Here is a 103,665-nt window from a genome sequence, read left to right as displayed (position 1 = left end):
GGCCGGCCCCACGGAACGGGGAGGGTCCGGGGGGGGGCTGGGCGCACGGGGGTGCGGTGCCGCTGCTGCAGCAGCGCGGGGATGTGGGGACAGGGGGACATGGGGACACCGAGGGGACACCAAGGGGCACAGGGACGTGGGGGCACCAAAGGACATGGGGACACCCCAGGGACATGGGGACACCAAGGGACATGGGGACATGGGGACACCTCAGGGACACGGGGACATGGGGACATGGGGACAACAAGGGACTCAAGGACACAGGGACACCAAGGGGACACCAAGGGATACAGGGACATAGGGACACCCCAGGGACACCCCAGGGATATGGGGACACAGGGACACCAAGGGACATGGGAACATGGGGACACCACAGAGATATGAGGACACCAAGGGGACACCAAGGGACTCAGGGACATGGGGACACCAAAGGACATGGGGACACCACAGGGACATGGGGACACCACAGCGACATGGGAACACCATGGGGACACCAAGGGACATGGAAACACCATGAGGACATAGGGACATGGGGACAGCAAAGGACATGGTGACACCACAGGGACACCACAAGGACACAGCCACCAAGCTCCTGCCCAAGGCCACCACTCACTCAGTGCGTGCAGCCCCCGAGGCTCACCCCAGCATGGGCGGAGGAACCAAACGTGTGGATGGAGCCTGGGCTATGGTGGGCACGCCGCAGCACGCAGCGAGGGGGAGCCTGATTTATCCCAGAAAACGCAGCCAACTTCCCAAATCCGCCTTGCACAGCGGCGAGGGGATCGGCCCGAAGCTGGGGAGGGTCCGGGTGCCTGGCAGCGGGCTGGGGGAGGACGGCTTCATCAGCCCGAGGGAGCAGAGTCAGGCCCTCCGCGAGGCTCCCGGTGCTGCATGCATTAGCATGGGTAATGCGACTGAAATGCCTAACCTTGAGCTGCTCCTGACAGATCCCCTCTGCAAACGCCTGCCTGGGGGAGGGGACGCTCCCGGCATCCCGGAGCCAGGAGAAAGGAGCCCGGTGGGGCTGCTCAGCACCAGGGCTCCTCCAAAAGGAGGGCTCCGCTGGCCAGAGCCTGCTGCAAGTCGCTGTGATGAGGGGGATCGGAGCGCTGCTGGGCACCCCCGGCCACGAGGGGTCTGTCCTGGCTGGGTGATGGGACACCGGTGATGGTGGGCACAGCCCCACGGCAAGGGGATGGGGAAAACCAGGGGGAAAAGGAGCTGCCTTCCTCCACAGATCCCGAAACGCCCCCTCCAAGAGTGGAGCTGAATGCCCAAAGTCTGAAAACACGGTGGCTGTGGTTTGATGTCTGATTTATCTTAACAACAGACCCTGGCAGTCACAGGGAAAAATGAGAAAGAAAAAAAAAAAAAAAACACTATAAACATCCCCGAAGCCTTCCCATGCAGCTGTCAGCAGGCAGGCAGGGAGGGTTTCTAGCTGCATAAATAAAAGTGCTGCAAGGAAAAAAAAAAAAAAAAAAAAAAGGAACACGCTGAAACCCAAACCTTCTCTTTGCACAGCAAAACACGGAGTGATGCAAACCAGCCCGTGGCAGCGGGCGGGTGGCCGCTCGCTCTGGCTGCACGGTTTCCCAGGAGGGCACATAAACATGCAATCAATCCAAATGGGCCTCCGGTCTCCGGGCTGAGTCCAGCTTCCAAGCAAGCGGCTTGCCCGTGGCGCCGGATCCAGGAGGAGGAAGGCCGTGATGATTTGTGGCTGGCTCAGAGCCTGGCTCAGGAGAGGCCCGCAGAGCACGGCTCCTGCAGCCGCTGCTGCCCTGGGGGTCGTTCTCCAGGTGCCCAGGGCTTTGCTGTGCCTCCTGCCGCAGCAGGCTCGGCCGCAGATCCTCTCACGCCTGTGCTGAGCTGTGCCCCCTGCATCTGAGCAGCCCTGGTGAAACCCTGCCTGCATTTCGGTGTGTGCTGGCAACCAGCACAGCCTGCCCCAGGGATGGTCACCAAGCGTCCCCCACTGCTGCCAGGACATGGTAGAGCATCCCCATCCCGTCCCAATATCATCCCCATCCCCATCCCATCCCAATATCACCCCATCCCCATCTCCATCTCCATCTCCATCTCCATCTCCATCTCCATCTCCATCTCCATCTCCATCTCCATCTCCATCTCCATCTCCATCTCCATCTCCATCTCCATCTCCATCCCATCCCCATCCCCATCGGGCTTCTGCTGCTCATGGAGCTTTTTGTCACTGCTCTGAGAAGTGCGTGTCCCCGGGAGGTAAATCCATCTCCAGCTCTAGTCATGCTCCCAGCACACATGAAAATCGGGCAGGCTGCCTTCTGATCCCATCAAAGCACTGAGGATCAAATGCTGCCTTCTTGCCAGGCAGAAAGCTGGAGCCGGTTGCTCTGCAGTGTGAGGCTGCAGGGACAGGGCAGGTCCTTGCCCCATGCCCCACGCGTGCCGTGCCTCTCAGCGCCCACACGGCTCAGGGACTCTGCAGGAGCAAACGCTGAGGCTGCGGATGGGGAGCAGCTGCCTCCCAACCCAGCCCTGAAATCTCCAGCCGGCAGCCCCCACCAAAGGGAGTGTTTTTCAGCTTTGGCATTTAGCCCCAATCCTGCTGGTTCTTTTGGTTGATGTCAGGAAAAAATCCAAAGCAAGCCTGAATCACTCCCATCCCGGCCAGGATGCTGTGCATAAGTGCTCATTTCCATCACTTCACTGGGAGCCTTCTTATTTTAGCACAGGCTGCCGCAGACTGAGATCTCTCCAGTTAACTGTAACAAATGACCTTATGCGATTAGGGCCAGTAATCTTCCAATCTGGTTAATCTTCCTCCGGGGATTATTTGCGCACAAAGTGTGGTGACCACCAGCCAGCCACCACCTTGCGCCCCTGTCCCCGTGCCCTGTGGCCACCCCACTGGTGCCCTGCGGTGCTGGGTGCCACCGCACCCGCCTCGGGTTATCCCTCAGAGCACGTTTCCACCTCGCAGCGCACCAGGGCTGTGATCTTGGCGCTCCACTCAGCTGTTATCAGCATTTCCACGTGCCCAGCACCGCAGCAATCCAGGCTCCGCAGTGGCACCTCCCAGCACAAAGGACAGCCCTGGCTGTGGATCTGCTGGGCTGGGCTCCGTGCAGGACCACCGGGTCACAGAACCATCGAATACCCCGGGTTGGAAGGGACCCAGCAGGAGTCCTGGCTCTGCACAGGACCACCCAAACCCAGACCCTGCCCAAACGCTCCTTGAACTCCAGCAGCTCGGTGCTGTGAGCTGGGGAGCCCGTTCAGTGCCCGACCACCTCTGGGTGCAGAACCTTCCCCTGACACCCAGCCGGACCCTTCCACGCCATTCCCTTGGGTCCTGTCCCTTTCTAACAGCTTGATGTCCTCGCCCCGTGGTGCATGCAGTGCTCGAGGTGTGACTGAGCAGGGCAGGGCCCCTTCCCTCTGCCGGGTTCAGCTCGCAGCAGCAGCAGGGGCCTCAGAAAGGTGGGAAGGAGGCGATGGAAGCCCTTGGCCCGGAGCTGCTTGGCCTGGAGATCCCTGGCCCGGAGGGCTGAGGGAGCTGGGGGTGTTCAGCCTGGAGAAGAGAAGGCTCGGGGGTGACCTTATGGCACTCCACAGCTACCTTAAAGGAGGCTGCAGCGAGGTGGCACTGCTCTGTTCTCCCAGTGCATGGGGAACGATGCTATTCCCCATGGGCGAGGGGAATGGGCTAAAGTTGCGCCAGGGGAGGTTTAGGTTGGATATTAGGAAAAACTTCCTTATGGAAAGGGTTGTGAGGCACTGGGATGGGCTGCCCAGGGAAGCGGTTGAGGTTAAATACACCCAGGGAGGTATTTAAACACCTGGAGATATTTAAATACCGCCTCCAGGTATTTAAATACTACCTCCAGGTATTTCAATACCTCCAGGGAGGCATTTAAGAGACATTTAGATGCAGAGCTCAGTGATAGGGTCCGTGGGGGACTGGTCAGTGCTGGGTCAGAGGCTGGGCCGGGTGATCCCGGAGCCAACCGAGGTGATTCTGAGACTGTCCCCGGCCTGGGGGTGCCGGGCCTGGGCACCCCGGGCCTGGGCACCCCGGGCCTGGTGACCCTGGGCCCCCTGGGCCTGCAGGCCCCGGCCCTGAGGCCCCCGGGCTCCGTTCCCGGCCCGGTGCCGCTGCGGCCGCGCGGGGGCGCGCTGCGGGCCCGGCCCCTGCGGGCGCGGAACTCGGGAACGCGGCCGCGGCCTCCACCGGGCGGGGAGCGGGGACGGAGCGGGGCCGGGACCGGGAGCAGGGCCGGGAGCAGGGCCGGGAGCGGGGCCGCCGGGCATGGCGAGGGACCCGGGCTTCGTCCTGCGCTACCTGACCGAGGTGGAGGAGCTGGCTGAGGATGTGCTGGCGGCACGGCAGCAGGTACGGCCCGGTACGGCCCGGTGAGGCCCGGTAAGGCCCGGCTGAGGCCTCCTCTGTCCCTCCCGCAGATCGTGGACCTGGACGTGAAACGCAACCGAAACCGCGAGGCCCTGCGGGCGCTGCACAAGGACCCGGAGCCCGAGGGTGAGGCCGGGCCCCGAGCCCTGCCCGGTGTCGGTGGCGAGCCCGGTGCTGTGTGTGTGTGTGTTGGGGGGCAGTGGGTCTGTGCTGAGCCCCTTCTCGTGTCTCTGTGCCCCGCAGGAAAAGCCATGGTGTGCTTCGGGAACATGTTCGTCGAGCTGCCGAAGGCCCGCACCAAGGAGATGATGCAGAAGGGTACGGAGACCCCGATAAGGATGGAGATGAGCAGGGCGACGCTTCCCTGCGGTGCTGGGTTCTGGCGGTGTCCCAAAACGCTCACCAAGACTGGCCACTGCCATCACCCCGCTGCCCTGGACATGGTCCCAGAGCACATTTTGGCTCGAGGCTGCCAGGGGCTTGGTGCTTTTGGGCATTAGGGGCTGAGGTAGGACCTGGAGGTTCAGGAATGTGGCCCACGAAGGGCCCCTCCTGCCCCCAGGTCTGCGCTTCAGCACCGAGCATCCCGCAGGTTGTGTGTTGTTCCTATGCAAACCCCAAAGCCCCCACTCCTTCTTATCCCTGTCCCTCTTTTCTCAGATCAGGAGCATCTGGATGAGGAGATAAACAAGCTGCGGAAGGAGCTGCGCGTCAAGGTCAACCGCCTCTACGAGGCTCAAGGTAAACGCTCCTGTTCTTGAGCCCTACAGTGAGCGTCTGAGAGCAGATGTCAGGAGGAGGTTCCAGAACCTCGAGGTCTGGAGGCTCCTGGGGCCCCTTTTCCTCTCACTTAATTTATTTTATAGCAACCCCCTGATTTTCTGCACCTTCTCACAGGTAAAGCTGAGCTGAAGGGATTTAACCTGAACCCCATGACCGCTGAGGAAATGAAACTGATCAATCGCATACTGGAAGGTTGAGGTTGTGGTGCCATCGCTGGGGCTGTTTGCAGACACCACTGGACGTGCTGTGCTCAGGCTGTCACTCATACTCTGTCAGCCATAGCCTCAAAGATTTCCAGAACGCCTGTGTTGCTGGAGCCTCTCTCAGGTGATGGACTGAGTGGTCATAGGGAAACATTTGAATCCTCAGCTGCAGCTCCTCTGGCTCTAAACCCTTCCTGCTCCTTGCTGGGGACTGCTCCTTGCTGGCGGAGCAGTGCAGAGGCAATGCTGGAACACAGGCGCATTCATGGCCTCTGACAAACACCCTCTTGCAAGTGGGATTATTAAAATCAGAGCTGCGGGACATTCCTAACTGTGCGTGTGTGTTTTCAAATTTTTGTGTGAGAGCTTCTGTAGCTTGGCTTCGGAGCTAGGAACAGGAGTAGGAGGAATTGTAAATCCACAGCGTGCCCAAAGCATAGAAGAGCTGTGTGTGCCCGTGGTATTAAAACAAAGTGAAACTGTGCATCTGAAACATGTCAGGAATCTCCTTAAAGAGGTATAGGGACGGACAGAAGGCAGCATCCTTTTAGTCTCCAAGGGAAAACACATTCTGCTGTCAAGTTGAGAGGCAAGAGAACACAGAAAGTGAGGCTTTCAAGAACAAGATGAAGGGACAAAATGTATGTACATTAACAAAACCCCACAGCTTAAGGAGGGCTGACCAGGGAGATTCACTGCACCTGGCCAGTTGACATGACCAGTGATTTCTTCAAAGGTTTTAAAATTTGTCTTCCGCACTACACCCTGTTTAGTCTGGACTTGCTACCCCACTACAAGTTCTTTAAGACCTTAAGTTTTTCAAAAGCTTAATTTAAAAAAAAATAATAATCATAATTAGTAATGGTCTATAGTGATTTTTTTTTTGGTATAGGAAACCATCTGCCCTTTGTTTTCCAAACTTCTGTAAAGACTGTCTTTGATGTAAATTAAGGACTTTAAATGTTGCACTTGTCCATGTTTCACCGTCTCTCCAGCTAGCTCACCTGTCCTGTCAAACCTAACACAAAGTTGGATCTGACTCTGCCCTTGCTCTGTGCCTTCCTGCAGCTTTTGCACAGCCATGTCAAACTTCATGCAGCACCACCCTTTTCCTGGCTCCGTGACGCACCTTCCAACAGGTCAGAGGTGTGTCCTCCAGGCAGCCCTGCATTGCCTTGTTTAGTTCCACATGCACTTCAAATTAGGCAGAGTTAAAAAAAAAAATAAATCCTGTCAGACTCACTAAAACTGAGAGATTGCTCGTTTTTAAAATTTATAAAGCTGACTACCATTTATTTGATCTAAGTTTTAAAATTCTGCAGCTAACACAACATAGCCTAAGTGTTCAACTGCAAGAAGCAAGGCTGTCCACTTCAGGCTTACGCTTCAGACACATAAATTAAGAGTAACATCAGCTTATTATCTGATCTGTCTTACCAGGAGCTTTTCAGAAAGCTGCATCTCTTCTGGAAGTGAATGGCAGCACCCTGCCAAGTGCCTGTGTTGTAACTACGCTCTTACATAACCTGTGTAGTACAGCCAGGAAATGTCTCCTTAACATGTGATGGCAAGGTTATTTTTACAGTATCATGGCAACAGGTTTTATGGTCTGACATGTTTCCATAGTAGTAGCAGCAGAAGGATCAGGTGCCCGCCTTCCTTAAAAGCTTTGTTTTGCTATGCAGAATGTGTTTAGCTGCTTTATTTTCTCCCAGTCTGTACAGGTTGCAGGTGGTCAGCTGAGAAGCCAGCATCACTTGTGAGTGTCTTGTGTTGGCCATTATGAAATATTTTTTTATTCAAGCCTGTTGCAGCCTCCCAGCTGGGGAACCCTTAGGAAACAAGGTCAGCAGCCTTGTGCTGAGGCAGCCATGTCCAGAGAGGGATGGGAACTGCTGCTGCATGATATGAGGAAGAGAGGGAGAGACACCACAGACTTCACCTACGGTGCTCTCCCAAGGCAAGCTTGGTATCGGCCTCATGCTGTCTGCTGTGCAGAAAGAGTCCTGAAAAGCTGCTTCAGTTGTTGCTTCCTGTCATTATAGCAGCCTGCAATGAAAATACCAACAGGGGAGTTGCACATGACCTTACTCTTCATGCCTGTGAAGGGTAAGGTAATTGCTGTACTCGTGTTTTTTTAGTTAGGAACTACAGGCAGTGATGATCGTATGCACACTGAGCACTACAAAATAAACTTAAGATCCATTAGCCTCTTGGAAGTATGACTTCAGAATCCATGTACTACTTCACAACAGTTAGATACACAGCTAGCTTTAGGGGAGTGCTTGGTAAATGGTTACCACAATCATTGTAGAGCAGTTTTTCTGCGATACTGACACATGAAAAAACTCTGCAGTGACTTCAAACTTGAAAAGCAGGGCTATAAACAAAGTTGTTTCCCCTACATTTATGTGCTTGTTTTCAACAGTGCTTCTGCAGTCTGGTTGCTTACATCCACTTTTGGAAAACGTTTGTTCCTTTTAGACCCTTAATCCCAGAGTCCACACTCCCTGTTCTCTTGTTCTCAAGTGAAAGGCGCGTGCTCTCCTCTTAGTGAGGAAAGGATGTGAGCAGGGCACCTGCCAGCGCTGGGTGAGTACGTACCTAGATGTGTGTTTGCCATGAAGTTCCCATTCACCAGGGTACCCAGGTTTCCCTCTCTGCTGACAGGCCCGTCGTTCCATATCAGATCAAAGCCTCCAACACGCTTCTCCTTCCCTGTCAGCCTACAACATCAAATACATGAACTGAAGTACCTGAGTAATGATTATCTGTCTGTGCACGGGAATAAACTCCCTGTCAGAGACAGAGCTGAACAGCTGAAAGCAGTGGACATCTTTCTACTATTAATATCCGAGGTTAGCACAGTTGTAAAGTCAATCACAAAGTGATGCAAGACAAGCTTCTTGGAACAGATTGCTCCAGAAGCGATAGGTGTGGGAGGCACAATGCAGAAGAAACTGAAAGAGTTCTTGTGCAAGTCCCAGCTCTAACACTGACTTAATTCCCTTTGCAACCCTGGGCTGTTTTGTTTTCCCCACTGAAGTGGCAGCAGGCTTGCTTGCTTTGCTCCATTTCTGGAAATTCGTTATTTAACAGTTACAAAGCTTAGAGCATTACAATCACTTGCCAAGAACAGACAGGACAGAACCAGACCACCCGTTCCACACATTAATAAAAACCCTTAGAAGGTAATAAGCTTCTTTGCCCACCTGCCTTCCATGTCCACAATATGAAGTGTGTCTTTGAGAAGATGACACTTGAGTTCATAGTCCTCCTGGCTACTGGCAATAAGGGAAGGTGAAGCGTTTACCTCCAGGAGCCAGCTGAGGAGATAAGACAAGAGTAACTTAGGGGGAAACAGGCAGTTTTGTCAGCGGTTCATCTAACAGAAGCGTCCATCCGCAATAACCCTCCTGCCTGCTAGCAGGATAATAAGTGTGAAGCAATAGGAAATCTAACCCCAAATCTCTTTACCGCACACCGAGCCAAAGAACATTCTGAGCTTATTGCAAAGTTTCTATTCCTGTTCTCAATAGTAATAAAGAAAAAATCCCTCTAGCATCCAGAAAGTCATGCAAGTTAAAACCAAACTCTAGATGAAGCAGTAAACACCGAGGGTAATTCACAGAATAAGCACTAACCTGTTTTTGGTGGAAGAATGCAAATGTGTCCTGGGAGCAGTTTGCTAGCACAACAGCATTCAAACAGCTCTCCTACAAGAGCCAAGTAAACGCAGCAAACAGCAGCAGTGGCCTCTAAGCACTGTAACATCAATGGCTTTTATTCCGATTCACCACTTGGATTTGTCTCCCAATGAACTGAAGTCACTCCAGCTGTTTATGTGCATGCTGCCTAAGCAGTAATTCGGTTTTAGGCTATGGACAGAGTAGACCGTACAAATTAGAGCTACCAGGACCACAGCTGAGCTGCATTTACTTGCTCATTCGAGATAAAGCTGTCTCCAGTGGTGCTATGTGAAATATTAGACTGATGCTGACAGGACACGGGGCTGTTACAGGTATGCCAGCTACTGTGTGCTGGCAGAGGAAACAGTTTAAAAAAAATAAAATAAAATTAAAGACACTTCATAAGAGAACACCACCAACATAAGTCATATCTGAGGGACATTTCCTTACCTATGGTACTATTTGCATTTTATATGATTAAGGCTGAAAGAATTATCCAATTTCATTGTCATCTCTGAAGTACTACTTGCTGTTTCTATTTTTCTCAGCTCATGTAATGACAAATCAGTTGCACTTTCAGGTTCCTGCTGTTGCAATACTTGGGTTGCGTATGCAGCAGATAAAAACCTGAGAATTTCAGCTGAACGTTTAGTCATATTTTTCACTTAGTGAATAAAAGCTGAATTTAAAAGATATCTCAATAGAGTCAAATTATGTTTTCAGTTTTTTGGGAAGAGGGCTTGTTCAGTTGTTTTAAACATCCTCAGCTCCTGTGAAGCCTCTTCTTCTCCACAGTTAACAAAAGGCATCTCTTCCAGTTGGGGTCTACCTTTTAGCCAGCGTACCACAAACACAAGGGGCACGTTTTAGTGCTAGCAGCCTAATGGTGCTGGCTGGGCGTTTATCATTGCCAACAGGACACTGCTCCTCATGTATATCGCAGCAGAAGAGATGATCGTAACCCTCCCACCTCCAGCAATTGCTGTGATACATTGATACTCTGGGGGAAAACATCACAGAAATAACCAAGTTAGCAGGTTTCCACAATGCCGTGCTAGAGATCCTACAGACAAACTCACACGGTGCTGATCCCTTTTAATGCACCCTGACACTCTGAGCAAAACCAGCTGTATTCCTTCTGTATTTCAGCTTCCTGTGCTTAAAACGATTCAAACCCCTCCATGCTTCACTTGCAGCTCCTGGACTGGCTCGCTTGTAGCCAGCCTGCAAGCAGCTATCTACGCTGAAGACAGAAGCATCTCGAGGTGACCCCACCACCACAGGGAAAGCAGCTGGCCTGCTACTATAATCCCTTTTATGTTCATTAACACCCTTACGGTTTCAGATTCCAATCGATCAAGATGTCATAGCCGTAGAGCTCAAAGCAGTGCTTGTCACTGATAATCACTTTCTGAACACTCTGGAGGCTCTTGATGAAAATGTTGTCCATATCCGCGAAGAGAACTTCCACCGATCCTGCTCCATGCTTGGCAGTCAAGTACTGCCTGAGCTGCTGAATCATCCACTTGCAGCCCTGAGACATCCAAACACAATTATACTAAGCTGTTCCCAATGGGTGAACACACATTTTATCTGCATGATTTTCAGTCATCACTCCATAGTCTCTACAGCCAAGCAAGAATTCTTAGTAAAAACCCAGAGACCAGAAGGCAAGGGCCACTAACCCCACGCTGCAGTTAAGCAATTCAAGCTTGATTATTGTACAGCTATAAGGGAAGGGGGAAAAAAGTCTCCAGGTCCCCATCAGAAGTTCCCAAACAGCAAATCACCATCTTATCTTCTGTCAGGGTATTGCAGAGACCCTCCTTTCCATACAGATGAGAGATTTATAAGAGGGAATACACTATAAAAACGGGAAGTTCAACACAATCCTCTATTACTCCCAAATGTCAACCCTCATCTCAGATTCAGTAGGAACCTGACATCTCATTTAAGATTATTTTCTCTTTCAGCTGCCAACTCTTGAGACACGAGGCTTAAGACTGACAGTTGTGTGCAGCAGTGCTAACCTTGTTGTATCACTGAGGTCTTAGAAATGAAGGGCCAAGCGATAAGGTATCTACAGCTCGGAAGAGCTCTGAGCAGAAAGCTATTAAAGTCAAAACCATCAGCCTTGTAGATGAGCAGACGGCTGCAATGCAATAGTTAAAGCAGAACGCTCGCCCAGCCTCTCCCCTATCAATGAAATCACATTTATGGGTGTCTGGAGACAAGGCAGCACATTTAAGTGGCTGCCGCACATGTCCACAGCATGGCAGCTGGCATGATGAGGTCAGCTTGCTCGCATCTGCCAGAAGAGCCCAAATGGCAGGCATCAGGGGAATAGTCTGCAGACAACACACACGTGCTCACCTTCTCGGGATCATAATCACGAGCAGTCTTTTGCACTGCCACATTGGTGAGATGAACATCTGGCATAAAGCAGAGATAAGGATCAAAGACACACAGATACTGAACCAGTAAATGCTGAATTTTTACTCTACGCCATCCTCCTTTGCCTCAGTACTAATTAATTATCCTCCCTGTCTGCAATCAGAGGCTGCAGCCACCTGAGCTTATATACAGCACTGCGTGATATCTTACTAACAATTGCAGGAAAAAATAAAAAAGAGCAGTCACTTTCCAAATAGCACTCTTGAAAGAGTGACTGCCTTGAACAAACCACGTACCTCCTGGCTGGGATGAAGCTCTTCATGTAAGTGTGCCTCCAGACCCCAGTGCACCCCCACCCAAGACTGCTGTACCCCCATCCTGGTACGGCTTTGGGTCGTTCAGAGCACGCTTGAACTCTGCTGACTTTCACTGAGAGATGTGATGGATTTTCCTGTCTCCTAAGCCATCAAATTAAGGTCAGATACCTTTTGGGAAGATGCGTTAATCAAGTAAAAGCTATCAAACTCAATACAGTAACAAGCGTGACACATAGGAAATCAAATAGTGCTATCCCATGAATCACTCTGTCCTTCCATTCTCTGAAGCTAAGGAAGGGGAAAGGCAGCCAAAATTCAACCACTAACAATAAAATCAGGACTGACATTTCAGCATGGGTTCCTAGCTGATTTGTCAAACTGACATTTCCCATGATCTGGTGACACCACCCTTCCAGTGAAGAAGAGACAGGAGAAACAGAATAACAGCGGCAGCAGCAGGACAGGAGAATCCTACAGGTGTCAGAAGTGACAAGGTTCATCTGCTGTATCTAATGCCAAGCAGTAAAACTGTACATTTCTTTTCTTACCCCTCCTTACCACACACACGGACAGGTAGGATACAGTGATCATCTATGCTGTTCAGAGTAAATCGTGTATTGGAAAAGCGAGCAAATCCATCTCTGTATAACCAGGCCTTCAGCGGGATGTACTGGGAGAAAAGGAAAGGAACAACTGAGCACTGAGGGAAAAATCCAGTTTTGATGTAAGAATTTAGTAACGGTGGCTTGCACTTACGGATGTCACTAGAACATAAACTCTCAAGTCAAACTTTCGGCCTATGAAAAACAGAAAAATAATGCAATGCAGTTGTCAATATTGCTACCTACAAGTACCCAATATCAGTTTATATCTAAATAAGCACACAAAGGTAGAGGACTGAAATTCATACTTTTTTTTTTTAGAATCAGAAACATTTATCTAATATTAAGAACACCAGTAGGACCACTATTCCAGGTCAATGACTATTCACAAGTTTCTGGACAAATAATGCAAAGCTTAAGTAAGCATCCCTTTGCATTCTTTTAATGAATATTTGGGCACATGATGATGTAATGATCTGTCTGAGAGCGACAGCACACTTATTCTTAACACTTTGTGTATTGAATTAGTCCCGGTGGCTGTTCACAGAGTCATTTCTACATTCTCACAAGCATTTCCTCAGCAAGCTAATTAGTTACCACGCCACAGATATCGGTGCTGCAGATTATTTAGTCACATACAGGCCCAGGAACAGGTCACTCCAGGAAGTTAGCCACATATGGTTCAGCACAGAGAACAACCTATGGTGCCCTCTCTGTCCAGGGGGAATCCCGTAGGTTAGGGTAATTTTTCCCCAAACCAGAAAAGCAGAGGCTTGGATGGGCATCTTACCTCCTATTAAGTATGGATTTTCAATATATTGCTGGGCTACGTAAGTTTCTATTTGTGTTTCATCTTTCTGCTCCTCTGTGCGGCCACCATCCTGTGAGAGAAACAACATGCAGTTTCCCCTTTCAAGAAACTGTTTTTCCACCATCTTTCCCCACATACACTCAGTTTTTTTGGATGCTCTGTCTCCATTTAAGAAGTCAGATCCCAGATAAAATATCCAATTATTTGGGAAAACACACTCTGAGAAGCTTTGCTGTCACTCAAGGGAACAGCGAAGGAATATTGCAGAGGACAGAACAAGTCATTGGCAAAAACAGGAGATGAAAGAATAGCAAAAGAACAAGATTGCCTAAGGAGAAGACAGTTGTTCTCACCTTCTTCCAGTCAACGATATCCTTCAGTTTTCGGAACAGGAAGATTCCTTTACCTTGAGACCTGCCGACCTACAGCATGGAGAGGCAGTTACTTGCTTTCACGTTAGGATTTCCTGCTGTTCCCCAGAGTTTCAACATAGCAGCCCTGCATAACCTGATTCATCATCTGTTTGTATGCAAGCGTATTTATTTAATGTTATGGGGACAGGGAGAAAACGAAGGGATCCAACAACAGCTCTCGAGTGCTAAACGCTCAGATTACAAGTGCTAGGAGAATTCCTGGTGGAAAGGGCAAAGCAGGCAGACAGCCTATGGGGAAGTTCCATAGTAACGAATAAACAACTCTGTCACATGCTTGCAGAAATATAAGTAACACAACATATGTTGTTGGGAATCTTTAAGTCACACTTGAAATTTGTGTATGCTACAGAACTTAATTAAACGGGGAAGTCATGGAAGATGTCAGAGAACTACGGCAAGCAAGAGCAGAACAAACCTGAAGCCAGCCTAGTTTGTGCTACGTATTAAAAGCAAGTGAGAAGTGGTCTGAATAAGCCACCTGAGAAGCAAGACTCCCCAGAACACCTCCAAAGGAAGTCCAGATTCCTGCAGTCCCAGGATCTGGCACCGTGCACGTCCTGACCTACGGTACCCAAGCGTGGGAGGAGGCAGGCCAAGACATCACTACGTGGGGCTGCTCAAGAACACAGACCGACAGAACGAGCACCAGAGTTATTTTTACTTGTTTGTGAGCTTCTGAGGTCAGTCACAAACTATTTCATTTAAGAAGTTGGTAAAATCCCTGTAATCACAGGCTTTTCATATATCCTTGTTTACTGTATGCTGGTTTTTTCACCATTTTAATTGAGGTTGTGGGCATAAAAATCAGCTTAATATAAGGTTCTCCATTGACAATTAACACATCCCCATTTGCAGAGTTGGATAATCACTAGCTGCTATCCTCCTGGCTGTAATTCACATGTTAGTTTGCATAATTACCTCCCATTTTCTTCTCAGAAGCATGCCCTTACTGATGGGTCTGACTCGCAGCTACGGCAAGTTGTCCTGTCCCAACCTTCTTGCCAGACCTATGGCACAAAGCAACGTGCCTGTCCTCTCATAGTCCCACAGATCAGTGCATTTTTAATTACGCACCATGGCATGATAGTCATGATATTATATGGCCTGAATCAACTGGCAGAAGCAAGACGTTTCTCAGCTTTACATTGAGATTTGTAAAGGAAACGGTACAGTTTTTTCTTGGTTCCCAAGGACGCTGGCTGAATTGGAAGTTACTTCAATCAGCACAGTTCCACAGAGCCGTAAGTTTTGTGGGACAAATTGGATTCAGAGCACGAGGCTACACTTCAGGTCTCTAACTGCGGAGCATAAAAAAAGCTAATGCCAACCAAATCCACCCCAATTTACACTCCAGGCTGCTCGTGGAGTTTCCTGTCATCCTAAGAACGTTAAGAGATTAAAGTCCACTCAGTAAGTTGGCTGGATTTACAAGGGCTGACATCTAATGTAGTGGGATTTCCTTGAAACCAAACAGATGTTTTCATAGCTCCATCTTTAGGAGCTGCCTTAAAATACTGCTTAACCAGAAGCCCGATTAGACAGCTGCCCTACATACACACACACCTTCTTGTACACCTGCAGCTGAACTGAAATATTTCAGAGCATGAACTTGGCCGTAGCCCCATAGCAACAATCCCTAAGAGCACAATCTGTTCCTACGCACAAAAATCCTGGGCTTTATACCCTCACCATTGAGTTAACTTTGGCTCTACAAATAAAATGAGCTGTTTTTCAGCTGCTGAAATAAATCGTGACACAAAAAGCAGTGTTTTGGTAGTACGTGTTGGCCAGGAAACTGGACAGAAGTATTGCTGCTCCTAACCACCTTGCTACATGCCATTATTCCTGTGGATTTCCTGCATATTTTCCTCTCCTTCCACAGGATGAAGGCATCCATTCATCACTGTCTCACTTTCCTCAGAGGAACATACACTTACCGGTTTCATTATCCAAGTGGTGCCAGGCTTCTTGCGAAATTCTTCCACAAACAAATGGTACTCTGAAGGCATTTCAAATGTCTTTGGAAAAAAATCACATTTTGCTGCCTCAAGCTTTCCTGCGTCTCTTTCTAACTGCTTCCGAAACCTCTTCAGGTTCTTCACTAAGTAATTCTTCCGACTCAGCTGGGTAGAAAGAGAAATATAAGGTTAGGTTCAACAGATGCTCATGCAGCCTGACTCACTTTCATTGCCCTTGAGATCTTTCTGGTGACATCTGGGGAATCAACTGCACCACATATGCCTCAGGAAAAAAATAAACAAACGTGGAAATCATTGAGAACTGCTTTTGCTTTGTCGCAGAGAAGGCTTGATTTCAATTTTTATTTAATCCCTGCGCAAACAGAGAGAAGCTAAACAGAGCAGGTTTTACAACCCATGTTTTACCATTTCTAACGTAACCTTTCAGTGCAGTCAGCACACTCATTTCCAGCAGACAGCCCTGTTCAGAACTGCCCACACCGACAGCTGTAACCATGTCTGCAGGCAGGCTTAACCCAAACCACTGCAGCCCCACCGCTCCCCAGATTGCTGCCCCTGTGGCAAGATCAGCTGAGCTGGAAGTGTATCGGCTCCTGAACTGCTGCAGGTTACAGACGAGTGTTACAAACCCTGCTCAGCAGCCCTTACTGCTGAAATGAAGTCAGCATCCATGAGAGGATGGGGGGCAGACCTCTGAGATGGTAAGTTTTAGCTGCTGCAACTAAATCTGCTCATAAATAGAAATAAGGTTCCCCAAAATACTGCCCTTTTGGAGGACCTGTTGCAATGCACCAGCCTTAGATGTATGTAGGGTAAAAGCTCTCTTTCACTGGGCAAACGAGAACACGTATGTCCAATCCTAATGCACTGGAGATCCTGCCTGCAAACGTGTCAGGAAACTCACCTACACAGAGGAAGGCATTTTCTATTTTAACTAGATCCCCTACACAACTGGTTTTGTAATTTTCAAGATTCGTGACCTTGCTGGTGCTTACTAAATTGGGAACAGGGTAAAGTGAAGTGTCAGGATCCTGAGCAAAGCCCTACCTGAGGCAGAGGGATGTTGATACATTCTGAAGGTTTATCAGAGCTGTAAGAGAAGCCAGTTTTCACGGTGGAAAACATTACCAGGTATTTCCAGTCATAACCACTTCTTGTGGAAACTTACAGACAAGTTAAAAATACCTCCTCAAACCCTCCTAGTTTCACTCCACCTCTGAGGGGTTCTTACCTCATAGTGATTGCGAAAGTGGCAGATGCGAACATGCTCCTCCATGTACGTGTGGTCAAAATTCTCCCGAAGCCAACTGACATCACACCAGAGAAAATCCCACTCCTCCTCGCTGGGGAGGAAGGCCCCATGCAGAAAGCACCGCGCTTACCCGGGGTCACCACCACCCACGGCCACCTCCCCTCCCCGCACCCCCTCCACCAGAGGGGAGCTGCTCGGGCTGGGGGCGTTCTCCTCATCTTTAAAATCAGAAGGGGAGAAAATTTCAGGATTCCCCCCTCCCAGGCCTGCTTTAACCTACACAAACCCAGGAGCTGCGGGCACAACCTGGGGAGCGCTATGGGGCTGCTTTGGGCCTGGCACCCAGCATGGCCCAGGCCCCAACTGCCCCGGGGGACCCCCAAATACCCCGGGGGACCCCCAATTGCCCCGGGGGACCCCCAACTGCCCCCGGGGGACCCCCAACTGCCCCCGGGGAGCCGCTGCCGAACGGGAGGCGGCGAGAGGGACCCCCAGGGCCGGGGGCAGCGGGGCCAGGCCTCGCTTACTCCTTCGCCTGCTGCCAGCCGGGCCGGCGGCTCAGCACGTCCAGGACGGGCCCGGTGAAGCCGCACTTGAAGCGGACACAGGGCCGGGGGCGGCCGGAGGGCGGTGGGGGCGGGAGGGGGGCGGCCCCGGGGGCAGAGCCGCCCGTGCTGCCCGGCCCGGCCCCGCCGCGCTCCGCCGGGCGCTGCTTCGGCTTCTTCGGGGCACGGGGAGCGGCGGCCTGCGGGGAGAGGAGCGGAGAGGAGAGGCGGTGAGAGGGCGAGGAGGAGGAGGAGGAGGAGGAGGAGGAGGAGGAGGAGGAGGAGGAAGGCCGGGGGGGCAGCGGCCTCACCCTCCGCCCCGCCATGGTGCAGGCCCCGCAGGCCGCAGCCGTCGCCATGGCAACCGCAGCGCAGCAGGGGGCGCCCGCGGCCTAGGGCCTGGGGGGGGGGGGCCCTTGGGCCTGGGGGTCCCCCCCGGTCACCCCCAGAGCCCCCCAGTTCCAACCCGTGGGTCCCTAACGCAGCCCCGGGGTCCCCAGGGTGCGGGGTTGGCCTGGCTCCTTGCCCAGCCCAGGGGGAGCGCTGTGGGGTTGTCCCCTTGTTATGGGGTTGTTCCCTGCTGTGGGGTTGTCCCCTGCTATGGGGTTGTCCCCTGCTATGGGGTTGTTCTTTGCTGTGGGGTTGACCCCCGCTGTGAGGTTGTCCCCTGCTGTGAGGTTGTCCCTTGCCATAGGGTTGTCCCCTGTTGTGAGGTTGTCCCCTGCCATGGGGTTGTCCCCCGCCCCAGTGACACCAAGGGGACAGCTGCCACCCCACAGGGCACAGGGGGCAGAGGCTGCAGTGTTCCCATAGGGGCTGGGAGTCCTGCCCGGCTGAGGACGGGGGGCGCAGGCCAGGCTCCAACCTGCTCCTGGTTGTCCTGCAGCCCTGTCAGCGCCCTGCAGGGACGGTGCCAACGCTTCCCAGTGCTCAGGTCACCAAAAGGACCCGGACTTTGCCCTGGTGCGGGTGACGCAGGAGGGAGGGAGCAGCCCCGGGGTGCTGGCTGGGCACCTGCCAGCTGAACCTGGCCTCTCAGGTGCTGGCACCCGCTGGTGCTGCCTGATCTGTGGGGACAAAAGGGACATTTCCCCCGGGAAGAGAGACATTTCACCTGTGTGCAGGTGGGTACGGAGCTGCCACCGCTGCCAGCCTGCGGTTCTGCAGCGCAGGAGCTGGGGACCTGAACCCCCCACGGCAGGCACAGGGAGGGCCGGGCATGCCACCGGGCGCTTGGCTGCGTGGCCAAACAGACTGTCCTTGATGGGGCAGGACAAAGGTTTTGTTCTTCTCTTCACACTGCAGCCTTGTCCGGCCGTGCTGGCAGCGGCGGCCGTCAGCAGACAGCGCGCCCGGCGCTCCCACACCACCGCTCAGAGGTGGAGTTTCTCCTCCTTTGTCTCCTCCCGGTAAGAAGGAGCAGTCGGTGCGAGGGAGGCGGGTGCTGGGGAAGGGCTTCGGCTTTGGCAGGAGCCTCAGGGGAAGCGGCCAAGGTCTCTCCTGTCCGGGAGAGCCCGCTGCTGCCGGGGGATTGGCCTCCGTGTGCTGGAATCGAGCCCCCCGTGACAAGCGGCTGTCCCGCAGGAACAAGCTCTTCATGACGAAAACCCTCCCAGGGAGCATCCGGAGCAGCTTCGCCTGGGGACAGGGCGGACGGTAGCATCGGGGACAAGGACACCTGCTCCCCGCCTCTCCCGGGGCGCGTACTGCAGACGATGGGAAATGGCATGAGCAAGGTAAAGGGAGCGCCGGGGTGCAGCTCTGCAGGGCCGGGCGCTGCAGGACGGGCTTGCAGTGCTGGAGGTGGGAGATGTCGGTCTGCTTCTGGTTGCTCTGCGATGCCGAGCAGCGTTTCGCGTGCCAGGGAGCCTCCCCGCTGATGCTGAAAGCGGTACCGGGCACGGCTGCCGGAGGAGCTTGTTTTCCTGCAGGCTGAGCAAAATCCGATGAGAAGCAGGCAGAGAGGCCGTGCGGAGCTGCAGCTCGGGCTTACCCCTGGCCACTTCTGCCAGGGCAGGCCGGGTTTGAACAGCACTGCCGGGTTCACGGCAGAGTGTGGAGGACAGGAGGTCACAGCAACCCCTCCGAGGGAGGGAGGAAACTTCCAACACCATTAAAGCAAAGGCACGAGATCCCAAGCACACGCCAGCAGCCCTGTTAGACCCTGAGGGTAGTGTGGTGCCACGTCCTGTGCTTGCCAGCTCTGCACAGTGCTCAAAGCTCGACAGAGGGCACGGGCACTATTTCCTGCTTGTCTGAGCTTTTCCCAGGTCACAGGTGAACGGAGACATCTTCTTTATGCTTTAAACATCCCCTCCAACCCAAAACCACTCATTACCTGGGAAAGTTTTCGGTGTTTTAGACAGAGCTGCAATGGCCCATTTTATTCAGCAAGGAGTGGATCAGAAAGTTACAGGGACAGGAATGTGCCATTATTCATGGCTCAGCGTCCTGCCCCTGGGAGCTGGCCTTGCTAAATGGCTCTTGTGCCATCTCATTTGCCGTGCAGCTGCTGAAAGTTAAAGGCGCCCCGTCGATATAAAATTGATCTAAGATTTAAGGAATCATAAAAAAGATCTTTAAGCTGTTAGAGCAATAGAAATGTTTCCAAACATGAGCAGTGAGATAAGACATTGTGCAAGCACAACTGTATTTGTAGAAATCCTCTCTGCTTGCCCAGGTCCCAGCCCACCAAACACACAGCAGGGAGAAGCTGGAAGTGAACCTGAGCGCACAGAAGTGTGCCCAGGCTGTTAGCCCTCATTTTCCAAGATGGGAAACAGGAAAATACAAAATAGCTAAGGGTAGGAACGGATGCAGGGTGTCTCACTTCTGTAATCTGCAGTGCTGTTAACAGAGGCATTGTCAAGTAATTATCTTTTCATCACAAGAAGTGAAGTTTTGCAAGGCAATTACATTCAAGGCACAGTGTTCAGAGCAATCTGTCCCAGGCCTGTTAGAAACGGGCTCCCCGTGGAGCACAGGGAGCAGAGCAGAGCTGGGGGCTGTGCGGAGCGTGTCAGCACTCCCCACCCTGCCAGCGTTGGCCAAGGCTGTCCTGGGTCACGTTCTCCAGGTTCCCTGGGTCTGCTGCTTCCTCGTGCCTCGAGCAGCAGGAGGAGCACAGGTCAGGGGCAGGCTGAGGCTGCCTTAAGGCGTACGCAGCGTGCTGAGCCCAGATAAAAATAGATAATGAGCAAAAGGAGCAATAAATCGCTAAAGAAATTGAGAGTGGAATTGATAAGGGAGCAATAAGAGAGACCGGGCAGCCTTCCCGTGCCTGCAAGGGCCTGGAGCATGAGGCAGGAAGGCAGAATGGGGCTGCCACTGGTGTGGCCAAAGATCAGCTGGGCTGGATGTCAGGCACTGAGCTGCGCTGCTGTTGCTGCAGGCCTGGAGGCAGCGAGGTGACAGCAGACAGGTCATTTAGCCATTCGTCTTGGTGGCAGTGCTTTTGCCTTTCCTGCTGAGGCTGGGCTGACCAGTGTGAGCCCTTCCACAGGCTCTGCTGGTTTGCCACAGCCCACAGTGGTGTGGGCTGGAGTGGCCGGAGTCCAGGGGAGGAGAGGCGAGTGGTGAATGCTGCTGGTTCCCTTTGTGTGCTTCGTCCTGGCCTCTGCTGTGCTCGGGCACGGGTGGTGGCAGGGACAGGTTGGTGCAAGGAGCCCCAGTGCAGTGGGTACCAGGGACTGCGTTAGCTGCTGACAGACTGACACCTCTTCTCTGTGTCCTGCAGATCCTCCCCGGCCTTTACCTGGGAAACTTCATCGGTAAGCAGAGCCCCACGCCGCGGAGGAGTCCTTGAGCTGGGCAGCTCTGTCTGCCCCAACCCCACAGGCTCGTGCTGCACGGGTGGGCTGAGCTCGGAGGGTCAGCAGCAGCCACATCAGGAAGGTTTAGGGGCTCCCGGGTGCGTGAGTGCATGGCACTTCCTCTTCCAGCTGAGGGATAAAAGCTGCTCTCCTGTTGCATTCCCATCATTCGGGTTTGTTTGAGCCCTGCTCAGGATGTCCCTTTACCTAGCAGATGGGCCAACAGTGCCTTCCTCTGCCTCCTCTTCCCATCTCCAGCCTTGCTGTGCTTTCCTGGAGAGGGGAAGAATCAGGAGCTCAGGCCTGGGCAGATGCAGGTGCTGAGCCTGTAAACTAAATAGCGTGGAGAGAAGCAGCGGAGAGCTGGAGCTAACTGGATAGGATGATGCCTCACCATCCTGGAATGAGGTTTCCTCTGCTACACGGGCGTGCAGTTTGTGTTAGGAACAGCAAGAGGGGAGGCAGTGGTGGGAATGCAGGGCAGAAACTCTGCCCTTGCTTCGCTTGCCTTATTTCTCTTTAATATCTTTCCTGAGATCTCAGGAGACTGGAGGAAGAAGCTGAGCAGGGCCATGACCTTGTCAGGAAAGACCCAGCAGCACCTGGGCAGATGCTGTGACACCAACCAGAGCAGGGACAGACAGGTTGGAACTGAAAGCCCTCCTGAAAGCCTTGGCCTCCCCCACGTTTTAGCAGCGAGTAGGAGGGGGCTGCACACGCTGGGGTGTTTCTCCCAGAGGCTGAGTCGCCCTTCTCGCACCGAATCACTGTTTTAATAGGTTTTCACTGTCAGTCATTCATGACTAAGGACTGGCATCTGCCATGAAAAACCAGCATTTATCAGAGCTCCTGCCTCCCTAACGGCTCTTTTGACAGTTTGATTCCTGCTCTAAGTGCCGAGAACATTTGAAAACACTGGCATGAATTGCTAAGAAAATGTCATTAGAACCAGCGTGACAGTCCTGGCTGGCAGCAGCCTGGCCAGAGCCCGCTCCTCAGCATTGGAAGGGAAACTTCCAGGGGTCAGGGCTGGAGGAGCTGCTGCTGGCTGGGTGCTGTTTGGGAGCCCTGTGGGGAGCGCACCCAGGGGTACCCAGCTCCCGAGCCCTTCCCAGAGGTTACTGCAAGCAACCACTGATGTTTTATCTTGGCCTGATGCCACCGAAGCGTTGCTCTACCAAGAAATTCAGGGTGATGACAGAGATTTAAGGCCCGCTAAATTAAGCTCTGACAGCTCATAGAGACATTGTCTCCGACTGAAAGCATTTTCCAGCCGTAGCGAGGCTTTACAATCGTGTCACTAATTGCTGTCATTCTGCCTGCCAGAGCCGGGTGGGGAGGTGACAGCTGATGTACGAGCCCATGGACAGAGGGTGCGCGCCTCCCTCCCCGCTGCACGCACACACAAGGCACGGACTCTAATGTGAAGCGTGCCTCTTGAGACTCACTTCTATTAAATATTCACATCATGCCATTAGCACATCATGTTTCAGATTCCCGAGCCAAGGTTTCACACCACTCGGAAGTTTAGAAACCCAAAGCTATGAGATGAGAAAATATTAGTACTCATCTCCTGCAGCTTGTGCACGATCAGCTGGTCATGGCATGAAAGGGAAACAGCTACAAAGCTGCTTAGCCAGCAAGATGAGCAGGCTATCCTCACAGCATAATAACTTTGATGCTAGACCAGTGACCAGAATCACAACCAGAGGCTGCTGAAGCATTAGTGAAAAGTAGGTCATTTCCCCAGAAAGTTGAGGGTCCTTGATCTCTGCGCATGCAGCTGCAGAGGGATGCATGCAGAGCGCTCCAAATGGCTGCTCAGTTGTTTTCTGCAGACCCCTCAGATACTAAAAACGAACTCAGACTCAGCCAAGCTCAATGCTGGTATGAAAAGCTGCAGCTCTGATTCTGCAGCCTGTGAGATAAATCGTTGAGGCTGCAGGAGGTCCCATCTCCACGTCGTGGTTGCACGGGAGAGGTGCGGTCTCAGAGCGCGTTCTTTCCTCCCTGAGCTGTTGGACAAGTAGAGGCAAGTGGGAAGCTGCCTGCTTGCACAAGAGAGTGCTTTCCCATGCAGACGTGAATCCAAGCAGAAGCAGCGAGGTCAAGTGCCTTTGGAGGGAGTAGGTCTCTGTTTTGGTGCCCCTGGGTTTGTGTTCCCAGATTTCCAAGAGGCGTTTGCATATTTGCCTGTGGCTGCTCTTCCAAGCGCGTCGATGCGCACGGGAGGGGGGTGTAATGCAGCTGCTCCTCCCGAGCACGGCTTCGTGTGCTGGTTTGTCTGCAGGAGGGTGGTGGATGTGCTTGTGGGAGGAGCAGGGTAAGAAACAACTACGTGCCAATGTCTACTTTTATCCTGTAGATGCCAAAGACCTGGAGCAGCTCAGCCGGAACAAGATTACCCACATTGTTTCCATCCATGAATCCCCCCAGCCCTTGCTGCAGGTAAGGTCCCGTGCCTGACACCAGCATGCAGGCTGCTGCAGCTCTTCCCACGTTGCAGCACCTCCCTTCAGCTCCGAGCATCCCGTGGCACATCCACCTCACCCCAGCAGCAGTCCCAGAGGAGCGAGGCAGCCCCTCTGCTCTGGGAAGTTTGCTGGCTCACGATCGTAACCTGGCCTTGAACGCTGATGAGAAACAATTTCCAGCTCTCCAGCTTCATCTTATTTTCCCACCCTCTGCCACAAGCTTCCTCTCTCCCTGCTGCCCTCCCCGATGCACGTACCGAGGGGGAGAGCAGCCCTGCGCGGAGGGAAGCTGTGCTGTGGGAATGAAGCCCGAGGGGAGTGCAGGCGAGCCGATTGCAGGACCCTGGGCGCTGAGTTTCTCCTGTTCTCATGTCTTGCAGGACATCACCTACCTCCGTATTCCCCTGCCAGACACGCCAGAGGCCAACATGTGAGTACTTGGTGAGGCCAGCGCCCAGATGGGGACACGCAGGAGCTCGGTCCTTGCGGGGCAGCCAGTAGGACCCTGAGCCCTTGTGGTGCTGCATCCAACCCCTCAAATGCAGCAACTGCAGCAGGTCCCAGCCCTGGGCTGAGGTGACAGGCAGCCTGGCTGCAGTGGGATGCAGAGGAGGAGGGAGCATTCCACCTGGGAGCCTGGGCAGAGCTGCCTGGAGATGGGGGAGAGATGGCCAGGAGTGCTGGCACGGTCAGAGATGTGAGCAGCCGTAGGCTTTTTCTTGGGAAAATAGCCCTGAGCTGCTTGGGTCTCAGCAGCTGGTGATGGTGTCTGTAAAGCAATAGGCATTTGATTTTTGTTTGTCTTCAGACACTCAGGGCTGCACCACCTGCAGCCTAAAAATCTGGTTCCACACCTCTGGTCCTTACTCTGTGCTATTTTTCCTGCTAGCAAGAAGCACTTCAAGGAATGCATCAGTTTTATCCACCAGTGTCGCCTGCATGGAGGGAACTGCCTCGTCCACTGGTAAAACTCCTTTTCTCATGCCCAGTGCCACGATCTTCCCAGCACAGCAGGAGGTCTAGCTGCCAGAACCCCCTGCTTCAGCCACAAGTGTCTGCCAAGGGTCCCCGTGTCCATGAATCCACCACCAGGCTCAGCTGCAGCCTCCAAACACGTAGGATTTGGGGAGTCCTGGGGCTGGAGAACTGCTAGAGAGGGGCAGCTTTTTGCTGTCGTTGAGCAAGTGGGAAGAGAGCTGTTTGGGGCAGGCTTCCAGGCAGCAGCTGATACTTTCACTTCCCCGGGGGAGCGGGGTGTATTTATAGGCACTGAGCGAGAGGACCTTGGAAGGGCTTTGGCTTCCCAGAGAGCAAGTTCGCTGAGAAGGGGAACCAAAATAGCTGAGGCACAAGGGGTGGAGGAAGGGGCAGGCACGGGGTCAGGGCAGCAGGCGGGAGGGCACGCCACGGGCAGCCTCCCATGTGCTCGTTCCCGTGCCAGCCTGGCCGGGATCTCCCGCAGCACCACCGTCGTCGTCGCCTACGTCATGGCCGTGACGGAGCTGAGCTCTCAGGAGGTGCTCGAGGCCATCAGAAGCGTGCGACCCGTCGCCAACCCCAACCCTGGCTTCAGGCAGCAGCTGGAGGAATTTGGCAGCAGCGCAGCCCGCAAGGTGGGGGCACGAGGGGGACGCAGCCTCTGTCACCTGCACAACCCTGTGGCGGTGCTGGCTCGTGGGTCTCGGGGCAGGAACGGAGCCCACGGGCACCAGACTCCTTCCCTGTGCCCCTTGCTTTCAGGCTTGGTCTCGCACTTCGAAATAAGCACGCTGGGATCTTGTTCTTTCCCCAGATCCGCAGGCACCTGAGGCAGAGGTACGGGTCATCCCCTTTCAATGACGAGGAAGAAATCAAGGCCCTGCTGCCGGCGGGGAGAGGAGCACCCAGAGCAGAGGGAGCTCGGCAAGGACTGGTACCGAGAGCCAGGGACATCAAGAGCACCGCTCCCTTTCTGCTGCGGGTGAAGAGGACGTTCTCCTGCATCCCGGCTTGTCTGAAGTGATGGCAGCCAGGGAGGGAGAGCAGCAGAAATCACCTAACAGCCTGGTAAAAACTAAGCTGCAGCACCGCCGGCCTGGAGGGGAAGCGCTGTGCCGCCGAGCCACCCGCAAGCACAGCTCCTTCTCCTCTCCGGGTTCAAGCGTGCCATCTTCTGTCCTGGCTTTCAGCTATCGGGGGAGGGATTCATTTGCACTGCTGCGCTCTGCAGAGCACTGCGGGGGTCAGCCCCTTCGTGCCTGGTGTGGGAGGACATCTGGTGAAAGCAGACGACGGCCCCCCGCTCACCGTGGGCTCTGGCTCCGGGCAGAGCCACAGACGGGGCTTCCCAGCCACCAGGTGATGCTGGCAGCAGCTTTAGCACTTCAGTACCAGCTGCATGGGCCTCAGGGGCGCACACGGGGTGCAAGGAGAGCTTGCTGACCCCTTGGGGCAGATTTCCCACCAGCAGCAGCAGCAGCAGCAAGCTTCCAGAGCCGAGGTGGCTGCGGGGCAGGGGCACGCGGGTGCCCCGGCGCTCCGGGCCAACCAAGCACAAGCCCCGAGCAAGCAGCGCAGCTTTAGGAGTTCATCGCAGCCCATTCCCACCAGTACCAGGGCACAATCTTCGAGTGGTGGGAAATAAATGTTTAACCTAGCCAGACCTCACTAAAGCGGAGCCTTAAGCCATTTTGCTTAAAGACTTTCTATGTCCTCGTAGTAATAAAGGTCTCTTCTCTGCAGCCTGCCTGGGACGTGGATTGATTCGTGGGTGGTGGCTGGGTCACACCGGGGGGGCTGGGGCAGGAAAATCCTGGCACGGGGAGAGTCCAAAACCCATGGGCAGCACAGGGAAGGGGCGCAGCAGGTGGTGACACCAGCACAGAGGCCAGCCTGCTGCCTCGCAGGGAGGCTACAAGGAGGCAAGGGCTCCCTGACCTCCTCCCACCCAGCCTCACTTCACAGCCCACATTTGCCGGGGGCTTGAGGCCCCACAGCTACAACCCCCCAGCGATGTTTTAGGAACTCCACGTGCAAACAGCACTGGCCATGCCCCAGCAGCACTGCCCTTGGTGGGAAGCCACCGCTGCCACCCCACAGGAGAGCCACTGGGAGCAAACTGCAGGGCACGGGCTGCTCAGATGCCTGCTCCTGAGCAGCTCAGGGCCAGAAACCCCGGTGTCACTGCAGGGCTGTGCTGCTGGGGAGCTCAGGCAGGAGCAGAGGGGCACTCACGTGGATCCTGTTCTGCTGCAGCCTCTTCAGTGCCTTGATCTGGAGCCTGCTGGGAGCTGCGGGGAGGCTGGGTGGTGCAAACCCCGTTCCTCCCCAGCCCCATCCTGCTGACACCTTGTAGTGCAGCACTCACAGCTGGGGCTGATGCTGCCCAGCTGGGCCATCAGCATCACCCTGGGGGCTCCCTCATCCCTGCTGTCCCCTTTTCCTTCCCCTTTTCCTAACGGGGACAGCGTTCCTCCCCCCAGCCAGAAAGGGAGATTTGAGCCGTGCTCTGAGTACCAGACGCAGGCTCCCAGGGGGAAGGAGCTGCCGGGGAGCGGGGATGGCCTCTGCCCTGGGTGCTTTCAGGAGACAGCGCAGTCGGACAGGACATGGCCATCAATAATTAATGATTGCTCATTTACTGCTGCCTGATGGCTGTGGCTGAAGGCAGGCAGCTGCCGGGTGTCCCCAGGGCCCCTCTGCACCTGCGGGCACCGCGCGGGGCGCACGGGGCTGTGCGGGGAGCAGCGAGGGGCAGCAGGCAGAGGGGCTTTGCCCCTGCTTTTTGGGGGGTGTGCCAAGCAGCGCTGCAGCTTTTGGCACCCCAAACTTCCCATCTTCTTTTCATTAGGATAACTCAGCATCATCCCCCACTGCTTCTGCGCCCTCCAGTCCCCCTCTCCTCTCAGCCCTGCCAGCCCTGGCTGCTTCCCTGCTCCTGGCACCAAGCGAGGTGCTGCAGGGGGGCTCCAGCCCTGGCCCCCAGCGTGCTCCCCCTGCACAGCCGAGCCCTCCTGCCAGCCCCCTGCTGGGACACGCCGCACAGAGGTGTTTACACGCAGCATTTCCTGGTTCACGCTATAAACCCACACCAGGGCTGTGTGCAGAGCAATGGCATCTCCAGGTCCAGCTCTGCCGCACGGCAAAAACATATTTATTTTGGCAGATCCGGTGTGCACAATTGGAAAAAAAAAAAAAAAAAAAAAAAAAACAGGTAAGGGCAGGGTTAGCTGCGAGTTAATGTTTGACTGCCTTTGAAGCGCATTTCAGCCTGCAAAGTGTGAGGGTTAAGCAGCTTCACCTTCCCTGTGCAGGGAGCAGAACAGCCGGGAAAATGTTTCTGAGCATCTCCCCTGATGGCAGGGTAATTACCTCCCTCTGGTCCTGCACGTCACCACCTCTTAGGAGAGAGTTTCCCAACTGATCAAGGCTTATCCAGCCGGGCTTTGTGTGGCTGAGGAGTCGGTGGGCTTGGACTAGCTCCTGGGCTTGGGGCTAATCCGTCCAAGCCACTGAAATGACGCTGTGCAACAGCCCCTTGGCATCGCCTCATCTCCCAAGGCACAAAGGGGAGATGCAAATCCCCCTTCCCTCAGTCCCAGGCCCTTTTCCTGGTAGAAAGCACCTGAATTACCCCAGCCAGGGGGCTGGAGAGGGCCAGGGCACTGCCCCTGCTCCGCTGCTCCTGGCAGGGGCCAGCACCGGGGGTGCAGCGTGGGGTCGGGGGCCAGGACAGGGCTGGCGCTCAGCCCGTGCGTCAGAGCCGCCCGTGGAAATCCCCTGCTCGCTGGCGCAGAGACCAGCACGGCTTCCTGCGCCGCTCAGCGTCCCCTCCCCGTGTCCCCAAAACGCTGGCCTGGCCGGAGCAGCACCGAGCCGGGGTCGGTGGGTCCTACCTGCTGCCCCAGCCCCCTCCCCAAAACCACAACCCGCAGCGCTCGGCACCGCTGCCTCCTCCGGGGTGCAGGCAGGGCTCGGGTTAGCCACAGCCCTGAGCGCACAGGGGCAGGGCAGGCAGGGCAGGCAGGCCTTGCTCTGCAGTGGAGAGGCCAAAGGCAGGCTCAGTGAGCAGAAAAACCCTGCCAGCGTGGCCGGCTCGCACGCCCTGCACAGCCCCACGTGCTCTGTGCCACGGGGCCGTGTCCCCGTCCCCACATCCTGCGGGGAAGCCCGGGGCTGGGCGCAGGCAGCAGGGGGAGGCCGGAGCCTGGCACAGTGTCACCGCTTATTCATTTCGAGGATTTCAAGCTCAGAGCAGCCTGCTGGCTCTCGGGAGCCTTGTCTGCTTCCTAGCCAAGAGGCAACTTTCTCTGACTCAGAACTGGAAAGGAAACCCACCCGGGCAGCGGGGATGGAGGAGCTGCAGAGGTGGCCGCAGCACCGGGCACGCTGCCCCCCAGCCTGCCCACACGGCTGCCACGCTGGGGTGGGCCAGGGGAGGCTGGGGTGAGATCCCCCTGAAAGAATTTTAGTGGATAAGAGGCTCATGAACACGCGAGAGGAAGCCGAAGGAATTTCAGTAAATAAGCCAGGCTGAGGGACAGGTACTGTGTCTTCCCCTATTCACCTATTGTGCAAAGAAACTGAAACAGGAAATTCTGAGATTTCTCATGAAAAACAGTTCCTGATAGAAACAGGAAACGCATTTCCAGAACCAACTGAAACCGAATCTGCAGTTTAAGCAGAAGCTGAGGAGCTTATGAGTCTGCACCGAGACAAGAGGTCAACCAGTGGTGAGGAGGAGGACTCGCTCATCTTCATCCCCACGACCCCCGGTGACCACTGCCAGGAAGCGCTGCGCAGGCGTGGATAGGAGGAATTGATGAAAACGAGTCCCTGGAACTAATTTTAATACAAAGCAGGGATAAGTCATGCGTATGTACGGGTGTCTCGAGAAGCTTCATGCCTGTCACTCTTCTCCACAACCAAGGCAAGTGCCGCGTTGGGGCGCACACGACTTTGGTGGGACTCCCCCAGTGCTGAATAAACGTTACCTATTTTACAACCTTACTGACCGTGGAGTTTGCTGTCCACACGCCACCCCTTCCCCTTCCCATGGGGTGGCTGAGCAGGGATCCTGGCCGCAGGGAGGGCCAGGCCCTACTATGGGCAGCAGGGAGCAATGCTCGGGGCCATGTGCCCCCACTCATCCCACCCACACGAGCAAAAAGCCCCCGCGAGGCTGCACGAGCTCAGCAAGAGGCACGGTGGCCACGAGCAATGCGCCCACCCGCGGGGCCACCGGTGCCAGGAGCCCCCGGGGAAGCGGGCAGGCAGCGTGGGCACGGGATGGGCCAGGCCCCTCCATCCCCGTTCCCATCCTGCTTCCCCCCGGTGCCCCCCGGTTCTGCCCGGTCCCCCCCGGCTCAGCCATGTGCCGAGGGTTCAGAGGTGGATGCAAAAGCCGGGAGAGGGGCGACCCCGGGGGCAGCGTGGGGAGCCCCGAGGGGTCTCGGAGAGGTGCCCCGGTGCCCAGTGCAGCAGCGGGGGACGGCGGGCAGGGCTCCCCGCAGCACGGAGCCCCCAGGCACAGTCCCCGCAGGGGGGGGTCCCCGGTGCCCACCGGTGCCCACGGGTGCCCTCGGTGCCCCCCCCACCCCCCCGGGGCTGGGATCCCGGTGGCGCAGCGGAGGAACCGAAAGCGGCGTCCGGGAAAACGAAAGCGAAAGTCTCCCCGACGCGCCTTCGCTTTCGCCTCCCCGGCGCGCTCCCGAGGGCACCGCGGGGCCGGGCGCGGGGCGCGGGGTTGCGATGGCGGAGCCGGGGTCTCCCATGCGGCTGAAGGAGTGGCTGATCGCCCAAATCGACAGCGGCCGCTACCCGGGGCTGCGCTGGGAGGACGGCCGCAGGACGCTGTTCCGCATCCCCTGGAAGCACGCGGCCAAGCAGGACTACCGGCAGCAGCAGGACGCGGCGCTCTTCAGGGTATGGACCCCCCCCACGGGCACCCCCCGGGCACCCCCGGTTCCGCACCCCAAGGGGCTCCCCCGGCTCCCCGCCGCCCCCTGCCCCACGGTTTTGACCCCCCCTGGCCGCCCAGCTCAGCCTCAAGGGCTCCCACGCGTGGGCTCCCCCCTCCCCAATCCCCTCCCTCGATCCCTCCTCGGCCCCGGGGGTCCGGGCAGCCCCCGCAGCACCGAGCCCACCCCCCCAACCCCCCCTGCCCGCAGGCTTGGGCCGTGTACAAGGGGAAGTACCACGAGGGCACGGACAAGGCCGACCCGTCCACCTGGAAGACGCGGCTCCGCTGCGCCCTCAACAAGAGCACCGACTTCCAGGAGGTGCCCGAGCGCAGCCAGCTCGACATCTCCGAGCCCTACAAGGTGTACCAGATCGTCTCCGACGCCGCCCGCGACGCAGGTACTGCCCCGACACCCTGCTGCCTGCTCAGCCTCGGGGCTCACACCCGGTGCCAGCCCCGTATCCCGCGGGCATCGCCGCCCGGGACCCTTCCTCCCCGCTCCTCTTCCTCCCCGCTCCTCTTCCTCCCCGCTCCTCTTCCTCCCTGCTCCTCCTCCTCCGCGATGCCCTGGGCTGTTCTCGGACAAAGCCCTTCCCGAGGCTGTGCCCTGGCCGCCCGCTGTGGGTCAGGGCTGGGTTTGCTTTCCCTGGGGAGCCAGCACCTCCCCGGGGGCCGTTCCCGCTGTCTGTGGGGCTCAGTGATTTTTTTTTCCTCGCTCCCCACAGAGAACGATGCTGGCCCGCAGCCCCCAGCCGGCGAGGACCCGCAGGTGAGCCAGCCCCCACCTAAAAGTGTGCTGACGGGGGGGGGTCCAGAGCTGGCTCAGGTGCCCCCGCTGCCAGCCTGGCCCTCACCACCACCTCTCTCATCCCCAGGGCCGTGCCGCGGGGAGCCCGGCCGAGGAGGGCGTGCGGGGCGCCGGGGGGTCCTGCCACGCAGCTGCGCTCCCCCTGCTCTCTGCCCACCCGGCTGAGCGAGGTGAGAAAAGAGCCCTGAGGGTGGTGGATGGGGATGCACGCAGGATGGGGCTGGGGCGGGAGGGGATCGCTGCCCCCCCCGGAGGCACCCCGCTTCCCAGAGCCTTGGGACCGTGGGAATGGAGACCGAGGCTGGGGCTCCCCCCCCCCATGAGTCCCAAAATGAAGCTGCCTGGTTGCGCACTGAGGGGATTTAACAAGGTGCAGCAGCTGTGGGAAGCCCCCGCCAACTCTGGGGGCTGGGGCTGGGACAGGACCCCCCAGGGGACAGCTGCCCACATCCCTCTGCTGTCTCCATCCCAACCCAGGGTACCACATACGGGGAGCCTTCTACGGCTGGAACCCGACCCACGGCCACTTCCTCCCCAGACCCCCATCCTACCTCCCCGTCGAGGACGTCAACCACTCAGGTAGGAGCTGCCCCGGCCGGGCTGCAGCCCCCGGTGCCCCCCCAACCCTGTGCTAACCCCCCCTTGTACCGTAGACTGCTGGCTCCACGTTCGCCTCTACTACTGCGACGTGCTGGTGAAGGAGCTCACCACCCGCACGGCCGAGGGCTGCCGCATCGCCTCCCGCGCCGAGCCGGCCGCCAGCGAGCGCCTCTACGGCCCCTCGTGCATGGAGCAGATCGAGTTCCCCCCGCCGCGGGCGCTGGGCGGCAGCAGCCGGGTGGCCGGCGTGACCGAGGTGCTGGAGAGGCTCCTGCCCCACCTGGAACGCGGGGTCCTGCTGTGGGTGGCCCCCGAGGGGGTCTTCATGAAGCGCCAGTGCCAGGGCAGGGTGTACTGGAACGGGCCGCTGGCCCCGCACCGGGACTGGCCCAACAAACTGGAGAGGGAGAAGACCTACAAGCTGCTGGACACGCAGCAGTTCCTGCAGCGTAAGTGCCCGCAGCCCCCTGCCACCCTCGGGGACCTCCAGCCCCCCAGGGCGTTGGGGACAGGTCCCGTCCCCGGCACGGCGTCGGGGGGGGGGACCCGTGCGAGCCCCGGTGTCTTGCAGAGCTGCGGAGGTACCTGAGCCAGGGGCAGCCGGCGCCGCAGTACCAGATCCACCTGTGCTTCGGCGAGGAGTACCCCACCAGCGCCAGCCACCACTTCCAGAAGCTCATCATGGCCCACGTGAGTACCCGCGGGGGTGGCGCTCGCCACAACCACGAGCTGGGAGGTTTTTTGGGGGGGGCAGACCCCATCCTCCCGGCGGCTCTGTGCCTCCGCAGGTGGAGCCGGTGTTCGCGCGGGAGCTCTTCCATCACGCCCAGCGCATCGGCCCCACGCTGCTGCGCGACTGCCCCCAGCCCTGTGCCCCCGGCGCTCCCGGCCACATCGTCCACGTCCTCCAGCAGCTCTGCCAGCCCTGAGCGGGGCAGCCGAGGCGCGACGAAGCCTCCACCGTGCTCACGGCTGCGGGGCGAGGTGCTCAGCGTCCCCACGGCTGCGCTCTGGCCCTGGGGACGAGCGGCCTCCAAGCAGCGATGCCACAAGGGGCCGTGCGCGGGGCACTTGGCACGGCGGGGACGGAGGTGGGTGGATGCTGGATGGAGCAGGAGCCGTGTTTTTTCCCGAGAACTGCTGGGAACCATCTGGGGGGTGGTGGCTGGGTGCTTGTTGGGCGCGCAGGGCAGCGGTCCGGGCTGGCGGGGGGACAGCCAGCTCCGTCCTTGTGCTTGGCACCGCGGGGACGCGCTGTTTGTGGTGTGCAGGAATAAAGGTTGTGTTTCCTACTGCAGCCTGGGGCTGGGGCTGTGCCAGCAGCACCGCGGGGTGCCGGGACGAGGCGGGTGCGGGCAGCAGGGGGAGCTGAGCCGGGCACAGCCTCACGGCACAGGGCAGCAGGAGCTGAGCACCCTGCGGGGAGCCACGCTCCCTCGACACCCGTCCTGCCCTCTGGTTCTGGCCCCTTGGTGTGGCTGCAGCAGAGGCAAGGCGCCCGTTAGCTGCCCTTGCAGCGTGGCCCCGTGTCCCAAAAGCACGTGCCTCAGTTTCCCCCGGTGCTGGGTGAGGAGCGGGGGTTGTGGCGCACCCTGGAGGCGCTGTCCCCAACCAGCTGGGCACGGTGCAGGGACACGGCGTGGCACGGGGACCTGGCACCCTGCAGGGATCCCACACACTGCAGGGATCCCACACATTTCAGGGATCCAGCACCACCCCAGGGCAGGAGGCAGCCGGGGAGCCGAGGTGCAGCTCACCCCGATCCTACACACTGCAGCCCCCGCACCCCACCAGCATCAGCTCCCCGGGGGAGCAGCGCCCGGGCAGGATGAGCCCCAGACCCTGGGAACCTCCTGTGGGAAGAGGTGCTGGGGCAGCGGGGCCGTGCCCTGGGGAGGCCGTGGCGGTGCCAACGCGTGGCCGCTGGCTCCTGGCCGCAGGGCTGGCCCTGGCGGCGCGTCCGGCCGCAGAGACCGGCGCTGGACCATGGGGCCCCCGCTCCGCCCTGGGCGGCCCCGCGGTCCCGGAGAGGAGGGGCCCGCCGCCCCCTCGCCGGCGGGGCGCGGGAGGCTGGGCTGCTGCGGGGTTTTAACGGGCTCGGCCGGAGCCGGACGGCAGAAGCAGGAGCAGCAGCAGCAGCAGCAGCGGGACGGCTGCAGCCGGGTGGGAGGATGCAGCCGGACATCCCCGTGGGCAGCGCGGCTCTGCGCGGCCGGCCGGCCCCCGACGGCCCTTTCCCCGGTCCCTCTCCGCCGGCCGTCCCCGAGGCCACCAAGCCGCCCTACAGCTACATCGCCCTCATCACCATGGCCATCCAGAGCACGCCGGAGAAGCGCATCACGCTGAGCGGCATCTACCGCTACATCATGGGCCGCTTCACCTTCTACCGCGAGAACAAGCAGGGCTGGCAGAACAGCATCCGCCACAACCTCTCGCTCAACGAGTGCTTCGTCAAGGTGCCCCGCGACGACAAGAAGCCGGGCAAGGGCAACTACTGGACGCTGGACCCCGACTGCTACAACATGTTCGAGAACGGCAGCTTCTTGCGCCGCCGCCGCCGCTTCACCAGGAAGAGGGGGCTCCGCGACGCGCCGGGCGCCGAGGGGGACGAGGGGCGCAGGAAGCCCCCCAAGCACCGCTCGCGGGGGCCGCCCGCTGCCCTGCCGAGTGAGGAGGGGAAAGTGGAGGGCGGCTTCGCCTCGCCGGTGGCCGCCGGGCGCCTGCTGGGCCCCCCCGAGCTGGCCGAGGGTGCTGGCGGAGGGGTGCAGGGGTGCCCCGAGCCCTGCGCCCGGCGGCCCCCCCCTGGGGCCAGGCAGCCCTGCCTGTACGTGCCGGACGCGCCGCAGCCCAAGGGGTCGTTCTTCGCCAAGGAGCCGTGCTGCCCACCAAACCATGGGGCCCCCCCGGAGAGCCGTCCAGCGGCCCCCCCCCAACCCAAGGAGACTGCCTTTGGGGGGCTCCCGGCGGCTCTGCAGCTGCCCCGGCCAGGTCAGTACCCGGTGCCCGGCGAGCGCCCGGCGCAGCACCGTGCCCTGCTGCCCGCCGAGCCCAGGGACCCCGCGCAGGACTCCCCGGCCCCCACCGCGTCCCCCCGGGGCGAGCTGGAGTGCAAGGAGTCGGCGACCCCCACCTTGGGGCTGGGCCAACCCTTCGGGCAGGTGCCCCCCATGTTCCCCAGCGCCCTCCTGGGTGCGGGCAAGCCCCCCGCGCCCTGCTTCCTTGACGGCGATGGCTACAAGCAGCCCCCCGTGCCCGTTTTCGGCTCCTTCGGCCGCTCGGGGCCCGAGGCTCTGGGTGGCAGCTACCAGTGCCGGGTGCAGGCGCTGAGCTTCTGCATGAACGAGCGGCCCTGCGGCACGGCGCTGGAGCATCTCCTGGCCACAGCCCCCACCGCAGCCCCCCCTGCCCCCCGCCAGGCGCCCTTCGGGGCTGCGGGGCCACGGGCGGGCGAGCAGAAGGAGTCGTGGGGCGCGGGGGGCGCGATCCCGCTGCAGGGGGGCAGCGGCTACCCCTTGGGGCTGCCCCACTGCCTCTACAGGACACCCGGCATGTTCTTCTTCGAGTGATGGACTGCTCCCCCTTCCCCCCCCCAGCCTCCCCCGGCACCGTGCGGGGCTCCAGCGGCGGAATAAAGCACGTTCGCCCACGCTGCCTCTGTCATCTCTGCGCCCTGCTCGGGTTGGGGAGCGGGCAGGGGCGCAGCGGGGGCTGCTCTGTTCCCATCCAGGGACACGTGTCCCCGAGGCCACCCACCACGGCTCCCAACCTCATCGGCAAGGGGCAGGGGGACGTGCTGCCCCCCAGGAGTGAGCCCCGTGGCCCCACAAACCCCACACTGCTCGCTTGTGCTGCGTGTGTGGCACCAGTGGTGCCGGCCTCGGTGGGGGACCCACCTGGAGAGCTGCTGGGGGGGTTGTAGGGGCTCTGTGGGATGGGGCACAGGCTCTTGGCATGGTGTAGGGGGTATGGGGGACCCCACAGCTCCCTGAGCAGGGGGCTCTGAAGTGCCAGGCTGTGCCAGGGCTGCCCGCGGGCACGGCTGTGGCTGCAGTGGGAACGGCCGAGGAGAACGGCTGCGTGCCGGCAGGATTCCTCCACCCTGAATCATCCCGGGCGGCTGCCGGTGAGGAGGCACCGGCTGAGTCACTGCTCCCACCGACAGGCTGGGCACGGGCTGGGCTCTGCTGGGGTGGGATGGGACGGGGCGGGATGGGGTGGGGTCCCCACGCAGCCCCGGGGCCAGGACGTGGCCACCAGCCCCTCTCCGTGTGCTGGGGTCGGCATCGCCACCTCGCCAGAACGGAGCCGTCCCGCTGCCTTCGCAGCCCCGAGCTGGGTCAGGGCGATGCTGGCCAAGTGGGGACCTGTGCCCATGTCCCAATTCTCCCTGCCCCTGGGAAAGGACCCCCTGGGGGGGGCAATGCCCCCAGGCTGGGGGATGCAGGTGCATGGGGCTGCCCCGGCTGATCCCGCTCCACCTTGGTGGGGCCGTGGTGGGCACAGGAGGAGGATGCTGGGGGGGGCTCTCCGTGATGTGTGTGGCCAAGACCCCGGCTCCACAAGGCGAGCAGGACACAGCTCGGCCAGGCCCCGGGGGTCTCGGTGAGGGCCGGTGCTGGCGTCACTCAGGGACCAGGAGCACCGGCACCGCGTCAGCCCCGTTATCAGCCCAGACGGCCGCTGCCGGGCCATGGCCACATCCCAGCCCCGGGCAGGGCAGGAGGGGCTGCTGTTCGTCATCGCTGCAGCAGCGACGGTCACTCGTCCCTGGGCTTTGCTTTTTCTCCCTTTTTTTTTTTTTTTTTAATCTTTTTTCTTTTTTTTTCCTTCCCTCCCCTGTGGAAAACAATATTTGAGCGCCTAGATCATGCTGGCGTCTCCGGAGCCGTCTGCAGCGAGCGCGGCTGACCTCAGCCCCCTCCTTCGCTCGGTCCCCCGGGGGCGAGGGAGGAAGCGAGCGCCGCGGAGCCGTGCCCAGGGGCCGTCTGGTTCCCACACAGCGCGGCCGGGACGCTCGCCCGCCCGGGCTCCCAGCCTCTGCCTGGGAACGCGCGGCCACGGCCCCCGGGCAGAGCCGGGCGCGGAGCCCGGTGCTGGGAGCACGGCGGGACCCAGCCCATCGCTGCCCCCGGGATGGGGACCCGTCCCCAAGACACACACACGGGGTGCCGAGGTGCCCGGTTCGGTGCTGGGGCTGCAGCAGGATGGGTGCCCCCGTAAAGGATGCAGCAGGGTTGGAGCTGGGGTTTGCGGGGACCTGGGAGCGTGGCCCCGAGGGGAGCGGAGCCCCAGCTCTGCTGCCTGCAGCCCCCGGCATCGCTGATCCCTGAGCTCACCGGGGTGGGACGGGGCAGAGCCCGGCCACCTCCTGTGCCACCACCCGCTTCCAGGGCTCCCTTTGCCCGTCCCGGCCCCGCTCCCCAGCACCAGCCCTGGTCCTGGCCGTGGGCCCGCTCCTCTCCCTGCCCTTCCTCCTCCCCGGCTCGCTGCCGGCTCGCAGTGGGTGGCCTGGCCCCCAGCCCGCGCACCCGCTCCCAGCGTGGGCCATGCCGTGGCCGGGGACCGTGCCACAAGGGGTCCTGGTGCAGGATCCCGAGCCCCCAGCTCTAGGAGAGGTCCCAGTGCTGGTGGTGGTGGGTGCTGGTGTGCGGCATCGCCCGCTCGCCCTCTCTCCCCTGGGGCTCAGCCCTGCGCTGCCGGTGGGGCCACGGGGACGAGGAACCCCACGTGAGGAACGGCACCGTGGGCGCATGCAGGACCGGGAGCAGCCCCATCACCGTGCCCACTGCCGTGATGGAGGCACAAAGGGGACCCATGTGGGGTCTTTGGTTGGAGATGGGGCCGAGGAAGCCAAAGCAGGCTGCAGGGAGGGGTCCCCATCACTTCAGCCTAGGGGTGTTGGTGACCGCGTGCCCCCGCACAGTACCGTGCCCCCCGGAGAGGCCACCCCGCACGGTCCCACCCCGGGGCAGCCGTGGCTCAGCCGTGCTCCCGGCCAGGCTGGGAACTGGCACCGGCACCGGGGCCGCCCTGCAGCGGGCTCTGCAGCCCCCGCGGCCCAGGGCAACGCTCGGCTCCTGGGGCCCAGACAGGAAGGAGACGTCACCGCCGCGGAGCGTAACTGGAACCAGATGGGGCCGCGCTGTTTTCCAGGACCGCAGGGTGGTCACCGGCAGGAACTGGTCAAAGGCTGCCGGCAGGAAGCGGGCTGGGAGGGGACGCCCTGGGCCCAGTGGTGACCCTGCCTGCGCTGCCTTAACCGCTTCGGGGCCAGCCGCGGACAGAGGGGCACGGGGTGGACCCCGGGGATGGACCCCGGGTGTGTGTGGGGCTGGGGGCTCCGCGTGCAGGCTCAGCGGGACCCCCCCCAGCCTTTGCCTGGGCGGTGCTGCAGCCGTGAGGACACCTCTGTCCTTCTGTCCATCCATCCATCCTCTCCTCCATCCATCCATCCGCCCACCCAATCCCCCTTTCAGCCTCCCAGCCCCGTGTTGAGCCGTATCCCTCAGCTCCTGGCTGCCAGATGCACACCCCCAGGGGTTTAATGCCCCCCCCTCCCAGCCGGTGCCCAGGGCGCGGGGCTGCTCTCAGACCTGTACATTTATTTACAAGAAGCCGAGCGCACGGGCAGGGCCCTGCAAGCCATGCTGCGAGCCCGGGCAGGGGTTGGGGCGCCGAGCCCAAAGCCACATCCACCTGCTGCCACCAGCGGGGCTGGGGGGGCTGCTTTCCGCCCCCATCCCTGCCCCGGGCCAAGCACCAAGGGCTTCTGCAGCAGCCACGGAGGGCACAGACAGCCCCGCAGCGTGCACAGCCCTCACTCCACGGCACAAAACCAAAGCTGGGGTCGGAGCCCGGTGCCAGCCAGCACAGGGCAAGGCTGGAGGCTGCAAAGCTGGGGGCCGCCGTCCCCTGGCCGTGCTGCGAGGAGGGGGGCTCGGGGGAACGCAGGGCCACGGGGAGAGGGGGCGAGGGCTGGGCGAGGAGCGGGCGCAGCACCCGCTGCCCCGGCACACGGCGGCCCCGGCACGGCCCCGCTGGCGGCCGGCAGTTCCTGTGTGTTGGTGGTCAGCGCTGAAGCAATCCTGCCAGGAGCAGGGGAGGGGGGGGAGCGCAGCCCAGCTGGTCTGCATTAGGGCTGCTCGCCTTTATCTGGCTGAGAAAACGGGGATGGTGGGGGGGGGAAATGCGTGAAGGAGAGGCTGCGCCGCTCCCCCGCTGGCAGAGCGGAGGGCAGGGGTGAGGAGGAGCACACAAAGCCTCCTTCTTCGCTCGCTGGCTCCCAGCTGGGGACGCTCCTGGAAACGTGCTCGGCGCTTCCTCCCTTCCTGTGCGCGCCGCCCTCCCGGCTCCAGCTTCCGCGCGGCGGGGAGGCGATGCCACGGCCCCGGCCCCAGCCCCTGCGCCAAGTCCCCCAGGGGGGGTGTCCGGGTCTGCACCTGCCTTCCGCCCCCCTCCCTGTGCCACAAACCTGCTCCCACCGCGGGAGAAGAGCCCGGCACCGCGCGGGGCAGGTGGGCACCTCGGGGGCCGAGAGCTGCGGTGTCTCCAAGCAGAGCGTGCCAACCTCGTGCCCGTGTGGCTGTGAGCGTGCAGGGCCGGCAGCAGCGCTGGTATCGGGCTGCTCTGAAGTCCCAGAGGAGCAGCGTGAGCGGGGAGTGCTGCTGCGGGCCGGGGAGCGCTGCTACGTGGTGCTGCCGTGCCGGGAACGAGCGTGGAAACCACCTCGCAGTCCGTGGAAATGCAGGGGGGAGCATCGGCTCGCTGGGGACGGGGGTGGCTCAAGCCCTGAGAGCCCACAAAAGGTGGCTGTGGGTGAGGAGCCCGCGGGGGTCTGGGTCTCCAGCAGCCCCCCCCCGGTGCCCGGTGCCGGGGCAGAGCAGCGGCCGCAGGGGCAGGAGCGAGGCGGTGGCTTCGTGGCGAGGCGCAGCGGGGGCTGGAGCTGCCGGCTGATGAGCAGAGCTGGGGCTGCGCGGTGCCTGCGGGGCTGCCCCTGCCCAGATCCTGCTCCTGTTCTGGGGTGAGGCCCCGGCACGGCCCCGGGATGGGGCTCGGCAGCCCCCGAGCCCCCTCTCCGAGCGGTTCCTCTGGGCTCACGGTGCTCAGCCCCCGGCCCACGCTCAGACGCCCAGCGCCGTCAGCGACCCCGAGCTGGTGATCTTCTTGAAGCGGTTGGCAGCACACACCCCGATGAAGTTTTTCTGTAAAAGACAAGAGGAGAGGCACGAGTCCGGCTGCAGACCTCGAGGCTGAACCCGGCGGCACTCCCAGAGCTGCTTCGGGAGCTGGGCCGGGGAGCTGGCAGCCGCCCAGGGCTCCCCCTGCACCAGCTTTCAGGGGAGATTCCTGGGGCAGGACTAACACCAGCCCCAGGAGCTTCCCTCCCCTCCATCCTGACACCACTTCTGCCACTAAAATGCGCTCCTGGGATGGGCTCAGGAGAGTCAAAAAGGCACCAGTGTTTGGTAAGATCCCACCCGGGGGGCACCCAAACTCCCCCAGACAGCAGAGCGGGGCGGTGTTGACCCCTGTCCCGTTCCATCCCATCCCATCCCATCCCATCCCATCCCATCCCATCCCATCCCACCCCACCCCACCCCACCCCACACACCTTCCAGCGCCGCCGCATGACGTATTTCTTGAGCAGCACCTGGGACTTGAGGCGGCGGTTGCAGCGCTTCGCCTTCTCCGCCAGGTTGTTGAGCCAGGGATGCTGCAGGCACTGCCCCGCGCTCATCCGGCCGCTGGGGGCGAGAGGCCAGCGGGTCACCACGGGTCCCCCCGCAGCCCCTTTCCCCCCTCTGACCCCTTCTTGTGCCATCCAAGAGCCCCCCAACCCCAGAAACCTGTGCCCTGGCCGTCAGCCCTAAGGATGTGCCCAGGGACCGGTGGGACAAGGAGGGACCGTGAGCGGTCCAGCAAATCTCACTCGTGGCCAGTGGCCCTGCAGGGACAAGGGGCTGTGCTTGGGGACAGCCAGAGGCCAGGGCAGGGTTTTGGGGACACGGCCAGCCCTGGCACAGGGGGCTGCACGTGGAATGCCCGGGCTGGGCAGAGCCAAGAGCGCACGGATGGAAGGTGCCCGCCCCGGGGCCACCACGGCCTCCCCCAGCGTCGCACCTTTTCTCTTTGATGATGAGGTTTGAGACAAAGTCCTTGGCCTCGTCGGAGACGCTCTCGAAGGTCTCCTCGTCGAAGTACCAGTTGGCAGCCAGGACGTTGTTCAGCGTCTCGGTGTCGTTGTCGCCCAAGAAAGGGGAGAGGCCGCTGAGGCTGGGGGAGCGGAGGGGGACGGGTGAGCAGGGGGTGCCCTGGGTTGGGGCACCCCAAATTCCCCCTGCACGGGGCTAACCCGGCTCGGGGACTGTCCCCAGAAGGGACCCCGACGTACAGCATGTAGGTGATGACGCCCATGCTCCACATGTCCGTGGAGTAGGAGACCTGCTCGTAGTTGACCACCTCGGGGGAGAGGAACTCGGGGGTGCCAAAGTTCACTTTCAGCTTCTCCTGGGGGTTGTACCTGTGGCCGGGAGGGGGGGTTCAGAGGCAGGGTGACAGGCTGGCTGCCACCACAAGCAGCCGGCCCCGTGCTCCCCGCACACAGAGGTGAAGGTGGGAGCAGAACAGCAGGAGGACGAAGATATGGGGAGAGGGGGAGCACGGCACCTTCGAGCCAGCCCGAAGTCGATGATCTTCACCATGTGCCCAGTGGCAGCGACGCAGAGGATGTTCTCGGGCTGCGGGGACAGGGACCCCCCCAGTCAGAGCCCAGCTCCCGGGGCGAGGGCCCAGAGGGGACGTCCCCCCGTGAAGACCTGCAGCAGATCGGGAGCCCCCAGCGCCCCGGCCCCGCACCTTGAGGTCGAGGTGGAGGACGCGCATGTGGTGCATGAAGCGGATGCCCTCGCAGATCTGCCGGACGAACACCATGCAGTCCACCTCCGTCAGGTGGTAGTCGTCGTCGACGATCCGCTCGAAGAGCTCGCCGCCCTCGATGCTGCACGGGCACGGACGGGGGTCCCCGGGTCACCCGGGGGGTTCCTTCCCCACCCCATCCTCCTGCAGCCCCCCTGGCCTGGGCGCTGAGCCCCGCACCGCGCAGCCCCGGCACTCACAACTCCATGAAGAGGATGATCTCCCGGGGCGTCTCGATGGCATCGTAGAGCTGGATGAGGTTCCTGTGGTTCAGCTGGTTCATCACGTCGATCTCCAGCAGCACCATCTCCTGCAGCAGCAGCCCCCACCGGGGGGTTGGTGTCAGCCCCGGCCGAGCCACCGGCACGGGGCCAGGCTGGGTGACAGCCCCTGGGGAAGGGGGGGACAGCAGCGAGGAGCCCCCCGGTTTGGCACCCTCGAGATTCCCCCTCTCCCGCGCCCATCGGTCAGACCTTGTCCTTGGCACCCTGCTTCTTGATGACTTTGGCAGCCAGCTTGAGCCCCGTCTGCTTCTCGGTGCACGTGTGGACTTCACCAAACTTGCCCCTGCGGAACAGGGGAGGCGTCGATGGCACCGCGGCCACCTGGGGACCCCGGCACCCACGGCAGCAGCTCCCCGCAGGCAGGGGCTGGGTGCTGGAGGCTCCCCGGGGACCCCTTCGCTGCTCAGAGCTGGGGTAGAGCCAGGCGTCCTCGGTCCCTCCCGCAGCCCGGACCCCTCCTTACCCCCCCAGGATCTCCTTGGAGCTGAGGTTGAACTGGGAGCTGACGCTGGCCGAGCGCAGGGTGACGATGCGGTGCGCGAAGGGCGCGGGCGGCGGGGGGACATCGTCTGCCGAGAGAGAGGAGGGGGTGAAAAGGGAGCTGCCCACCGGGGGACCCCGCTGCCGGCACCCCAGGGTGCCCCATGCTGGGAGCTCGTCCCGGTGCCTCCTGCAGGTCAGGGGTCCCCAGCAGCTGCCCGGCACCCCCAGCACTGCCCGCAGCATCGCCCTGCTGCGTGTCACCCTGCCGTGTGCCTGGTGGCCACCTGTGGGCCACCAACACGCGTGTCACGCTCGCCCTCTCCAGGCCACGCTGCTGCGTGCCTCCCTCAGCGGCCACCATCCCATTTGGCACCCCTCCGTGCCACCCTGCTGCACATTTCGCTCACCCCCTCCGTGCCCTGCTCACCTCCCCAGGACAGACCCCGCTCCGGGGCACCCCCCTGCACCCGCGCTCCCCACTTTGTCAGGAGCTGGCCCCTCAGGGGACCCCCCCAGCACCCTCCACCTTGACCCCCTTGGCACCCCCAAGGACGGCGGTGCAGGACAGGGGACACGCTGTCCCTCGGCAGCGGCCAGGCGGCGGCTGTCAGTCCTGGGGCAGGACAGGCTCCGCGTCCCGCCGGGCAGCCCCGGGCAGCGCCACGCGTGCCAGGCTGGGCTGGGAGAAGCCTGGGGAGGGGACACGCCGCATTTAGCCCTGTTTACAGTGAAACCGGAGCTCGAAGGCTGCCGGTGGGCCACGAGCCAGGAGCAGGAGCTGGCGGCCCGGGAGGGCAGCGGCGGAGACGTGGCAGACCCCGGGGTTGCTGCCCCGTGAAGGTGGTCCCGGGGTGCCACCGCCACCGGGCTGAGGACAGAGCCCAGAGCAGGGGGCTGGGGGGCGGTGCAGCCTTACCCAGTATCTCAAAAGGGTCTTCCTTCCCAAAATCGGGGGTGAGGTAGGGGCTGGGGGGCGGCTCTGCCTCCGTCGAGGATGGCTGCCCCGCGGCACCGGGGCCGGGCTGCTCGGCGTCCCCGGGAGGCTCCGAACCGGGCTGGGGCTGCCCCACGGCACCGGGCAATGTCCTCTCCTGCGGGGTGCCAGCGCTGCCCGCGGGGTCAGGCTGCTCGGGGGGCCGCAGGTCCCCCTGGGCCGGGGTGGGCTCCCCCAAACCTTCTGTTGCCGGTGCCACCGCGGTCTCCTCCGGTATCGTCTCCATCCCGGCCACCTCCAACCCGGGCTGCTCCTCCCTGGAAGCAGGAGCAGGAGGTGAGCAGCGCCCCGAGCCCCGCGCCCGGCCCCCACCTCTGCCCCGTGGGACCCCCTCCGAGGAGGGCTCCAGCTCGCTGGGCAGCCCCCAGGGACCCTTCCCCGGGTACCTTTGGCAGGCGGCCGGGCAGCTCAGGCTCTGCAGCAGAGCCGGGCGCGAGGGCTCGGGGCCCTTGGGTGCCTGCTGTTTGCTGCTCTCCTCCGCACCACCCGCTTTGTCCCCTTCTGCCTGAGCCTCTGCAGGGGCCGGGGTCTCCTCTTTCGTGGGCTCCTTGCTCCCATCCTGGGCTGTTTCTGCCGCTGGGGCTTTTTCCTCCTTCGTGTCTTCCTTCTCCCCATCCTGAGCCTTTGCTGGATGTGGTTCCTCCTTCGCAGCAGCCGCGGCGTCTTCCTTGGGAGGCTCTTCTTTGCCTCCATCCTGAGCCTTTGTCACCGCCGTGGGTTTTTCCACCTGTGCAGCCTCCTCCCCTCCATCCTGAGCCTTCGCAGGAGCTGCTGTGGCTTCCTCCTTCGCAGGAGCTTCTTTGCCTCCATCCTGAGCCGCTTTTGCAGCTGGGCTCTTCTCCACCTCTTCTGCTGCCTTCTCCCCATCCCGTGCCTTTGCCGCAGCCGGGGCCTCCTCCTGTGTGGGCTCTGCTTTTCCTCCACCCTCAGCCTCTGGATCGCCGGCGGCTTTCTCCTTCGTGGGCTCTTCCTTGCCTCCATCCTGAGCCCCTTCCCCTGCCGGGCCCTTCTCCTGTGCAGCCTGTGCCGCGTCCCCTGCCTGCGGCTCTGCTGCAGCCTCAGCCCTCTCCTCGGGGGGCTCCCCCTTCCCTGCACCCTCAGCCTGGGCAGCAGCCGGCTCCTTCCCCTCGGGGGGCTCTGCCGTTCCCCCTTGGGGCTCTCCCCCAGGCTGGCCTTTCTCCTTCACGGGCTCTTCCTTTCCTCCATCCCGAGCCCCAGCAGCAGCCGGACCCTTTTCCTCCGAGGGCTTTGCCTCCCCTCCTGGGGGCTCCTCCTTGGCAGGCTCCTTTCCCCCCTCACCCTGAGCCCCGGCAGCCTCAGCCTTCTCCTTCCCGGGCTCTTCCTGCCCTGCGCCCTGAGCCTGGGCTGGGGGCTCTGTGTCCGGGGGTGCGGCAGGGACAGGAGGGGTCGTGCTGGGCTCAGCTCCGGGGGTGGCCGTGCTCCCAGCCCCCCCGGTGTCAGCCGTGCCACCCGCCACGCCGTCCTGCTCCATGGGCACTCTGCGGCCGGAGGCGGCTGCCCCGGGTCAGCGAGGCTCCTGCGGGAGAAAAGGGGCGAGCTGGAGGCTCCGGCACAGCGGGGGTCCCGGGGGGGCTCCTATCCCTCCGTCCCGGGGGTTTTCTCGCTGGTGGCACAGGGACGGGCCCCGTGTGGCCCCCCAGGTCCATGCACCGCCCCGTTGTGCCCCGATATTTGCTGTGCAGTGACTGATCGATGGCCTGACCCCGGCACCTGTCGCTGCCACGGCACCGCGCAGGCAGCCGGCACGGCCGGGGTGCCAAACGCAGGCTGCGTCCCCCCCGGGGAGGGACAGGGGACACCGGGTGGCCACACGGGGAGGGGGCGAGGGGAGCATCCCCGGGAGCTGCCGGCAGAGCACGGCCCCGTCTGCCGGGGGGTCCCTGCAGCTCCCACACCGAGGGGCTGCAGGGGTTCGGGCAGCACCCATGGGTGCCCGTGTGGCAGCACAGCTCCAGGCCGGCAGCAGCAGCCCCCAGCCCAGCACCGCGGCTCTGCCCTGGCTCCTGTAATCCTGACCCTTGTGGGAACAATCCCACCGGTAACCATTCTGGCAGCGGGGCAGCCACTTACTGGTTTTACTGGGCTCGGAGCTGCAGGCAGGGAGCGGAGTGAGGCTGAGCCGTCCCCGCTCCCCGCAGCCTCAGCTCCCCGGCTTCAGGGTTTGGCTGTCCCCAGGGCCACCCCACTGCCCCCAGCATGGGACCGGTGGCTACAGGGACCCTGAAGGCTGCAGGGACCCCACTGCCCACCCGCATAGCCCCCCCCCACAGCCCCTTTACCTGGGGTTCCCAGGGCAGAGGGCAGTCAGGAGAGCAGCATCGGCGCTGTGGCAGCGCCTGGCCGGAGCAGCCCCTTCTATACTGGGTGTAACGGAGCTGGATTAGTGCAGGGAGAGAGGAGTATCCTTTACACCAGCAGGAGCCGTCCCGCGTCGCCTTTCCCAGCACCTGTCGCTGCTGGAGCCCGTTCAAAGGACACGCCACTCCTCGTGCTCCCGCCGGCCGGCACAGGCGGCGAGCGGAGCCGGAGCTGCCCCGGCACGGGCACCGCTCACCGGCACGGCTGGGGGGCACCGGGCTGCCCCGCACTGGTCCCAGTTCCCAGGGCCTGGGCTGTCCCCAGCAGCGTGGCACAGCCCCAGGGGGCAGCGGATCCAGGGGGAATTTTGGCTCCCCCAGTGCCACGTGGGCACGGCCAGCGCTGCCGGGGACCCAAAGCAGAAGGGATGTCAGCAGGGAGCCGCGGCACCAACCCCTGTCGCTGCTGCAGCTGCGCTTGGGAACCAGCTGAGAGGCAGAAATGGGAATCAGAATGAATATTTTGGGTATCAGGCAGAGGAAAAAAGGACCCAGGGGTGCTGCTGGATGGGTCAGGCTGCGTGCAGGAGTACAGGCACCGAGAAACCCTGCCAGAGGTGCACAGAGGGGTTTTGGGGCCTGGAGATGATTCAGCCCCAAAGGCTGCACCATTTTTTTTTGCCTCACGCCCCCAGCCAGCAGAGCCTTGTTTACTTTAAATCGGTGAAACTTAAGGTGAGGAAAGCATTGCTCAAGGGCACGCAGGCTCCGCGCGTCTCTCTCGGGTTTCTGCCTGCCGGGGGTGGAGGTGGTCATTTGAGGTTTAGCAGGAGGAACCCCAGGGTAACAGGACCCAGCCCTCCCCTGCCAGCCCCGCTGGGTGAAAGCACTCCGGTAATACCGACTATTAAAAACCCAGCACAGCGATTTATCACGCAGCGGCCGCAGGGACGCCAGCGCAGCCCGCAGGAGGAAGGGCTCGGCCCCTCTCCGCCTGCCTCTGTTGCTCCTTTGAGGGAGGGGGGACACAGCAGAGCTCTCGGCTCGGTGACGGGCAATAAAACAGCGAGAGCAGCCCGCAGCAGGACCAGAGATGCCCCAAGGTGCCCAGGGTCAGGCATCTGCTCCCGGAGCTGCCCCCGGCTCCTGGCTGCCCTCCAGCTCCTCGCCTGCCCCTGGGGGGCACTGCCCAGGGCCAAAAGCACCGCGGGGATCCCCTGCCACGGCCAAACGCCTCCCCCTGAGCCCCACAGCGGGGGCACCACCACGGTTTGGGGCTCAGCACGGAGCAGGGCACGGGGACGGAGCGGGGCTGGGACCCCCACGGGGTGGCCAGGAGCCACGGCCACCTCGTCCCCAGGGTACCCCGGGGAGGGTGCAGGGAGCCCCCACAGAGCAGGGGGAAGGGGCTTCGAGTGATGATGGGGAGCAACGAGGGGGGACGGAGCTCCTGCTGAGCTCTGCCTCCTGCGGGAAGGGGTCTCGGCTGCACAGGGATTTCTTCTTGTTAAAGCCTTAAATACAAACCTGGATGGGGAAAGCTCCAGGATCAACCTTTGGAAGGACCCGTTCCATTCCTCTTTCCTAACCAGCTGCGGTGGAAAACCAGAGGTGAAGCCCGAGCTGCCCACCCACCCCGTGCTGCTTAACGGAGGAACCGGGGGCCAGGCTGGAGCCCTGGGGCTGTTCCTTTTCCCATCGCACCCAGCCCTGGAAGGGGATGCGGAGCCCTGGGTAGGGCAGGGAGGTGCCCGAGGTGCTTCACCACAGTGTCCCCAGCCCGTGTGGTCCTGGGTTGGGGTGAGACGCAGCGGTGGGGACGGGGTGAAGCCACAGCCCTGCTCCAGCAGCTGCACGACCCCAGCAAGGTGCTCGGCTGGGAGGCAGAGCGCTGGCAGCAGCCTAAGGAAGTGATTATCTGCGAGAACAAACCTGGAGGGCCGGGGCTTGTTGCTATTTCTGCCTCCAAACCGGCCCCGCTGTCAGGGCTGGGCCCTGGGAATGCTCCTGGCAGGGCCCCATCCCTGCCGTAACCTTTTCCTTTGTGCTCCGGCTGTGAGCAGAACCAGCTGCTTTGTACAACGGAGGCTCTTTTTTTAAAAAAAAAATAAAAAATAAAAAATTATTACCTACCTCCATCATCTGAGCAGCACAGGGACTCAGGAAGGGAAGAGCAGCCCCGCTGGGAAGCCTCCAAAGCCCCAGGCTGGGCACGCATCCTGCACGGGAGAGACGTGGCACTTGCTGGGGGCTGCAGGAAGGCTCGGGAAGGAGCTGGTGCTGCCGTGCCCTGCCCCAGCTGTGCTGCTGGATGAGCCCCTCTCCACCTGCTCCCAAGGGATTTTCCTCCCTGCTCCCCCCAGGAGCGGCCACAGCCCCTGCAGGGGCTCTGTCCCACCACGCAAGGAGCCCAGGGTGAGGTTTAAGCCAAGGAGAAAATGAAATGTGGGTGAAATGTGGGGCTGGAGCTGCTTCCCCATGGAGTCTGGCTGGTTCTGAAGGCAAACACAGCAGCTCTGGCATCTCCCTCCATGCTCACACCGCCAGCAGCAGGGGTTGCTCTGTAGGATGCAGCCTGGGGCTCCCGAACAGCCCCTGGGCACCCCCAGCAGCTCGGATCCGTGCCACGCAGGGCTCTCAGGGAAGGAAGGGCTCCTTCACACCAGGCACCTGGGGGCCACCTCTCCATCATTTCACCACCTCTTTGCCAGCCTTCTCCTCCCTGCCCTCGTGGTAAGAAAGAGCATCCAGTCCTCGGTGAGGGAGCAGCGGGTGCTGTGAGCCCTGGGAGTGCCAAAAGCCACCGAGAGCACCCCCTGGAGACCAGCAGGCTTTCCTCTGCTGCTTTCGGTCTTAAACTCTTGCTAAGAAGCTGCCTGAGGACCAGGTGAGGATGCAGAGCTCTAAGAGCAGGCACGGCAAAGCTGGGAAGCCAAAAAGGGCTCTTCTAAACCCTAAAAGCGTTCTTTTAAAGGAGGGTGAAGGAAGAGGTGGTTTGGTGCTCTTAAGGGAAAAACATTTGCAGGCAAAGGGAAAGGAGTTGGACAAAGATAATCCTTTCACAAGAAAGAGCCTGCACACCGGGATTTTGCACACCAGGATTTGGGACACGTTGCCTCAAAAAGCCCCCGGATGACCAGCCCAGAGCTCCAGGGCCCCGCGGAGCACGGAAGCAAACCAGGCACCACGCAGGTTTCCCTGGCTGGGGGGTGTTTTCCCTCCCCATTCAGCAGCTCGAGCCAGAGCCTGCGTTGCCTGCAGCTGGAAAACAGGCTGTCCTGGGGCGAGCTGGCTCGGCATCAAGCACGCCCGTTCCCTAGCTACGTGGTTGTCACAACTGCAGCAGCACACTTTAACCTTTACGCTTTTTCATGGGTAAGGAAGGCTCCGCGCCGGGCCAAGGCCCGTCCGTGCTCCAGGAAACTCAACACCTCGGCTAAATCGAGAGGCGACGGCCCCACCTGAGCCCCAGCCACACGCTGTAACACAATCCGGGTGCCCCGGCCCCGCGGGGCCAACCCAGACACGCGGTCGAGGGCTTAACTGCTTCCATCAGCACTCTGGACTTCCCTGGGCGAGCGGTGATCCTGGGTGCCAGGCACAAGCAAGGTGATGGGGAAAGTCCCGGCAGGCAAAAGAAAACCTTCCCGGAGCAACGCAGCAGCCCCAGGATGCACCAAGCACAGACCCACGGGGATGGAAAGAGCAGGAGTGAGTCCTGCAACCACTCTGCAGAGGGTCAGGGCACCTCTGGTGCCAGGCACGGCTTGTTTGCACCCAGCAGGCCAGTGCCAACAGTCCCCAAGATACCCCCGTGGAGAAGTGAATGAGAACCGAGGCTCTGAGAGTGTAATCAAGGCTTTTAATAACAATCTCCTTCACCAGCTAACAGCTTCCAGTTCACAGCCACTCTTCAAGATGAAGTCCAGGAAATATCGCGGCTTAACTCCTGTTCTGGTCCGAGTTCAGCAAATTACTTCACAGAAACAGAACTTAGAAGAAGAGCAGGGTTTATAGTAGAAGTGAAGCTGGGCGAAGTTCTACTTGATTATATCTGGTCCCGCTCATCAGCTTTATGAGCAGGCCTTGGTGGCGAGTTTTGAATACATTTAAAAAAAAAAAAAAAACACAAACAAATATTTAAAAAACAAAAGTTACAAAATCCAAAGTTACAAAACACACACGGAAAGAACACAGATTTTACACCACTTTGTCATCCTACCCCAACGCTAAAGGCACGTGCTAGAGCTTGGTTAAATCCTGATCTACTGCTCCGTTCCTGTAACTCGATTCCCCCACTTCCACTCTCGTGGGACAAGCTGTCATCTGCCCATTTCTTTCTTGAAGCCTTAACCAAACCCCTTTGTGACTGACACTCAGCTCCAAGACACCCTTTATTTACACGTTTCCTACATTAAAGCAGTTTTAAGAAGCAAGACAATGCTTCCCCCCAAGCCCAGAGGGCAGCTTACACTAAGCACACACCACCCAGCTTGCAAGAAGCTGCGGGGTGACTGCCACCAGCCCTGCCAGAAGCCCCACACCACACGGGATGGCCCCTTGAGGCCCTCTATCACCAAGTTTGCAGTGTATGGGGAATATAAGAGGCCGTGGCTGCAGGAAGAGGTAATATCTTTTATTAGACCCAATGCTATAGCTGGAAAAAAAAAAACTGACAAGCTATCAGGCATATGAACCCTTCCTCAAGGCTGAGGCAGGAGCCATGTAAGGCCATCACAGAAATCCAGTTGCTCCATCATTCACAGGTCGATATCTGCTCCAGCTCAGCAGCCTCGTTATCTTGCTTGCCTGTACATTCTTCCACAGCTCAGCAGCATTCAGGCTTTCCTCTGCCTTGCCATGAATATTTACAGCTCCTGCTGCCCACACACGGCCTGCTTCGCAGGAACTGGCATTTAAGGCTGCAGAAGTTTCCTTGACTGCACATTCAAGGTCCCAATTTCTCTGTCTAGCAGATCAGATGGAATAGCTCCACTGAGACAGCAACAAGTTTAAGGCAGACTGAGAAAAAAATCCACACACCTTTGGTCAGATCCACACAAATCTGAGCAGTTTCCATCAGGAGAAGGATACTTACAAGTTCTTCTTGCTCCTGTCATTCTGGTAAGCTGTATGCCAGCAGGGCTGTCAGTAGCTACTTGTGACAGCCTCTTTGGCCAGGCTGTTGACAGCATCACTCTGACAAAGCTACCCTCAGTTCAGCAACATGGGGCTATTGGCAAAGTCAGTAAAAAAAATAAATGACTTAAGCCATTCTGTACAACTAAGTCAATCTTTCAGGCTCAATTCTGTCACATACATAAGAAGGTCCTCAGGAGAGAAGGAAAAGCTAAAGCTTAGGCTAGAAGGAACCTTGCTTTTTAGCTCACCGCTTTGAAGCAGCTCTGCTGCTCCACCATCACTCACTTTTTAGTACTGACATGCTTATACAAAATCCCTTGGTCTTGAGTTCCTTAGTCACTCGCTCCCTACCTGCACAGCACTTAAAACTACACAACCAAGCAAGAATCCTCACATCCTTAAGCTTTAAATTTTCTTTTCCTCCTTTTTGAGGCTGGTGTTCTTTCATAGAATATCATAGAACGGTTTGAGTTGGAAGGGACCTTATAGATCACCTAGTTCCAATCCCCCTGCCATGGGCAGGGAAACCTTCCGTTAGAAGAGCTAGAGTTTAATATGCTCCTACGAAACACTTTCTCACTGCTGGCAGTAGATTGCAGCTGCTGTAGCCCCCCAGCATTTCACTTTTCAGGGGAATTCCTGCCAAAAAGAAGTCTTCAGGTACAGTAAATGTTCATCTTTCAATTTAGCTCGCAAAGGGCTTTCTGCCTTTTGCATCTCTGAAGATGAGGGAAAAGCCTGCACAGTCTTACAAGTCTCGAAAGCCTATTACAATGCTAAGGGAAGAAATCATTCTTAGTGAAGTTTAATCTAGATTTGATCACCTCTTTAACAATACTGGAAGTTTTGCCCTCTAGCACATTAGAGCATTTGACCTATATTTAGCTCTGCTAGCCACACCAGACTGGCTGGGAGACAATGTGTCTTTAGCCAGGGTAATTGTGCTAACACAAGCCAGGGAGGCAGCAAACAGTCATTTGCCAGTTAACTGATTCCCCAAATAGAATGACTTCAGCTGTAAAACAGCTGAAGGTTTAATGCTCTAATATACACAGGGAACTACTTTAAAGTGTGGGCAAGATTAATCTTAGCATTCATCTGAACACCAACAAGACAGACCTGCAACATGCTGGCTTGGGGAAGCCTCAAGGTACTCAACACAACTCAAACTTGATATATACACTAAATGCCTAAGACACAAATGTGAAGTCAAAGCTTCAATGTACAGAGAAGGCAGCTCTTCCAGATGTGCACATCCCTATAGCATCAGAGTGCCCTTTACAAAAGCCTCTTTTGCAGTAAAGGGATTCAATGTGCTATCAATAGACAGCAATCAGATTATGAATTTTTATTTAGTTCAAGTACACTATGTTTGTACACAATATCAAAAACCTAGTTTACCTAGTTTAGAGACCAAGGTGTCTAGATGTGAAAAGAGGCCTTGGAGACTGTATGGCACTCCCTGGATGCTGTGCCTCAGCCACCTGTCTCAGCTGGAGTTAAACCACCCAATATAACAATAACGGAGCCAAACGTAAGAGTTGAGACTGAGAAGTCACTAAAAACAACTGTTCCCTCTCTGCCTGTCAAGAGTGTGGAGCAGGATGTGCTCTCCCTCCTGCTATCACAGGGAAGCACATCAGCAGCGGAACCTATCTGAAAAGTTTGGAGACTTCGGCATCGTTAGCGGCTGGTCACTGGCCTTCACTTCTACGTTGCGGTATCTGCGAATGGGGTTTGCCTTGTGGACCTGGGAAAACCAAGGACAAAATGAAACAAACGGCTGCAGTTGAGACAAAGCTGAAACATGCAGGTAGGATGCAGGCAGACATCCATCTGCAAGACCACCGCTCTGCCCCAGGCACTGGAGGGAGCCACAAGGAGCTCACAGGACACTTTGGGGTTGTGTGTTTTACGAGGATTATTCTGCTCCAACAGCTAGGTGTTTACAGCTGAGGCAGCTGATGATTTTCAGAGCTTTTTTTTTTTAAAAAAAAAAAAACTGCTATGACATTAGCAAGGAGTCAGCTTGTGACAGGGAAACTTGAGAATACCGTCTTAAAAGCAGCTCAACATTGACATTAGCTCACTTAGTACATTCACACATCCCTTTGGGTCCCTGTTTAGAAATAGCTCACTTACCAGCTCTTGTCTTAGCTTAGCAACTTCTTCCTTTTCACGCTCTTCTTCTCGCTGTCTGGCCTCTTCTTGAAGTCTCTCCCTTCTGGCTTCTATGTTTGCCAATCGTTTTTCAAATTCCTGTCGCTCCTTAGCTCTTTTTTCTGTTGCCAGCTCAAAACTTTCAGGAACTACAGAACCAGAAAGGCTCTCTAAGGTTAGAAATAGAGGGGATAACATTGGTGCAAAGGCGGTCAGGTAAAGCAGAGCACTACTAGTGTCAAATGGAAGCCTCACTCTGGAGCGCTTCACCTCGTAAGAGTGGTTAGTAGACACAGTTGGGGTGCTGGGGGGAAAAGAAAAGCTTACGGCCAAATGCGAGCAGTGTTAATGCAGATGTTACCCTTGCCACGGGTGTCCTCATAGGAGGGAGTAAGCACACAATTGTTAGTACAAACAAGTTTTCAGCTAGCTCCACACAAACTAAGCTGGAGATGCCTTCATCTTATTACAAATGGGAGAAAAAGACTGACAGCTGCTGCAGAAATACCATCTGTCTCTACAGGGAGCTCCTTGCATATTATATACCCTTATCCCAAGCTACTGCACATCAATCATCTGCCAGTTGTAGCATAGCTGTTAAATACAGCTGCTGTGGTAGTGCAGGACAGGGGGGCAGTGGAGAGGAAACCCTTCCACTCCCTGGGGATACAAGCTGGTAGGGAATTAGTTGATTAAGTGCACAGCAATGCTGGCTGTGCTGGTAAAGGTGTCAGCAACTCTAAGCATCATTTTGTGACATCAGTTCCGAGTTATCAACCAAGCCCGTGTAGCAAGTACTGTAACTCTACCTGATACTGGTTTATTTTCCTTTTTAGGCACAAAAGGCTCCTGGTGCACCACCACGTTGGGGCGAGCTTTAAAACATGCTGCCTCCTTCTGCCTTTTCAAGTCTTCTTTAAGCTGCACGAGAAGGAAAGCCATCAAGTGCCAGGCATAACAGGAAAAAAAACATCTTTCCCCACCCAGAATTCAGCTCTCCTTACACTGGAAAAGCCAGTTTTATTTCTGACCAAGTCAGTCACATAGAAAATATTAGCATAGTAAATACTAAAGACAAAACAATGCATTAATTCTTGCCTGACAGATCCTAATTAAACTCGAGCAGGACTCTTGCTGCAGTTGAGCTCAACTAGCTACGTTAAGTCTGTTCATACCTGTTATCTTTGTTACCCTACCTGCTGTTTCCAGCTCTGTAGCTTAGCAGCTCCCCTTTCATCGATCTGTAGATGGAATGGCTCAGGCTGAGTTGGGGTTTTGACCTTCTTTTCTGGCAGCTTAACATGGTCAAAGTAAGGCAGAGGCAGCGCCTTGAACTTTGGCACCTGAAAAAAAGAGCTTGAAGAGTTCCTTGCCATTTCCTCAAAGGCAAGGAGCTTTGGGTGCTTAACAGCCAACAGCAGAAGGCAAGTCCTGCAACACCCTTTCCACTTAAGGAGTGGAATACAAGATAATTTTTTAGCTCTTACCTCTTCCTTCTGCAATTCTTCTATTTTTTTCTCTTTTTGTATTAGCCGCTCTCTGTCACGGGAATCAAAAGAGAAAGGGCAAACTTCCACGTGCCTCTGTTCTGGCATTTTAGGTTTGAAGGGCACTCCGTAATGTGGCATAGGGTTAGCTTTGATCACAGGCATTGCTTCCTTTTCCTAAGGAGATATTGGTGTTAGGATCTGGCACACAGCACTACACTTCAGATTTTTGCAGAAAAAGACTACAATTCCTATCACAAAGACTAGTATTCCTGTAAAATAGTCATAACAGCATCAGTAAAACACCATCTTCTTGCAGTATCCTACCAAGTACCAATAAATTACAGGCAACCCGAACCAGAGACAAGATGTTTCTCTTTCTAAAGAGCTACTACTTCTAGTACTCAACCAAAATTAGACTAATTCTTTAGCCTCCTCTTCACAAGAGGGAAGGGAAGAAAAGCATGAAGTGTTCTGAATCCTGCACCCTACCTTTAGGGTGCTAGAGGTAAGGAAGGTCATGTGCAACATCTGCCCTTCTCAGCAACAAACAGAGAAGGCCAGTGTCCTTTTTATCATCTAGAGGCCTAAGCAGGGTTTACTTCCCTCATTTGTAGCAGCAACGCCTCTGCCTGGTCAGCAGCCTCATGTTTTAAAGAGTTACTTTATTAGAGGATTCATTTTTGCAAAGCAAGAAGCAGCAGCTAAGTCTTTTGCAGGGAATGGCACAGAGGAAGGTGACCAGTGGGGAAGTGCCCAACAGGAGGGCAGGGGTTAGCCAAGGCAGAGCACCAAACCCAGCTAGCGAATGCAGGACTGGCTGAGGCAGTCACCTTGGTGGGAGAGGAAGGCTTGACTACAGCATGCTCACAACAATTACCTTCTCTTCATCTCTGTTAGACGTTCGGGTTCTGCTTTTCGATGCAAAGACAGGAGACTTGGGGACTGTAACTGGAAGCACCTTCTTCTCCGGAACACCCTGTTCAGAAAAATCAGTAAGTGGTTGCCCAAGTCAACAAGAAATGCAGAGAAACCATCTGATATAGCAGTAGGTACAAACTGCAGTTCTTATCTGATGACAGACAACATTTACTGGAAGTTAAATACATAATGCAACATAGCTAAGGACATTTTGAAGCTAATTGCCACCTTAGTCTGAATTCCTGGGCATTACTAAACTTCTTACCACAACGTCCTCCAGGATTTTAGTTGGACACGGCCTGGAATGGAATTCAAAGTGCTCTTCTTCCTGCTGCTTCTTACTCTCACGCTCCTGAATCCTTTTCTCTATTTCCAAATCAAAGCCAACAGGCTGCGTGAGCTCCTTCACAGGGGGTTTCTTGGGCAGGACTGGTCCACTCTCTAAGATTTTGTGATCAAGCTCACGTGCTTTGAATTTGTACCTACGCAGAAATAAGAGAGAGTCACCTAAGCATTTTATGTGGCAAGATACAGCTTCTAGCTACTGGCTTCTCACAATATAGGACAGCAAGAGTCAGGTACAGAAGCAGTTGTGTTGCATTGCGTGCAGCTCGTTAGTGTTCCTGAGAAGCGGCATTTCAGATGTTATTTGCAGTGCAATTCTTAGGAGACTAGAGTCAACCTTTACTTACTGTTGAATTTTCTCTATTTCCTCTGCTTCCAGCTCCGCTGCACTCTTGCAGGTGACAGGTCTGAAGCGATGCTTTGTTTGAAGCAATGGCGTTTTAGGGTTTGTAAGCCGAGCCTTCACTGGCTTTCTTGAGACCGGGCCTAGAAATTCAAGGTACAAAGACGAGCAGTTAATGGCAAGGTCTGCAACAGACAGATTATTTGCTCAGCACAGCAACCAAAGCATCTTTTTCTACTACCACCTCTGTAGGTAGCTTGCTGGCTGGACATAGCTGAGACTGCTCACCTTCCTCAGATTTTCTGCTCCTCAAATGGTAACGAGAGGGTGTGCGTCTCTGGAATGCTTCGACCTGCTCAGCAAGCGACACATACTCCGACGTGGTTTCTTCAAGTTTTCTTTTGTTTCCTTGGGACAGATTGAAGGGTTTGGGGACAGTGGGTCCCTTTGGCAGTCGCGCCTGGAAACAAAAAAAAGTCATTATAGCCATTTAACAGAAGGATGCTTCGATAACACTTCCTTTCCTCACTAATACACAATATCCGTCCCTTCACCATAAAAAGAAGGCAATGCTTCACATTAGATAGATGTGACTCAGCTGTCTGAACTTGCACGTGACTAGTCCTATCAAGAAACTGTATGAGGTAGGAGACTGAATGAAGCATGTGTGGTGACCAGTAGATCTGACATTAAAGAGACTGTTTTTTTCCCCCCAGAAGTGTCCTTTAGTATCTTGTGGCAGAGCAGACACGCAGTAATCTAAGTTACATATGCACAACACTCACCTCTCCCATGTACCTACCAGCTAAGAGGGCTGCCAGCAGCACATGCTAAAGGAGAAAGGTGGTGGTGTGAAGAATCAGTCAGCTGACTGCTGGCAATACTGGTTCTTACCGGAGAAGGAGGGTGCTTCCTCAGCACTGCTGCAAAATCCACTTCCTTGTACTCGTTCTCAGGCTGGCTTTCCCCATGTTGTTTAATTCTATTATCCGTGCAGAAGTGAAAGTCAATTGGCTTTGTTACTTGACCAACAGTTCTCTTCACAGGTTGTCCTAGGGAAGAAAGAGCAGGTAAGTTCTGGAAGTGTTTTAGAGTAGGATCAGGGGAGGACTTTGGGGAAAAGAGGCATTTATTTCTAATAACTCCAGCAGTTTCTGGAGAACTCATCTATAATATTTTAAGACATGACAAAATAAAACTACTTCCAGGCAGTTTATTGGCAGGTCTACGTTAGAAGAGCTCACCTGCTCCAGCAATAGCTGCTTTCAGGGACTCCTCGTTCTTCTTCCGCAGCTCCATAACCTCCCGCTGCAACTGCTGCATCTTTTCCAACTCCTGCTCTTCTGTACTCTTCAGCTTGCCAGCAAGATTGGTCCTCCTGCAGAAGCACATTAAGGACTGGGATGTGCCTTCCTGCTTCACTGCTTATTGGCGTATAAAAACATGCTTGTTTCTGACTTCACTGCAGAAGCATCACTTTATAAAAATATATTCCTCAGAACAGATCTGTTGGGATTTTGTTTCCTCAGGGAAGCTGGCAGTAACGGCCGTCCTACATATCCAGTTGTTGTATGCATGGTCAGAGAGGAGAACTTTTTCCTCAAATCAAGAGGAAAAGATCTTTGCACAAGTTGAAGTGCATTTCATCCTAATATTGTTGCCTTGATTTAGTGTTTACTAAACACAACACCATCACATGCTAAATTGACATGGAAAACATTCTAGCCAGGGCTGTCAGCTAAAGCACCCACCACCAGCAGAGACAAGCTTCAGTCACCAAAAAGGTACTTACTTTAACATCGTTGGTGTGGAGGGCATGGTCAGTTTGCTTTTCCCTCTTCCTGGGGAACGGTCAGGAGGATGCAACGGCTCTTTCTTTGGGGATGCTTCTGTCAGCTTCTCTTTGCTGCCAGAGCTAGGGTATGAAATTACAAAAAATCACTCAACTGCTGTGCTCTAAGTGAAAGATCACCTGCAGCTCTCACCACCGTGCATAACATCCCAACACCTGGTGAGTTCTAAGGTATGCCAGACTGGCCTTACCTCGCCCCGGGCCCAGGTAAGGATCGTCTAGCTTTCCCTGGTACACTATGGCTGTAGAAGGGAAGATTAATTGCTGAGTTGGGGAACTTCAGCTTTTTCCTCAGAGGGTAGGAATACTATAGTTCATCCACATACAACAGTATTTGAAAGATTGCCTTTTTTAATAAAATTCCTGACCTTAAGCTTATCACCGTACAACATCTTAGTGGTCAAGCTAGTTTGAGAAATGTTTTAGCTGCAACTCCTCCTGATCCTGATTACCTCCTGATGGACAAGTTAAGCCTGATTTAAGCTAGCTGACAGACACTGAGTATGTAATAAGAAGCTTCAGAAACCCAAGCCTGTTCCATTCACACCTCCACACAGAGCACTTCCTTCATGTCTTACAGCCACTTTCTCTCGTTTATAAAACCAGTATCTGGAATCAGGATGAGGTCAGCTGCCTCTAAACTTTCCACACCATCCTCTGTGAGAACCCTTCAGCAAAAATGGAAAGCCTTTCAAAAGAAAAGGTTGTATCCCCCTCCTCAGCCCCCAACAGAAGGGCTCTGACATACATTCTCATTTTTTTCAGGGGTGGAACCTCTTCCTTGTTAGCCAATGCAGTAGCATTTTTGTCCGCTTTGACCCGTGCTGGCTGTTTGCGCTGCTGTGTTCTTCTCTGCTTCGTAACTGGTCTCCTGCCCGCTCTGGAGTGGAACAGAAAATGGAGTTTAGCCTTCCCACAGGGTCTGAGAGGGCACAATCAGTGCAACACTGCCACAGCATTATCCAGCCCCAATGTGCTCTATGCGAGCTGCGTGCTTAACCTAAAAATCCAAATGCAGCACGAATTACTTCAGCTTTACAATCCACAAGCTTAATGTTCTTTGGTGCGTGAGTGTAGAGAGCCCCTTGCATTCATATCAAGAATGAGTTCTGCCCTACTCAGATATAAACAAGGAAACTTTATAAGCCGCTTCAGCTCCAGTTTCAGATATCCTCACATTCCAGAAGCTCCCAGTGCTACCAAGTCTCATTTGAGAAGTATGTGAGACGCTGCATTACATTTCCACCCCTCAAGATTGCCCCTCCTGATTAGCAAGCAGCTCAGCTGTACCAATACATGACCGGTGCTGGGGAGCTCCAGCCCTTTAGGATGACCCCAAAACAGCTGGAACTGCACACACTGAGAGCGAGGACCTGCTTAGTTACACCACCAACCCGCAGACAAAGTGAACACCAGTATTTCACCTTTGAGATGCCTTTGCAGGAGCAGCAGCTCTCCAGCTTGTCAGGGACCCAGCAATATTCTGAGGAACCACACTGGACTGCACGTTTTCTGCCTCATCATCCTCTTCACCGCAGTTTTCAGCTGAAAAGTGACAGAGGTCAGCTCAGATATATGCAAAGACACGTGCTAACATGAAGCTGCAAGGGACCTTTGCTGGACAACAGGATAAGATGGTCCCAAAAGAGCCAGACTGAGGCCTTTTCACTACCCTAGTGAAAACCAAGTCAAGTTTACCCCCTCCTACGAATCCCCTGCCAGCTTACCCATCGTTATTTCTTGTGATGTGGCAGAAGAACAAACAGTATCAGGCTTTGACAAAGTAGGGCTGCTCTGCAAGATCTTGGCCTGATTTTCTGCAGGAGGGATATTCTCCAGGTTTGCTTGTTGGTCTGCAAGGAAAGAGTTAATAACATCGTAGCGGCATCCAGAGGTATTGTTAACGAAGCCATCCATCAAATTACAGATCACAATCAAAGTTTAAATACAGAACCAAAACCCAAGCACGATGAATGATGCAGTCAACAATTTGACTAATCCACTGGCACAGAAGCCAAGCTCTCGACCAAAGAGAAGTCAAAGCGAGGAGCTGCAGACAACTTACCAAACCAGGAGTCTGCATTGTAGCCGTCGTCCTCGCTCAACGTCGCAAAGTTGATGCAAGGGTTTGGGACGTCGAAGGAATAGCGAGACTCTGGGTGAGACATCTTCGCCTCCACGCTGTCCCTGGGAGTCCTCCGCTCGCACCGTTAGTCCTTCAGAGAATGAGCACTGGTGAGCTGCTGCACCAAACCCCAGCAGAGGTGTCAGCCACCCACCCCGTTCTCCACCTCTTTCCCTCTCCGTTGTTTCTAGAGACAGACACCGAGACAGCCTTTGGCACGTTCTCCTGTACCACAGGAGGATTCACAGCCTTTGGAAGGGCTCACAAGCAATGCAGGTTCAAAACCCTCAAAAGGCCACATCTCAAAGGCTTCCTTTGTGCCTGTAGGTGCTAGAAGTGCATTTTCAGAAGGAAGCAAACCACAAAACCTTTCCAAGTGACTGATTTGCCCTTCCCTCCCCGAGGGCACGCAGCAAAGAGGAGTTCTTACTGTTACAGCCCAGATTTATAGAGCAAGCGCCCGACAATTCCAGAGCACTGCGATGCTCGTTCTCCCTCAGAGGGCTACAGACAAGAACTAATAACACCAGCACGCTCCTCTGAGGAGAATATCCCTTTCCAAAACAGAAGAGTTCTGCGTAGCATTGTTACCAGCAGCAGGAAGGCAGCAGCACGGGGTGCTTGGCGAGTCCCCGGGCACTGCCCCGAGAGGGCGGCCAGGCTATAAACAAACCGCGTGCTGCGGGAGTGTCAAGAACAGTCCCTGCAGTTAATTAGTGGAGCACTGACAGCAGAAGGAATCCCTGTGTCAACAGGTGTTATTAAACACGAGGGAACAGGAACAAAGCCAGCAGCTCCGTTATAAATCTGCAAACTGCAACAAAACCTTCCTGCAAAGGTGTTTTCGGGATGCCTCACGCAGCCGCAAGGCAGAGCCCAGGAGGACGTTATACAACTCTCCCATGGGAGATCACCTGGACGCTGCTTTTTTGAGTTTAAACAACTCTAAAGCAGCACATTTGTGATCCACAAAGCCTGAGACCTCTGCCATGGGTCCAGGCACAGCATGGGTCAACTTGGACGGCGTGCTCCGTAAATAAGAACATGTTTAGGAGTAAATCCAAGCAGCGTTTGGGAGGCACTGCTGCTGGTTCCAGCCGTCAGCCCTACCTCCTGAAGGGCCCTGCAGAAGCCCCCGGAGCCCCAGCCCAGCAGTGCTGCTGGTGGGGGCAGAAGGCCACCACGCCAGCATCATCCACACAGCTGAAGATGGCAGGGCAAGACCCAGAGAAGGCAAACAGAAGAATCAGAGCCAAAACCAACCGCAAGCGAGCTCAAGACACGGCTGGAATCGGATGCTTTCCTAGCACCCTCAATCAAGATAAGGTTTCTGTCAACACCATCCACTTTTTTTAAAATCAAATGCGTCATCTGCATTCTGCCCTCGCCCTGCCCAGCCAGCCCGCCAAGCCAAGCTCCAGGCGTCGTGTTTCACAGCGCCTCGTATCACTGCTGCAGAGCTGAAACAGCTTCACGTCACCCAAACCACTCCAAGTTCTCAGCGTGTAAAGCCCCCGTCCTGCCCTGGGCAGCCCGGGAGGGACTCCTGTCGCTGAGCCCCTTGGACTGGGCTGAGGGGGTGGCCACGAAATCAGCAGGAGCGCAGCAGGAGCACGCTTCCACACAGCACGTTGCTTGTGGGGTGGTGGGAGTTATCCCGAATGAACCCCACAGCCTGCTTCAGCCAGAGGAACTCACAGCATCCCCTCTGCATCTCCCTACCTGTCCCCCAGCTCCTGCGGGGAAGGAGAATCGCTGGGAAGCAGCAGGGAGCTGGGAGGCAGCTCAGTGCTCAGCCATCGGCTGGGAGAGCCCGGTGATTTATTGCTGATGCACTCACTGCTACGGAGCCTGACATAAAAAAAAAAAAGACTTGGCCAAGTTCAGCTCGCAGTCTGCTGCCTTAACGCATTCAAAAACACCTGATTGTAATTCGATGGCAGGATCACCAACATCTCAGTCTTTGCTTTGAAGGCAGGAGGCAGAACTCTGCCCTCCGCTGCAGGGCTCTTCCATGGGAAGCCAGGTGCAAACGTTTCTCCTCATTAATAGGAAATTATTAGGAAATTAATAGGAAATCCTGCATTAAACCATGCCATGAGGAAGGGAACCCTGCTCCCCACATCCCTCACCTCTCGTGAGGACACCAACACTCACAGAGCAGGGAGCCCACGGCCCCCTCCTGCAGCTGGACCAAGAGGAGCTCAGAGGAGGCAGCACCAGGTCCCCTGGCTTTAAGAAAAGCCCAAATTAATGTGAAGAAAGCGGCCACAGACACAGCCCTTTGGGCAGTGCCCAGCCCCGGGCTCCCCACACAGAGAGTTTCCTTTGAGTAACTCCCCGGCACGTTCCAGAGGAGTGCCTTGGCCTGGTTTAAGTCAGTTGGCTTTGAGCAAGGATTGAGCTGAACTGGGACGAGCATTCCTAGCCCAGAATAAGCCTGATCCAACAGCAGGCACAGGAGGAATTTTGGAATAACTTCACACCTCGCTCCAATCCAAATGAGCTTGAAAACACTGACGTGATTCCACCCAGGTCTGCTCGGCCTCTTTGTTTCGGTGCAGTAGCCAAATTCCTGCCAAAAACATCTCAGCTGGACAAGGCCTGAGAGGAACAAATCCAACAAGACCCGGCACAGTCCTGGCCTAGCTGCAACACGAGGAACTCAGCACCAAGCACGTGGTGAGGGAACGCTTCAGCACGGTTATGAGCTAACCAAAAGAGCCTCTTACTTTAGAGCAGCAGCCCAGTGGTCATCGAGAAACTGTGACAGCACTGCTGGGGACAAAGGAGCCTCCCAGCCCTCGTGTCAGAGAGGAAGCAGAGCTGCAGGGGGAAAAAAATGGATGTCTGGAGGAGAGTACAAAGAAGATCAGTGTTGGGGGAACAGCAAGGGACTGAGGGAAGAAGGGAAGAGCTGTTCTTGCAGTGTAAGTGGATGTGCCCCTGGTCAACCACCGCACCACCACGTTCTGCAGGAGCTTCACGAGCTACAGATGTTATTTATAAAGCCTACCAGGTTTGGAAAGGGGAAAAAATAGCACAAAAAGGACATCCTGAGTTCTGTCAGGAGATGGAGCTGAAGCCAGGGGAACTGTGTGCCTGGAGACTCATGAGGGACGAGCAAGAGTGACCAAGAGAAGGTCCCTCAGGGCCAAGGGAGCTGCACAACGCCCTGCTGCAGCAATCCCACTGCCTCCTGACACTGCCTGCCGTGTGAGCGAGGGATGCTGCACCAAGGCAGCTCGTTTAGTTCAGCCCAGCAGCTTCTCCGCCCTCCTGCAGCACCAGCCTTTCCTCCCCTCGCACAGAGCGGATGATCCGAAGCTCCCAGGTGCTTTTTGCTGGCTGATACACAAAGAGGCCTGTTATGAAGGGCTGCAGGCTGCCCCTCCGGAGACACGGCCCTGCCAAAGCCTCGTGGAAGCTATCCCACCCCGAAGCTGCCACGTGAGCTTCTCCTGCACGACGCCAGCAGCAGCCTCGCTTCTTCCCCAGTGGGGTTAAGCGAGTGCTGGTAACCATTCAGGATCTGCAGCTTCTCTTTCTTCTCTTTTTCTTCTCTCCCAGCGCTCAAACTGATGTTTCTGTGGCACAGAACCGATGCTAAATTCATCACCCCAGGTACAAGGCTCCCACCCCACCCTGCAGTGCCCAAACCCAGGCTGTCAGACCAAAAACACCCAGGCAGGAGAGGAGCTCGCAGCGCTCCCCGGACCACCCTGAGCCACCAACTTTTCCTACAACAAAGGAGGAGCGAGGAGAAGAGCCAGGAGCCGGCGCTGCAGCTCCCCACGAGCAGCCTTTACCCCCCCCAGCCCACAACGAACACCCCCGACACCTCCCCGGGCGCACCGAGCTCTAAAGGCGCAGGGCACGGGGCTCTACCGGGCACCGCAGGCTGCTTCCAGCCGGTGCAGCCTCGGCTCGTTATTACCGGCACTGAGGCTCCGCGCTCGCCCGAGGCCTCCGTTCCCGGTCCCGGGGCTCGCCTCGGCCCCACCGGCCCAGCTCAAGGACCCCACGGGGAACCACCGGGGCTCCCGGCCCCGTTCCCCCCTCAGCACCGGGGCGCTCCCAGTCCCGGTCCAGGCGGCGGCAGGGCCGAAATCGAGGCCTGGGGGCCGCGGTACCGAGGCCTGAGCCCGGAACAGGGCCCAAGACCAACGGGGGCAGCGACCGGGGCACCGGGACCGGACCGGGACCGGACCGGGACAGCACCGGGGAGCGGGGGGAGCCAACCGGAGGCCAGGGGAGCCCCTTCCCGAGGTTCCCAGAGGTGCCGAAGCCGCCCCGGCCCCGCCAGGTCCCCCCCCGGCCGCCACTCACCTCAGCGCCGCGGCCTCCCTGCGCGGCGCCCCCGCCCGCCGCCGTTAACGGATTTCAAACGGGGCTCGGCCGTCCGAACCAGCCAATCAGCGCCCGCCGCACGGCCTCGCCGCGCGCCGATTGGGCGATCCGCCGCCAGGCTGCGGGAGGACCCGGATGTGCCGGCCCGCCGCGCGGAGGGTGACGGGAAACGTAGGGCCCAAACCCACAGGGTAGTATGCGGAAAACCGGAAGCAAACTACAACTCCCATAATGCACCGGGATATGAAGTTTAACCAATCCGGAGGGGGAGTGCTTTGAGTGATGTCCTGAGGCAGCCAATCAGCTGCTGGGGGGCGGGTCTCTCGGCCAGGCGCCTCTCGGGGCCCGCGGCCGCCCTCTGCGGGCTCGGCAGGGCCCGGGGCGCCCGCACGGCGGCACCGAGCGCGGCGGGGCCGGGGCTGTGCCGCGAGAACCTGCCCGGTAGGAGCGGGGGCTGCTCCGTTGTGAGCCCAGCTGTGCCCGTGGAGCCGCCGGGACGCAGCCAGCTCCCTGCCACACGAGCCGAGGCAGCCGGGCCTCCCGCCCCCGGGGAGGAACCGAGCCAGGCCTCCCGCCCCCTGGGGGAGCCCCCTCGGACCCGTGGCTGCGGTGCTACGGAGGCCACGCGGGGCATCGAGGGCCGGCAGAGCCACGCGGCCTCCTCCCGCCGCCTCAGCCCCAACATCCCCCACCGGGGCAGGGGCTCGGGGCCACCTCGGGCCGCGTCAGGGCCCGAACGGTGCTCGGGAGGCTGCGGGGGGCACGGCAGAGGCGCTGCGGGGCGGCTGAGACCGAGTCCCGGTACAGCGGCACCACCTCCCCGCCGCCAGCAGGGGGAGCTCCAACCCCGCCCTCCCCCGGCTCCTCTGCGCCTGCGCAGTGCCGCGCCCGCCCCGCCCCTCCCTCCCCCTCCCTCTGGGCGCATGCGCGCTGCTCCACACCGGGCCTCACGGCGCCGCGCGCATGCGCACCGCCCCCGCCCGCCCCCTCCCGCCCCGTCGCACCCCCCCGGCCGCCGGGCGGTGATGAGGAGCGGGGCCGGGCGCTGCTGAGCGGGCCGAGGCCCGGCGGGGGCTCCCGGCGGCTCCCCGGATCGCTCCCGGCCCGGAGCCTGCGGCGGGCGCTGAGGTGAGGGGCGGAGCGGGGCGGGCCGTGAGCGACAAGCGGCTCAGCCAATGGGAGCGGCCGAGCGCGGGGCACGCCCACACGGGGAGATGCTGGCGGCTGATTGGCTGCGGGGAGGGGTGGGGGGCGGGACTTTGCGGCCGGCCTCGTGCGGGGGCCCCGTGAGCGCCCCGGGACCGGGGTACGGGGGGGGGGGGGGGGCACGGAGAGGGCTAATCCTAATCCCAATCTTAATCCCAATCCCAGTCCTAATCCTAATCTCAATCCTAATTCCAATCCCTAATAACAATCCCAATTCCTGTTCCTAATTCCAATCCTAATCCCATTCCCAATCCTAACCCCAGCCCTAATCCCATCCCTAATCCCAATACTAATCCTAATCCCAATCCCAGTCCTAATTCCAATCCCTAATCCCAATCCCAATCCTATTCCTAACTCCCATCCCAATTCCAACCCCAATTCCAATCCCAATCCCATTCCCATCCCTAATCCCATCCCTAATCCCATTCCCAGCCCTAATCCCCTCCCTAATCCCAATCCCGATCCCCTCCTTGTATTCCCAGGCCCTTGGGGACTCCCCATCGCCCCCCCCAAGCCCTCCCCACCCCCTCATCACCAGCCCAGTGCCCACCGGAGCCGTTCCCCGAGTCCAGGCCCAGCCCCGTGCTCACCCCCATCCCTCCGTTCACCCCCCGGTGCCCGGTTTCCATCCCGTCAGCCCCGGATCCCAGCCACCCGGTGACACCCCCGGCCCCACACGCACCGGGCGGTACCGGGCTGAGCCCTGCCCGGCGCTGAGTCACGGCCCCGCGTTGGGCAGGAGGCTCCTGGCTCCTTCCTTACCCCCCCAAAACATCTCATTGCAGCCCCGCCACGGGGATCCACCGGGACACCGAGCCCCGGGGAGGCTGACGGGGTTTGGGGGAGCTCGGGGAGGGGGCACCGGAGGGGGCACGGAGCCTCCTGGCAGCCCCACGTTGCTCTGATCCAAACCCTCTCGAACGCAGCCGGTGCCGACGCCGAGCCGAGCTGAGATTTGCCAGCCCTGAGGTTTTTTTTTGGCTTTCCTCTCTCCTCCCGGGGGTGAGTACGGCAGCACCGCCGCGTCCTGCCCCGGTTTGGGGTCCCTGCGAGGAGGGAGACCCGGGGGGGGGTGGGGGGGGAGCTGGGAGAAACCAGTACGGGAGAAATGCCTGGAACTGGGGGCACTGGGGTGGGTGTGCAGGGGCACCTGGGCCCTTTGCAGGAGAAGCCCAGCGCTCAGAATTTCCCCTTGGAGACCCCCCCCAAGGGTGCAAATAACCCCTCAAAAAAATAAAAAACCTCGCGGTTTCTGGTAGCAGGAAGCATTTAGCAGAGCTCCCTGGGGGGGGGGGGGGGGTTCTCTTCCTGCCTTATTCCTAGGGAGGCGTTTTCATGCTGCACTGACAGCCCCACAGCGTGGTCCCCATCTGTGACCCCCCCCCAAATCCCAAATCCCTCCTCCCCCCCTGCACCCACAGCACCCACCCTCCCCGGGAGCCCCCCCCTCATTCTCACCTGCAGCTTTTTAGGGGACGCTTTGCCCCCCGCCCCCCCCCCCCTTTATCCCCCTACCCCTTCCCTTTATGGGGTCAGAGGGTCGCTGCCCTTTCGGGACATGGCAGCGGGATGGGGATGGGGACGGGGACGGGGACGGGCACCGGGGGGGGGGCTGCACCGAGCCGTTAAGGCAGCACCGTTGGGCAATCCTTGGAGGGGGGGGGGGGCAAAGAACCGGGCCCTTTAACGGGCGGGGCCGGGGGCGGCGCTGCCTCCACCTCCGCGGAGCTCCGGGGCTGGCGGAGCGGGACCGGGACCGGGGCCGCCCGCAGCTCCCGCACAGCCGCCCGCACCCGGTGAGCCCCGGGGGTTTCGGGGACAGGGGGGAGGCTGGGGAGGGTCCCGGGGTGGTTTTGGGGTGGTTTTGGGGCGGTTTTAGGGCTGGGCGTGGAGCTGGGCGGCGATACGGGGCTCGGGGCTGCCTCCTTAACCATTTCTCTGCTCCTTAACCATTTCTCTGCTCCTTAACCATTTCTCTGCTCCTTAACCACTTTTCTGCCTTCTTCCCCCCGGCGTGTGGCCCTGCGAAGGTCGGATGCTTCCCGCACCCTCCCGAGGGGGCTGATCCAGGCGCTGGTGCTGTGCTCCGGACCATGGACTCAGTGGGGGCGAGCCAGGTGTGAAAATGTCCAGCGGCAACCGGGAGCTGGTGATCGACTTCGTCGCCTACAAGCTGTCGCAGAAGGGCTACAGCTGGAGCCAGCTGGAGGAAGAAGAGGATGAGAACAGGACTGAGCTGGGGGCCGAGGCCGAGGCGGTGCTCAACGGGAGCCCCTCCTGGCACCCGCCCGCCGGCCAGGTAGTGAACGGGGCCGCCGTGCACCGGAGCGGCCTGGAGGTCCACGAGCTCGTCGAGTCGGCCGCCGTCCGGCAGGCTCTGCGAGAAGCCGGGGACGAATTCGAGCTGAGGTACCGCCGGGCTTTCAGCGACCTCACCTCCCAGCTCCACATCACCCCCGGCACGGCTTACCAGAGCTTCGAGCAGGTGGTGAACGAACTCTTCCGCGATGGGGTGAACTGGGGGCGCATCGTGGCCTTCTTCTCCTTCGGAGGGGCGCTGTGCGTGGAGAGCGTGGACAAGGAGATGAGGGTCCTGGTGGGGCGCATCGTGGCCTGGATGACCACCTACCTGAGCGACCACCTCGACCCCTGGATCCAGGAGAACGGCGGATGGGTAAGGGCTGCTCGCCGTGCTGGGGGGGGGCTCCCTGCCGTGTCTGCTAGCGCCCGCCCCGAGGCGTTTTGGGGTGAGCAGTGGCTGCACAACCCTTCCCCTCGCCGTCCCTAGAGCTCTGTCACAAGAGCGACGCGACGGAACAAAGAGTTCGTGCTCAGCTCCGTCCTTCCTCATCCTTTTTCCCCCCGCCCCTCCTCCTCCTCCCCTGTTACATAAGAGACCCATTTTCCGAGAGCCTTTGGAGCAGCCTCCCGTCAGCCCGGCTCCTTCTTCACGCAGCAGCCCTTGCTCTCGGGCTGTGGCATTTCACAGCGGGGAACGCCACTTCCTCCTCCTCCTCCTCCTCTTCCTCCTCCTCCTCCTCCTCCCTGAGCTGCTCCGGGCTGGCCTGCTGGGGCACCAGCCACTTCTCCATTCTGCAGACGAGCCCTTCCTCGGCTTCCACTGCGGTCGTGGTGAAGCCAAACCCCTCGGCAGCTCCCCGGGGGTGGCTCTGGGGCAGCTCCACGGGGGCTGGGGGGGGGATTTCGAGGCACAGCCCCGTGCCCAGGACGGGATCTGCTGCATCCCCAGCTGCTCCTCGCCCCGCTGGGAGCGATGCTCCCGGCTGCCCCAGCAGGTGAGGCGTCGCTGTGAACGGGCAGCGTTCCCGAGATGCCTCCTGCGGCTTCCCGGGGCTGCCAGCGGGAGGTGCAGGGCCTGCAGGTGTCGGGGTTGGCTCCTGGATTCCTCCTCTGCACCTCAGGGATTCCCTCAGAGTAACCCTCAGTGGGTGTAGGGCTCAGGCTCAGTTGGTGGCACCTAAATGATGAGGAATCGGTCAGGAATCGGTGAGGAATTGGTGAGGAATCGCCCCCTGCGTGCCAGGAGCTGAGGCCTTTCAGCCCCTTTCATCCCCGTGCTGCAAGGAAGGGGCAGGAGCCCTGCAGCCCCGCTCCCCTTTGTAGCATCGGGGGACCCCAGGAGCCCCTCAGGGGCTCCCCAAATCCCTCCTGCCGACCCCCGGGAGCACCCAGGGCGGAGCAGGGAGCACCCAGGGCGCAGGAATTCCTGGAATGTGGCCGGCCTGGGGCACTGCCTGGGTGGGGCTGCTCAGGCAGCCCTGGGAGGAGGTTTCGATTCACAACCTGGGAGCTGCTCCTCGCCTCTGGCCGCCTGGATCTGGGCTGGATCTGGCCCCTTAGTGCTCTGCAGATAACCCCCCCCCCAGGCCAAACGCCGCCCAGCTCCTTCCCCCTCCCTCCTTCCCTCCCTCCCTCCCATCTTGGGCTTTTAAAGCCTCAGATTAGGCTTGGAATTGAGCGATCCAATCGAGGTTTCCAAGCTGGTGTGGCCGTTGCTGTTAGTGACACACAGCCCGGGCTGTATCCTGGAGACCCGGGCGATAATGCAATCTGATTTTTTGTAAATGAACTCTCCGGGGGATTTAGATTAAATCACTGGTGGAAAATCACCGCTCGCTCCCTGCTCCTGCTCCTGCTCGCGGGGGGGGGGGAATGAGACACCTCCTCCCCCTCCTCCCCGCCCCCAACCCACTATGGCAGTTAAAGACTCCTCGCTTTTCTTTTTTTTTTGTGTGCGTCTGCCTCGAAATTCATTGTTTGGAGCAAATATTTGCTCAACAGATTGCGGGAGGGTCAGGACTGCTCCTCTCTTCAGCCGCCCGCCCGCTCGGGCTTTGAAGATGCCCGCCTGGATCCCTCCCGGGGGGTGTCCGGGGGATGCTTGCTGGGCTCTCCGGGCCTCCAGCTGTAGGAACGAGCTGTGGTTTGGGAGCGTGCACCTCCTGGGGGACGTGCAGGCTTGATTTGGGGAGCTCAGAGCTGGAGAAAGCATTTTTTGAGGGAGGAGGGATGGTGAAACTCGGTGCAGGGCACTAACGGGGGGGTGTTTGGTCGTGGTGTCTGGCCCTGCTTTGGGTTCCCCCTCTCCCCGCAGCCTGGCACCGGGAAAGGGAACGCGAGGAGAAGCCGAGGGGGGTTCACGGGCAGCCCCGTTTGCTGTCAGCACCGAGCAGGACGCTTTCTGCAGGCAGATACTTTGACCTGGAGCGTGTCCTGCTGGCTGTAAACCTTCAACAGGAAGGGCTGGAGGCGATGGGAGGCGTCACGGGGTGCGGGGAGCCCCGGGGAGATGGGGAGGCAGGGACCCGAGGTGCTTGGGGGTGGCAGGCAGCGCCGTGCCGGCTGCTTCGTGTGCTCGAGGAAGGGAGCTGGGCAGGAATCCGCCAGCCCTGGGCGTCCTCCTGCCTTTGCCTTTCCCTCCGGGCTGCGTCTCCCTTCAGAGCAGGGCTCAAAACTGGAGTTTGGGGTCCTTGGGGTGGGTCTGCGAACACACAGCGAGGGCTTTGCGCTTTGCAGAGCCTGTGGGGGAGCCCAGAGCGAAGGCTTTGCATCAGGCCAGCACTGAAAGCCTGCAGGACCCCCACGGGCAGCCTGTAAGGCCCAAATCCCCACGGGCTGGGCTGGCCCAGGGGCAGGGACCCCTCGGGGGGGTCCCCGGGGCTGTCCCTGGGTGCCCCAAGCCGCCGGTGGTCCCGCGTGCCGGGCTGGACGCGTCGTGGTGCTCCACGGCGAGCTGGAAGCTGGTGGATCTGTCCGGGGAAAACCCTTTGAAGATGTCAATGCAGCCAGCTCCCGTTCTATCTTTTTAACTTTTTTTTTTTTTATTATTATTATTTTTTTTTGGTGAATGGTAGGAAATGACTCAGAGCGTGTCATCTGACAGAGCACAGCTGGGATCTCGGCCCGTGCTCTCTCGCTCCGGCCCTCTCCGCGGTTTCAGGTTGAGAGCTGGACCTCAGCTGCCAGCCCCGAGCAGGGTTTTGTGGCCCTCTGCGGCCGGCCCGGGTACAGGCACCCGGCTCCCCCCTGCACCCCCCTCCTGCTGCTGAGCCTTCTGCACCCCGACATCTCCTCAGCCCCAGCTCGTCGGGCTGGGCACGTGGGAGTTTGAACCGCGGGCAGGAGCCCCGGCACGGCTGTGCCCTGTGCTCCGTGGGGCACGCAGCCACCTCCAGCTGCCCCCGAGGTGTCCCCTGTCACCACCCGGGCGTTCCCACACAGCTTTTGGGGTGTCTGGGCACCGCTGCACCCCTCTGAGCCCTCTGGCTGCAGCCGGAGGTGCCCGGTGCCTTCTGCTTTGCGCCGTGCTTGTCTCACAGCCCGCACCCTGCACCGTGCCCTTGATGTCTCCACACATTTGGGATGCCGCCGGCTGCTGGAGGTCCCTGCAGATCTCTGGCATTCTCCCGGGGCTGCTCTGGGAACCGGGAGGCTTTTCTGCAGCCCTCCAGGAAATGCCATTGCCGTGACTTCCAGCGCCGCTTCCTGCCTGGCCGTGGCCGCATTCCTGCCACTAGGCCACGCGGCGCACGGAAGGCCGAGTTCCCAGAGCTCTGCCTCTCGCCCCGTGTGCTTCTTCCTCCTCCTGCAGGGCCCGGGCTCTTCTCCTCGCTGCTCCTGGCCCCGTGCTGGGGTTTGGTTGCTCTCCTGGGAGGCAGCGCGGAGCTGCGGGGCTGGGAGTGCGAGCGCAGCAGCAGCGCTGGGGGGGGGGGTGGCGGCGTTTCCTCCCCTCCCAGGGGAGGCTGTGGGAACTGGGGCTCGTGAAGCCTTTTGAGGTGCTTTAATCCAAAAAATGGTGGTTATAAAACACCTGCCACAGCCCCAGCAAACTGCTCTGTGCTCACAGCTGCTTGGGGTAGCATCAGTCCTGATCATCCTGCTCCCCTTCAGAGGGAGCTGGGTCCCTCCCCGGGTGCTGCCGGGTCCCTGTCCCATTTCGGGTGCCTTTTCACATCCCGGAGAAGGAGCAGGGAGCTGCAGGGTGCTCTCGGCCCCGCAGAGCTGCAGCTCCCTGCTCCTGGGTGAGAAGGACGAGAGGCTCCTCGTGACCCCTCGGCTCTTGGGGGCTGAGCCAAGCGCCGAGGGATCGGCCGCGCTCTCCGGCACGGCGCTGCGTGGCAGGGGAGGGGATCACAGGATCACAGGATCATGGGATCACAGGATCACAATTTGAGGGGTCGGAAGGGGCAGGGGGAGGCAGCTCTCTGCCTGCTGACCCCGCAGCCGGCGAGGGCGATTCCCTCCCGGCTGACTCAGGGCGAAGGCACCCGCCCTGTGCCCTATTTGGGGCCGTGGTGTCCCCCACCCTCCCAAAGGGATGTCACCAAAAACACCATTGGGATGTCACCAAAAACACCATTGTTCCCAGCGACTGATAACAACAGAGGCATGAAAGGGAAGCCCTCTGTGCCAGGGGCACTCCTTGGCTGGCTGCTCTGTCCTTGGACAGGGGGGAAACCCAGCTCCTGCTCCCCGTCCCCACCCGGGGGGACCCTGCAGGGAGGTGGCAGCGGCTGCAGGAGCTCCAAGGCCCCCCCGGGGACACCCAGGACGGGGATTTGGGGTCTGGTTTGTAGCCCTGTGCGAGATTTTCCCCTCGGGGGGCTGCGGGGTGGCCCCGGGGGGTTGTTGGGGGCGCTCAGCTGGGGACAGGGGTCACGCTCTGCGGCACGGGGCCAGGGCAGCGGGGGCTGAGCCGTTAGCAGATGGCTCTGGGTTGGGGTTACGGGGAGCAGGTGTGGGTTTCGGGAGGCGGCCCTTTGAGAGAGAGAGAGAGAGAGAGAGAGAGAGCTGGCAGTTGTGAACCCAGGAGGCCGAGCCGCCCGGCTGGGGAGCCGTGACCTAGTTGCGCCGTCAGAGCGCTCGGCTTTTCGGTGTTTTTTAGGCCTTTTTGTGTGTTTTATCCACGCCTTTTAATTTCGCCGGCAAATAAAAAAGGCGCAGGAGGCCGAGCGGTGCCGGGAAGGGCTGGCTCTGGGTGCGAGCCCCCCACGCAGCTCCTGGGGGCAGCCAGCATCCCCTCGGACACCAGCTCACGTGTAGCGGCCCCGTGCCGCCTCCCAGGATCTCAGTAAGGGAAACCCAGGCTCAGCTGCCTGCCTGCGGGGCAGCCACGACGTGGAAAATGAAGCAGAGAGCTCCCCGCGGCCACCGGGACCACGTGAGGGCTGTGCCGTGCCCTGCCGAGGGGAGCTGGAGGAGCAGAGGGCTGGATCCTCCATCACCTCTCCACCAGGAGCTGTTGTGGTCGCTGTCCCTGCAGCCGTGTGCCCCGTGCTAACGCAATGTCCCCGTGGCAGGGCGAGCAGCTGCGTTGGAGCAGGGTGAAGTTTCGGGGGGCTTTTGGGGTGCGATTCCCCCCGGGGGGGGAGCTGCTGGAGCTCCTGGCATTATTCTCATCCTGCTCAGTGCCGCGTCCCGGCGGTGCCCGCAGGCTCAGCTCCTGCTTTAAGCAGATCCCATTAGCAGCAGGCTGCTGACGGCAGCTCGCCGGGGTCACCCTTGGGATGAGGAGCCCTGGGGCAGGGAGGACGGGCTCCCCATGGGCTGCCTGAGTCCCTCTGGCTGCTGCCAGCCCCCTGCTCCCAGGGTGGCACCAAAAACCCCAAAGTGTGGCCACTTGGCAGCACGAGGGGGCTCTGAGGACCGAGGCTTCCCGGGGGCAGCACCCTGTGCCCACACGGAGGCCACCGCAGGAGCTGGCGGTGACCTGGTGGCTGCTCCCCAAAGGAGAAGGGAGCAATTTGGGGGCTTTCTGCCCCTCTGCAGGGCCACGAGGCCGTCCCAGTCTGGTCCATATGAAGCTGATGCTGTGCTTTGTTCATCCCCAGGCGCTGCTGGGCCCAGCTGCACCTCGCCGTGCTTCTGTCACAACCTGGGCTGGCAAAACGTGGGCTCCTACGGGCGCCGTGCGTGTCTGCTGCACGTGCCCCTCGTGGCCAGCTGGCTCCAAGCCTGGGCCAGCACCAGGAAGCAGAGGGTGGCCCGGGGCAGCTCCCGGGCGGTGCGTGAGGTAGGTGCTGAGAAAATGAGGGGCTGCTGCCTCCGAGTCAGCACCCGCAGCAGCCCCGTGACGCGCCAGCTCACAGGCGTTGCGCTCGCCGGCGAGCTGCTGGCTGTCATTAGGGCAGCTGACCTCATTTGGAAGCTTCCAGCGCACCAGCCGGTGATGATTTCACGGCTGGGGGAGCCCAGAGCGGGACACGAAGTCCCCTTCTCCTCCTGCACCGCCCCGAGACGTTCCCTGCCTCGGCTCCCTCCTCGCCTCCTTCCCCCTCGGCTCAGCACGGAGCCGGCTGCAAGCGAGGGCACGGCCGGCGTCGGTGGAGATTTCACGGGGGCTGACGGGAAGTGAAAACAGAATGAGCACATCTTCCTCCCCTTCCTGCCCCTCCGCCCTTTCCCCTTTTTCATTCAGGGCCGTGCAGTCGCTGCAGCCTGGCCCCAGTTGGCAACTGGGGACCTTGATGGGCGTTCGCCGGGGTGCTGGGGACGGAGGCAGAGATCTGACACCCCGGGGAGCAATCCTGCTCCCAGCCCTGCTCAGGAAAGGTCTGGTAACGTTTACACACCCCAGGAGGAGATTCGGAGCAGGGTTTGGTGCTTAAAGGCTGTGAGGCTCTCGCTCAGCCCTGCCTGGGAGCGGGGCTCTGCACCCAGGCACCCCTGAGCTCCGAGCATCGTCCCCTTGGTGCAGTTCCCCCCGGAGCTCCAAGGTGCTGCGACGCTGGGGAGGAGCAGTGAGGAGACCCCAGAGGTCTCCAAATCACTCGGGCTCAGCAGTGTGAAATTACAACGAGAGCTCCCCCTGCCCCCCGAGCTCGCCCCCCGCACAAAAGGCAGGGGCTGTGCTGCCCGTGGGGGCTCAGACACCATCTGTCCGCCGGGGAGAGGCATCAGAGCGGCCGCCTTTCCTCCTCCTGTGCCCCTTAATGCCCTTGGGATAACAAATCCCCAGCCCAGCAGGTGCTAATCCCCCGAGTGGATCCGGCTGGGCCCACGTGGACGGGTCCCAGATGGGGGCCTCGGTGTGGGGCCGGGGTTGCGGCACCTCTGGGAGCCCCCAGCTTGGTTTTGGGGTTCTGGGAGCGGCGCTGATGAGAGCTGGTGGTGCTGAGCCCTGCGGGGTTATTGCAGGATCCCCGGAGCCGGGGTGAGAGGAGGCTGTGCTGGTGAGGGTTTCTGCAGCTCTGTGGGGCTGCGGGCTAACCCCGGGCACCCCTGCGCTTGGTGTGGGGCTGGGCAGGGAGGAGAAGCAGGGCTGGGCCTTTTTAATGACCCCGTGGGATTTTTAATGACCCCTTTTGGAGTTGATGGCCGCATCCAGGAGAGGCAGCACCCAGGGGAGCAGAGCGGGGTGCGGCAAGCCCGGCCTTTGCCATGGAGACGTGCAGCTGCCTCCCCGAGGTCCCTGTTAGCATCACACAGCTGGCTCCGGGTCCCTGCTGCCCCTTCTCCACCCCGTTGGCCCCATATCCCACCCCGTTGGCCCCATATCCCATCCCCAACCAGCCCAGGGACCAGCACGGCCTCAGCACCACAACTCGGAGCGGTGCCGGGGCTCCTGTTGTGCTCCAGGGGCTGGCCCCGCTGCCCTCCTGAGGGTCCTGGCGTGAGACCCCAAAGGTTTAGGGCCACCCACACGCGCAGCAGCCGGGGTTTGTGCCCCCAGGGGGGGGTGAGCAGGGCACTGGGGGCAATTCGGAGCCGTGCAGGGACCCGCCGAGCCGTGGGCACGGGATCCTCTGGCAGCGCTCGTGTTTTTGGTTCTTCCAAAAGATCTCGGCTCTGCGTTCCCCCACACACACACCCCGCTGCTTCCTTCACCTGCACGCCTGGGAGCGGCACGGCCGTGTCCCCGGGGAGGTTTTGGGGAGCTGGCTCCTTTCTGGTGGGGCACAGCGAGATATTGGGGTGGGAAACAAAACCCTTTGGGACCTGCTGAGCTACCCGCGTGGGTGCCAGTCCCCAAAACGCGCTCCCCGAGCGGGTGGCAGAGGCGGCGTGGGGCCGGGGCGCACGGCAGCAGGGTGTGCTCTCCTCCCCGTGCCCGTGAGCCATGCCCCTGGGCACAGCCCCACTCGTGTTTTCAGCTCCTCAGAGCCCCGTGCTGGTGTCTCGGTGCCTCCCCCTCTTGCACAAAGGGGTGCTCGGGGTGCCCAAATCGCTGCCGCCCCCCTCCTCTGCCTCACAGGAGAGCAGATGGGGATGAACTGCCCGCATCTGCTCCCTTCACCTGCCTCGGGGCCCGGCGTTATTTGCTCAATCCCCTTTCCCAAAGCCTCGCAGCTTCTCTTGAAAGAGGAACCCGGGGCTGCGGCGGCTGGGTCGGGGTCCAGGCGGTGCCGCTGAACGGAGGCAGCTGGCAGGGAGGGGGGCAGGAGGCTGAAACCTTGGAGCTTCCCCTCCTGCTTTCAGGGAGGTGCCACCAGCACCGTTTGCGGCCAGCCCTCGCTGCTCTCATCGCCCCGAGACACCTCGGGGCCGCTGGCACAACGGGGTGAGAGCCTGGGAGCACCCTAGGGTGCTTGGGTGCCCTGCAACCTCGCGTCCTGCCCCGGAACAAGGCAGGGAGAGGCCACGGGCACAGCCTCCTGCTGCTTCCTCCCCGCCTGGCCAGGGCATCCTCCTCTGTGCTGTCAGCAGGGAGGGGATGTGCCGGGGCTGGTGGCAGAACACCCTGTCCTCTGGGGCGGCCCCGGGGCGATGGAGACACTGACGTGCCGCGGAGCAACTCAGGAATTCCAAATATTTCCTCCCAGATAAAGGTGACCCCGGGAGGGGGGTGTGGGGGGGAGGCCAGAAATATCAGGACGTGCCTGGGCAAGCCTGGGAGCCCGAATCTGGGGCAAAACGGGCGGAATCGGGACCGGGCACGCTGCACGGGAGCTGCAGGGCGAGGGGGGAAGCACCAGGCTGCCTCCCCTAGCCCCCAACCCGCTCCTTGGGATCCTGCTCATGGGGTGGTTCCCTGTGGGGCTGCTCCCTTCCCAGGGAAGGAGAGGGGCTCCCTCCCTCCCTCCCTTCGGCTCCTCTCCGCCTGTAGCAGCCGATAGCTCCCTGCTGGCCGCCTGCATTTATCTCTGGCTCAGCAAACACTTCCTTTTCTTAGAAACGGAGGGCTCCGAACGGGCTTCTTGGAACCGCCGTTCCCCAAGCTCCTGGGGCACGTAGAGCGCAGGAGAGGTGGCACGGAGGGACGAGGCGCTGCCCCCACGGCTCCTCTCCTGGCTCCCCCCCAGGACCCCAGGGACCCCCTGCTCTCCTTTGGGGACCCCCTGCTCTCCTCCGGGGACCCCCTGCTCTCCTCCAGAAACCTCAGCCCCGTGGGAGGGATGGGGGCACTTTTAGGAAGGGTCTGGCAGGAGCGGGGATGTTTGAGCCCACCAAAGCTCTCCGGGAGCGTCAGGAGCAGGGGATGCTCCTGGGTTTTTCGGGAGATGCTCCTGGGCTCTGCTCCCCTCCACGAGGGAGGATTTGTCCCTAAAGGGGGAGCAGGGCCAGGCGGGTGCCCAGCTCCTGGCAGGGGGGCTTTTTTGCCTCCTGCCACGCTGCTGCTCGTCACCACCTAGCAGCAGAGGGCTTTCCCGTGCCCTAATTAAACACCACCCCCTCCCCTCCCCTTGGCTTTGGGCTCGCCTCCCGCAGCGCGGTTTTGGCCGTTTCGTTTCCGTGGCCTCCCTCCCGGGCAGGACATCACCCCCGTGAGGCTGTCTGCACCCCAAAAACGGGGCCAGGATGCACCACAACGCCTGCACGGGGTCTGTGCCAAGCAGTCAGCCCCTGGGGAGCACCGGGAGCCCCTGGGGGGTTTCTGTGCCCTGGGACAAGGCTCTGGGCAGCAGCCCCCCCCCGGTGTCACTGCCCCATGGCTCTGCTGGCAGCAGTAGGTGCTGGGGGCAACCTTTGGGTTTCCTGGCAGGTCCCAAAACTCATCTGCACCCTGCTGGGCACTTGGGGACACTGAGCAGGGAGGGGATGAGCTCCGTGCGCCTCGCTGGGAGTGTGTGGCACGGTGAGGGGGGTGCCCCGCGAGCCGCAGCCCCCCCAGGGGGGTTTGTGCTGGGTTATCCTGGGAAGGGATCTCCGTGCCAAGAGGTGACAGCAAGGCAGCTCCAGCCCGGCTTATCTCTGCTTTCCCAGAGCGGGCGGCTCACTGGAACTGCGGCCACTTATCGGGGAGCACGGCTCGAGGCCGGACCCCGGCTCTGGAGCTTCAAGGAGCCCCCCTCGAAGCTCCAGAAAGGTGCTTGAAGGTGCTGGGTGCTGGGAATTTGGCTTTTCTCGGGCAGGAGCGGCTGCTATTCCTGGCCGGGCTCCTGCTCGGCCCCCGTTCAACCCCGGGAGCTCGGGCAGTGTCAGAGCAGCGACACAAATCCCAGCCCAAAAAAAAGCAGAGCGTGCACCAGCACCGTGCTGCTGCTCCCTCGGACCACAGCAGCAGGATTCAGCCCGGCCTTCCTCCTGCTGCGATGCTCTCGGTGGTGCTTGGATGTTAATTTTAGAGAGCCCCGAGCACGTGGGGCGCTCCCTGCCCTCGTGGGGTCCTTCTTCCCAATCCTTCCTGGCACCAGCTCCTCTTTTGCCTGCTCCTGTGCTTCCCCCCCTGCCCAAACCGCGTGGTTCAGAGCAGGGAACCTCGAGGCGCCCACCACCGGGAGCCCTCCTGCTCCTTCCTCCCCATCCCCAGGCTGTGTCCCAGCCCTGGGGGGGGCTCTGCAGGACCCCCGGCACTGCCCCCAGGGGCTCCCCAGTCCCGTGGGGAGAAATGAGAGGAGCAGGCACGAGGCGAGCACCCTCTGTGCCGGGGGGGAGCTGCCCCACTGCTCGCTCCCTGCTGCGCTCCCTCCCCGCGCTCACCGCTCTCCTTTTTTTTTTTTTTTTTTCCCCTATTTCCAGGAGCGCTTTGTGGACCTCTACGGGAACGATGCTGCTGCGGAGATGAGGAAAGGCCAAGAAACCTTCAACAAATGGCTCCTGACCGGGGCCACGGTGGCCGGAGTGCTCCTGCTGGGATCCCTGCTGAGCCGCAAGTGACCCCCGGCCCCGGGGGACGGCTGCGCCTTCACCGCCACAGCCACTACACGGGCTCCCGAGCAACCCCCCCCCCCGGGGGCAGCCCCTGCTCCTCACCTCGCGCCTCCAGCTCCTTTTCTCCCAGCTCCTCTAGATTTGACCGTTCCGTTGTGTTTTCGGGGCGCCGAGGCCACGGCAGCGCCTTCAGCCGCCAGCTCCCCGGCGCCCGGGGAGATCCGGGCAGCCTCGGGGTAAGGGGGGTGTGTGTGTGGGGGGGGGGGGGGAAGGTGCTGGCTAGAAGGCGCCCCAGCCCTGCAGGGTCCCTTTAGATGACTTTGAAGAGAATAAACAGACTTATTTTTGCATGTGTGGGTGCGTGCGTGTGTGTAGATGTGTCGCTAAGATAAGGATCCCCCCAGCCAGAGCCAGGGGCTGGGGGCGTGCTCCCAGGGGATGGGGGGGGGGGGCACAGAGCTGAGACCCTCCCCGTCCCCTCGCCCAGGACGGTGCCAGGAGGAGGCTGAGGCTGAAGCTGAGGGCGGGGGGCTCCGAGCTCGCCCGCCAGCCCCCTGCTACCCCCCCCGGGAGCTGAGGCCACCCCATGGGTGCTGAGGGTGGTGTGCCAGGGGGAAGGGGCCTTCCTCTCCTCCTCCTCCTCCTCCTCCTCCTCCTCCTCCTCCTCCTCCTCCTCCTCCTCCTTTTCCCTCCTCTCCCTCCGCTCGGGGTTGCTGTGTGGCTCTGCATGCCCCCCGTTGTCCGCCCCCCCCCCATGTCCTTCCCTCCCCACTTGTCCCCGCTCTTCGCTTTGGGGCCAGGACGGAGGCAGGCAAGGGGGCAGAGCGCTTCGCCCCCCCCCAGCAGGGCAGGGACACACGAGGGGCTGCAGCACCCCAGCACCTTCCAGCACCTTCCAGCACCTTCCAGCACGCAGGAACAGAGCGGGGAGGCAAAAGGGGCAGGGGGAGCAGGACCCCATAGTGGGGGGGGGCTGCCGGGACAGGACCCGTGGCGGGGAAGGGGCTGCAGCAGGCGAGGACCCGGGAGCAGCAGCCACGGGATCAACGTGGGATCCAGTGCCTGGGATCCAGTGCGTGGGATCCAGTTTATGGGATCCAGCGTTGCCCCCCCGGTGGCTGCCAGTCCCCGTAGGGCAGGCAGAGGGGTCCGAGCCCCCCCGGCGTGGCTGTGACGGGTGCGAGAGGTGCGAGAGGTGCCCGAGGTGCCCGGCTTCCCCCCCACACCCCCTGCGCTGCTCCCACCCCGAAGCATCCCCTGGTTTTTGGGATGGCAGCGGGGCCATCCCCTTGTTGGGGGGGTTGGGGGGGCTGCTCCGTGCGCGTGGCGCCCCGCGCTCTGCTGTACATATCCGAGTAGTTTTTAATTCCTTTGTGAATACTCTTAATGCTATTTTTGTTATCTGTACGTCTGTATTTATGTCTGGTGCCGTGCTCCGCGGAGACCCCCCGGGGCAGGCTGGGGTCGGAGGCCGGGCTCCTCCGCTGTAAGGGAGCACCCGAGAGAGTGGGGTGAGAGCAGCGGGGGTGAGGGGGGGGGGACACGACCCTTTTCTGGGACCCCCCTCGCCCCCTGATTTCCCCCCCCCCCGGCCGCCTGCTCAGGATCCGCTCCCCGCGCGCCGCAGGGCGAGCGCCGAACGCTTCGGTTTGCAGGTGGAGGTGAGGCCACAAATAAACTCTGTCGGTGGAGCCGCTGCTGCTGTGCTGTGGTTTTTTTTGGGGGGGGGTGCCACGCTGCGGGGGTCTTCGGGGGAGGCTGAGCAGGAGCCGGGACCCTCCTGTCCCCCCCTGTCCCCCCCAGTCCCCTCCTGTCCCCTCCTGTCCCCTCCTGGGGGGGTCACGGCTGTCCAAGGGGGCCGGGATGGTGCTGGGCAGGGTTGGGGGGGGGGCAGCTCCCCATCCCTGTGGTTCCACCAGGACAACCCCATGCCCATCCCGTTCATTTCTTGCTGGGACCGGGCTCCTGCGCCCGTCCTCACCCCAAATCTTCGCTCCTGTGCCCGTCCCCGTTTGGGGACACGGGGCCAGGGCGCTGCGCCACGCTCCGGGCTGGGGCAGGCGTTGGTTTTGGGGGGGGGACACGGGAAGGGGACCCCCCCCGGGCTCAGCATGGCAGGCAGAGGGTCGGGGTGCTGCGGCTGGGCTGGGAGGGTTTGGAGCCCCCATCCCACAGCAGAACCCCCCCACCCTGCACCACTGTCCCTGGGGGGGGCTCATCCTGGGGAAAGGTTGGGCACGGGGACAAGGACAAGGACAGGGACAAGGACAAGGACAGGGACAGGGACAAGGACAAGGACAAGGAGAAGGACAGGGACACCCCCTCTGAGGATTCTGCAAGCCCTGGGGGGGTTTTTTGGGGGGGGGGTTTGAGCCCGGCCCCCTCCCGCTGCCCCCAGCTCTGGCTCCTGCTGCCGGTGCGGCGGAGCCGTGGCCACGGGCTCCATCCCGCGGGCGAGACGGGAGCTGCGGGTGCCGGGACACCGGGGGGGGGGTGCGGGACCCCAGGCCCTGACACCCCCCTGCCCTGACACCCCCCAGCCCGTGGGGTGGCCGCGACCCCCCCCCAAGGCACTGCAGAAGCCCCCCGGGGATGTCCCCGCGTGGAGCTGGGGGACAGGGACACGGCTGGGGGGGGGCTGGGGGGGGCTCCAGGTTGAGCCATGGGTGGGGTGAAATCCCTGCTGGACCCCCCCCCCAAAATGGGGACGGGGATGGGGATGGGGATGGGGTCCGCGGGTCCCCGGCAGCAGCGGGTCTCAGGGCTCGTACTGCAGGTCCGTGGCGAGGAGCAGGAAGCCCTGGGTGGAAAACGGGGTGAGATTTTGGGGGGGGGGGGACACACGGTGACACCAGGGGTGAGGGGACGGGGGTGGCACCCACCTCGTGCAGCGAGAGGCGCGGGTGCACCAGGCTGAGGCCGCGGGGGGTGGGCAGCGGGACCCCCGGACGGAGACGCTCTGGGGGGGACAGCGGGGCCGTGAGCGGGACGGACCCAAAACAGAGCCAAAACAGAGCCGAAACAGACCCAAAACAGACCCAAAACAGACCCAAAACGGACCCAAAACAGACCCAAAACAGACCCAAAACGGACCCAAAACGGACCCAAAACAGACCCGAAACAGACCCAAAACAGACCCAAAATGGACCCAAAACAGACCCAAAACAGAGCCAAAACAGACCCAAAACGGACCCAAAACAGACCCAAAACAGACCCAAAACGGACCCAAAACGGACCCAAAACGGACCCGAAACAGACCCGAAACAGACCCGAAACAGACCCGGGACAGCCCAGGGGGGCATCCAGGGTTTGGTGGGGGCGGTGAGGGGGGGGTCACACTCACTGTTTGCCCAGGGCACCCCGAAAAGCCACAGCCCGAATTTCAGCACGTTCTCCAGCTTCTTCACCTGCGGCACACGGCGAGCCCTGAGCCTGGGGGGGGGCTTGCACCGAGCTGTCCCCCCCCCCCCCAGCCCCCAGCCCCCAGCCCCCTGCTCCCGGCTGTGCTGGGGTCCCCCCCCCGTCCCCTATAGCCCCCCTGTAGCCCCCCGTGGTTGCTCACCTGCAGCGGCCCCACCTGCGAGGTCACCTGCGCCACGCTGAGGCTGGAGGAGAGATTGGGGTCAGCAGCGGGCAATGGGGTGGGGGCTGTGTCCCTGTGTCCCCCCCCCCATAGGGCAGGGAGGGGATGGGATGAAGCCAGCAGGGCCGGGAGCCCCAACCCCACAGCGGCTCCAGCTGAGGACCCGAGCACGGATGGGAGCCGGGGGCAGGATGAAACGGCCCCAGGGAGGGAAATGGTCAGAGGGGGAGGATGGGGGGGGGCTTCCTGGGGGTGTCCCGGGGGGCACGGACCCAGCGTGGGGCTGGGGTCTCACCTCGTCAGCCGCACGGTGCCCCCCAGCCTGTTCCCAGTGATGCTCGGCTTCCCCGTCACGTTGGCGTCCTGCAGCGAGAGGGGACGTTGGGGAGAGCGGGGCAGTGCCTCCAGCACCCCGCAAGGCCCCGATAAGACCCCAGTAAGGCCCCAGTAAGACCCCAGCCCCCCCGGGGCCATGCACTCACGATGTCCAGCAGGAAGACGGGCAGGCGGGTGGCGTTGGGCAGCACCACGAAGGCCTCGGCGGAGCCGTAGAGGGTCCCGTGCAGGGCGTCGGGGTGGCAGGAGAGCAGGGGCTGCCGGCGGGCAGAGAGCTGCAGCTCCATGGGCAGGTCGGGGAAGAGCTCCTGCAGCTGGGGGGGGGCGAGGGCAGGGCTGGCACCGAGCCCCCCACGGGCACCCGGCACCACCCCGACCTCGTCAGCACCCTGCCCTGGGGGCGCAACGCTCCGTCCTGCCCCCAATCACCCCCCCCGTGCCCCGTCCCTGCACCCCCTCCGATGTCTCCCCAGCCTCCATCTCCTCCCACCCCTCTCATGCCCTCCCCATCCCATCCCACCTTCCTGACCCCATATCCGAACCCTCCCGCAGCCCACCCCGTGTCCCCTTTTCCCCACCCACCACCACCCACCTTCGGGGAGAAGCCCCCCAGGCTCTTGGTGCTCAGCTGGATGGGGAAGCGCCGCGGGAGCTGGAAGGCAGCAGAGGGGGCCGGGTGCTGGTTGAGCGGGGTGGGGGTGGCCACGGGACCCCCTCCCCAGCCAGGGTTTTGAGGGGCAGCAGTGCCGTGCGGTGCCGGAGCCCCCCCCGTACCGCCTCGCCGGAGATGTTCCTGCGCAGGGCCCCGGCCGTGAAGTACACGAAGGCGGCGGAGTTGGCCACGAATTCGGTGAGGGCGAGCAGCACCATGGGCTCGCGCGCCTCGGGCAGCCCCACGGGTTTGGGAGAGAAGGGGCTCTGCCAGCGCCTGCCCACCCCGAAGAACTCGCCCTGCGTGGACGGACGGATGGACAGATGGACATCGGGATCAGTCTGGACCCCCCCCTCCCCAAGAACTTTCCCCCCCGGGGTTGGCACCACCTTGAGGCTGACGTCCCCGTGCTCCGCGGTGATGTCCGGGCGGCCCAGCAAGGAGAGGTCGATGGCAGCGAAGGGGTCGAGCTGGGGGGACACTGCAGGTGGCAGGGACATGTTGGGGATGGGATGGGACGTCCTCCTGCCACCCCAGCCCCACAGACACGGGGCTGAAGGGGTCCCACAGACCCCTCCGGGCACCATCCCCCAGCCCTGCTCCTCCAGCTCCCACCTCTCATGCGCTTTAGGGAAGCCTCCATCCTGCTGATGCTCTTCTCAAGCTCGACGCAGAGCTGGAAGCAGAGCCGGGCATCAGGGAGCAGCCCCAAAATGGGGTCCCCGAGCTCCTGGCTGGGCTGGGGGGGGCACAGAGCCGGAGCCACCAGCAGCAGCAGGGCAGCGCTCACCTGCTTGTTCAGCTGCTGCCGCAGGGTCCTTTGGAACAGCGGCACCAGGAGGTTGTAGAGCCAGCTGAGGGGCACAGAGCGGGGTCCTCAGCTCCCCCCCAACCTCCCCAACACCCCCACCCTCACCCCAGGGATACGGGGGGCATCCCCGTGATGGGAACAGGGCGCCCGGCGTCACCTCTGTCCCCGGTGAAACTCCAGGTGCAGGTCGGTGCCGCGGGCATCGCAGCCGGCGGCCCACACGGCGGGGCGGCCGCCCTCGTCCACGCTCAGCCCCAGCACCACCGCCACGGCCAGGTCGGCCACGCGAAGCTGCACCACGCCGCTGTCCTGGCTGGGGGACGCGGGGGGTGAGCACGGGGCCAGGGAGGGGGACCCCCATCCTCGTCCCCGCGCCCAAAGCGGGTGAGGACTCACAAGGTGCCCAGCTGCGCGCTCCAGTTGGCGCTGAGCTGGATGCGGGCGCCCTGCACCGCCAGCCGCACGCCCACGTCCTCGGCGAAGCCCACGGAGGAGTCGTTCATCTGCAGCTCCTGGATGTGGATCCTGGGCACAACGGGCAGCCGGGGAGCATGGCAGGGCGCAGAGGGGATGGGAACGGGGACTGGGACAGGGATGGAGACAGGGATGGGAACGGGGACGGGACGGGATGGATGGGATGGGATGGGATGGGGATGGGGATGGGGATGGGGATGGGGATGGGATGGGATGGGATGGGATGGGATGGGATGGGATGGGGATGGGGATGGGGATGGGGCTGCAGTGGTGGCTCTTACCGGGGCACGCTGTACTGGATCTCCCCCAGCAAGGGGGGCTGGTAGGAGCCCTGCAGGTTCAGCTCGTGCTCCTTCTGCAGCTGTGACCGCAGCAGCTCCAGCCCAAAGTGCCGGCCTGGGGCAGAGCAGGGAGGCTCAGGGCTGGTGCCAGAGCACCCAGGGGTGCTGCTGGGCTCAGGCCATCCCCGGGATCTGGACGTGGTCCCTGGGGTGCCCCACAAGTCCCCCTTTTTCCCCTTCCCACCCCAGGCACCCACCGTACTCCAGGGCCCTCTGGGTCACCCGGCCCTTGATGCCGGGGCTGGAGCCGGTGGCAGGCGAGCAGGCGGCCGGCAGGAGCAGGAGGCAGAGCAGCGCCAGGGCCGAGCCCCTCGGTGGGCATCTGGGAGCCGAGAGCCCCCCCTCAGCCCTGGGGCAGCTGCGGGACCTGGGGGCTGGAGCAGAGGACATGGCTGAGCCCCCGACCCGCTCCCCGGCCTTATATCGGGGCGCCCCGGGGCTGACATCAGCTCCCCGTGCGCACGCCGGGGACACCGCGGTGCGCCGGCCGCTGAAAGCCCGACCTTGCCCAACGCGTGAGTCAGAGGGGAAGCCGTTCCCCCGCTGTTCCCCGTCCTGGGAGCGCAGGAAGGAGAGGGTCCCCCCACGGCGTCACAGCCGGCCGCAGGTTGCGTGGGACCGGGGACACCTCTGCCCTCGTGTCCCGGTGGTAAGTGGGGGGTTTGGTGGTGCCACGGCCCCCCCCGGGGCTCCCGCTGTGCCCAGCAGCAGTGCGAGGGGACAGGAGGATGGCAGAGCAAGGGGATGGGGTGAAAAGGAGCAGGGGGATGTGGCAGGGCTGTGGCAGGGGAGGGGGCTCAGCCCACGTGGGGATGTTCCCAGTTTGAGGCCGTGTGGGGTCACCCAAAGCCTCCGGGGGGGTAGGGGAGCGCTGGGGACACGGCCGGACCACAGGGTGACGAGAAGCCAGGGGCAGGCAGAGCACGAGCAGAACTCTGCGGTCCCTCCGAAAGCCCCGTCCAGCAGGAAGGAGCCGTGCGGGCAGACGGCGGCCCCTGGGCTGGGGAAAACCCCCCCTGGGTCCGGGCAGCGGCTGCCTGGGGAGCGGGGCCGTGGGTGCTCGGCTGCCTGCCTGGGGACAGCCCCTGGCCAGGGTCCCATCCCAGCCCCACGGGGGACACGGGACCCTTGGCCACAGCCCCACACAGCGCACCTCATGGCCCCCTCAGGACCCCACTTGCCCCAGACCCCACGGCAGCAGCGATGTCCCCAGCGCCCAGCAGCATCCCAAAGTCCAGCCCAGCCACCAGCCCCGTGCCCACCCCGACCCCTCCACCCTTGGGTGCCCCATCCCGGGCCCATCCTCACCGTGGCAGGCGGTGGCGGTGCCCCCCGGTGCGGGGGCCGCGGGTCCCATCGCGGGTCCCGTTTCCATCATCTCCCCCAGGGCTGCGAGTGGCAGCAGGGCCCCGTGCCGCCGGTGGCCATCCCGGGGCAGCCAGGCTGGTCGGACCAGAACCTCACCCAGGTCCCCGTGTCCCTAATCCCTTCCGGGATGAGTCAGGTCCCCGCCGCAGCACCCAGGGATTTGTTGGGGCGCGGGTGCCCGCAGGGACCCGGCCTTCCCCGGGGCTTTCCTGCAGATCCTGGCACGGCCGCATCCGGCACACGGGCACGTGGCAGAGCTCAGCCCAGCCCCACAAGTCCCATCCTCGGCTCTCCGAGCGTCCCCAGAGGTGCCACAGCCCCCGTACACGGACCCATGGGGTGGAGGACAGCGGTGCCGTGGGGCGAGGGCACCGGGATGGGGTGGGAGCAGAGATGTGGGGCAGCGGGACACGGTGCCACGCGGGGAGCCCTGCTCCCCTGGGTGCCACGCACAGAGCCCTGCTCCCCAAGGTGCCACGCATGAAGCCCTGATCCTCAGGGTGCCACGCAGGGATCCCTGCTCCCTAGGGTGCCATGCGCAGAGCCCTGCTCCCCTGGGTGTCCCCCCACACACAGCCCTTGTCCCCAGGGTGCCATGCAGGAATCCCTGCTCCCCGGGGTGTCCCACACAGATCCCTGCTCCCTGGGGTGTCCCACACAGAGCCCTGCACCCCAGGGTGCCACGCACAGCGCCCAGCTCCCCGTGGCTCCATCCCCGTGCCCCGCACCCCTTGGCACGGCTGCGGCGGCTCTGCTGGAGCCCGGCACGGCCCCGCTGCCCCTTGCAGCCCCCCAAAACCCCCCCAATAAAGCCGGGCCGGGCCGTGCCCCCCCCTCCCCGGGCCCGGCCGTGCAGTGCGGGCAGACACCGGGAGGGGGACCCAGCGGCACGGCCACGGCAGCGCCGCGCTCCCGGGGCTGGGACGGAGCCTGGAGGGGCCGGGGCGGCGATGGAGGGGGCCGGGGGTGCTGGGGGGGGGGGGTCCTGGTGGGTGCTGGAGGGGAGCCAGGGGATGTCGGGGGGGGCGCCGTGCCGGTGGATGGGTTCATCCAGTGGGGTCCGCAGCCCCCGGCACCCCCCCGGTGCGTCCCTGCTGCTGCCCCAGCCCGGATAGGACCGGGGGGGGCTGAGCACCAGGCGGAGCCGTGCCCGTGCCGTGCCCCCTGGCACCCTGCAGACCCCCCCCCAAGGAAGGGGAGCCCTGCGGGACCCCCACCTCGGCCTGGAGCCCCCCAGCCCGGCCAGCCCCCGACCCTCTGCCCCCATCTGCCCCCATCCCTGGGCACGCAGCACCCGGGGGGGGCTGTGTCAGGGGTGGGGGCACAGGCAGAGCCCCCAGACCCCGCTTTGTCCCCCCAGCCCCCCGAGAAGGGCCGGGCACGGTGGCTCCAGCCCCGAGGGGGGCTCCTGAGTCACGGGGCAGCCTCCTGGGTCCTGGGGCACCCACAGCTGGGGGGGTTGCACAACCCCGGCCACGAAACTTCCTTCTGCTGCTGGGGGCTGCTCCGTGTCCCCAGGGCTGGCACCAGCACCCTGGGGCCCGCAGGAGCTGCAGCTCCGGGCAGCCCACGGTGGGGACTGTCCCTCAGGGTAGCCCACGGGGGGGGCTGCCCCACGCCGTGTCCCCTGCCCAGTCACTTGGCCGGTGACGGTGTGTGAGTTATGGGAGGGCACGGGCAGCCCTGCAGGGAAGTGGGGCGAGGGCAGGCCCCGGAGATGTCCCTGGGCAGCTCACCCCATGGCACCCACCCCTGCAGACACGTCCCAGCACTGGCGGGGAAGCAGCTGCCCCCCTGCGCCTGCCCAGGGGTCCCCTCTCAGCCTCAAACCACGCCGCAGCCCGGGGAAGCTGGAGCAGGCTGCGCCCCCCCCAGTCCCTGCTGCGGGGCAGCAAGGGCACAGCCCCCATGGGCAGGGTGCTGGGATGGGGATGTGCCACTTGCAGCCCCCCCAACACATAAATTCACTGCAGGGATCCCCAACCAGCCCCATCCCTGCCTTCTGAGCCACCCCATGCACTACAGGGGGGTGTGAGGAGACCCCCCCCCAGAGCCCCCAGCCCCAGAGGGGGGGCACAGGGAGATGGCAGGGCATGCCCACCCCCGGGTGTGCCTCCCCCCTGGGGCTCAATGCCCACTGCCCCGTGCTGGGGGGGGGGGGTCACTCACACACAGCCTCTGCCCCACAGCACCCCAGTACCACCAGTACAGGGGCCAGCCCAACTGGGACCCCCCTCACTACACCCCCCCAGCCCAGGACGGGCTCCTATGGGACTCCCGATGCGTGCCCAGGCTCTGGGGGCAAGCCAGGAGGGATCCACACCCCCCCCCCCAAAAAAAAAAAAAAAAAAAAAAAAGCCCCGTGCAATGCAGCCACGAAGAAGACGCGTGCCTGGTAATCAGGGCTTGTTTAATAACAAAACTCCAGCTATTGTAGAACAATATTCTCCAGCATCATTGTAATATACAATACAGGGAATGCTCTCAGCAATCTGAGAAGGTTACGATCCGAAGCCCCCGGGTTGGGGGGGTGTGGGGGGGGGGGGCCCTGGCTGCAGCCCCGCAGCTTCGGGCCCCATCCGTGCCCGGGGGTCCCATCCGGAGCGCGGCGCTGGGTGGGGGGGGTCCCGGTAGGTCCGTGGAGGTCTCAGCGGCACAGGATGCGGTCGGCAGCGGGCATGCACGGAGCCTGCGGGAACGGGAACGGAGAGGGCGGTCAGTGCTGCTCGGGGACCGGGGGGGGGGGGGGAAAACAAGGGGGTGACGGTGTGGGGGGGGGCAGCCCCAGGGACCAGGGGGGGTGGTGGAGGGGCCGTCCCGGGAAAGGGGGCAGCGGAGGGGGGCGGCCGGGGGGAGAAGGGGGAAAAGGGGGAAAAAGGGGAAAAAGGGCCCGGGGGGAGAAGGGGGACCCCGGGGCCGGGCAGGGCTCGGGGCAGCCCCGGCACCGCACTCACCTCGGGGGGCTCGGCGGCGTTGGGGGGCCGGGGGGGCCCGGGCTGCAGCGCGAGCTGCAGGTCCCAGATGTAGTCGATGACATGCTGCAGCAGCTCCACCTTGGACACCCTCCGGTGCCGGGGCAGGGTGGGCACCAGCGCCCGCAGGCGCGAGTAGCAGCCCTTCATGTCGTACAGCAGCGCGGCCGCCGCTTGCTCAGCCGCGATCGCTCCCGGCCCCGGCCCCGGCCCGCAGCGGGCGGCTTCCCCGGGCCTCACCGCCTTCAGCGCCCCGCCGGGACCGGCGGGCAGCGGGGACGGGGCGACGGCGGCGACCTTCATGGCGAGCGAGCGGGCGGGCGGGCGGCGGAGCGGAGCGCGGCGCGGCGGGCGGCGCTAGGACCCTGCGGGCGGCCGTGGGAGCGCTGCGCCCCGCCGCGCCGCGCCGCGCCAATTATAGAGCGCCGCCGAAGGGGGGCGGGGCCGCGGGGAGAGCGGCAGCCAATGGCGGGGCAGAAGGGGCGGGGCCGGCGGCGGCCGCCCCATTCATGCGCCCCGAAGGGCAGAGCCTTAAAGGGGCCGCGGGAGAGGGGGAGAGCGGGAGGGGGGCTTGGGATACGGGGAGGGGGCTGGAGGGGTGCGGGGGGGCCCGCCCCGCCGCGGGCCCGTACCGGGGGTCCCCCACGACCCCCCATTACCCCCCGCAGCCCCCCGGGCTCCCCGCACCCCCCGGGGTCCCTCCACCGCCGGGCTCCCACAGCCCAGCCCCCCCCTTCCCCGTTGCCCCCCCCGTGCCCTGCAGCCCCCTCGCCCCCCGCAGCCCAGCTCTCCCCCCACGCCCCCCACACACCCCCCCCATCCCTCCCACGCCCCCCCATCCCTCCCAGCCCCCCCCGGCCTCGCTGCCGCCCCCCGTAGCCCCCCCTCCCCCTTCCCCGCCCCCCCCCGGGCAGCTCAGACCGTTAGACGCCAGGGCCGTGACGTCACCCATTCATAAAACCCCGCGCGCTGTCAGCGCGGCGCCTGGCGGGCGGTGCCCATGGAGACGGGGGCGGGGCTGGGGGGGTTGGGGAGGGGGTGGGGGGTGGGGGGGGGCACCTGCGGCCACCGGGGCACGGCCGAGGGGCACCGGCACCCCACGGGGACACGGGGACACCCCGAGGGGACCCCGCAGCCCCGGCCCTGCTCGCCCTCGGGCTGTCCCCCCCTCATCCCCGGAGCTCCCCGGTGTGCGCGGCTGCGGGACGGGGACGGGGACGGGGACGGGGACGGGGACGGGGACGGGGACGGGGACGGGGAGGTCCCCCCTGGGCGGCTGCAGCCTCCGTGAGGCCTCGAGCCGAAACCAACCCAGGCCCTGCCCCGAAGGGCTTCCGATCCGAGCGCTAATTAGCGGTAATGATCGTGCCCGGCTCCCCGCACCTGCAGGGAGGCGCAGCCGCATCTCGGCGGGGGCCTTGGGCAGGACCCGACCCGCAGCTGCAGCAGGAGCGGAGCGGCCGGGAGCAGCTCTCCAAGGGCAGCTGCAGCCTCCTCGGCCACCCGCACGCTCGGGGACGCGTGAGCGTGTGTGCGTGGCACGGGCACGGCCACGGGGGCACGCACACGGCCGTGCATGCAGGCACACGCACGGGCGTGCACGAGGAAACGCAGTCGTGCACAGCCTTGTAGAAGCTCCCACGTGCACAAAGCAGGCCATGTGCAGTGGCTGCAGAAGCGGGGATGGACGCAGGCACACCGCGGGTACCCGGTGTGGGTGAGCCATGCTCCCCGTCCTCGTGGCGTGGCTGTGTCAGGGCCAGGCCCTGCCATGGGGGAGCCCGCAGCATCTCCCCGGGTGTGGAGTGAGATGAAGGCCTCTCCTCATCTTCCTCTGCAGGGTGGGGGCAACCCCGGAGCCTGCTGCGCATGGAGGGGCTTTAACCCAGCACCTCTGGGCCCTGCGTGGCCAGGGACAGCTGCATCCCTCCATCCTCCCATCCCTCCATCCTCCCATCCCTCCATCCTCCCATCCCTCCGTCCTCCCATCCCTCGGTCCCTCCATCCCCCTGGCTTTGTGAGCACATCCGTCCCTCTGTCCCTCCCTCTGTCCCTCCGTCCCTTCATCCCCGAGCGGTTCCCAGGGTGGGCACGGCGCTGGGGTCGCCCCCTCCATTCATGAGCCCCGCGGAGGGGGCCTGGTGCTGCCCGGTTCCCACCGCGGCTCTCAAAGCCACTAATTAGCCCCCATCTGGCGGTGGCGGCCCGGCCGTGGCGGGGAGGCCGGGGACATTGTGCGCAGGAATGCCTTTCAGTGCCGCCGGCCCGGCCGCGCGCCCGCCAGCTGCACCGCCAACAATACGCCACGGCCGGGACGAGCCAGCCCCGAGCACCCCGGGTGGCGTTGGGGACAGGGACACGGGCGTCCCTTCATCCCGCGGGGGTCCCCCAGGTTGTGGGACCCCCCCACCTCGGTACTTTGGGGTGCTGGGGTTGGCGGCGTGGCCCCGCGGTGCTGCCCTGGTTGTAGCCGGGTGCCGGTGTCGGCCCCCAAGACGGATGGCTTCATTTCCATCTCAATTCTGGGAACGGTGGCCTCGGCCATATGGCGCTGGCGGGGCGCAGCCCGGGCCGGGAGCGCGGCTGCTTTGCGCCGAGCAGGGGTTGCCCAGCAGCCGAGCACATCAAAGCCCCCTGCGCCGTGCCCCCCCTGCACCGGAGGGACCACACAGGGCACGGCCGCACCGAGGGGCTGCCTGCGCCGTGGGGACGATGGGGACAGGGGCTGGGCAGTGCCACAGCCCCGTGGCAGCACCCGGCCCCGCGTGCAGGGCTCTGCAACGTGGAGTTGGGTTCCCCAGCGGGCACTGATGAGTTTGGGAGGGCTCAGGTTTGGGTTTTGTTCCCCTAAAAGCAGCAGGAATGGGATGGGCTCAGCAGGACACCGCGTCCCAGCAGCACGGAGCCAGACGCGGACGCGTGGCCGAGCGAGCGCAGGAGGGGATCCCACGGACCCGCAGACACCAGGGTGCCCGCTACATGAATGGGTTCCCCCCAAATTTTGCCTACTCAGCCCTCTGCATCGCCTCCAGCCCAGCCATCCCCGTGCCTATCGGGAGCCCCAACGCTGCCTGGGGCCAGCAGCACCCGTCGCACAGCTGGAGCGGGGCCGAGGCCTGAGAAAGCCCCCGCGCGTTCCCCTCCCGCCTTCTCCCTTCCCGTTCCCGGCTCCATCCGCTGCAGCCCAGACCAGCTGGAGCCAGGCGGCCCTTCCTGGGATTTATTCCAGCTTCCTGCCCCTCCTCGCCGGCAGGCCGGGGACGGGGCTGCTCTCTCCTGCTTCCTCTCCCTGCTCGCAGCCGACGGCCGGGCGCCGGCGCTCCGTGGGACCCCGGCTCTCACCAGAGGCCCCCCCACCGTGGCCGGGTGTCCCTGGCTCCAGGTGCTGTCAGCTGGGCTGGGGGACAGGGCAGATGGAGCAGGGTGCTGCACCCAGCACCCATCCCTTTTAGGGAGGCTCTGCGGGGCTCCGGGGACCAGCAGACCCCACGTGTCCCCCCCAGGCACCAGCATTTCCCACCCCACGCTCAGCGTTTGCACCCATGGGTGCTCCCTGTGCGCCCACAGCCTGTCCTACCAGGGCTGCGGGGCTGAGTTCAGCCCCTGGCACAAGGGGAAGGTGCCCGGGGTGTCACAGGCAGTGTTTGGGGAGGGGGGAATCACCCCAAACCCCCCAGCTGGGGCAGCACGGATGGAGCCGTCCCCCAGCCCCGTGGACAGAGGGCTCACACTGGAGCCGGGGGGATTTTTTTGTGTCCCCCACGAGCCAAAGGGACCCCACAGCAGGGGGAAGGTGGCCCAGACAGAGCGGAGCCGCGCAGCCGCCGCAGGACCCAGGTGCAGCAGGGGCAGGAGAGCCCCGGGGGCCGCCCAGGCGCTGGCTGTGCTCCCAGCTCCTTGCAGGGCCCGAGCGCTTCCTTCCTCCGGGCTCTGCCCCGCTTATCGGCCGGGCAGGGCCGGGGTGACCCCGCTGTCCCCTCTCCGTGCCTTCCGCTCCCCGTGGCGCCGCTGGGAGCCCCTTGGAAAGCTCCCAGCTCGCTGCCACGCTCCTGCTGCCCACAGCTGGGGGACCAAATGCACCCCAACACCACGGAGGCTGAGCGGGGATAGGTGCGAGACCCCCGGGGATGCCCCCAGCCGAAGCTCGGGAGGACACGGAGCCTTGTAGGACGTGGTGACGGCCCCACAGCCTCGGGCACGGCCCCGTGTCGTGGCCCCGTGTCGTTTTCCACGGGGCACTGGAGCCTGGTGGAATCACATCTGGAGTCTAGACTCAGCGGCTCTGTGGGCCGGGCCTGGCGGCCGCGCGGTGCCCAGGCCCCGCTGCACACTGTTTGCTTAGCTGGAGGTATTTAATTGGAATTAAAGTGGCCCCTCTTGTTTTTGCGGACAGGGCCGTTGGAAAAAGGAGCTGTAAGTCATAGAAAACATCTGTAGGAGCCCGCGCGGGGTCATTAGATGGCAGAAGGCGAGGCGCCACTTTTAGTGCTCGCAGCCCAGGCGGGGGAATAATAGCTCAATACGGCTTTTGTGGAGGGGCTGCCAAGCCAGCAAACACTTTCTATTTATTCTGGCAGCGGGCACGGCCCGAGGGATGCGGGATCCTCTGCTCGCCTGCCCCGAGGCGGGCAGGGAGGACACTGCTGGTGCCGCGAGGCGCAGGGCAAACGGCCCCAGCAGGAAGCAGGAAGGCTGCTGGGGCTGCCCCTGCCCGCAGCACCCCCGTTCCCAGAGCTGGGTGCAGTGGCCACGGCCCCAAATATTGGTGCTGTGGCATCGAGGCCAGGCAGAGTGCTGCAGGAGGGGAAGGGGACGGTCACTTGGGTGCAAAAACAAGGATCCCAGACCCCAACGGGGGGAATGAAGCTGCTGGAAGGGCTCGGATGCTCGCCCAGAGCTCATGCACGAGGCTGGAACGGCCCCAATAACCCCCAGCCCCGCTTCCTTTGAGATGGTTTAATATGAGAGAAAGCAAATGCACAATACAAAATTTAAAAACCGGCCTGTGGGGTGCCGCCCGCCCGCCCCGCGCCCCCAAAAGGAGCCCACGGGAAAGGGAAGGGGGGGCTGCACGGCCCCCGGGGTGGGAGAAGGGGGGAGCAGGGAGGGGGGTGGACACGCGGCGTACATCGATGCCCCCCACCTGGGCGGCTGCTCCGACACACACAACACGATGCTCTGGCACAATTGTCTCGTCGTCTGTCACTCGAGGGAGGTCTGGAAGGGCCCCAGCCCGGCAGCGCCGAGCCTGGCCCCCGGGCAAGGTCACTTCTCCTTCTTGTCAGCTGCTGTGGGCTCCTCTTTGGAGGCCCCCGGCGCCTCCTTGGGGGTAGAGCTCTCCTCGTAGCTGGGGAAAGAGGGACCAAAGGGGTGCAATTAGCAGGGGGGAGCCCTGCCCTGGGGACAAGAACGTGCTGAGATCAGCCCGGAGCACCGGGAGGGCTTGGTACAGGGGGGCCAGGTGGGTTCTGTGCCTTGAGCTCGTCCCTCCACACTGATCCTTGCTCCCAAAAGCACAGCTGGGCTCCCCAGATAGCACCAGGCTCTCCACGTGGGGCTGAGCATTGATTTGCAAGAGGGGGGCTGCAGGAAAAACAGCAGCAACACCCCCAGGGCCACGCTGCTCTGCCTGCAAAACCCCCGCAGCGCTGCCCTGGGCCCTAACGGAGGAGATTTGGGAGCATGGGGGCAGAGCCATCAGCTCCTCGCCCCCCTTTGGTCCCCCAAAAGGAGGAGAAGGGAGCCCAGAGCAGCGAGGTGAAGGCTGGGGAAAGGGGTGAGCCGGGATGAGCCCCTACCTGGCCAGAGCGAGAGACAAAAAAAGGGCACCGTGGGCGATTGCTACATGGCACTGGGGCTTTGCTGCCGGCGTCGGCGGGGGCAGGATAATTTCTGCTGCATGGAATCAGCCAGGCTGGCCGGCGAGCCGGACACAGTGGGGAAGTGGGTGAGGCGCGGCGTGTGCGGCAAGATTTCAGCAGAGGACTCATAGCTGCAGGAGGAGGGAAGCAGGAAGGGAAAAGGGGGAAGGACAGGGCAGAAAGGAGAGAGGGGGGGGGAAGAGAGAGAGAGAGAGAGAGAAAGAAAAAGCAGAAGAGTTTCCAAGTGAGACAGCTGAAACCCCAGCACCCTGCGCGGGCAGCCCGCTGCCCCTCCGCCAGCCCTGGGGGGGGGTTAAGGGCTGGGACCCGGGGAGGAGGCAGCCCCTGGGGGAGCAGAGGGGGAGCAGAGAGGCTCTGGTGCAGCTGGAGGACAGGGGGGGGCACGGCAGGGGAGCAGCTCAGAGCCAAGGTCAGGACCTGACCATCATCACCACAGCACCCAGCTGCCCCCAGGCCGAAACCCCCCCTGCGTGCAGGGAGCTGCACCGGGCAGCGAGCCCAGGGAGCGACTGGGAGGAGTGGAAACGTTGCAGAGGAGCTACACCTGGGGGGGGAATTCCTTGCAGTGAGGGACGAAGCCTGCAGGCAGGAGCCCTGCCACGTCCTGCTTCCCCCGACAGCACCTGGAGCCATTTCCAGCCCCACAGCCCCACCGTTTGCCCTGGCAGAGCTCAGCTCCCAGCAGCAGGCAGCGCTTTGGGGGCGTTTTTCCCCCAGAACCAGCCGCCAGGCTCCCCGGGGGGGGTGGGTTTGCAGCCCCTCAGCTGGGTTTTTCCCCCCTCCCCGTTTTGTTTTCCTGGGGCAGGAGCAGGGAGGTGCCGCTGCGGGCGGGTGAGTGAGTCAGGGCGCACGGGAGAGAGGCTGCAGGAGCCCAGGTGCACAGGAAGGACGAGCCCAGGACACTCGGTGCCTGCAGCAGCGATCGTCAGAAGCCGACATCAAAGCACGGGGCAGGTGCTGCAGGGCTGGGGGGAGCCGGGCCCAGCTGACAGCCCGGTGGGAACACGCATACCTGCGGCTCCCAGGGGAAGGGAGGAGGCTGGGGCAGCCCCACAGCCCTCACAGCGCTCAGGCACTGGTTTTCCTTCCCCTCCTGGGCAGGCTGGGGGCTCAAACTGGCCCCCACAGGAACCCCCAGGAGCCCTGGATGGACGCTGCCTTCCCTGCTCTGCTTCAGGTGCCCTCAGCCACGGGCAGGGAACAAACATCCCCGCAGCCCGGGGCTGTGTGTGAGTGCAGGAGGGGGCAGCCCAGCAGGAGAAGCCTTTTTGCGATGCCTGGAGCACAGCAGAGATCCCATTTTCCAGCTCTTTTTTTATTTTTTTCCCCCCCACATCTGCAGTCCCAAGGGAGACAGCTGCAAAACGCCTCCCTTACCCCAGCGGGGAAGCCGGGATGTGCTCGAACCAGCCCCGGCTGCTCCCGCAGCTGGCTCCAATTCCATCCTCCCCCACCCACGGGCGCTGGGACACACAATGACCAAGTCTCTCTCGGCACCAGGTGCGCGGTCCCACCCTCTCCCTTGCCTGCCAGAGCAGGGGAAGAGCTCGGCAGCTCCCAAAACGCTGCCTGCCCCGTGGGTAGGGCACCGAGGGCTCCCGGGAGGTGGCAGGAGCCAGGCCTGGCGTGTCCGAGCACAAACCCGGCTCCCTCCGCCTCCGCACACGCATGCACACACACAGCCTGCCCAGATGAACCTGTCCCTCCAGCTGTGCCCGGGCGTGGGAACATCTGCATGCTTCCTGTGCTCCAGCGCCGTGGGCAAAACAGCTCCGACCCCCGCCGAGGCCCACCTGAACATTTCGGTTACTTCTCCCTTCGCCAAGGCCACAAGCAGGGGGAATCCGATGCACGCGGGGACCAGGTAGAGCAGAGCAGGCTGCCAGAGAGAAAAAAAAATAGATTAAACCCGACCAAAGGTGGCCCCTCGGGAGGGCAGGGCTCTGTCCCCACCAAGTCTCCACTGTGCAGAGAGGGGAGAGCCCCAGCAAGCTGCTGTGAGAGCCAAGAAGGACAAAAACCCTGCCACGGGGTCCCAAAGTGGCACAGAGGCTGCCTGGCAGAGGGGTGCAAACCCCAAAGAGGGGTGGAGGTGAGCGCTGGGGTCATGGACAGCACCCAACTGCCACCCGTGAGCCAAGGTGCCTGCAAGGAGCACGGGTGGCCGTGCTCACCCCCAGCTCAGCGCCTTCCTGGGCATCTCCTCGGGCCCCAGAAGCATCTGGGCACCCACTGCGGGCTGTGAACACACCGAGAAACCCCACAGGGCAGCAACAGCACCCGCAGAGTGCTCCTGGAGCCCCCCACTGTGCTCCTCCGTGCTGTTTTCAGCCTGAAGCAGCCTCCCCGGGGCAGGGCTCAGCTCCAGGAAGACCCACGGGGGTTTGGAGGAGGGCAAGGCACAGGCAGGAGCTGGGAAAGTGAAGCCAAGGGAACACATCTGCTTTTTCCTGGCGTGCCTGGGACGCTTGTGGCCAGGCTGGCACGTCCGGCCGCGTGCCCCCGTGGGGCAGAAGGGCAGGGCTCACCTGGGCGTGCTTGAAGATGTGCATGATGAAGATGGTCAGGCCCAGCCCGAAGATGTAGGCCACGAAGCTGGTGTAGAAATACGTGTGCGTGTTCTTCTTCAGGCTGGAGGGAAGGGAGCAGAGCAAGCTTAGCTCGGACTGTGAGATGCCACTGGATCAAAATGAGTTGGCCCAGCTGCCCAGGACATCTCCCACCAGGTCGGGGTGCAGGGAGCAGAGCTCTGCACGGCCTCAGGGCCAGCACAGAGGCTGCCACCAGCACAGCCCCCGGTCCTTTTTGGGGCTGGATGGGGTTACAGCCATGCGAGGTGGTGGGGAAGGAGGGAAAAAGCTGCCAGATCCCACTGCTGGGTGGCCGTGGGGTGCACGACTCAGTGCTGGGACCCGGGGAGAGGATCCCCCCGCTGTCCTCCCCCGGCTGCCTGCTGGCTGCACGTGGCGTTTGATGGCTGGGATTCCCAGCAGGTGCAGGCAGGATGTGGGTGGAAACACCTGGAAGTGCTGGCAGGGAGCAGAGGGGCTGTGCAACAGCGACAGGAGCGGGGCCACCCCGCTGCAGCTGCACGAGGCAGCCCCGTTCCCAGCAGCTCCCGAGCCAGAGGCTGCTGGTGTGGGGCTGGGAGCTACGCCCCACCAGCAGGTGCAGCCGCCCTGCGTGGGAAGGAGCTGCCTTCCCCCGTGGGGGCAGACACACGAGCAGCACCCCAGCTCCGTCTCACTTTATTTCCACTTCTCCTCCACGCCACGGCAGCACGAGCCCTGCTCCTCGGGGTCAGGGAGCCCGCGAGGTCGCTGGGTGCTGCTGCCCCCCCCCTCTCCCCACGTTGCTCCCCTGAGCAATGCTCACGAGCTCAGGATTTATCCCCCACGCCCAGCCCTGCTCATTTCTGCTCTCCTGCATCCCCACCCCAAGCCCCAGATGAGTGCACACAACCGAGTTCTTGCCTTCTTCTTCCCCTTTTTTCCCCCCTACAACAACAACGGGAGCACGCTGCAAGACCCAGCCTGTGCGGGACCCTTCCCCACCACCCCCTCACCTGATGTCAAAGCGCAGCAGCAAGGCGATGAAGATCCCTGCAGGGAGAAGGAGAGGATGGAGGCAGAGGAAGGCAGAGCCTTCAGCCACCCGCGGCCGTGCCTGGGCTCACAGTGCCCTCTCGTGGCACTGGGACAGCACCAGCACGGCCCCGACCCCAAGGGGAGACCCGGGGGGCTCTGGCACCCACCCACGCAGCTCCCAGTCCCGGTGTGAGGTTGGGGGGGCTCAGACAGAGCAAAAAAAAGCACAGCAAGAGGAACGAGCCCCCTGCCTGGTGTCCCGTGGCTGCCTCACTCAGTCCTGGTGACGTTCTCCCCCTTGTGTCCTCACCTGGGATGACAATGTCTCCCAGCCCCAGCATGGCGAAGTTGTCGGCCTCCAGACCCTTCTCCAGCAGGTCCTGAGGGAAAACCACTGCGAGCAGAGAGGTTGGGGCAGAGCTCAGCACCACCGTGCCCGGCCAAATGGGACCAGGCAGGACCCCAGCCCCATCCCAGACCCCCTCCCGCTCCTTCCTGGGCCAGCCCTGGGCACTGGAGTGGGAAACCCGAGGGATTTGGGGCCAGCCCCATGCATGGGGCTCAGTCGCAGCTCCCAGCACGTGAGCCACTGCCCCCAAATTCACACTTTTTTTTTTTTTTTAAAGCAGCTGCAACTGCACCCCTGTTGGGGGGAGCTCGGGAGCATCTACTCACGTTTTATCGGAGCCTCGAACGATTTGGCAACCGTCACCATCACGTTGGTGCCAAAGACCTAGGGGCAAGCAGAGCAGTCGGGGTGAGGACGGCTGCACGGGGACACGCACTCCGCAGCATTTTCCCCCCAGCAGCACCCAGAGGCTGTGGGCAGGGGAGCCCAGCAGTGCTCGGAGAACCCCTTGAGCCCTGAGCAGGCTGCCTTCAGCCCCGGGGAGCCACCGGTACAAAGTCTGACGGGGTGCAGGGAGCTGCCTGCAGGTCCCAGCCCAAAAGTCCCAAGGACGGAGCAGTTGTCAGTGACGTTTGCTCCAAGGTCAGTGCCTGTTCTGCACCATCAGCTCCAAACACCAGCACCTCTGGGGATGGACTGTAAACACGGAGGTCAAACACCCCTCTCTGCTCCCTTCCAGCTCCAGAACTGGCTGCCCAGCAGCAGGGAGACGAGCCACACGCTGGTGAATGCCTACAGCTCTCAGCTCTTTCATCAAGAAAATCCTTAAAGCAAGCTCTGGTCTTTGCCACGGAGCCACAACACTCCGTGCTGGCACCAGGTAAAAGAATCTGGTACGATTTCTCCCCAGGACCACACAGGGGAAAACACTACCATCAGCACACCAAGTGATTCCACTTCCTTTCTGAAATTCTCCTCGGATCTCTCTGTGATTAAATCCACGCTAAGAGCCAAGTGCCTGGTCCCTGCAGGGAGCAGCTCCACGTGGGGAAGCCGACCTGGATGGGCAACAGCAAGGCCGAGCAAAGAGGGTTGTGTCCTGCACAGCTCTGTGAGGACGCTCACACCCCAAACACAACGCAAGGCACTGGGTACGTGAGGTCTCTTGCTGGGAGCACTGGAGGTGGCACACGGACAAACAAAGCACAGCTGAGATCTGTGGAACGGGGAGCACTGGCCAAACACAAAAAAAAAAAACTGGCTTAAACAGGGCAGGATTCCTCAGGCATCTGTGGTGCTGCTGGACAGACCTCAAGGTCCACAAGCTCTGAGACACCTTGAAACAGTGATTTGGAAGGTGGAGGTGGACAGGAAAGACCGAGGAATACAGACATTACACAGGAGTCAGGAGAAAAGGAACCAGAACCGTTGCAGCAAGATAAGGGAAACCTGGGAATAAAGACACGGGAGGGCTGTGCTGGCTGAGGGAAAACGCCTGGAGGCACTCCAGCATTTGGTTCTCGGTGCAGAACAGAAGGACACCGAGGAAGCCAGCTGATGACAGAGCTGAGGCACCGATACAAACAGGAGCAGCAGAGCCCAAAACAGCCTCATCCTGCAGCCAGGCACCGGGCAGCTCCTAGGAACGCAGGTCACCAGGACGGGACGTGCTCAGCACACGGGCAGCCTACAGCAACCAGGCTCCCCGACGAGATCCCTGCAGCCCTGAGCACTCGAAGCCAGGAACTACAAAACACGGCCATTCGCTGAGCCACGTTCGGCCTCCGTTTGATTCTGTCATCCCCACCGCACCCCTCCGGGCTGAGGAAGTGGAAATCCTGACTGCGAGCGTGTGTTCAGCCAGCGCGCTGCCTCCGAAGAGGCACGAGGCCACGCACATGCCTTCCGCCACCGGCTGCAACTCGCGTCCGCCCTGGGGAGTGCTCCCGTTTACCCAGAAGACGTCGTAGATGAAGAGGCCCCCGAGCAAGATGCAGCCGGTGCTGACGTTGTTCAAGTGCAGCAGCTCCACCCCGTTGAGGGAAAACGCCAGCCCGAAGAGATTGTTGGCGATCCAGTGCTGAGGAGGACACAAAAAAAAAAAGGAGAGGTGGGTCCCCGGGGCACGTGCAGAGCCGCAGCCTCACGCCTTGCCCAGTCCCTGCTCCCCCCAGCAGGCTCTCTCACCTTCCTCAGCAGGTACCAGACCCCGACAACACTGCTCAGGGCCAGACACACGAGATCCTTGGTGTCGAACTCGTAATTCACTATTTCTGCAATAAAAGAGAGAAGTCAGCCGCGGGGCAGGCCCGGCAGCTTCCCCTCCCGTGGAGGGGGGCGAGTTCACGGCGGGGCAGCACCCCAGACCGCAGCGCTCGTGCCCCAAAAAGGGGAATCCTCCCCTAAAAACGGCCGTGCTCACGGCCCCCAGGTCCAAATGACGTGTGAGCAGCCTGCACTGCGAGCCAGACCTCCTCCTTCAGCCAGACTCTGCCACAAGGACAGCATCTGCCAGCCTTCTGTCAATAAGGAAATTGGATTCAGGCTCTCTCCTAGGGCAAGGAGGGGCAGACCTGCTCCCTCTTCCTGCACCCAGTTAACTCTTGGTGGTATCGTCAGAAGGTAAGGCATTTAACACCAGCCATGAGCCCCGATCTGTAACTCTCTGGGTTTGGGAACTCCCTGACAGGCAGGGATAAAAACAGGGAGAGTGCTGGTGTAAGACAACACACGTCTGTGCAGAGCTGGCAGCGCTCACGCTGGCTGCAGAGGCACAGCAAGGAGCAAGAGGAAAGTCTTCGGGAAGGTTGTCCAGAAGGGCTGAAAGTCGAAACAGGTAAACAAGGAACAGAACAGTGAAGGGAGAAAGCATCCAAGAACCTGGAAGGCCTGGCAGGTTAACGTACCTTCCTTGCTCTCCCCGGAGCCCTGGGTGAAGAGGAGCTGGTACTGTTTATTGGGGAAGTTTGCAGGGAAGAATCTGTTCATCATGGGGCTGGGAAAAGAGAAAAAAAAAAGGTTGCAGAGAAGGGCAGTTCTACAGAAACCCCGCACGAGGCACTGCCCAGCACCTCCACATGAACATCGGTCCCCTCGCAGGGCAGGGAAGTCCCTGGGTTTGCCATGTCAGGGACTGGAACGAGCCCCAGCTTGTCACCAAGTGTGGGAACTTGTGCTCCCCCAGGGGAGGATCCACTGGCATCTCACAGTCCCCAAATGCTCTAGGGAACAGGCACAAAGCGCCTCATATGGGAAGGGAGAACCCAGCCCTAATGGGGCTTGCACTGTGCCCCCAAAAAGCCTCTGGGCACCCAGAACTGGCCAGGCCACAGCTCTGTGAGCGAGCTGGGAGCAGGGCCAGAGCCCAGGCGGAACGGCAGCGCTGCTCTAGGGAAAGCATCTGGTCCCCAGCTCAGGAAACAGGAAACCAGTTCTGCTTTTCGGTTACTGAAACAGCCCGAGCTTTCAGCACCTTGCACCAAACACGAGTGTGAGATGTTGGGGACGTTACGGAGAGCTCCAGCTGCCCGTGCCAGCTGCTGCAGGAAGGGAACTGCGGTGCTGGGGAGCTCGGCCCTCCTCGAGGCAGCTCCTCGGGGTGGGATGCTGGCTCTACCCGCTATGAGCTCGGAGCACAGAACCACTGGGACTGCTGAGCCTTGGCCTGCCCCAGCTCCTGCAGCAGGACGGGCTCGCAGCATGCTCCAGCCCTGCCTCCCCTCGAGATCTTCTGAGGGAAAAGCCTCCAGGAGCTGGGATTTGGCTCTGCCACGCGGTGACGGTGCTTTATGCCGC

General features: G+C 61.3%; 11 protein-coding genes across 16 annotated transcripts in view; 5 read left to right on the top strand and 6 right to left on the bottom strand.

Moving 5' to 3' along the window:
* The first annotated feature begins 4,251 nt into the window (after positions 1 to 4,251).
* On the top strand, positions 4,252 to 5,704 carry PDRG1 (p53 and DNA damage regulated 1). Its single transcript, XM_032198203.1, has 5 exons — positions 4,252 to 4,378; positions 4,447 to 4,522; positions 4,640 to 4,714; positions 5,057 to 5,137; positions 5,294 to 5,704. The coding sequence occupies exons 1-5, from the start codon at positions 4,295 to 4,297 to the stop codon at positions 5,374 to 5,376; spliced, it is 399 nt and encodes a 132-aa protein (XP_032054094.1). The 5' UTR covers positions 4,252 to 4,294; the 3' UTR covers positions 5,377 to 5,704.
* Positions 5,705 to 6,251: 547 nt separating this feature from the next.
* Positions 6,252 to 17,764, bottom strand: TTLL9 (tubulin tyrosine ligase like 9). Its single transcript, XM_032198569.1, has 13 exons — positions 17,717 to 17,764; positions 17,388 to 17,605; positions 16,840 to 16,951; positions 15,567 to 15,752; positions 13,549 to 13,617; positions 13,175 to 13,265; positions 12,539 to 12,579; positions 12,365 to 12,452; positions 11,445 to 11,503; positions 10,409 to 10,605; positions 8,595 to 8,708; positions 7,987 to 8,108; positions 6,252 to 7,431 (listed from the first exon to the last, which is right to left on the bottom strand). Exons 1-13 carry the CDS (start codon positions 17,762 to 17,764, stop codon positions 7,361 to 7,363), a joined length of 1,416 nt encoding a protein of 471 aa, XP_032054460.1. The 3' UTR covers positions 6,252 to 7,360.
* DUSP15 (dual specificity phosphatase 15) lies at positions 17,586 to 26,411 on the top strand. Of its 2 annotated transcripts, XM_032198201.1 has the most exons (9): positions 17,586 to 17,635; positions 18,711 to 18,814; positions 18,990 to 19,141; positions 21,142 to 21,175; positions 23,583 to 23,665; positions 24,072 to 24,121; positions 24,581 to 24,655; positions 25,133 to 25,304; positions 25,484 to 26,411. In XM_032198201.1, the coding sequence occupies exons 3-9, from the start codon at positions 19,121 to 19,123 to the stop codon at positions 25,691 to 25,693; spliced, it is 645 nt and encodes a 214-aa protein (XP_032054092.1). In that variant the 5' UTR covers positions 17,586 to 17,635; positions 18,711 to 18,814; positions 18,990 to 19,120; the 3' UTR covers positions 25,694 to 26,411. The 2 variants fall into 2 exon arrangements, with proteins under 2 accessions (XP_032054092.1, XP_032054091.1); XM_032198200.1 differs by lacking the exons at positions 17,586 to 17,635; positions 18,711 to 18,814 and having other exon boundaries at positions 18,843 to 19,141.
* Positions 26,412 to 30,420: 4,009 nt separating this feature from the next.
* On the top strand, positions 30,421 to 32,968 carry LOC116495850 (interferon regulatory factor 4-like). Its single transcript, XM_032198568.1, has 8 exons — positions 30,421 to 30,594; positions 30,840 to 31,029; positions 31,357 to 31,400; positions 31,507 to 31,609; positions 31,917 to 32,018; positions 32,093 to 32,488; positions 32,611 to 32,729; positions 32,828 to 32,968. The coding sequence occupies exons 1-8, from the start codon at positions 30,421 to 30,423 to the stop codon at positions 32,966 to 32,968; spliced, it is 1,269 nt and encodes a 422-aa protein (XP_032054459.1).
* A 1,242-nt stretch (positions 32,969 to 34,210) lies between these two features.
* FOXS1 (forkhead box S1) lies at positions 34,211 to 35,685 on the top strand. Its single transcript, XM_032198403.1, has one exon. The coding sequence runs from the start codon at positions 34,211 to 34,213 to the stop codon at positions 35,603 to 35,605; it is 1,395 nt and encodes a 464-aa protein (XP_032054294.1). The 3' UTR covers positions 35,606 to 35,685.
* A 4,474-nt stretch (positions 35,686 to 40,159) lies between these two features.
* Positions 40,160 to 45,207, bottom strand: MYLK2 (myosin light chain kinase 2). The gene is made up of 11 exons (XM_032198567.1): positions 44,102 to 45,207; positions 43,638 to 43,972; positions 42,702 to 42,807; positions 42,428 to 42,521; positions 42,155 to 42,264; positions 41,895 to 42,036; positions 41,706 to 41,776; positions 41,431 to 41,559; positions 41,160 to 41,312; positions 40,651 to 40,783; positions 40,160 to 40,240 (listed from the first exon to the last, which is right to left on the bottom strand). Exons 1-11 carry the CDS (start codon positions 45,205 to 45,207, stop codon positions 40,160 to 40,162), a joined length of 2,460 nt encoding a protein of 819 aa, XP_032054458.1.
* A 4,668-nt stretch (positions 45,208 to 49,875) lies between these two features.
* TPX2 (TPX2 microtubule nucleation factor) lies at positions 49,876 to 64,760 on the bottom strand. Of its 2 annotated transcripts, none has more exons than XM_032198419.1 (17): positions 64,738 to 64,760; positions 60,349 to 60,499; positions 60,011 to 60,136; positions 59,708 to 59,828; positions 59,032 to 59,163; positions 58,224 to 58,346; positions 57,676 to 57,809; positions 57,326 to 57,483; positions 56,720 to 56,891; positions 56,436 to 56,574; positions 56,009 to 56,225; positions 55,703 to 55,801; positions 54,823 to 54,999; positions 54,532 to 54,678; positions 54,145 to 54,256; positions 53,318 to 53,505; positions 49,876 to 52,925 (listed from the first exon to the last, which is right to left on the bottom strand). In XM_032198419.1, the coding sequence occupies exons 2-17, from the start codon at positions 60,449 to 60,451 to the stop codon at positions 52,815 to 52,817; spliced, it is 2,259 nt and encodes a 752-aa protein (XP_032054310.1). In that variant the 5' UTR covers positions 60,452 to 60,499; positions 64,738 to 64,760; the 3' UTR covers positions 49,876 to 52,814. The 2 variants fall into 2 exon arrangements, with proteins under 2 accessions (XP_032054310.1, XP_032054311.1); XM_032198420.1 differs by having other exon boundaries at positions 53,318 to 53,484.
* A 996-nt stretch (positions 64,761 to 65,756) lies between these two features.
* Positions 65,757 to 79,865, top strand: BCL2L1 (BCL2 like 1). 3 transcript variants are annotated; one of them, XM_032198596.1, is made up of 4 exons: positions 65,757 to 65,886; positions 66,891 to 66,966; positions 67,995 to 68,638; positions 79,384 to 79,865. In XM_032198596.1, exons 3-4 carry the CDS (start codon positions 68,090 to 68,092, stop codon positions 79,519 to 79,521), a joined length of 687 nt encoding a protein of 228 aa, XP_032054487.1. In that variant the 5' UTR covers positions 65,757 to 65,886; positions 66,891 to 66,966; positions 67,995 to 68,089; the 3' UTR covers positions 79,522 to 79,865. The 3 variants fall into 3 exon arrangements, with proteins under 3 accessions (XP_032054487.1, XP_032054488.1, XP_032054489.1); XM_032198597.1 differs by lacking the exon at positions 65,757 to 65,886 and adding an exon at positions 66,023 to 66,064; XM_032198598.1 differs by lacking the exons at positions 65,757 to 65,886; positions 66,891 to 66,966 and adding an exon at positions 67,706 to 67,760.
* On the bottom strand, positions 79,795 to 87,362 carry LOC116495848 (bactericidal permeability-increasing protein-like). The gene is made up of 17 exons (XM_032198566.1): positions 87,354 to 87,362; positions 87,011 to 87,192; positions 85,910 to 86,034; positions 85,653 to 85,767; positions 85,294 to 85,422; positions 85,055 to 85,210; positions 84,877 to 84,940; positions 84,702 to 84,762; positions 84,476 to 84,567; positions 84,209 to 84,385; positions 84,027 to 84,086; positions 83,581 to 83,748; positions 83,394 to 83,461; positions 83,076 to 83,120; positions 82,398 to 82,489; positions 82,263 to 82,315; positions 79,795 to 79,833 (listed from the first exon to the last, which is right to left on the bottom strand). Exons 1-17 carry the CDS (start codon positions 87,360 to 87,362, stop codon positions 79,795 to 79,797), a joined length of 1,635 nt encoding a protein of 544 aa, XP_032054457.1.
* A 2,107-nt stretch (positions 87,363 to 89,469) lies between these two features.
* ID1 (inhibitor of DNA binding 1, HLH protein) lies at positions 89,470 to 90,355 on the bottom strand. The gene is made up of 2 exons (XM_032198389.1): positions 90,035 to 90,355; positions 89,470 to 89,769 (listed from the first exon to the last, which is right to left on the bottom strand). The coding sequence occupies exons 1-2, from the start codon at positions 90,353 to 90,355 to the stop codon at positions 89,728 to 89,730; spliced, it is 363 nt and encodes a 120-aa protein (XP_032054280.1). The 3' UTR covers positions 89,470 to 89,727.
* A 4,638-nt stretch (positions 90,356 to 94,993) lies between these two features.
* HM13 (histocompatibility minor 13) overlaps positions 94,994 to 103,665 on the bottom strand; it is an 11,232-nt gene continuing 2,560 nt past the window's right edge. The window contains exons 4-13 of one of the 2 annotated variants that reach the window (XM_032198644.1): positions 102,777 to 102,865; positions 102,058 to 102,143; positions 101,825 to 101,950; positions 100,197 to 100,254; positions 99,832 to 99,915; positions 99,500 to 99,536; positions 98,463 to 98,565; positions 97,728 to 97,813; positions 95,851 to 96,044; positions 95,340 to 95,399 (exon numbers count right to left, since the gene is read on the bottom strand). In XM_032198644.1, the coding sequence (XP_032054535.1) occupies positions 95,894 to 96,044; positions 97,728 to 97,813; positions 98,463 to 98,565; positions 99,500 to 99,536; positions 99,832 to 99,915; positions 100,197 to 100,254; positions 101,825 to 101,950; positions 102,058 to 102,143; positions 102,777 to 102,865 (820 nt within the window). In that variant the 3' untranslated portion in view covers positions 95,340 to 95,399; positions 95,851 to 95,893. Of the gene's footprint in view, positions 95,400 to 95,850; positions 96,045 to 97,727; positions 97,814 to 98,462; positions 98,566 to 99,499; positions 99,537 to 99,831; positions 99,916 to 100,196; positions 100,255 to 101,824; positions 101,951 to 102,057; positions 102,144 to 102,776; positions 102,866 to 103,665 lie in introns of both variants that reach the window. The other variant, XM_032198645.1, reaches the window with a different exon arrangement.

This window comes from Aythya fuligula, chromosome 16 (genome assembly GCF_009819795.1).
Source record: "Aythya fuligula isolate bAytFul2 chromosome 16, bAytFul2.pri, whole genome shotgun sequence".
Classification (NCBI taxonomy): domain Eukaryota; kingdom Metazoa; phylum Chordata; class Aves; order Anseriformes; family Anatidae; genus Aythya; species Aythya fuligula.
This window is presented reverse-complemented; position numbering and strand designations above follow the sequence as displayed.

Bases quoted from the DNA above. Each gene is read 5' to 3' on its own strand.
- PDRG1 (XM_032198203.1), top strand. From the start codon at position 4,295: ATGGCGAGGGACCCGGGCTTCGTCCTGCGCTACCTGACCGAGGTGGAG. The intron at 4,379-4,446 runs GTACGGCCCGGT...TCCCTCCCGCAG, and splicing joins TGCTGGCGGCACGGCAGCAG to ATCGTGGACCTGGACGTGAA. The intron at 4,715-5,056 runs GTACGGAGACCC...CTCTTTTCTCAG, and splicing joins CAAGGAGATGATGCAGAAGG to ATCAGGAGCATCTGGATGAG.
- TTLL9 (XM_032198569.1), bottom strand. From the start codon at position 17,764: ATGGCGACGGCTGCGGCCTGCGGGGCCTGCACCATGGCGGGGCGGAGG. The intron at 15,753-16,839 runs GTAAGAACCCCT...CTTTCTACCCAG, and splicing joins ACTTTCGCAATCACTATGAG to CTGAGTCGGAAGAATTACTT. The intron at 12,580-13,174 runs GTAAGATGCCCA...TGTTTTTCATAG, and splicing joins AAATCCATACTTAATAGGAG to GCCGAAAGTTTGACTTGAGA.
- DUSP15 (XM_032198201.1), top strand. From the start codon at position 19,121: ATGGGAAATGGCATGAGCAAG. The intron at 21,176-23,582 runs GTAAGCAGAGCC...TTTATCCTGTAG, and splicing joins TTACCTGGGAAACTTCATCG to ATGCCAAAGACCTGGAGCAG. The intron at 24,122-24,580 runs GTGAGTACTTGG...TTTTCCTGCTAG, and splicing joins GACACGCCAGAGGCCAACAT to CAAGAAGCACTTCAAGGAAT.
- LOC116495850 (XM_032198568.1), top strand. From the start codon at position 30,421: ATGGCGGAGCCGGGGTCTCCCATGCGGCTGAAGGAGTGGCTGATCGCC. The intron at 30,595-30,839 runs GTATGGACCCCC...CCCTGCCCGCAG, and splicing joins AGGACGCGGCGCTCTTCAGG to GCTTGGGCCGTGTACAAGGG. The intron at 31,401-31,506 runs GTGAGCCAGCCC...TCTCATCCCCAG, and splicing joins CAGCCGGCGAGGACCCGCAG to GGCCGTGCCGCGGGGAGCCC.
- FOXS1 (XM_032198403.1), top strand. From the start codon at position 34,211: ATGCAGCCGGACATCCCCGTGGGCAGCGCGGCTCTGCGCGGCCGGCCG.
- MYLK2 (XM_032198567.1), bottom strand. From the start codon at position 45,207: ATGGAGCAGGACGGCGTGGCGGGTGGCACGGCTGACACCGGGGGGGCT. The intron at 41,777-41,894 runs GTGCGGGGCCGG...CTGTCCCCGCAG, and splicing joins TCCTCCACCTCGACCTCAAG to CCCGAGAACATCCTCTGCGT. The intron at 41,313-41,430 runs GTACGTCGGGGT...CCGCTCCCCCAG, and splicing joins GGCGTCATCACCTACATGCT to CCTCAGCGGCCTCTCCCCTT.
- TPX2 (XM_032198419.1), bottom strand. From the start codon at position 60,451: ATGTCTCACCCAGAGTCTCGCTATTCCTTCGACGTCCCAAACCCTTGC. The intron at 56,575-56,719 runs GTGAGCAGTCTC...TTGAATTTCTAG, and splicing joins GAGCAGAAAATCTGAGGAAG to GCCCGGTCTCAAGAAAGCCA. The intron at 55,000-55,702 runs GTAATTGTTGTG...ATATCTCCTTAG, and splicing joins CTAACAGAGATGAAGAGAAG to GAAAAGGAAGCAATGCCTGT.
- BCL2L1 (XM_032198596.1), top strand. From the start codon at position 68,090: ATGTCCAGCGGCAACCGGGAGCTGGTGATCGACTTCGTCGCCTACAAG. The intron at 68,639-79,383 runs GTAAGGGCTGCT...CCCTATTTCCAG, and splicing joins TCCAGGAGAACGGCGGATGG to GAGCGCTTTGTGGACCTCTA.
- LOC116495848 (XM_032198566.1), bottom strand. The intron at 82,490-83,075 runs GAGCAACCACGG...CGCTCACGGCCC, and splicing joins CAGGTGGGGCCGCTGCAGGT to CGCTGTCCCCCCCAGAGCGT. The intron at 82,316-82,397 runs GTGGGTGCCACC...TTTTCCACCCAG, and splicing joins CGCGCCTCTCGCTGCACGAG to GGCTTCCTGCTCCTCGCCAC.
- ID1 (XM_032198389.1), bottom strand. From the start codon at position 90,355: ATGAAGGTCGCCGCCGTCGCCCCGTCCCCGCTGCCCGCCGGTCCCGGC. The intron at 89,770-90,034 runs GTGAGTGCGGTG...CCGTTCCCGCAG, and splicing joins ACGCCGCCGAGCCCCCCGAG to GCTCCGTGCATGCCCGCTGC.